The sequence below is a fragment of the Phodopus roborovskii genome, unplaced genomic scaffold (assembly GCF_943737965.1).
Source record: "Phodopus roborovskii unplaced genomic scaffold, PHOROB, whole genome shotgun sequence".
NCBI lineage: Eukaryota > Metazoa > Chordata > Mammalia > Rodentia > Cricetidae > Phodopus > Phodopus roborovskii.
In genome coordinates, this window is record NW_026126646.1 from 4,858,592 (window position 1) to 5,002,770 (window position 144,179).

General features: G+C 51.7%; 1 protein-coding gene across 1 annotated transcript; it reads right to left on the reverse strand.

The window, feature by feature from the left end:
• Positions 1-2,593: 2,593 nt before the first annotated feature.
• Positions 2,594-112,120, reverse strand: Ajap1 (adherens junctions associated protein 1). Its single transcript, XM_051173957.1, has 6 exons — positions 111,851-112,120; positions 60,336-61,135; positions 13,313-13,400; positions 10,954-11,196; positions 9,027-9,157; positions 2,594-2,630 (listed from the first exon to the last, which is right to left on the reverse strand). The coding sequence occupies exons 1-5, from the start codon at positions 111,877-111,879 to the stop codon at positions 9,085-9,087; spliced, it is 1,233 nt and encodes a 410-aa protein (XP_051029914.1). The 5' UTR covers positions 111,880-112,120; the 3' UTR covers positions 2,594-2,630; positions 9,027-9,084.
• Positions 112,121-144,179: the final 32,059 nt, after the last annotated feature.

The following is a 144,179-nucleotide window of genomic DNA, read 5'->3' on the forward strand; positions in this document are numbered from 1 at the left end:
CTAAGCCCAGAGATGGATTCAATTGACCCTGCAGTATCATAGCTTTCAAGAGCCGATGCTAATTACTTCAAAAGCTGTAGTGGGGAACAAGTGGGCAATCACAATCGGCAAAGGGTCTGCTGACTTGGAAGCCTGTGGCCATGTGAAGCCAAAGGGGTACTACTCGAGTGGACATAATTTTAGGGACGTGACCGCCACGTCCCTTGGTAAGGGACAGCAGCTAAAGTAAACAGACAGACCCGTCCTTGGAGGGAAGTGTCTGCTGGTCTAGTAGACTCAATTCAAGGGGTGAAGGGCAGAAGGGCAATCCCTCCCACCTGACCACCAGGCCACTGCCACATGATGCTGCCATCCCTCACCTGGGGCCAAGGAAGCCCCAGAGCTCACCTCTGAAGAGAGAAAGAGAGAGCTTGAGGACGATGGGAGGTGCAAAGAAAAATGCACGCACATGTGGTAGGCATGGGAAGAATCCTGGGAACACAGCAATGTTACAGTGGCAAATGTTTGTATTGTCTTGCCAACATTGTCTTGTTTTGGGATGGGGGTGCCAAAACAGAACCAAAATCCCCAAGAATCATCTTCCAAATTTTTTTTAGCATCGTCCTGGATATAGATCTCAACATGTCTGAATTGTAAATGCACTGTCTCCCTTGACCACCAGGCTCTGTTTTTCCCATACCCGGCGGGATACGAAAGCTAAATTTGCCAAGCACATGTCATGTCAGGTTGTCCCCAGAGGGCAGAGTCCCTGGAAGAAGCAAACCTCTGGCCACTTAGACATAAGCGAGGGCAGGAGAGGCTGTCTGTCTGTCTGGCCTCTCTGCCTTGTCTGCAGACTTTCTCTCCATTTCTTTACTCATTCTGCTGGCGACATGGAGTCCTATCAGAGTCCTGCAGAGGGAACACATCCCCCGAAGAAGAAGATCCCTGACTCCTGACCCAGCCTCTGCTAGGTGTGTGGCAGGAGTTGTCAGACGTGGGGCCGGCCCTGTGATAGCTCAACAGTTAGGGGCAAGGGCTGCTCCTCCAGTGTGGTTCCCAGCGCCCTCAGGGAAGCTCACAACCATCTGGACTCCAGTCCCAGGGGTTCTGGCAGCCTCTCTGGCCCCATAGCTTCTGCATGCACATGGTACACATACATACAGAGGAGACACCCATTTGTGCAGTGTGGAGCAGGTCCACAGGCTCCTCCCAGCACCCGCTACTGTCAGAGAGCCCAGGGGCAGGGAAATTAGCAGAGAGGTGCTGTGGGGATGGTAGTTATTCCAAACCAGGGAGTATGCTGGGGATTTGCTACCCGGCAGAAATCCCAAAGTAGCATCTTCATAGCAAAACACACAGCTGGGTCCTCATTTCCCTTACCTTCCTTCTCACACCTGGACCCAAGGAAAACCAGAGCGCCATGGGAAGGAGACATCCTGTACCAGAGCATGGCTAACAGGGGCCACCTGGGCCGGGGACACACAGAACCATGGAGTTTTGATCCCTACTGGGCTGCTGAGTACTTCCCTGACATAAAAACACACCGGGTATGGATATATTCCTTTAATTATGGAACTGAAAAATTTCTTTAATTCAGTCTATGCTTGTATAACACAAATGCTCAAGAATCCACCACCCACCCAACCTGGTGCTCAGGCTCACTTGTTGGCAGTCGGCTACGTGAACGCGTGTGGCTGTTAGCATCTCCAGACAGTTAAATGAAGAAATATAGCACTGATCATGTGTGTGAATACATATAGAGAAAAACCACAGCATTCTTAATTCTGGCCCAAGGTGATAAGCCACACACTGAATGCCACTGGGCAAATATCTGACAGATGAAGGACGTCATGTAATGGCCTCCTCATCTGGGTTGAGGCTGCCTCCCTGGATGAATGGCGATGAAATACCAGGTCACCCGCGGAACTGCTTCTCCAATATATTCGTATAAATGCTTGTGTGTTTGTGTGTGCAGGTGCATGTGCGTGTGGGAGTGTGTCTGTGCAGCGTGTGATGTGAGTTGCCCAAGTACAAAACACGAGTTTATTCTGTTCATACTAAGCATGTTAAATAAATCAAGTTTTGTAACTATAACACAATTCATTTTTTTTAAAAAGGAACATTGAATATCTTCAAAAATTGCTACAGTACAAAAAAAGTGTGTGTGTCTGTGTGTTGGTATTTATATATTTATATATGTATATTAACCAGAAATAGTGACTCTACCGGAAGTGATCCCCACCCCTGTCCTCTGTAAGATTTCTCCGCGTGGTTCGCTGGGCTCGGCTCCGGCCGAGCTTCCGGGTCATTACATGGCACATAGTGGTATTATTGGCACAGGTTCAGAATCGTGGTGCGAGTCCCAGTGGTCGGGAGCTGTCTCCTGTCACTCTGCTTGGCTTTCTCTGCCGTGTCTAGTTGCTTCTTGCATTTCTTCTCTCTGCTCTCCGAAGGAAGAAAACTCTGGGAGAAGGGAGCGCCCCTAGGCACGAGCAGTTTTACAAAAATAGATTTGGCCTTGGGTGTCCTGCTCTGCTGAGTTTCCCACCGGCAAACAGAAGTGGCAGGTGCGGGACCCTCCCCTTAGATAGTTTAGTTTTAGGTTTTATAATTTTTCGTTTTGTTTGTACAAGTTCACCAATGGAACCCTGCGGAGGAAGGAGAGAAGAAATTAAACAAGGGCTGGATGCCCTGGGGCACAAGGAGGGTTATACTGCCCACACAAAGCCCTAACACACCCACTGTGGTGACTGAGGATTGCTGGGGACGTGAGCAAGGGCTCCAGCCCTGTGTTCGGAGCCTCCCAGGAAGGGCTGGTCCTGAGACAGCACAAAAAGATACAGGAAAGCTGGGGGGGGGGCATGAGCAAGAAAGAGCTTCCCAGACGTCTGAGTGAATCCAGCAAGCCACCAAGTATTAAGGCCTTTCCCATCTTCCCTGTAGCCAATCTGTCACCTCACTATCAAAGAAGGAAACAGAGGCAGAGGATGGGTGGGGTCTCAGAAAAAACATCGAGTAACAGAATCCCAGAAAGCTCCAGAATGCCAATCCAGTCACCTCTAGTTGAAACATGTCTCGGTCTTTGAGAAGCCCACACCCATGCTCCTGTGGGAGTATTAATTTCTTCTGAGCGCTGAGTAAAAGAAACTGTCAACCTTCAGTCTTAAGCCCATATTAAAATATCTCTAGCAGAACTCCCAACTCTGCTTAGGACACCAGCCAGTCCTGAAATCCCTTTTGATGTTAAAACATGAATTCTGCTTTGGTCTGGGTTGAGCTCAGGAGTGGCCAAGCTGCCGAGGGTGGTGAGGCAGAGCTGTGCCCTCACCTCCGACAGGTTCACCTCCTCCATTAACTCACATAGAACACAGCATTCCAAACACGCATGCCACTGGCTAGTATGCGTACTCATAGAGGGAAGAGATTTGCTTACTACACCTGCAATGCAGGAAGGAACCTGTGGACACCCTTTGCATCCATCACCAGCTAGCTGGAACTCACTGGGAACAAGACTCAGGATAGATCTCTGGGTCTATCAGCAAAACCCAACCTGAATCTTTCCAAGGGAGAAAGAACGGGAATCCTGGAGAGGCCAGTGGCCATAACATTCTCTAGCAGCCTGGCCAAGAAAGGACACTCAGACCTGGTAAATGGAAGGGCGGTCTTCCATCAAGAGAGAGTCCAGTGGTGGGCAAGCCCCTGGGCACGAGGATGCATCACATCCCAGCCATGGGTGATCCTGCTTGGTGATGTATGAGTTATGGGAATGGGGTGATGTATGTGGGCCTCCATTGCTACTCAGTGCCCCCACTGGAGACACCCATCCCACAATTACAGGCCACCTAGACCCTCAGGCAGAGGGGAAAGTCGCTCCACACCTGTTGATGGCACAAGTCATAAAGCAAGGACCACAGCACAGAGTCAGGATAAGAATGCTGGCATTGCCCCACAGTTACCAGCCCAGCAAACAGCCAGGCCAGAAGATCCATCACCGTGTACTCAGAACTTTCTGGAAACAGCCCTGCACCTCCTCTGGAGACCTGGAGGCAAGTTGTCTGGCCAGGCCCTGTGAGCTTGATTTAAGAGACCTCCACATGAGCTCATCGACCCCAGCACAGGACCGAAGCAGGCCCCCGAATATGGGTGTCAGTTTGGCAGCCTGGACAGTCTATGGGGCCTCTGGCTGGATTCAGTATTTATCCCTAGTGCATGAATGGGCTTTGGGAGCCCATTCCCCATGGAGGGATACCCTCTCAGCCTGGATTCACAGGTGAGGGCCTAGGTCCTGCCCTAAATGATGTGACAGACTTTGATGATTTCCCCAGGGGAATCTGTCTAAGGAGTGGATGCAGAGGGTGGGGGGGGGATTGGAATAGGGGGATTGGTGGAGGCGTGGGAGGATGGGAAGGAGAGGGGACTGATTTAAAAATTAATTTAAAAACTAAGAAAAAGAAAGGGAGACTCCCACAGTTGCAGCCAGGGTGGGGATGGGACCCAGCTCTCCCAGGGTACTCCTCCGTCCTACCTCAATAGTGGAGGACTCTGAACACTGAAGTTTCCAGGAGGCACATGCAGCTTCCTCTTGGGGCTGTGGCCAGGGCTGGAAGGCCTGTCCCTGCTCAGTGCAGGACCCAGAGCCTCGACTTGTCTCCCCAGTGAGGTGGAAAAGGAGAATTAAAGGTGCTGCTCCTTTAATGAAGGAGAACTCCCCGAGTACCCCTACAACTTGCCTGCCTGGTGCAAAAGACTCCCATTTGGCTAATCTATGAGGTCTACGTAGAAGAATCCACGATGCCTCTGTGGGGCTGTCCACCTACTGTGGACCTCAGAGCAATATTGCAGATAAATTCTGGGGTAGATTCTGCCCCCTGCTGCCTGGAAGGGGACTGGGCAGCAGGTGTACTGGGCTCAAGGCTTGATACCCAGCCTCTGCTTTTGAAAGCAAAGACAACAGGGAAGCCTGGTCCCTGGTGCAGCAGCTCCTAACCAGAGTCACCACAGGCTGAAAGGCCACGCGTGCCCCCATGATTTCTTTGTGCCGGGTATCAGGAAGCACAGCTTCTAGACGGTTCTCTGTGCAAGCTTTGTATTCTGTGAATATAGTGTGTATGTGTGTGTGTGTGTGTCTGTGTGTCTGTGTCTGTGTTGGTGTGTGTATGTCTGTGTGTGTGTGTGTGTTCATGTGTGTGTTCATGTATGTGTGTGTGTCTGTGTTGGTGTATGTCTCTGTGTGTGTGTGTGTTCGTGTGTGTATATGTGTGTGTGTGTGTTTGTCTATGTCTGTCTGTGTGTGTGTGTGTGTGTGTGTGTGTTCTAGCCTGTGTACATACATGGAGATGCCAGGGATTGGCATCAGGCACTTTTCTTAATGGTCATCCACCATGAGACAAGGTCTCCTAATGAACCCAATGCTCACAGACTGGCTGGGTAGGCTGTCTGGCTGTGTCTGTTAGGGCTCTGAAAGCAGTTCGCCCACTGAGCTGTCTCCCCAGCCCCTGAGGTGTGTTTTGGGGAAGGGTTCAGGCACTTTTCCATTTGTTATCAGTTATGTGCTTCAATTTGTTTCCGAGATTTTTAATAGTGATTTGTCTCTTGTTTGTTCCAGATTCAATAGTCTTTATGGTTCTCGAGGCACTGTTCAATGGAAGCAGCTTTGGTAAGTAGGAAGAACCTAACTAAGTCTAACAGGGTTTCCTGAAGTTCAGACATACTGTGTGTGTGTGGGGGGGTGACAGGAAATGAGCCATGAGCCTGTGGCAGGTGAGCCTCTGAGGTCCTCTCCTTGGAGAAGAGGATGCCAGCTACATCTGGCATCACCCAGAGCTATCTGTGCCCACCATGAGGTGGTACAGTGCTTATCTGCCATGATCCCTGGGTTTGACCAGGAGCCGGTCTGCAGGGCAGAGCCTTGGCCACAGTTAGGTGCTGCTTGTGTAAACCTGTCTTGTAAAGGGACAGATATATGTTGGAGTAAGAAACTGTCTCACTGGGGCCAGAAAGATGACCCAGAGGGTAAAAGAGCTTGCCTCAAAAACCTAAGGACCTGAGTTCAGTCCCCAGAACACACCATGGAAAGAGAGAACTACTGGAAAGTTCAACGGAGCACTACAAACACACCCATGCATGTACACACACACAGTGACACACACAGATAAAACAGATTCTTTTTAAAGAAATTGCTACATCACTATAGTGAGATCTCCACACCACCCATACTTGTAGCACTGGCCATGCCCATTTGGGCGTGGCCACAGTGGAAGACATGATGGAGGGTTAGGTCAGGTCTGGCGTCCTAGACCTCAGCTCTCGCTTTTGGTTGAGGTCTGGTCACTGAGAGCAGCCTAGGAGGATCCTTGGAGCAAATTTGCAAGTTATTGGCTTCTCGTGTAAGTGACTTCTCCCCCAAATAAATATATAATAATTCATATTATTAAACCTAGTCCCATGCATCTTAATCTGCCCATCTATACATCACCAGTAAAAATAAAGCTACCTAAAAGTCTTAAAGTCTCTACAAGAGACAAATGTCTCTACTGACTATTAAACCTTAATTAAATGTTTTTCTGTTAATTGCTATTTATTTAAGGGACAACAAGTACCCATGTAAATCTGAGAGATCTCGCTGGCGGGTCTCTGCTTGTTGCTCGTGCCCAGGCGTTAATTATAAGAACCAGGGGATGCTTAGAATCTGAAAGCTTTCATCCCAGTGAGTGATGAATAGCTTGCCCGGCACAGGGCGATGGGATTTTTAAGCATTTATCAGAGACTAATGAGGCTCTCTGCACAGCTCTCCCAGCTCTGGTCTACAGAAAGTCACTGGAGGAGAGCATGGAGGGCAGAGGTTGTCCATTTCGCAAGGAGATGCAGCATCTAGTTCTACTCAACCCAGAGGGTCCTCGTGATGCATCTGGAGGGGCAGTAGTGGTCTGGAAGCAAGCGTTCTCACATAGATGGATGCGACTCTCAAATAGCTCCTGGGGCACCTGCATCTTACACCCCACCCAAGGTCACTGTAGTGGGATACCTAATCAAAACCGTGGCAACTTCTTCACTCTGTGGAGGAGAGAATGCCATGGGAAAGAAGAGAGGGTTTTCCGGAACCAAGGAATAAACAAAACCACATGTCCTGCCACCCAAGTCCTTTAAAATGTCAGAGCTGCAACTCCCTGCAAGAAAGCTGTGGCGCTTAGGCCCCTGAGCACTTGGGGCAGGTCCTTCTACCGTTCCATCCTACCCTCAGCCTGCCTACAGCTTGGGGCTGAACTGGGGTGAGCAGAGGCACTTGGCACAGAGAAGGGCGTGGTCTCAGACCCCTTTGTAAAGCAGAGTCATCTGCAGAAACAGGCATTGTGGCATCCTGGAACCAGACAACCTTGGGTGACTGGTCTCAGCGCTGAAAACCTAGAGCATCATGGTCAAGTCGTCTGCCTTTCCTCAGCCTCAGTTTCCCCCTTTGTACATGGGCTTGTTGGGGGAGTGAATGCACTTCCGCATGTAAAAAGTGGCCTCTCTAATGGCCATCTATATGATAGAGTTACCCCGGGAGCAGAAGACGCGAGGCTTCTCTTCAGGAAAGTGGAGGCTGAGTGGGCAGGCTCCACAGCTCCTCGTCAATGAGTTACAGTTTAACAAGTTTCTTTTTTCAAATTGATACAGGTTCTGACTCTGTATCCAAGCTGTCTTCAAACTCACAGTGACTCCCCTGCCTCAGACTCCTGACTGCTTGGTTATAGGCATTAGCTACCACGTCCACCTTTAACGTCCTTTTAAAGCTATAGTAGAGATGTGGTACCTATCCTACCCCGGGGCCTGCCAAGCTTTGAGTTGCCTTGGCAGACCCCAGCACCATGCTCTGAGGATGCACCAGGCTTATGTCCTGCCTGCTGGAAGGCTGTTCTAGTTGCCTTTCACAAGGGCTTGTGAAAGCCTCTGCAGGAGGCTCCTTTCTAGTCTAATCTAATTACATTTTCTTGCCCACAGGCGGAACATGCTGGCTTTGGGACAGAGACTGAGGGCTGGAGATTTGATTTGGACCCAACTTGCGATTCATTAGTGCTGGGATTAAGAACTGACCAATTCGTTCCCATGCTGGTAGAAGCTTGCTCCTTGCTTCCTGCTGGACAAGTGCTGGGACTGGAACCCTTGAGCTCTGTCTGCCCAACCCTCAGTCCTCTGCCCTTTTCACTCAATCCCCACACAAAAGGTGAGCAATGAGTGAGGGGCAAGTATTTGTGGATACCGGGTCTTATCTAAGAAACAGGGTTGCCGCCTCGTGGAAAGCGATTGGCTGCTGTGACACAGTGGGTGAAGGCAAGTTTCCCCACCAAGCTGGAATCCCAAAGAGAAGGATGTCAAGCCCACAACACCCATGGGCTGTGCAGGCAGCATGTGTAAGTGGGGACACATGGTCATGCAGCGCCCGGGAGGGAGAAGCCCTCACTCCTCCCCCCAGTGACTCCGCACAGAAGCCATTCAATGTTAGCATCCGCGTTAATACCATCCAAAGCAGGCCGAATGTTCCCAGGCAGCAGAGCGTGAAGAATTCATCCTGTTTGGGTACCAGTCTCCAGCTTCAAATTAGTAGATGTCTCAACTCTTCACTTTCTTTTTTCATCATGTTATTTCTTATCTCTTATTTTCATATTTCAAGACTGCACTTTAGTTCCCCCCACCCCCCACCCCTACCCCCAGCATGATTATGTGCTGAGGGTGAGATCCCTGTCTGCTTAACCAGCCGCCCTGGTGGCTTCCTGCCGAGAGAGAAGGGGATGATGAACCCAGAGCTTGTTTCTGAAGGCAGATTCTTCAGCTCGCAGTTCTGCACCGGGAGGGGAGGGCATGGCACTGAGGCTAAGCTGCTGCATCCTGGGAGCTACTCCCTCCCAGAGAAGTCCTGGCTGTGTGTCTAATAGCTGTGTCTCAGAGAGCCATGGTCCAGTGTCCACACAGGGGATGTATTGGGAAACACACTGCCTTAGAGAGGGGCTCCTGATCATAAGTTAGGGGAGGAGAAGGGGCCACAGGAGACGGAGATAGATACATACCATGAAACAGACACATGGCGTCTGCCCCGTCCTCAGGAGGTAAAAAGCCTTCGGCCAGTCAGCAGGAGATTTCAAACCATTTCTCAGACACAAAGGCCACAGGGATGAGATGCCGATCTGCAGACGAGGATCTGAGGAGAGCAGAGAAGGTTTGTGTGAGCCATGTGTGAGCCCTGTGAGCCGGCACATGGCAAGCAGGCTAGTCAGCCTGCAGGGGGAGTCTGTTCTCTGGAGATGGGTCTTTACCAACCTCTAGATAGAAGAGACCCCCATTGCCTTGCAGGTCCATTAGCAGAGAGGGTGATGGATGCAGGGCTGAGGGCCTCGGGTGTGGAGGAGGGAAGGCTGGCCATCCTTCCTTCTTGTGTTATCTCCAGATACTGGCCTTGGGATGAGCCCAGAGCCAGGGTCATTACTTCTACAGGCACAGTATTGTGCATGATAGAAAGGGACAAGACCTAGCTCCTAAAGTGTCCCCCTCACAGCTTGCCATTGAAACCAGGTGGCCGATGGTTAGCTTTAATTGCCAGTTTGACACAACAGAGAATTACCGGGAAGAAAAATAGCAACTGTATAGACCAGCTTGGCCTGGGAGTCTGTGGGGATGGGGGGGTGGGGGGAGATCTTGATTGTTATTGATGGAGGGGAAAATTCAGACCACCATGTGCGGCACCATTCCCTAGGCAGGAGGCCCCGAACTGTGTAAAAGTGGAGGAAACAAGTGGACAGGTATGCATGCATTGACTTCTCTCTGCTCTAGACTGTGTGTGTGGCTGGCTGCTTTAAGCTCCTGCAACTGCTCATCCCTGCTGTGAGGGACTGAAACTGTGATGGACTGAAACCTGGGAGCTTAAGCTGAATAAACTCCTTTCTACCCCAAACTGCATTTTGTCAAGACGTTTAATCACATCTTGCAACAGAAATGAAGCAAGCAACTAACAGGTCCCAAGCTCAGCAGCTGCCACCAATGTTAGCCTTCCTGGGTCTGCATCAGTGCATGAGAGTAGCAGCTACCCAGCCCTCTACAGCTGGACACGGCACAGCACAGCACACTTGCTCAGTGCGGCACAGGAAGGAGCGAGCATACGGTATGAGCTGTGGTCACTGTGGTGTCCAAGCCCACCTCTGCTCATTGGTAAAGCAGCAAGCAGGGTGAAAGGTGTAGGGTGACCCAGAGCTGACCTCCCAGCCAGGGTCCCAGGGGACCCTCTTATGCAGCTGCTGACTCAGGAGGGGGGAGGGGACCTTCAAGCCCTAAGAGGAGTCTGCTAACTGCCTCATTTCTTTCTCCCCCCCCACCCCAATTTACAAATGATGCATGGGTGCACAGTCACTTAAAAAATAGCTTATTGATATTTTAATTTAATGCTGGCCAAACCTTGGGCAGCTGACTCAGGGGTTTCTCAGCCGATCCCAGGGATGGTTGGAGAAGTGTGTCCTCTTTGAGGGATCACCCATGAATAATAAAAGAGCATTTAATAAGAGACTCCAGCCTGGAGTCTGCTTGATATTTGCTATTTTTCTGAGCTGGCTGCTGACATTTTATTGACAGAGTCTCGGAGACTCTGACTGTGGGAGGGACCTGTCATGATTTGCCGATGCTTCAGAGGGCAGTGAGTACTTGGCTGGCTTTGGACCCTGAGACTGGGTGTGAGGGGCAGACATTCAGCCTCTGAGCACAGTAGTGAGGGCTGGGAATACATCTGCATCCCTGTCTTGGGGTCTGAAATACATGTTTCACTATGGCTGCTGTTGGGCATCCTGGGCTGGCTATACACCTGTTGATTCTCCTCCACTGCTATCGTTTTGAGAAATCAGCTGCCTGCATGTGCTGGGCTGGGCCCCCAAGAGAGCGACAGAATGACAGGACAAGGGCAGTTTCACGGGTGGGAACACCGTGCCCCGGGTTCACCCACACAGCGCTCACCGGTTTCCATTGAAGGTGGACTTGTACTCCCCAGTCGAGTGCAGGGTCTCATCGGCATACACGGGCATGGACGCCCTGACGCACTCGTGAGAACACTGCAGCGTCTCATTGTAGGCCGTGAAGATGTCCACGCTGCTGGGCACCCGGGCCGGGGTGAAGTCCGTTAGGTTCTGGCAGCTCTCCTCCTGCTGGTTCATCTTCCGCTGGTGGCTGTTCCTCCGAGTGTGCCCACTTGGGGCACAGCTAGGAGAGAGAGAGAGAGGCTTGTGTGGGGGTGGGCAGGTGCTGGAGCAACGTGCAGAGCTCTCCCGCACGTCCACGGCCAAGTCTTCACTCCCAGGCGCCATCTATATTACACAGTAATTCTCAGCCTCTTCAGAAAGATCAACCACAATCAAGTAATCAGCTCTCTCTCTCTCTCTCTCTTTTCAAATATAAAATCTGAATTTTAAATGTGGCCATTATCACAAGAGAGCCTGGAGGTGAGTGGTGAGGCTGAGACCTTGTTGCCTAAAATATGTCAGCTAGACTGAGGGGGCTGACTCAGTTTCCCTCTGATGCCTTAATGGGATGAAGAGGTTGACAGGGCTCTCTGACAGAGGGCCTGGGCCTGTGGGAGGGCCTGGGCAGGGTGGAGGGGGACTCTGGGGATAGCCTGGGATGGAAGGCTGTTGCTGTTGGCTTAACTGCCCCTGGCAGTCACCTCACCCAGAACATACTGGCACACAGTGACTTGTGTTCACCCTTGCCAGGTTCTTACAGATGAATGAGCTCATGCGCGTGGGCTCCGCCTCACTCCCCACTGCTCTGGCTATGGGGGCTCCCAGTGGCCACAGAGGAGGCACCTGGGGCCCCCACTCTCCTCTGGGAAGGAGTTCTCTGGGGTGATATTGAATCAAGGTGTCCTGTCTTCTGTGGGTCTCATTTTACTCTGTTCCCTGAGGCGGGGTGGGGAAGGATGGTGTGGTGCAGGGTGGGGAGGGATGGGGTGGGCAGGTGGGGTGGGGGTGAGGGGGGTCCGATTGCTGCTAAAAGTGATCACGAGGCAGAAGACCCCTCGGCAGAAGATGCTGAGCCCTGATGACCCTCCTCACTCACGCCTGGCCTCTGTCCCAGAGGAAGGGGTGGCCTGTCATGGAAGGGAGTCACAAGTCCTCTCTCCGGTGTGGGTCATACTTCTGCACTGTCCCACATGCATGTGGCCCTGTGAACCCCCACATTCATGTGCACCCACCCCCTGGCCCAGAAACTCTGCAAGAGTGTCTTTACTCTCCTTGTGTCCTGGATCCTCCAGGGATCCACCTGCCTATCAGGTGTTAAGATCAGAAGAACGGGGTTTGTCTTGGGCTGTGTTCTCCTGCTTGCCACCTGCCTTTGGCTCCCCCATTTCTGGGTCTGCCCAGTTGCTGGGACCCCTACTTGTCACTCACATATATCTGGGAATCATGGGGCACACACACTGCTCCACTGGTGAGCTTCGAGGCTCACAAGCAACAGACACCTTTCCCAGCAGCTTCGGGGAGATCTGGGCTTCAGGCGCCGCGGGCAGCGAGGAGCCCCAGCAGTCCCCTCAGTTTCTTGGGTTATGTCAGATGTGCACGCCCAACAAGGCCAGCCTCAAAGCAGGCCGCTGTACAGGAGGGAGCAGGGAAGGAGAACCACCTGCAGCAAGGCCATGACCTAGTTTGGGAGCAGAGAATTGCTGCTCGGAGGGGAGGAGGGGGCCGGCTGGATGAGCTGCCTTGACCTCAGTGGAGGGCAGGGGTCGGGGGTGGGGAGGTGTGAGCATTCTGCTGCTGTTTCTCTGCCTTTAGGAGGTGTGACATGGACTGCAACACACACAGATACGCATGGGCCCCGACAGACCTTAGTGACAGGAGAGCCATATATCCTGGGAAACTGTCCTGAACGCCGGGCTTACCACCTCTTGCACAAGGGTCACTCTGTGGGGCTACACTACAAAGCATGCCCAGCTGAAGCCAGTGGTGGCCAACGTGCCTGTGGCTGTAGTCACCTGGGGCCTCCTGCTCCAATGGGAATGCAACCTGTAGGCTGCCACTGAGCACACGATGGATGTCTTATTTGAAATGGGGTCTTGTGTATCACAAGCCATGTAGCTGGAGATGACCTTGAACACCTGGTCCTCTTGCCCCCACTTCCTGAGTGCTGGAATCGGAGACACAGGCCAACACACTAGGTGTGTGGAGTGCCGGGATGGAAGTCGGGGTTTCACGCAAGCCCGGTGAGCATTATGTCTACGGAGTTAAAGTCCCAGCCTCCAGGCATGGTCTTAAAAAGTTGGGGCTCTCCGTGCAGACCTCCCTTGGCTCCCCCACAGCCCGCCGCTCCCAGGCCTTACCAATTTTTTAAGACAAGAGTTGTGATGAGTGCAGCGATGACCATGATGAGGGAGACGGTGATGGTGATGATCTGATGTACAGCCAGACCTGGAGGGGAGGAGACAGAGGCCAAGGTCAGCACACGGGAGAGGCCAGGACAGGCTGAAGGACGGCGGCGGAGGGATGCTTAGGGGATTGTTTGCAGCGCCGCGGCTGTTCTCACCTGGGTCCAGAAAGGATGCCTCCAGCCCTGAACTCTTCCTTTCTCACTCAGTGCATCAGCAGGGACATGGCCATGGGCAGCTGTGCCCTCTGCCTACAGCTTTTATCTGAATTTGAGTAGCTCTGCCGAGATTCCCAAGCCCCGCCCCCTCCCCCCCCCTATGAATGGACATTGTGCTTCTCCATTCTGGAGATGTGAACATAGGGGAGGGACTAGCCCAGCCCACCTAGGACATCTAGAAGAAGACGGTCCCCCAAATGTAGACTCTCCCTAGTGTTGTCTCCTGTCCCTAGAGCCCTCCCCATCATTCACTACCTGTAAAGTCAGTTCCTACTAGTGAAAGGTCATGGATAGGGTGAGGCTGCTGTCACCTGGCCTTGTAGCCATGTCCCTCTCCCCAGTGAAGAATGACAGTGGACAGGGCTATGGAGTTGACAGAGTGGGGACAGGCAGGCAGGACTACTTCAGCAGCAGGATGGCCAGAGCCTGACAAGCATTTGTTGGTCCTGCAGATGGCCAAGGTCAGGATTTCTCTGTCATCCCCCTCCAGCGCTCTCAACCAGTGCACAGCAAGGCAGAGGGGGAAAAGCAGGTATAGCTCCCATCTCTGGTTCCACCCTAGACCACATTCCCTCTGGACCTCATCGGTCTCAGTGTTCCTGGGACATGGAAACAAAGAGTGTCTCCAGATGACTCTACCGGCCAGCCAGAGTGTTCTGCAAGGTACACAGCCCCAGCTGTTTCCTGATGTTGGCAAATATGGGGCTTGAAAAGAAGACCAAGGCAGCTTGGGGAACCTTCAGGGGAAAGCATCTTCCTCCAAACTGATGTCTTTGGGACGTACAGGCTCTGCCCCCGGCTCTAACACCCACTCTCCAGACTTCAGCTTCTCACATCTGAACCGGGTGTGAGGGCATATGTTCCCGTGTGGCAGACTTCAGCGTTCAGAGGTTGCTGGCAGCATCCCAGAGACTGTCACACACACAGATGTTATTTTCCTGCTAAATGTGATCATCAAGGGAGACCGTTTCATGAATGATTCCAAGTTGGCAGGGCCAGAACACATGTCCTGACCCTCTCTCCCCCATCTTCTGTGGCGAAGTGCCATTTTCATGAAGGATTCCTACCCTGGTCCACAGAAAGAGCATCGCTAAGGAACAGTGGAGCTGTCACAAGAGCGTCACGGCCACCCTCCATTTTTATCTGTGGATTCAAGAGCCACTGGGTGGTGCATTTTCTCTGTGCTGCATGGTGCTGGCAGTGGCCATCTTAACCATCATGGCTGCCTTCAGGGAACAGCAGTTCAATGCCACATGCTTTAAATTTGTAGCCCTCACTGCTCATCTTGGCCTGTGGCTTCCCATACACTTGTGCTCAGTTTGAGGCACTCACTTCAGACCTCTGGGTGAATAGCCTCCTCATCTAAGACCCCTTTTCAGCTCGCCAATAGGGGTTAAAGCCAAGCAGAAGCCACCTTCAATCGCACCAAGAGTCTCTGCTCGCTATGGTCTGAGAATCACCAAAGATCTCTCAGGCAGAGAATGGGGAACCATGGAAAGGGCGTTGCCTGCTCTGTCCTGCCATGCTGGATCCACAAAGTTCCTTAGCATGGTTGGTTGAGAGGTAGCTATGTGATTCTGAAGAAATGTGCCTGTTCATACAGCGAGGAGGAGGAGGAAGCTGATGGTAAAGACAGTGGTGATGGTGATGGTGACGATAACAACCGCAGTGATGGTGTTTATGGTGGCAATATGGTGTTGCTGTTAGTAATTACGGCGATGATGGTTGTGGTGATGGTGATAATGGGGATAAAGGTGATAGATGGTGAAGATGTGGGTGGTGTTGATGATGATGGTGGTGATTTGAGGATGTTGACGGTAGTGGTAATGGGTGATGGTGATGATGATGGCAGTGTTAGTGATGATGGTAGTGATGATGTGATGGTAATGGTGTTGATAATGATGAGAATAATGGTGATGATGATGGTAGTGATGGCAATGTTAGTGACAATGGTGAGATGGTGGTGATGGTGGTGGTGCTGATGGTGGTTATGGTAAGGAGGGCCATGGTTACAAGGACTGCAGTAGTGATGATGTTGATTCTGGTGTCTGTGTGACGATGATGATGGCGGTCCTGATGATGATGACAGTGTGCTGTTGATGATGGTATACACTTAGACTTTGGTGATGGTGAGGACAGCCACAGCTCTCATTGGTGACACTCCAATTCTCTTCATTACCATCACTACCAGCATCATCCTATCAAAACCATCAGCATCATGATCACCATTGCTGCCATTATCACAGTGACCATGTGGTGAGAACAGAGAATGGTGGCTACCATGATGGTGACAGTGATGATTACAGACACAATACGAAGCGGTGTGCTATTCTCCCATGTAGTCCTGGCAACACCTCTTCATGGCAGATTCTACAGTTACTGGCTACAGAAGGGAAAATCACCCAGGGAATGTGTATATTCCTCAGATCATGTAGGACCTGCTGGCTCCAACACCAATTGCACTGCACAGCCCTGGGCACTCTTGGCTAATCTAAGTACTGTGTCTTGATCTGCTTTTTCCCTGCTTCTGTGTCAGAGGCCAGCTCCTCCCCCTTGGAAGTGTGGGAGAAAACAAGCTCATACTCCCACGGACACAGATGCTCACACCCCACCACCTCTTGTCTGGGAAGGCTCCAGGAACACCGCTCCAGGTCAATGCCAAGGACCTTCCAGCCACTTCTTGACACGACACAACCCAATTCCCATGTCAAAAGCTACATCTTTGCTCCTTGTGGTGAATGTGCCACAGTCTAGGTCAAGGCTGGAGAACCCGGTGGCTGGATACATGGTAAGATAGAAAAGAGCAGAAGGCAGAAGTAACTTCAGCAGGGACTGGCTCACTGGGGCCCTCTAGGGGCAAAGAGAATGCCCTCACAGGGGCAACAGACTGCAGCCCACTTCCCATTATCTGCAGGATCAGAGGAGACACAGGGTGCCCATTCAGTTTGACCTCTTCATGTTCCCGAGAGAACCCTTTCACCGAACTACTATTTGCAAACACATGAGATCACAGATGAGAAGAGGCATCTTCCATACTGAACATGAGAATGAACTTAGGGAACTCTAAGCCGGTGAGCATGAAAAGTCACCAAGCCGACTCTCTTGACCAGTGAGAGAAACAGAGGCCCAGAGAGGGAAACGGCTGACTCGGGGACGCTCTTCAGTGATGGCTCTGAACAAAGGATACCAAACTCTGAATGTGGTCCTTGTGAGTCTTTGAACCCCTTCAAGAGGGCTCAAATCATCACCATCTGTGCATCTACCCCACTCATACACACAGCCTTGCCCAGGACCTTACGGCCATCATTTATGAGAAAGAAGTAATGAACGGGGGAAATAGGAACAACGGTGCACTGGGTGTGTCTTTATCCACTTAACCCAAACTAGAGTCACTTGGGATGAGACACCTTAGGTGAGGAACTGCCTCCATTGAAACTGGCCTGTGGGCAAGTCGAGGGTCCGTTTCCTTCATTAATAACCACATTTGGGCAGGAAAACAGACTGAGCAGGCCAGGGGAGTGAGCCAGCAAGCAGTGTTCCTTCACGGCCTCTGCTTGTGTTCCTACCTTGACTTCCTTTCATCATGGGCTGTAGGACATTTCGAAGAAATAAACCCTTTCCTCCCCAAGTTGCTTTTGGTCATGGTGTTTTATCACAGTGATAGAAACACAGAGTCAAGAGCCAACGTCTAGAGCACATTAAAAAAGGTTTTTGTTTTGTTTTTTGGAGAATTTCACACATGAGTTCCTTTTTTACATAACTTCCAACCCCAACTTCCAAATTTCCCCTCAAATTAATGACCTCTTCTAGTTATTATTATTATTGTTGCTATTATTATTATTATTATGTACACATATCAGCAAGCCAGCCTACTGAGCAATTTGTGTGTTTCTCATGTGTACATGTATTTCAGGCTGACCACTTGGGATTGGATAACCTACTGGGGAAGGGGCACTGTCCCTGGAGAAGCCTGACTATCCCTTTGTTAGTGGACATTGATTAGAAGTGTGGCCCTGTGAAATTTTGCCTAATAACTTGCCCTGTTGATGGTGTGTGTGTGTGTGCACGCACGCGCGCACGCCATCACTCAGGTCTTATTTAGGCAGCCATACTGTTGAGATTACATGGGTGAAGCTTCTTTGTCATGTTCAGAAGACACTGTCTAGCTACTGGCCCCCAGCTTCAGAAGTAAGAGCTATGAGAAGAACCTACAGACCCTACAGTTGTGCTAGTTGAACAAAGACTGATCTAAATAATTTTTATGGGAAGCAGTTTGGATTGTGGGACATCTAAAAGAAAGCCCTGCCCTCCCATTGGAAGGTTGTCTACTAAGAAAAGGGCAGAACCACATGGGAAATTATAGGGTGTTTATAGAATCTGTGGTTGGTTTTTGACCTGATCTTCTCCATATGCCAGGAGTGGGTCACTCATTTTCAGATGGAGCTAATGTAGGCAAATCTTTGTACACAAGAGAAAAATAGAGAAATACTTTAGGCTTTGTAGGAAGTGTAGTATGTGTAGTCAACTTATATTGTGTATATTAGTATATCGTTATTTTATTATGTTATAATAGCATTATTAATATTATTGTAATATAATACTAATGTTATATTGGTATATTATTATATACAGTCAGCTTGCATGACTGCAATAAAATCCTGGCAGTAGCTAACTTTTTAAAGAGAGAAGGTTTCTTCAGCTCACAGTTTTGGAGGCTCAAGGACATGGTACCCCAATCAACCTAGTTCTGGTAACAGCTCCATCACACCATGATGGATAGCAATGGTTATGGGTAATATAGTTATAGAGTCAGGGAAAAGAGAGAGAGAGAGAGGTATGCTAGCTCTTGGATCTCACAGTCCTGTCTGAGGACGTCTAACCAGTGTTCTAAGTACCTCCCCTTAGTGTTCTAAGTACCTCCCCTTAGACCTCAATCCCCGAAGGCACCAACACTTCCAAAACCATCATCCTGGGATCAAGTTTCCAGTTGCAATGGGCTCTTGGAGCCACTTAAACTACACCCCAAATATATCAGCCTCTGTACTTAGCTTGGCCACCAAAGTGCAAAACCTGCCATAGATGATGTGCAAAAAATAGCGGTAACTGTTTCAAAAAAGTTTTATTTGCAAAAACAAACAGCTGCCCTACTCAGCCCATGGATGACATTTTTCAGAATTCTCACTGAGGTAAGCAGCCAAAGGGGGTTTTACTTGTAGCCTTAATGGAAGTATTTACCTCTTTTGAACGAGTGACTAAAGCTGAGGTGGTTCTAAAGACTTGGGTCTTCCCTTACCCTCACCAAAGGGCCATTGCCATCAGAGACTCGCATTGGCCACTGTCTAGATGATTTAAAGATAGCCATGGTCCTCTGCCCGCCAGCGGCACTGGATTGGCCTACCCCCTGTGCAGCAGTTTGACAGTAGGTCACTTTGCATGACGGGTCTCTAGACAACTCAATTTGATAGGATTCTTGATTTCTCAAAATCAAAACTCACAGAGAAATTGACAGATTCAATCTGTTTGGCGGCACTCGGAAATATTTCATCCATGTCTGTCTCCATTTTCTCCATCCACACTGAAAGGAACCCATGTCTTGTGAGTGAGGACAACCACACCAGAGGGGTGGCGAGGCTCTATCGGTACAGAATTCACTTTTCAAGCAGGACCTGAGTTGGTGCCTAGAATTCACATACAAAGGCTGGGCTTGGTGCAGTGTGGTGTATTCCCAGTGCAGGGAGAGCAGAGACCAGAGATCTCACAGACCAATCGGTGAGCTCCAAGACAGCAAGAGAGCTGCCTCCATGGAGGTGGGTGGCATTCCTGAGGATGACACCAGGGTGGTCATGTCTTCCGTATGCAGGTCAGCCTGTGCATGAGTATGAATACGCATGCACATCTATGAATAACAAATTAATATTAAACATTTTAAAGGAGACTGCCCAAGTCTTTAGGGACCCATCACTCTGGTCTCTTAAAGGCTTCTGCCTGCTGTGTGGATGCCAGATTCTCAGGTAGAAATCCCCTAACCCTGCCCCCACCCATTTTTAACCAGTGTCTCTCAACACTCATACCTTGAGTCAGTTTCCTCTGGCTAAGTCTCTGGTGGCCCTTAAATAACATGTGCGGGGACATCTGCCCCATAAACCCACTGACCCTACACAAAGCAACCCTTGAGCTGTCCCCACTCCTGCCGTCAGGCAGGCTGTGATCAGATTGACAATAATGTTCCCTCAAAGAAATATGCATTCCCTTTTTTTTTTTTTTTTTAGCTATGAACTTTCTCTCCTTCACTTTCAAGGTCAACCCTGAGTTGCATCTTGTAACTCTTTGAATTCGGATGCGGCCCTGGAGTCCGGAAGCATGCAGTGTGGGAATGCTTGCTTCCCTGTCCTGACAGGTGTTATTGTCCCTGCTAATTTAGGGGCTCTTTCTGCTCCTGGTAATTGCCACTGTATACTAATGCGCTAGGAATCAGCTGCCATGCAGATAATGAAAAATTATACCCAGAATAATGGATGGGGACAGATGGATTACCAAGCTCCACATCAATCAATAGGGCTTTTATGGTTATATTTGTGGTGGTTTGTAATAAGATCTGGCCCTGAAGATTGATGGGGAAGTTGGTAACCCATCTCTGGGCCTGAACGAGGTCTCATTAAAAGAAGCCAAATCAAACATGGGCCATTGTCCGTGGCAAAAACAAACCCATCATGGCTTCTCTCGTCTTGCATGGGAGGGGTGAGCAGTGCACTTGGCTGTCAAGCTTGGATGAAGATAAGAGTGATGGCCTTTGGATTTGCCATGGCAAATGGATGGCATCTCTGTGTTTAGAGTAGCTCATTCGACAGTGCATGGGCCTAGCGTACCTGTGTTATTGGAGCAAGGCCCAGTAACCACTGGAATCAAGCAAGGTTGTCTTGTAGGGGTCAGTTTGACAGGTAGGAGGCTACAAGGGACATGTGCCAGTCCCAAATGTGCCAGTTCTGGGGTGTTCACAGAAAAACAAGACCCCTGGCTTTGATGGCGGGGACACAGAGAAGCAACTCTGGCAACCCTTCAGAGGGGTGGGTGTGCCCATCCGGGTCCTTCTGACAAACACAGCAAAAGCCTGTATACAGAGAGATACTTGGGGAGACATGTTAAGGGAATTGGCTCATGAGGTTATTGGGGCCCTGAAATCCCACCACCTGCTAACAGTAAGCAGGAGAGCCAGCACATCCATTGCTTTGTCAGAGAGACACAGAACTGGAACTCATGATGAAGCCTCAGTTCAAGGCCCAAAGCCCAAGCATCACACATGGATGTATGGTTATCAGCACCAGAATCCAAAGGCCCTAGGACCTAAGAGTGATTCTTATTTGATAACTGTTATGCGATATATCTTGCTGTGCTAAGGTTAAAATCCTTTTTATTTAGACAGAAAAGAGGAGATGATGGGAGATATCATTCTGTAAATATGTTTCTCTTATTGGTTAATGAATAAAGCAGTTGGCCAATAGGAAAGCAAGATAGGTGGGACAAGGAGACAAGGAGGAAAGAGGAAGTGGTAGGGAGGAGATTCAAGATGGAGGACCTACAGGGCTCTCTCCGGTAAGATAAGACTACATGGAAATAGTTAGATTAATAGAAATGGGTTAGTATTTAAGACAGAGCTAGCCAATAAGAAATTAGTAACTGGCCTACAACATTTTATCTAATACAGCATCTCAGTGTATTATTTGGGGCTGGCATGGCTGTGGGACCAGACTGGCAGGTGGGAAAAAAAACCTTACTCATAACAGCCTGACATCCTAGGGCAGAAGGAGACGGATGCTGCCTCTCGCCAGTCTTTCTGGTCCATCGGCTCCCGCCATACACAATGGCGAGAGAGGGATGCCTACTGATATGAACACTGATGTTTTCCACTCATGTACACTCCAGCCGGACAAGCTCACACACAGAATTCGCCATCACTTTCCGTGACACTGAGTGACTTTCCAGTTCAAAGTGCTTCAAGTCAAGAAGATTAGAGCAGTTTCCATTCATAAGAAGGGGCTTCCACTTAGGGCAGGTTTATACCCCAACAAGGGGAGGACAGTGCCCACCGAGGGTTGGACTCTGCTACCTCACCATCTTCAGCTTCATCACAGCAGCTCAGTGGATAAGGGGCCCTCCAGAGCCACCCCAAGGGACCCCAGCTCCACATAGACAACACTTGTCGGAATGTTGACACGAACTTCATGGTGACAGCCAGGGCACAGGGTGCTGGCTCCACTGTGGAAAGCAGAGGCCAGAGAGACTAGTGACCATGCTACATTGCTCAAGCTCAGTGTTTAAGGAAGGAGGAACTGGTTTGAAGGGACTGCAGCACTGAGGCCGAGGCAGACATGTCCCTTAACCCCAACTGCGAGGCCTCAAAATGGGAGCTCTCTGGTCACCTCCCTCCAGGCGCTGCCTTACTGGTGACAAGGTGGCCCAGGGGAAGGGACAAGAGAAGCCATTCACACGATGGTGGCAGGCAGAGCATGCTAATCACTGTTGTAAGAGTCGATTCAAGCTCGACTTGCTACAGCACCACAAGGGTGAGTGGAATTCAGCGGCATTAAGTCTGCACCATGCAATTATTAATGAGGGAGACTCGTGACATGCAGAAAGATCTCATATGTATAATCACAGCCCATCACAGGGCTGAGCTTCAGCTCAGTTGGCGGAGGGATTGGCTAGCATGAAAAAGCCCTGGGTTTGATCCTCAGCATGTAATACAGTAGAAACAGGGGGATCAGGAGTTCAAGGTCACCTTTGGTTATATAGCAAGCTTGAAGCCAGGCAGTGCTACAGCACTGCACACATTCTAAGAAAAACTTTTCTGCTAGGGTGGTTTCTGGTGAAGAGTTACTGGCAGTTGACGGCGTAGAGGGTCTGTACCCCCAGTGGGTGCCCCTACACCCATGTGCATGTGAGAAATTTTAACTGGGCTTGCGGGTTACAGACAACAAGAGAAAAAGAGAGCATGAAATTAGAAGGAAGATGTGGAGGGGGCCACTAAAGAGTCCGATTCGGGTAGCGGTGGGCGGATACTAAGACACAGTTCATGATCACAAGAGAGAGACAGGCAGGCCCTGGAGCAGGTATGAGTATCCAGATATCTCTGCCAAACACAAGTAGGCAAGAAGCACTAACCGCTGCCAGAAGCCACGGGTGATGTGTGGAGTAGCCATGACAAGTGTTCACCTGAGCTCAATGTCCGTCGGGTAGACGTGGCACACCGCCTGCTGAGTCCATCTGCTAAGCGCCCAAATAAATGAACATAATCATATCGGGCAGGACATCCTAGGCTTAGGATCTTAGAGCGAGGACATTTCTTAGGGTGTGACTAACCCATACCATGCACACGGCTAAGATACAGCGACTGATTGAAGCAGGCTCACTCCAGAGCCAACGCCCTCCACAGCACAGATCCAGGCCTTGAGGAGTCGCAGTCTCTCCTCCATAAGGGGACTGGCTCTGGCTACAGCACTATGACCAAGTGACACTTGCAGATCACGAACAAGTTGGTGCTGGTTGGAGATCCAACAGGGGCCTAAGGTTGCTCTCAGGGTCCTGACAATGGACAAGGCTAACTCTGGGGGCTAACATCGGTGAGTAAATTCCTCTGGATAGAACGGAATTTGCATTTGGCACAGGAAGTGTTGAGAGATGAGGATTCACCCTGGCCAGAATGACGATGCACCAACCAGCTTCCAACTCCAGGAAGCTCCTCAAAGCTACCATCCTGGACATGTTTAAGCCAATCCTGTTGTTGCTGATCTGGGATGAGCAGGGGGTGGGGGGGAGGGAGTTTTACCTTTTGATGGCTGGAGGCAACTGGAGGGCACTAGGGCCCATAGAAATCACTGGCTGAAGTTTGGTTTGTCTTTGTATTTGAAAGGCCTTTGGAGGGAACTTGACACAAAATAAATTCATTCAGGAATGGCAGGTTGGAAGGTATTCCTCCAGAAGCCAGGCCTCCTACATAGCCATCAAAATGCACCTCATTTCAAACAGGGTCTCAGTAGACATGATTCCCCGTGGATCTCTGTCCCGCCTGGTCTCACAGCCACTAAGCCCCAAATGAATGCACAGAGGCGCCTATTACTTATAACCTTTTGGCTGATGGCTCAGGCTTCTCACTGGCTAGCTCTCTCTCAATTATTCATCTATAACTACTAATCTATATATTTCTACATGGCCTTATCTTACCAGAGAAAGCCCAGTGCATCCTATCTTCCCGGTATTTACATGGCGCCCCCTCCCCCTCCCCAGGCAGCTCTTCTCATTCCTCTTCCCAGAATTTTCCTCATCTGGTAGCCCTGCCTATACTTCCTGCCTGGCTACTGACCCATCAGTGTTTTATTCATCAACCAATAAGAGCTACACACACACACACACACACACACACACACACACACACACACACACACTCACACCATCAGATCTCAAGACAAAATGAACCTAGATCCAGAGTAAGCCCCAAATCTATGGAGGCAAGAGAGGAGAGGTACAGAGAAAGAATCTGCGTCAAGATAGAGGCAAATGTTAGAGTGATGCTGCCATAAGCCAAGGAATGTTGAGACTCACCAGGCAGAGAAGGAAGAGGCTTCCAGATTTGCCCCCCAGCTGGATGTTGAACTCCAGAACTGGGAGGGGTTAGCTTATTTCTGCTTCCAGTGCATGTTGACACCTATTCTCAGGGTGACCCTGTGAAGCCACACACTACATGAGTGGGAGCCAGTGTTCTTACTTAGGAACTAAAGGTGGAAAGTTCCATGCAGAGGACAGACATGGACTCCCAGCCACATCCGGTACATGGGTCCTCATCCTGGTGAGCAGCTGCCTCCACACACAGGGCTCTGAATCTGCTTCAGGTACACACCTGAGACCTCCAGGTGGAGGTTGCAGACCTTGATGCCACTGGCCCGAGGACCTCACCTTTCTCCACAGATGTGGATCCCACAGTTCCAGCCTGGAAACAGATGGAAGGGAACAGTGGGGTGGGCCCGCTGGTGGACTCTGTAATGCTTTCCTGGCCCACCAGACCTACTCATTTCCACATCCTCCCTGGTGGACTGCGTTCATCTGTCCCTTTAAGAAAATGTGTGTAGGGCACCTGGGAAGGAAGCTCAGTCAGTAAATTGCTTGTCTTGGGAGAACAAAGACCTGAGTTCAATCTCTGAAGTCCCTAACAATGCCAGGCACAATGACACATGCTTGCGACCCCAGGTAGGGGAAGCATGGACAGGAGGACGTCTGGAATGCATTGGTCAGCCAGTCTAAACCAGTTGGTGAGCTCCAGGCCAATTAGGGACCTGTCTCAAAGGTGGTGGGCTGTGTTCCTAACAGTAACATCTAGGGCTGTTTGCTGGTGTCTGTATTCATGTGTATACATGTGCACATGAACACGCCAACAGATCACACACACAGACATACACATATACACACCCACACAATACACACACACACATACAGTCTCATACATATACACACACACATACATGCAGTCACACACACAAAGATACACACACATACACACACATACACACACACACCACCTCTGCCTGCTGCCCAAGAGGACCCTAAAGCTCTAGGGTGTCTGGACAGTGTGGTGAGGCAGGAATTGAGGGGCGGGCAGTTTCTTCTCCATCCCCCTTTACGACATGGCTCAATCAGAGTGAGCTAGGCTATCTTCAGCTGCTCTGAAAACTGGGGGAGGCCTCCACCTTCAGATCCAGTTCATTGGCTCTGGAAGTGGGTTACACCGACAAGCCAGGCTCATCCATCTGCTGCTCTGACTCTCACAGGCCGCAGCCAGGCAGATAAGTAGGGATCAGGGCTGGGCTGGGGTGAAGGAGACTTGCTTCTTCTGGCTGCCTAAACTAGGGGAATGAGGTTGGCTCCTCGACAGGCAGCGAGCTTCTTCCCCCTCAGGAAGGCCAGTAGGTCATCAGGGAAATTCAGAGCCTGCCCAGAGAGAGGGCTACACTAGAACTTCCAGTATTTCCAGTCACAGCTGGCTCAGGCAGTGTGTGTCCTGAACGGTTCGCCTTGCTGGAGGACAGAGGCAGCTGACTGCGAGTCTGAGTGAGCTCCAGCGCAGATATGGAAATGACACACTTCTCTTTCTCTGAACTCAGGCTGTGCTGGAATCTTCTACAAAGAAGCAGATCCCAGAAGCTGGTGTAGGCAAGCTGGCCTGGCTAGGTGCTAAGAAGAGATTAGGAGGGGCCATTACAAGGAGCAGGGGGATGGGGCTGGGGAGACACAAAGTATAGATGACACTGCAAGGCTCTCTTCAGCGTGGGAAACTTCACTGGGTAGAGGGATAGTCAGGGACAAGGCAGACATTTCCCAGGGCCAGGTCTCAGGCACCACAAACTCACTTGTGAGGTCTGAGCTGACACTATTAGACCTGGCATCCACCCCAACCAGCACTCCATCCCAGAGGCACTGAGCACCCCATCCTGGAGGTACCAACATCTCTCCCAACACTGGCTGCCTCTAACCCTTTAGGCACAAATGAGCCAGTCTTGGCAGGAAGGGCAGCTCCTTCCAAAGTCACCACACCTGTCTACAATGGCCTATCAGAAGACAATGTTCTGACAATGCTTAAGAGCCCAGAAAAGAGAGGAGGGTGAAGGAACCCAAAGGAAGCGCCCCATACAGGGGTCTGCTGGCCCACAGCAGATTCTCAAAGGACGGCGACCATTCACTATGGCTGTCACTTCAGCAGATTCTACACAGAGAGTCAGAGATGGGACATGCCTGGCTCAGTGCAAAACATTCAGAGGACCCTCTGAAGAGATTGTGTCCAGAAAAATAGGACCCACACCATGGCCATCTGAAAGCTCCAGGTGGCTCACTGCACATCACAGGTATGAAGTTAACACCTGACAGCATCTCTCGCCTAGCAAAGGCTTGGTACTCTCGGAGACAACCACTGAGAGGTGGGTCATGGGGTGCTTCCAGCCTCTGTAGATGAATTCATGTGGTAATACATTATTTATTATTTATTAAAGCTTGCTTGAGGATTCAGAAAGCAGAGTCAGCCACAAGCTACAAAAGCCGGGTGGTGGTGGAACACACCTTTAATCCCACCACTTGGGAGGTAGAGATAGACAGCTCTATGTTAGTTCAAGGCCACACTGGGCTACAGAAAATATGAGAAACAGCTCACACAAAGATGACCTCAGCACTTGGGATCACACATCTTTAATCCCAGGACTCATGAGAGGTATTTAGGACAGGAACAGGGTCTCAGTGCTCCCATTCATTGCTACATTGAGGATATGAAGAGACATTGAAGTCTCAGGATTCTCTAGCATGCTGAGGAGAGGTAGCAGTCCGAGGTTTGGTGAAGCCAGGATTACCTTTCAGTAAGAGCTAGTGACCAGCTGCTTCCTTTGCTTTTCTGATCTCCAGGCAAGCTTTAATAAATTATAGATAACACACCATCACAAATTCGCTGGTGGATTTCTGATTGACGGTATGACTGTGGATGGTTGGAGGTGGGTCTTGTTGGAGGAATTAGGTCACTAAGGGAGTAGCTTTGAAGAGAAGCAGCTTACTGCCCATTTCTGGTCATTATTTACTTTCTGGCCACTGTGCAGGAGCAGCTCTATCATGCTGTGTTTTCTATGACAGAGGACTCTTGGTGGTCACAGCTAAAGGCAGTCATGGGTCCATGATAGCCATGGTTTGAATGTATCTCCTAAAGCACATGTGTTGGAGATATGATCCCCAAATCCTATGCTGATGACACTTGAAGGCATGCCTTTGGGAGGTCACCAGGATTAGATGTGGTCATGTCGGTAGGGCACTCATGATAGTGGCAATAGCTTGATAAGTCCAAGTTCACTCTATCTTGCCACACGAAGCCTGCTGACATGTTAGCATGTAGTCAGAAGGCTCTATGACATTCTTGCACCCCCTCTCCAGGACTGAAAACCAAATGAATGACTCGACTTTATAACTTCCTGATCTGGGGAGGCAGAAAATAGATCAAGGCTAAGATGGATAGAATCGTGAACTTGACAAACTTGGTAGTGGAATCACATTCCAGGCTGAGTCCATCAGAGGCCAGCTCACAGGCCAGTATTGGGTTCAGGGCGGGTGCTCTGTCCTGGACAGAGGAGGTGGTGCAGGCATCTTCATGGTGAGCTTGTCTTCAGGAAAATGCTGTTCACTGAATCCTGTAGACACAGGCCATTCGTGTGAATGGTCCATCTCCTTGTGACAGGTGACAGGTAGGATGGTCCATCTCCTTGTGACAGGTGACAGGTAGAATGGTCCATCCCCTTGTGACAGGTGACATGCATGATGGTCCATCCCCTTGTGACAGGCGACAGGTAGAATGTGCCTTTCCTGATGAGAAAGTCTTAGGGCAAGGATTTGTTCTCCTCCCAATGTCACCCCCAGATTTTCCTCCTTGGGTCCGATGATCCTCCAGATGGAAAGGCATGGGTCTCTGTCACTCACCAGCTCATTAGACAAGTGCTTACTGAGGTCCTACTGTGTGCCAGTACTACTATCTCTAAGACTGCAGAGGCAAAGAGAGACAGAGTCTCCACCGGAGCCAGTGCCATCTAAAAGGTAGCTCATCACTAACAGACCTCAAGCACACAGGCGCTGGTATCCATCCCAGAAGGCTTCGAAGGCTATTGGTGCCACATGCAACTGTAACCGTCAATCCAGGAGGCCTTTCCTGGGTCTCTCCAGCCTTGCTCTTATAGCTCTGGCCACTGTCACCATGAGGGGAGCAGAGACTGCTTGGGGGAGTGCAACTGGCCATTCTCAAGCTTAGGATGCAACAAGCAAGCATTTGGGCCAGCTACTGGATGGGGGGCACATGCAGAAGTGCTGGAATCAGCAGCCATCAGCACAGTGGAGGTGGACGTGGTTCGGGTGGTAGCACAGCAAGCCTCGCAATCCATGGAAGGCTGCATGAGTCGAAGGTTGAGCCAGATGTCAGCTAAATGACTGAATGAAGACGGGATGCGGCAGCAGATAGAAAAGGCCTTGCCTGGGAGATTGGAAGTGGTCATCTTGGCAGCTTCAGAACAGGTGTCGCCACTAATGCATTGGCATGCCAATGAGCCCCAAGTGAAGGCCACCATTCCACGGTCTGAGAGGAGGCGCCATCTGCAGTTACATCCACCACCACTCTCACTGTGACCCCACACACCGTCTAGGGGTCTTTGTTACATAAGAGAATAGATGAGGTCAGAGGCATAAACTTGACTTTGAGGATAGGAGGAGGACACTGGGAGGACTCTGGACAGCATCAGTGCTCTGGAGGACGGTAGACAGCATCAGTGCTCCACACTGCGAGGCCATGGGAGCTGTGGCATCTCTCCTTTTTTAAGACATTTCTCGGGTCCTTCCCAACCACAAAGTGAGCAGCAGTGCTCAGCTGGGTAGAGGACACTGTGCCCAGAGAGTCCGACGGCAGAGCCGAGCGAGAAGTTCCACAAAGCAGACCTGACTCGATGTGTTTCACCTGTGTTTCCTGGGCTTTGGTGGTCTTCTCATAGACCGAGTCAGACCCACAACAGCCATGGATGTGAACACGGTGGGAGCTGTTTAAGTATGGGAGTCCTGTTGTGGAGTCTGTTCTGTGGGCCCTCCTTTCTAGTCATGCCTACTGCCCAGATTCCCCATAGACAGCAGGTAGGAAGGCAGAGGTGGCTTGGGAAATGTGAGCCTAGCATGTCCAGAACTCGGTGAGGCGCCTTGGTGTAAGGAGTAAGGATTTTCTGGAGCCTGGAGCCACCGCGGTGCCATAATGTTGCGAGTAGCCACGCCAGCCCCAAATAACACACAGACACACTGTATTAGTTATAATTCTAGTTTCTTATCGGCTAGCTCTGTCTTAAGTATTAATCTAAGTATTTCCACGTGGTCTCATCTTACCTGGGAGTGGGCCTCCTCCTCTCTTTACATGCTGACTCCTCCCTCCTACTTCCTCTTTCCTCCTTGTCTCCTAGTCCCGCCTATCTTGCTTTCCTATTGGCCAACAATGCTTTATTCATTAACCAGTATGAGAAACATATTTACAGAATGACATCTCCTATCACCTTGGTATGGGCTTGTTCTTGCTGGTCATAGAATACATGACCACCATGCATGTTCAGTCTCAAAGCACAAGGGTACCCATGAACTCTGACCTGACCCGCAGACCCAAGTTAAGAGCCCGCTCTGTTCAGAAGGTTGTAGTGAGATAGTCCTTCTGTAGCACTGACCACACCCATTGGGGGGTGGAGCCATGGGCGGAAGTGACCGGTGGAAGGAGGTCGGAGGGGGCGAGGAAAGGCGCTCTCTTTCTGGCGTGACTCGGACAGGAGAGGATCGGGTTGAATTTCCTGGTGTTCATCTGTCTAGGTTGTAAGTTATTTCTCCCTGAATAAACATCTATTCGGCCTATTTGTTTATCCTGATCCTTATTTACCGCAATAGACGGTCATTCATGCTTCAGCCCCTATAGGATTACAACTTGAACCACTAAGGCCCTTGCAGGGCTGGAAGCTTCTGGATGAAATGCAGCCCATGGGAGGAGCTGAGGCCATACTCTGGTTGCCACACTGAGAGACACTAGCCCTGATGGAGCTAAACGAGAGTGATGGAGTTTGCTTGACCAGATTCAAGGTGGCTCCCAGTCCTTCCCCGAGTCCTATGTGCACTGTCTGGTGGACCCCGGCTTACCTAGCAGCTTACCAGTCAGTTTAGCTAGAGACTCTAACATCCATATCTAACCAGAGTCCTCATCCTCCACCCCAAACTCCACAGAGACCCTGGCCTGCCTTCAGCGGCATTCCAGTTGGGTCTGTTTCACTGGACCTCTTTCCCACTGAGACTTCCTCTTGGTCATTTGCCCACCTTGGCCCTACCCCACCCACCCTGCTGTGGGCTGGGCAATCCTCGCCTATCCCCCGGCTCTGGGCAGTGATGTAGCAGGGTCCTGACAAATGTCTTCCTGAACCCAACCTCAGGTTTTTCCAAGAGTTCCAAGTCACACCTCCATGCTCAGACTGAGTCCAGAGGCAGGGTTGGCCTCACACAATCACCCGGAGCAAGACCCACAGCTGCCCACACGCCCAGACTTGGCAGCGGAGGCTCAGGTTTCTTATCCACCTGCAGCAGCATCATCTGCCTGCAGCCTGCTCTCAGAGGCTTTGAAGGTGTGGTCATCTCAGTCATCCTACCGAGCTCCAGCCAGGCGGCTGGACAACCACAAGAGCAATCTGAGACTAGGGTTCAGTCTGGAAAGGGTCAATGTGAAGGCAGGCCTAGCTCCCCAGAGGCTCTCCTCTGCTAAGGCTTCTCCTAGCAGCCACAACCATTATGCCACCAGGAAAGGGAGCAGACCATTGGAAAGACCCCTGTCCATTCTGTCCTCCCACAAACCCCTTCTCTGGTGGCAATGGACAGGGAGAGGAGCCTGCAGATCAGGATAGGGCCTGAGATTTACCAGACCCCTCCTTCTAGCTTTGATGCCATAAGAGAAGAGTCACACCAAACATGGCAGCCCCCTCAAATTTGCCCACTGGGGTTGCCATAAGTTAGACATGAACAACCTGGCAGTGACAGCTTTGGGCACTGCCCCCACCACACATAACCTCAGCTGGAAAGGAGAACAGACAGGAGGGGGGCGAAGGAGTCTGAGGCCCAGGGCTCAGGGGCTCCTGTCGGAAGAGAGCAGCCAGCAGGGAGCCATTGCCCTTTGCTTTAGCTTGGACCCCATGGCCCAAGTGAGAAAAACAGGAACATGCCCGAGCCATCTAAATTAGAGGCAAGGATGACCCTGTGAGTTTAAAGATGCAGGAAACCTGTGGTCCTTCACAGTCTCACCTCAGTGATAGCTCCTGGAGGCCAGGGAAGCAAAGAGGGCAAAAGGAGGTAAGAAAAAATGCTTAAGAAAGGCAAGATACAGAGGAAACCCAGTTTTCCGTCCACAGTGCAGTCCACAGTTAGTAACCACACCCCTTTGGGTGTCCAGAAGGGAGATAAGAGCAGGTACCCTGCCTTCAACAGAGGGCAGGCTGTGTGTTGGCAGGAAAAGGGGTCCACACTACATTGGGGGTTGGCCTCAGAGAAGGAGCTGGTTGAGGACGGTGGCTATGGGGATCGCACATTACCTCTGTAGCAAGTGCTCACTCTACCAAGGACAAATACAAGTGGACAGCCGTGGCTAAGCACCCATGTGATGTTGCATGCTTATGCTGAAATTCAAATTTCAAGCCATTTCCACGTGTTGTGAAAGAGCACTCCTTCACGATTTAAACGCACACAGCTACCCCCGACTCTCAGAGGGCACACAAATAGGAAACGGGCTGAACTTGGACCACGGGCTGTCGTTTGCCGAACCCTGATCCGCAGCCTCCCATTCTCTTTGTAGTTCTGCACACACAATGCCCAACCTTCAACACACGATTACCAGACATGCCAGAGGACAGGGCTGAAGAACAAAAACCAAGGGAAGAAATCAGAAAAGACCCAAGAAGTCATCACAGGGAGTAACTAACTACACCCCGGAGTTATTAGATGCTAGCTCTGAAATAACAGTGATTAATGTACATAAAAAAGGTAGGGGAGGATGGAGGATTCCGAGAGAGAATTGGGACATGGATAATGCTGATATTCTATATGTAAATAACGTGCATGAATAATTCATATGTGAATAATACATGTGAAATGTTTGAGGAGAGTGGCATTTATTCCTGTTAATCCCTGTTATTGGTCGTGAGCAATGTTTGCTTCCTTTGGTGGGGCGGGGGGTTGTGATTTTCCTCTGTGTTTAAAGAGGACTGAGGCATGGGTCCCCCAGCCTGTATTCAGATTCTCCCTTGGGTTTAATGACTGCAACGGCTGGGGCTTGAGACGGCTCAGAGGCCAATTCCAGATACTGCAACAGAGAGGAGATTCATGGGCTCCTCCCAGCCTCTTAGCAGATGAGGAGAAGATGGCCAGGGAAGAGGACCTGCTGGCTGCCAGCAGTGGCCTCGGGCCAGGGATCTTAGTTTGGCGGAAGTCTGCAAAGAACACAGCGGGACCAGCTGCTCGCTGAGCTCTACCTTCAGAGTCCAGCCTCTGTTATGATGCAGCAGTATCGTAGGGCACAGGGCGGGAATGGACACACGTGGTCACAGCCCTTCCTGAAGACAGAGGGACTCAGAAAAGGAAGGATGTTCCCAGCCTTGACACTAGTGAGGGCGTCAGGAAGAGAAGGGGATGGTGTCATGGCTAATCTCACTTGTCACCTTGATGGGATTTGGAGTCACCATGGAAACAAAGTGCCAGTGGGAAGGGGGGGCATGCCTATAAGGGATTTTCTAGATTAGGTTAATTGAGGTGGAATAATCATCCTGAATGTGGGGTGGGCTGGAACCCTGACTGCACAGAGAGAGTGAACTGAACACTCCTCTCTGCTTCCTGAGTGTGGCCACAGGAGACAGCTGCTTCCTGCTCCCTCTACCTGCCCACCTTTCCACCATGATGGTCTGTGACCCAAAATGAACCTTTAGTGTTTCTCCCCGGCTGATTGTCAATGATATACAAGAAACCGACACAGATGAATACCAGCTCCTACAACAAATTCCCGCAGACACTCTGGCTCGGGTCCTTCCTGGGCCACATTTGCATAGGGCTTACCGTGTGCCAGGTGGACAAGTCAGTCTCTTGTTCTGCAAGGAGGGTAGCATGGAGCTCGGAGGTTGCACGGGCCCATCTAACCACCTCACAGGCCTGTAGTTATGACCTCTGCACCGGCCACAACAGCACATCCTCCTAACCCAGGCCCTCACTCAGCTCTGCACGGTGACAAATGTCCTGGGGGGGGACCCCAAGCTCTTCTATCACACAACAAAACCTCGCATCGCGTCTTCTGCTTCATCATCTGGGGGGGGCACATTGTCTTCCCCTCCTTCAACCTCCCCTCCCGTCAGCTCTCCTATCCTCTCCTCTTCCTTTCATCCACCTTCTCCCCTCCTGCTCCTGGCCCCTCCCCCTCCCTTCCCCCCTCTCCTTCCCTCCCCCTCTCCTCCACCAGTCTGCCAGTCTCTTTAAGGAAGCTATTTTACCACTCTTCTGCGATGCACATCTAGGATGGACCTCTCTTTACCTGCGGCTTTCCTGGCTAACCCAACCCCAACCCAACCCTGCCTCCTTTGGGCCAACAGCACCCCATGCGGAGAGACAGGAACTGGTGTGTAGAGGTTGTATGAGGCCACAAGCATGATCACTTGGCTGAGGCTATCCTGCTGTGTCCTTCCAGCTGCCCTGCCCCAAGTCCTTGAAGCGGGGCTTGCTGCCACAGCCCTGTCTCACGTAATAGCTCTGTACAAACAACGGGGTCTCCTTCGGCTTCTGTGGCACGGTTATTCTACTCCTGGACGGAGCAATGCCATCCTGCCTGCCCACCAGGTCTCCCTGTTCTTGGATAAGTTGGCCAGTTTCTGGATAAAACTGTGGGAACTGTAATCCTAGGCAGAACCCTCACAGCTGTGGGTTGAGTTGCTTGGACTGCGGGCTCCTGGGATGGAACTGCACATCTCTCCTGTCTCGGTGTCCCAAGAGCACAGCCACAGAGTAAATATTTGGCAACTGACTGAGCGGAGGATGAGAAAGCCTCTGATCACGTCCCAGGCCCTGCTGTTTTTATCAGCTCCCCTGAGGCGCAGCCTGGTTGTGGGCCAGGCCTCCCTCAGCTCCTGCAGGGTCGGGAAGCCAGTGAGCATGTCCACAGCGCTCTTGAGTTCTGGCACTGAGAGGGCTCTCGGTGCTTGGGTATGCCAACCTGCGTGTGCTGGAGACACTCTGGATGAAGCTGCTGTCACCTCAGATGGTGACCAGAGTGTGCACCTGTGGATCAAGCTCACACATGGCCTTCGCATGGGGAATGCAGGGGAAGAATGCACTATTCTTGGAGGCCTGGATGTTCCAGTTATGACCTCACCAGTACCTGTTCAGTGATCTACCCAAAGAGGTCACCTGACCACTCAGCTGTAGACCCAGGCAGGCCGGGGAGGTGTGGGCCTTGGTCCTGCTCCCTGGCAGGCACATCTATGTGTTCCTGATCTCTGAGACATAAGGGTGCTAGGGGACAGAGTGGCACACTATCATCTCTCTATGAAAGTGAAATCCCTTCTTACCTGGTCCCATGGTGGGACCACCTGCTCTTCCCGTGCCCTCACACGGCGATGGGAATAAGGGTGTCTTTGAGGCTTGCTGTTCTTACTCCTTCGGTGCCTTACCCTTGCCTGGCAGACAGGACAGTTCCATCTATAAAGCCAGTCACTGTGTGTGCTTTTCTCTCAAGGCTGCAAACTGATTTTCAAAACAACTTCAGGGCCCCATGGCCACAGCTCCAGCTTAGCAAGGTGGGGCAGCCAGACTTCTGCCTCAGAGATACACATTCCCAGTGTCTTTTTCAGGTGTACATGTGTGCACAAACTAATATGCACATGCATGCATAAACATACATGCACAGGCACAAAAAATTGCACAGCTGTGAACATAAACACACCGGCATGAATGAGCACACACACAAGCACTGGGACACAGGCACACATACACAGACATAAAATGCACACATGTGGGTAAGCATGCACATGCATACACATACAAGCGCATGCACAGAGCACACACACCCTTCCTGTGACTCACTCTGATTCGAAGTTACTAGCATTAGCACACACACGTCTGCTACATATCAGGTATCTGGGTTGCTGTGCCTGCCATCCAGATGTAGAATGTACCCAGGATTTCTGAATTTTCCTGATTCTCTTACATGCACACACTAGTGTAGAGTGTTACATGAGCCCCTGTGTGTTCGTGTGTGTGTGTGTGTGTGTGTGTGTGTGTGTGTGTGTGTGTGTAAGGCAAACTTGTCTGCCTTGGGGATGCTGATGGGAATAATAGATACAGCAGGCAAAGCCCGCAGGTCTAGGATATTAACATTTCCTATCTTCTACTTTTTGTAGGAACACTGGCCAATGGTGAGTCAGACGTTATCTCTATTTTACAGACAGGGACACTGAGCTTCCAGGATAAGGTGACTTCAATGGGACAGTGGCTGGCTCAGAGTAAAGCGGCTTCAAGACAGTGCTGACTCTGCATGTAGGGCTGTCCTTTGCTCTTGGTGCTGTGTCCCCAAGAGATGTCCACAGTCCCCTTGGAACTTGGAATGGGCCTTGCCGGCTGTTTAAGTTCACTGAAGGTGCTTTATATACCAGAGGGAAATGCAAATAAATAAGATGGAACACAGGCCCCTTAAGAGCTGGGCTCGGGTTGGGGCTGGGAGGAGGGGGAGGGCTTGAGCTGGCATGTGATGGTCTTTGGGGACAGTGCTCCAAGCAGAGTCCTGTCCACCGGTGAAGGTGGAAAACCCCCACGGTGGTCCTCTGATGCGGCTGTGACAGGACACCCCCACAGGGAGCTCATGGTTCCTAAGGCTGGGTGCCCAAGGTCAGGCCAGCAGATTCAGGTTCTGGTGAGGACTCCCTGTTTCCAAGATGGCTGCTTGTTACTGTGTCCTCACAGCAGGACAGGGTCATTCCATCTCTTTGGGAAGATGTTCATGCACCACGAGCAGGGCTTATATAGGTAGATTATGTAGGTAGAAGCCCTTCTCCTTTTGTGCAAGCTCTGAGTGAAGCCCAGCCCAGCACATTGGGCAGGCAGCCCTCATACAAGGAGAAGACACTGCAGGGCAGCATAACCTTGAGGGCCAATGACATCACACATCTAACAGCGGGTGCTAGCAACACAAACCAAGGCTGGGGAAGGCTCCTCTGTGAGTGTCTAAACCATCTAGGGTGGGTGTTGATGCTATCCAGGTGCCAGGAAGGTCAGCACATGCCCTGGGCTGGACCTGGTCATCAGAGAGAAGAAATGGGCTTTTACCTGAGTCCAGCGCTCTTGACTTGGACTCAGCCTGGCTGTAAGAGTCTGCCATGCCAGTCTGGGGACACACAGCTGGCAGAGTGCCCCACTCATTCAAGGTGGAGTTTAATAAATCAGCAGAATGGGGGGCAAAGATTGGGGCATGCTGGTAACTGTGATTCAGGCAGAGGATGGCTCACCCGGGTTCTGATGTGCAAACCTGAGTTCCCCCTGGGAAATTCCACTAGCAGATGTCTGTCAACAACAAAGCCCCCCAACGCTGCTGGGACATAGAGACACACAGCTTTGAGTTGGCTCCGTGAAAATGGAGGAGGGAACTGGAGGCATGTAACCACAAGCCAAGGCTTGCCTGTGCCCCCAGAAGCTGGGGCAAGGCAGGAGGGTCCTGGTAGAGCTTCCAGGGAGACCACAGAGTATAGGGTCCATCTGCTCCTCCATCTCAGATCTGCCTGCCCGGCACTTGGACCTTTTTGGAAAAGTCCTTCCATCTCTGATCCTCTGAGTACCAACAGGCATTCTGGAACTCCAAGGCGTGTGTAACTCAGTTCCGTGAGCCAGGGAGCACAGATACCTCTACTGATGAGGTAAGGGGGTCTGAGGTGATGGTGGAGGTCAGCTCCACAGTCCAGACTCTGCAGAGCTGGACTTTCTGTAGGGGACGGGAGGTGGGTAGCATCACCACCAAAGGAGTTCAGGAAAGCCCAGGCTCTCGAGGGAGAAGGAGCCGAGCCCTAAATGCTGTGTCTTCCCTGGGCATAAGGGGACCAGGGAAGACAGAGCCAGACTCAGTACAGGTGGCCTTAAGCTATTGCATCTTGGCACAGGCTGCATGTGGCTGTGGGGCCTGAAACAATTAATTTAGGAAATTGTCACAGTGCTCTCTTCAGCACACTCAGGGCCTCCAAGGGTGTCTCCGAAGACCATTTGTTATCGTTATGCAGCATTATTTAGCATGATTGCGCCGATTATTTTGATTATTTCCTTTCCAGCTGCGGCAGGAGCTGCAGCAAGAAGTGCCCGCCTGAGCTGTCTTACTCTTCCCTAGGAGATGGTGGGGTGTGGTGGCTGAGACCAAGGTGGGGCCACTGCATCTGGACACCTGGGTCCTCACAGGCCGCCAGGCTCCGTCAGGTTGGAAGCTCACACTTCAAGTGAGCTGCTTCCTCAGCTGGCCAGTCACACCTGTGAGTGACAGCCGTCCACACACAAACCATCAGGCCTGACCTTACTCTAGCAATTATATTAGTACTTGCATGTTCTGTAGGTTGGTACGTGTGCTTTTGCACACATGAGTACGCATGCTCTGTGACATGGCTGGGCCCGAAGATGGAGGCCTGTGCATGGGCATGCAAATGTTCTGTGCACACATAAGCATTTGTCTGAAGGGTATGATGTCTGTGCATATGTGAGTGTACTTGATGGGGAGTGCCCTAGGTGTGTCTGCACCCAGCCTTTCTCCCTCTCTGCAGAGCCCAGCCTGGTCCGTGTCCTTCCCTACCAGCTTCTTCCTGAGGCCGCTGCAATGAGCTCTCTAATAGAGTTCAATAATTGCTCTGCTGATTGACTCATTGACCTTGGACAAATCACTTACGTTCTCAGCCTACTCATCTGCCAGAGGACCAATAGGTGTTAAGTCCTTCACCACTGCAGAGAGTACTGTGCAAACAGGAGGTTTCTCCATGCAGCTTCTGTGGGAGTAGCAGCTGCGAACAGCATGTGAGGGAACTTTAAGGGTCAGCACAAGAAGCTAAGCCACCTTCTGAGCCCAACCGCATATGTAAGTGGCCATGGTGACTGACACAATGCCTCAGACCCTCCACAGCCAACTGGACCTCACACTCAGGTCCTCTGAGTTCTCCATAGCACTGACAAAAGCCAGCCTGCCTCTGTGGCCTGCTGTCTCTTTCTGGGGCCTGGAATCCCCTTAGGCCCTGAACACATGGATCTAAGATCTCCCCAAATAAAACCCTCTGCCTTCCTGTTGCCTTATGTAGTGTGTAGCAGAGCCCGAGCCCCAACTGGACTCATTTTGGACTTGCTCCAGCCTTGCTTCCCACCTTAATTATATTATCAGGACAAAATCAGCATGCAGATCCCTGAAGTCAGAAGGGCAATTACTCTCTGATCGATTTCCAGCAGGTAAGTCAGACATTGTTCTCCTCGACACCTCCTGAAGATGGGGTCAGGCCTGCCTGACCTTCAGTTGCAGCCTTGCCCAGCTGCCCAAAGCACTCATGGGTTCAAGTTGAGTTGCTAAAGATAAGTCTTCCATGATGGGAGGGGGACGAGGGGGAATCATAAAGTCCTGGATCTTCTACAAAGTCTAAGTAAGCATCTACCTGCTGGCCTGCTATGAATGAATGCATGAATGCATGACAGGATGCAGGCATGAATGCATGACAAAATGCAGGCATGAATGACCGCACACCTCTGTGATGTGCACCTATGCATGGCAGTAGGCAGGTGGTATCTGCAGGTTCTTTCTCCTGTTTGTGTTGCTCATTTCTCCACACTGTATTTCAATACTGGCCTGTCTCTCAAACTCTATTAGCTTTGTATGATGTATGTCTCCTGTCTTCACTGCTCTGAGCTCTCGGTCCTCATGGTTACCACCCCGGCCACACCCCTAACACAGACAGCCCCTGTCACACATCCCGTCTCTTCAGGACCAGTCAACAGAGAACCAAATGACCCTGCATGTCCTAAGTAGAGAACAGGACTCTGTTTCCAAGACTCGAGGGCAGAAGCGGACAGAACAAAGTCAGTGCCATGATGACCAAGGGTGTGGTACTGCTTTTCCTTGGGAATCACGGACACACAGATGACAGACTAAAGAAATCATTCCACCCAAGTCGAGCTTGGTGAAGCAATGAGCTCACAGAGAATAGTTGCAGGAACATGGGGGAGCGGTCACTGGAGCATGGGGTGGGTCACAGGGGCATGGGGGGGTCGTTTACATGAGGACTGTAGGTGAGTCCAACTACTATGTTACTGAAAAAGCCCGTATCAGAGTAGATGTCAACCTCCCATGCTGCAAAGTTGGAGGACTCTGCTTCAGCCAGTCTATGCCTTCTAGTGTCTGGGCTCTGAGATGACAGACAGTATGGCGTCCCTTCCCACCTGCCATGGAGGAACAGCAACAGGTCTGATGACGGAGTGCCTCAGCAGGTGTTCACAGTTTCCCCATTGTCACTAACAGCCAAGTCGGGTTCAGAGGACAGACTTCCACATCAACAGGGGTGAGGGTACAACAGCCAGGTTATACTCTGTGGGCCGTGACTGAACCCATAGGGGGTTGACAGGACATTATCAGATCACCCCTGCACAATGTGCCCTCCCCTCCTGGTAACTGGGGCCTGAACTCCGGCCTAGCACACTGGCATTCTGCTTTGGCCATGATCACCATCGTGGCCACAAGTCTGAAATGAATGCAATGACCAAAAGAAAACACCAGAGTTGGAGAGATGCTCCATGGGTAAGAGCACCTGTTCCCCTTGCAGAGAGGGTCAGGGTTCGGTTCCCAGCACACACATGGAGAGGCGTACAGCACCTGTAACTCCAGCTCTACGGACTGTGACATCCTCCTTGAGCTTCTACAGGTACCTGCACACCTGTACATGCTGTACGAAAACCCAGCCATGACTGACAGGAAAGACATTCTGTACTGCCTGTGGGCGCACATGCATGTATGTGTGTATGTGCATCCATGTGTGTGTGGGAATGGGAAGACAGGGGAGGCTGAAGTCCTCACAAGGCCTTTCCTGCATTCATAGGCAAGAAACTTCTCCCCAGGGGAGGTGGCCCTTGTCTAGGGAGCCACTAACTGAAAAGGTAACTGTGATTGCCTCTTGCACGCTGGAGCACAGTGGGCCCATCCACACCGCAGGCACGAGCCCTTTCCACTTTAAGGCTGGGTAGCTCTCCACTCACCCGCCAGTGGGGGGATGCTTAACTCCTGTCGATAATGTTGCCGTGAACACAGGGGTCACCCTCCTTTCAATTGAGAGAGCCCACAGTTCTTTCGGGAGCGAGTGAAGGAAACATGAGTCCTCACAGGGAAACAGGAAATAAAATAGGTGTTTGATGAGACACACAGTTCCATGTCCATGTCAACACGCAGCCGGGAATTGACACAGCTCACATATAAGAAACACAAGAGAACAGGTAAGAGGACAGAGAACTCTGCCTGCCTCTGATTGGCTGCAACTTCAAACTCCTGTCTCTGATTGGCTGCGACTTCAAACACCGTGCTCTGAGGGTAACTTCTGTGGGCCAGAGAATGTCAAACCCAGCAACCGTAGCCCTGCACCACCACCACAGGACCAGAGGACGACAGAAGGCAGAATGCAAATTGATCAAAGCCCCCAGGAACCAGTTCAAGAATCTGTTTGAGATCAAATTAGCTCTTTGACTTATTTCCCCAGAAAGTTCCACAAGCCACGAGGAGTCCCGAAGTGTACACTGTCTGCAGAAAGTGTGGGCCAGGGGCTGGCTGGCATCACACAGGGGATGTGCTTCCAGCATGGACCTAACTGCTTGCCATCAGGAATGGGTGCGAGCAGGAGACGGCCATTGTTGTCTGGGTGGAAGGCAGCTCCTCATAGCTACAAACCCTCAGGCTGGGACATGTGGTTCTAAGGTGGCTGGATCTCCCTGACACTTAGATTCAGGTACCTACGGTCCCTGCGGGTTGCCAGCCAATGGAGAATCCAGCCTCCTGCGGGGGGGGGGGGGAGTGAAAAGGAGTCTCTGACCAGTCCTACACCCCACCCCAAATCTTCCACCTGGGCCTGCCTGATCCCAGCCGTGACTGATGCACTCCAGCATGGCCAGTGGCCACTTCCTTGTTTCTGGGTCCTCTGGTCTTCAAATCCTTCATTCATCCTGTTTTTCCATTGGGCAGTTTGTCCAAACCTTTGACCATTGTATTTGCTAGGGATCCTCCGAGAAGCCAGGATAACAGGGTGTAGACAGGGACGCAGGCATTCTTGGCTTCCGATATACTAAGGCTATCCCTAGCCCACTCCATGCTGATGTAAGCACAAGCTGGAAAGACAGGTGTTTCACACCTCCATCCCCGACACACTCAGCCTGTCTTAGGCCCACAGGAGAGTGTAGGGAGCAAGTCATTTCCCTTTTCAGTACAGGCTCAAGAGAGCCCCAAACTCAGCGTTCCACTCAGCTTCCATGGAAAGTGCTGGATAGATTTGTTTGAATGACTGAGAAGTGCCAAAGTCTAGATTCAGACCCTATAGCAAGGCTGTGTGTGCATGAGATCCAAGAAAGAATCTGCTTGAGTCATAGGCTGAGTGCACCCACCATGGGCTATCTGAAGCCTGAGACTCAGCGAAGCCGCAGCAGTCTAGCCCCAGAGTAGGGGCGTGGAGGGCATCACTCAGTCCTAGAACTGAGACCTGAGGACCTGCGGGCTGCAGGAGCACGAGCCTGACAATCCTGAGCTCTGAGGTTCAGGCAAAAGAGAAAGGATGGCTCCACTCAGGAAGACAGGGAGGAAGCGAGGGAGGTCAGCCCTGCCACAACGGCAAAGGAGAGGCATGGCAGGCCTTCCCTGAGCTCCTGGTTCCGTCTTCGATGCCAGCAGGGAATGATGCCCACCCTACTGGGGAGGTCAGGCCTTAACTACACAGCAAAGCCTTCCACGGCCACCCTCAGACTGGTCAGCCAGGAGCTACACGTGCCCAGATTTACCCTGCCAGGTGAGGCCCAAATGCAACCATCAGAGGAGTGTGGGCCCTGGGCACAGGCCGCCTGAAGCCTCCACAAGGGCGCATTCCTATTGTCCAGCAGTGGTACTAGCATCTCTGGCCAGGGTCCCTTCATTCCACCTCGGTGTCTCTGAGAAGGCTGCAGCTGGCCAGCCTCCACCACTGTCTCATTTTGGTTTCCGTTGCTGTGATAAACACCCTGCCCAACCAAGCAACCAAAAACAAAAGACCTCAGCGAGAAAAGGCCCCATTTATCCCATCTCACAGATTATGATCCGTCACCGAGGGAAGTCAGCACAGGGGGCTGAGACTGCTGCAGAAACCGTGCAGCCATGCTGCTTACTTACTGCCTTGTTCCCCCAGGCCTGCTCAGCCTGCTTTCTTACACATCCCACCTGCCCAGCGGGGGCACCACCCACAGTGGGCTGGACTCACCCACATAATCATCAATCAACAGAATACACCACAGACTTGCACACAAGCCAATCCTGTGGAGGCGTTTCCTCAACTGGCGTTCCCTCTGCCCAGATATGGCCAGGTTTGTTTCAAGTTGACAAAACTAACTAACTAAATAAATAAACAAACAAACCAGCACAGTGACCCAGCTCGGACAGCACAGGGGTGTGTGTGTGTGTGTGTGTGTGTGTGTGTGTGTGTGTATGTGTGTGTGTGTGTTTGGGGGACCTGGAGAAGCAGAAAGGCAAACTGGAGACTGGAGGGAAGCGGGAAGCTCACAGTTATGGGGGACGTGCGCACTCCCCACAAGAGCTCAAGGGAGTCCCTCACAGACTGTGCCCAGACCTGGGGGAGAGCAGCTACCCTCCCCACCTGCTGCAAACTCCCAGTGGCTGCTCCTCGGGGCCCACCCTCTCCTTCCCTCACAAGCCCCCCAAAGACTGTTCGCAGACCACATTTGGAAAGCCCTGCCCACAGCCACTCCTCCCCACATGGTGCTCTGTGGTCACAGGGCAGGCAGAAATGGACAGGTGGCCGACTCCTTGAACTTCCTGATTCGTCAAACTGTCTTTTTGAAATGCCGCCTTCCCCACAGGGATGATGAGAGAACAGACTGAAGTAGGACAAGGCTAACGTGTGATCACAGTCACATCCCGGATCCTGACTCTATCCTGCCAGGCTGTGTGAGCTAGGGCAAGTCACTTAACCTCTCTGGGCCTCTGATGCCATCCTTGGCTGACTCGGGACCAGGGCTGTGTCTGTCTCCTGAATTGTTTGCACACATTTATAGATTTAATTCAAGATGAACCATTAGCCTGAGCTTTCCAGAAGGATGCAGGAAACTGTGCCGAGTGATAATATTAAAGCAGGAGGTACCAACAAGACTCCTGCCAGTGTCCTTTTCATCTGCAGGTCTGTAGTCTGCGAGGGTGTCTTTGTGTCATTCATTCATTCATTCGTTCGTTTGTTTGTTTGTTTTAGAACAGGAGCCCAGGGTTCAAGGCCTTTGCCCATCTGTCTGAATTTGTATTTTAATTGTCCTGATGGGAAGCCTTGCAAATGCTCATGCTCTCTCCCTCTCTCTAGGCTGAGACAAGTCAATACTCAGACGTGACCACTTAGGAGAGCCGCTAACTGGAGCTCTGTCAAGGACATGCAACCATGCACGCCAGTCACATGACCCCTCCCTCTTTGATCTACATCTCATAAGGGCATCTTGCCCTAGAATTATGAGCACAGAAATCAGAGCGAGACACTTCCCGTTCTATTTCTGGTCTCACAGAGCACGGCGTGTGGGCAGATCCAAGGCCAGCATTTGCTGGTCTATGGGAAGCAGTGGACACATCACAGTGGTTCTCCTCCGGCCTTGACGGAGGGAACAGAGTGGGGTTGTCACCCTGGCTCGATGCTACCCCTTGGGGTCCAGGTTCCTTGTGTGTAGCAGGTATGTGGTGTAGGTAAGAGGAATGTTCTGGGCGCTGCATACAGCTTGACTGAAGAACAGAGAAGCGGATGGCTGACCCATGGGCTGTTTCCCCTTCTGAGCAAGGGCTCTCTTAGGCTGCCCTTCTGGGCTGTGCGCCCAGGGTTTGGATATGCAGGCAGCAGAGGCTGAGGGCTGGGTAAAGACCTGTGGTTCCCTCTGACCTGTGGTTCCGAGAAACGGCAGGGTCCCAGCCTGAGGCTTTGCCTCATGGATGCCTGCTATATTGTCAGCCCAGCCGGAACTTACGGTCTCATGAGACAGGCAGATGCCACTCTGTGGCTGTTAACCTCCTCCGCACCTGTGCCAAGCACATGCTGTAACTCACTCAGGTCCCCCAGGAGGGGCCCTGCCATGCAGCTCTATACTGGCTGCCACCAACACAGTGCAGCTTTCAGAACGGGGCAACAAGGACAGATAGAGCTGCTGGTCCAGAGGCCAGGTGCCAGCGGGGTGCAGATCCAAAATCCTCACTGAGAAGCTGGGGTTCCTGAACCTCAGAACTGGGGAGATTTGGGGACTTTTGAGAAGCCTTGTGAGGAAAAGAGAGGCCTGGGCAGGGCTGTGGAGCAGGTTAGCATGGACCAAACACTCCAGGACTCAGACAATACCTTCTTCTTCCCCCAGGGGGCAACCTTGCCCTGGGTGCCACAGGAACATCTAACTACCACCACACTACATGCAAAGAGAAATACACACTAAACAGTAAAAGTTCCCCTGCAGATCATAGAATGGGAGAGGATGCACCCCCAACAGTCACTGTTTGCTCAATTCAGACCTGAGGGGCCATCAGCCACCAGCCTGCAATTTTTCAGGCTGTTCTGGGGAAAGGAAGGGAGAGGGGGCTGTCCCGTCCACAGAAATGTGTATTTCCCGGTACACATCCATCTGCCCAGGGAAGAAGGCCCACAGACACCAGGGCAGTGTTGGCTTACTTGACACCCAGAGCTTTCAAGATGCCACGGACCATGGAGAGGTATAGACGAGCAAGCTCAGTAGAGACACTGCTGGCAAGCCCCTGCCTCACAGAGTGCAAGGACCGGCTATAGGGCAACGGTCAGTATTCTTCAGAAGCCCCCTCGCTATAGAGGGCAATGGTCAGTGTTCTTCAGAAGCCCCCTCTTGCAGATCTGGGGGGATGGTGGGGGCATACACTCCTGCATTCCAAGCTCCTTTCCTCTCAGACAAGTGGAGAGCTAGCCCTGTGCTGCTCACAGACAGTGCAGGCAGGCCCCCAGAGCTCTGCAAGAGCTGACCACACCCGGAGGCCCAGTGCAGCCAACGCCGCTTGGGACCACACACACTGGAGTTTCCTTTTCACTTGCCAAGCTGTCCCTGTAACTCTGAAGTGACAGAGCTCTGCCGGCAGAGGATACCCAGGCCCTCCTTTGCCTGCCTGCCTGTTTCTTCAGTGCGGTCCCAATGTCTCCATCCTTTAAGGATACATAAGCACACAAGAACAGGGCTGTAGACCCATGCGGCCATAGCATCATGAAGGAACCTCAGCTTTTTACGTACTTAAAAGTAATCGAGAGCACAGGGAGGATTTCTGTGAAACAACAGGATGAACAACCTGAAGTTTGGAGTGAAGTCTACAGAGTTAGACCACGAGGAGACACCAGAGATGGGAAGTGAGGGCATCAGATGACCTTTGTCCACTCTGGCAGAGCTGAGACCATCCATCCCAGAGTGTGGAGGGAGGCTAGGCAGAGCGCCACTTTGAGCATCTGTCTTCCTGTTTTGGGTGCCCAGCTCCATGTGCCCACGGCAGGCATTCCAGGGTTATTGACTGCTCTCGGTAGGGGGATGGGCTCTCCTTCACTCCAGCAGGCTACTCGCCTATATCAACAACTGTTCTTCCCCTCTGGAGAAGACAACTGTTCTGGTATGAATGGCTGCTGGGAATATGGTTGACTGACAGGCACAGGGTTTCTACTGCTTGGCTAACAGGAACACAGCACAGCATGCTTTCCAGCCAGCAGCGGGCAGCAGGGCAAGTTCAGTGGGAGAAAGATAGCTCCTGCTTTGCCGTGGTGGAGATTTGTAGGGAAGAGAAATCAAGAAGGCAGGGCCTCGGGGTCCTCCATGGGTTCTTGGGGTCCTCCCTGGGGCCTCGGGGTCCTCCATGGGTTCTCGGGGTCCTCTCTGGGGCCTCGGGGTCCTCCATGGGTTCTCGGGGTCCTCCATGGGTTCTTGGGGTCCTCCCTGGGGCCTCGGGGTCCTCCATGGGTTCTCGGGGTCCTCTCTGGGGCCACGGGGTCCTCCATGGGTTCTCGGGGTCCTCCATGGGTTCTCGGGGTCCTCCCTGGGGCCTCGGGGTCCTCCATGGGTTCTCGGGGTCCTCCATGGGTTCTTGGGGTCCTCTCCGGAGCCTCGGGGTCCTCCCCGCGGTCTCGGGATCCTCTCTGGGGCTGTGGGGTCCTCCACCGGTTCTCGGGGTCCTCTCTGGAGCCTCGGGGTCATCCCCGGGATCTCGGGGTCCTCTCCGGGGCCTCACCTGGTGAGTTTTCTTGACACTGGACTCCTAGACTGCTCTGTCAGTTCTCCCCTGTCTTTCTCCTTGGGGTGAAAAGTTTGTAGGTGCATACTCAATGCAGACCTCTAACAGAATTCCTCTTCCCTCTACACCCCATGTCCTAACACCCCATGTCCTTACACCCAACCTCAAGACCCCCCCCCACATACACACACATGGAGTTACACAGGGCCAGGGATCTAAGCAGCACTCTATGGCTAAGCAACAGGTACGGCAGCATGAAGGGAGGGTACCACAGGGACTAAACTTGGCACCCAGAAACACTGAAGTCCTGAGCCTGGCGCCTATGGCTGGGACCATATGAGGAAGAGTCCAGTCTCTGTGGACGGAATGATGTGGGGAGTCTGAGATGCAATCTTTCTACGCTGTCAGATGGTCCCCAAATCCATTGCACCGAATTTTCCTCCACCACAGCTCCAAGTCCACAGACTGAGACTTAACCCCCAACACCTGTGAATGTGGCCTTTCTAAAATGAGTTCATCAAGGGTTATAACAGCTGGGATCCCTGGAAAGAAAGGCGGTTCTGGGCAGAAACACAGAAAATAGCAAGAGGTGTCTGCCTGTCCATCCACAAGCCAAGGAATAACCCAAAGCCACCAGAAGTGGGAAGAGAGTCTCCCTGGGCTGCAGAAGGAATGAGCCCTGCCCTCATTCACCTGGAGCAGCTGCTGGGGGCCCACAGCAGGGACACACCCGCTCCATGTGACCACCGTGGCCCGTGTGCAGTGGGCAGCTAGCTGGTCAGAACCCACATAGGTCAGGCGGGTTGTCCTGGTGGGGAACTCAACACTGTAGCTAGACAAGAAGAGCCAAGGTACAGAGAGATGCACAGCAGTCATCCTCAGAGGACACAGACCCCATGTAGCAGCCCTGCCCCTCCAACTTGCCCGCCTCTGCCTATAAGACAATGCCCCCATATGCTGATCTGAGAAGTTGGGATGCTTATCTGTTAACTGTAGAAGCTTCTTACAGAGGAAGTCCAGGAGGCTGTTCATCAATAAACCAACCACCTCTGGGAACTGTTGTATATAATCCACCTCAATGACATTTCCCCCAGGCTGTCATATACCAGTAAGTGCCACACAACCCAGGACGGACCTGACAGGAACACGGGGCTCAATGAGTAAGTCTCCTTGTGGCTATCGGGTACAAGATTCACCCTGAGCAGATGTGAGAGGGTAAAGGGAGGCGGATGCAGGCTCTACAGTCAAGGCCAAATGCCAGCAGACACCCAGAGAGCCCTGTATCCACAGTTCCTGCTGGAGCTGAGGACAGCATGACAGTATGCCAAGATCAAAGAGCCCCGGGCCTAGCTAGTGAAATGCAAGTAACTCTACCAAGTACACCCTGCTCTGCTCCGTGGTGCCAGCATCCGGCCATCTGCCACCGAAGGCTGAAGTTCTAGCACAGAACAGTGACACCACGCTAGGTTCAGCACCGAGCGCAGCTCTTCTTGCTTTCCGGCTCCTTCCTGCACCATGCTGGAAGGTTGTGGATGGCTGTCCCTGCGCCCACTGCACACCCCTCCCATCCATTAGTCCCCACTAGTCATAAGAGCCCTTAGGGATGCTGGACATCCTCCAAAGCAGTGTGAGCAGCAGTGGCTTAGTTATGCCCCAATGAAGAGGGCCCTCCAACCATGCGGGGATCACTGGAAAACAGACCTGGAAAAATCCACCTCTTATGTCTCAGAGGAAGGTTTGTTGTGTGACCTAAGTCCCCTGACTCTTGGCACTTAATCACTGAGCAGGCAATGGTGGCAGCTAAGTGGGTCAGCCAAGCACAGCCACCACACTCAGAAGTCACCCATCCTACCAGCCCTGGCTTCATGCGATCACTCAGACCCCTCCCTGCCCTGACTGAGTTCTCTCCACTAGACATGGATCAGGAGTCTTGCTGGGCCTGGGGCTCAGGCTTGAGTCCCATTCAGGGGTTCATAGGTTCTGAGGGAGGCCAGAGCCCCACTGCTCTGAGGTTGACCTGGGGTTGGCCCCTTCACAGAGCTCTGCCACGTTCATCAGGGCAGCAGGGTGGGCTTCCTAATATGCCCCCTAAAAGGACAGACCCCAATGCCTAAAACAGCCCCGGGTGACATTCCTTCACCTGGTGATAGCCCACCAGTTGCAGGTGGAGTATAACCAGCCCACACTGGGATGGGGGTTCTACACAGACAGGAATAACAACAGGAAATATCCAGAATTGCCTTCTGCTTGGCACCAGGCTCTGGGTCAGGTGCAGGGGATACACACGGACTGTGCAGACTTTCTGCTTCCAAAGGGTTACACACAATGACATTAAGGTCCATGATGGCAATATCTAAATGCTGCAGAGACCAGGGTGAGGTGGCCAAGGGACCCTGAACACCATGCAGAGAAGGAAAGCTCCAGCAGCACCACGGGAAAAGTGGGGGTGAGGACCAGGGACGTGCTGGGGACTGTGACAGGAAAAGATCTGCAGCTGTCAGCATGCCTCTGGGTGCCAGAGAGGAAAGGGGACACATAAGCACACTTCCCAGAGTCCTACTTGCTATATTTCCTCCTGAGCTGAGGGTGTGAAGGTTTTCCCACCTCCTGGTAGTTACATGCCTGAGCCTGGGAAAGGGCACCTGGAGTGTTGAGAGCTGTGAGCCGATGACTCAGGGAGGAGCAGATGTCACCCACTGCAAAGGAACAGCTACACAGGTAGTACTCTGCAGAGGCGGGGCCTTCTGTGGGGACTCCTCCCACCCAGAAGAGGCCACAGGGAAGAGGGCGGGGCCCTCCTGGGGCATCTCTCTGGGGCAGGCCCTTCCTTCACTACATTAAGGTCTATTTCAGGAGGAGCTGGAGAAATGGCTTAGCTCTCTTCCAGAGGACCTGAATTTGGTTTCCAGTACCCATGACAGGTGGCTCACAACCACCTGTAACTTCAGCTCCAAGGGGACCCAGGGACCCTCTAGTGTTTGGATTAATGCACAAAGACATAGACTATGGTTTGAAATAATAAAAATAACTTTAAAATAAGGGGGCGTGGCTTGCAGAAGCACTGGATGCCTTGCTGCTACTTTTTTGCTGAGAGCTAGATGGGGATTCTGAATACAGCTCCACGGGCTCCTGTGTGAGCTAAGAATTCCTGAGAGCTGGGGATCAACCTTTGAAGCTCATTCCACAGGTGTGGAGCAGGGCAGCAGGGACTCCCCTCCCTAAAGTCCATAGATACAGGGGCTAACCTCCACTTGCTCCGGGACAGCTGGCTACTTCCTTCAGCTCAGAGGGATGGCCCATCTGCCCCCAGCTCCCCAACTTGTCATGCTAGCAGCTCACAGCCTAGCCAGGGCCAGCTCTCCCCTTTGGAAGGCATACTGACCCTGCCTCACCCCCCAGACCTATCTACCCCGCAGGTGGTCTGCACTCTGCCCAGTCAGACCACCATTCCCGCAATGGTCAAGCCTCCTGCACATCCACGGATGTCTTTTGAGTTCCACCTCTTGCCATGCCTCTTCCCTAGGGCACTGCTATGTGTGAGTCTTCAATTTCCCAGGAAACCTGAATGTTGAAGGCTTGCCACTGCCTGGGTATCATTGGAAGGTGATGGGGCCAGCCAGTGGGCACTTTGAGGTCAATGTGTAGGGGGATCCCTGAAGGAGACTATAGGACCCTGCTCTCTGCTTCATGTCCTTCATGCTAAGTCACACAATGGGCAGCCCTCCTCCACCCACACATCAGACAAATGTTCCAAGTAGCCACAGGGTCAAACCAGTAGCCATTCATGGAGTAATGCCCTCAAAATCTAAATCAAAAACCTTTCCTTTTCTTAAGTTAAATTACCTCAGGCCTTTGTCACAGTGGCCAGAAGCTGACCAACACACAGTTCTAAGCAAGCAGTTCTAAGAAAGACATGGCTGTCGGTTCCAGGCTGCTGTCCATCATGCTTTGTCAAGCTGGTTAAAGATGCTCCATCCCACAGAGATAAGACAGTCTTAGACATCAGTCTCGGGAAAATCTCTAGACTGATCTCCTCACCATCCACATTGGATTCCTCCACAAGACCTTGGAGTGGAACCCGGATAATGCAGCCTGGTCTCTACAAGACGGCCGCCAGCACCTCCCGCTGGATTCTGGCCATCACCTCCCTCTGGCTCCATCAAGGGCCCAGCTTCCTTCTGCAGCTGTCCAAAGAACACCAAGGTATTCCCAGAGCCACTGTCAAATCACCCTGTGAGCCCATCATATGTACTTTATGCTCACGTGCATGCGCGACTTGAGCGTGAGTGTTCTGAGTGTGAACACAAGTGCTTGTACACTCGCTATGGTCAGGGGACAAACCTGTTGGTTCCTCCATCTTATCTGAGATGGGGTCTCTTGCTGGCTGCTTCGTATCCCGGGCTAGCTGGCCTAGGAGCCTCCGGGGATTCCCATGTTTCTGCCTCCTGGTTTGCTGTAGGATTGTGACAATATAGACACACGCAACATGCTCAGCTTTACGTGGATCCTGGGGCTTTGAACAGGGGTCCTCAGGTTTGTGGCATGATGTTCTACCCACTAAGTCATCGCCCGTTTTACTTTGACTGTATCCCTGTGCTCTCACGGCAGCCACCCGGCGCCTTTGAGGTCTTGGCCCTGCCCACTGGCTGCTCCCCACACTTAGAGGACCTCATCTGCCCCTGGGGCTGTTTCCCTTCTCCTGCCCTGCTCTTTGATGTCCTGGCCCCTCTACATCGCTGCTGCCTCCTCCCTCCTCTGCTTTCCTGTCCATCCACATGGCTAGCTCAGAGAGAAGCATCTCTAAGACATCTTTCTCCCTTCCCACGATGCCTCTCCTCCCGCCTGACAGGCAGAGCAGGAGATTTCTCCTTTCTCATGCCTGCCGCTTTAGGTGGGGGGATGTGGGGGTCAGGAATTCTGCATCACTGCCCTCCGCTGTGACCATACTGCACACATGTCTGCAGGTACCCAGAGAACTCTGTCAAGAAATGAGTCCCTGCATGAGTGGAGGGAAGCTTCATGAGGGCAAGGCCCGTGGGATGAGACTGATGGGAGATGTCATTCTGTATATGTTCCTCATACTGGTTAATAATAAAGCACTGTTGGCCAATAGGAAAGGAAGATAGGAGGGACTAGGAGACAAGGAGGAAATAGGAAGTAGGAAGGAGGGTCAAGATGGAGAGTCAGGAGAGAGCTGGACGCCAGCCGCCTCCCCGGTAAGAGAAGGCCATGTGAAAATACATAGATCAGCATAAATGGGTTAATAATTAAAAGCAGAGCTAGCCGATAAGAAACAAGTAACCGGGCCAACAGTATTGTATCAAATATAGAGTCTCTGTGTATTATTTGGGGCTGGCCCGGCAGCAGGACAAGACCAGTGGCAGCAGGCGGAAAAACAGTACACCTTACATGAGACAGCTTTGTGGACAGTGCCTTGGCAGGCCCTGCCTCCTCCAGGTCCAATCTTCTTCAGGTCTCACCTTCTCTAGACCCTGCCTTCCCAGGCCCCATCTGCCAAGAGGACACCATTCTAGGCCCAGGGCTCTCTGGGAAGCCCACAGTGCTCCCCGCCTGGTCCCACTGTCCTTTCCAGAACAGATGGACTTGGAGCAAGGTATGGTGTGGAGATAATCTCTGCAGAGAAACCCTGACACTCTAAACCACAGAACCCAAACAGTTCAGCCAGGCAGGACCCTTTCTCTCTGTCCATGAATTACCATGTAGAGCCTCTGGGTGCGACCTATTCAGACAAAGGGCCCCACACAAGTGATACGGTCAAGTACTGGAGCTGAGTGTGACGGCTATCCAAACGGACACAAATCTAAGACAGGTGGCCTTACAAGGTAGACGGAAGGAACGATAACCCTGGGAAGATGGGGGTGAGCGTCAGCAGTATAGCCACAATCCAAGTATGTCCTGGAGCTGCAGGAACTCCGAAATACAGAAGGTCCTCCCTCGGAGCCACCAGAAACATCATGGCCCTACCCCAGCCACTATCAGGCCCCCAGTCTCCAGGGCTATAAGAGAACACTTTTGATCCATGCCACCAGGCTGTAGTAATGAGTCAGGACAGCTCCAACACACACACACACACACAGACACACACACACACAGACACAGACACACACACACACACAGACACAGACACACAGACAGACAGACAGACACACACACAGACAGACACAGACACACAGACACACACACACATAGACAGACACAGACACATACACACACACAGACAGACACAGACACACAGACACACACACAGACACACACACAGACAGGCACACACACACAGGCACACACACACAGACACACACGAACACACACACAGACAGACACACACACACAGACACAGACACACACACACACAGACACAGACACACAGACAGACAGACACACACACACACACACAGACAGACACAGACACACAGACACACACACACATAGACAGACACAGACACATACACACACACAGACAGACACAGACACACAGACACACACACAGACAGGCACACACACACACAGACACACACACACAGACACAAACACACAGACAGACACAGACACACACGAACACACACACAGACAGACACAGACACACACACACAGACAGACACAGACACACACAGAGACACACACACATAGACACACACCACCACCACCACCACCGAGGCTAGGTGACAAAAACACTCTCTGGACCTTAGGGCTGGAAAATGGTGTTCATCACGTGACTAGTTTTCAATATGAAGGACAGGGAAACTTCCTGCCTCACACATAAATCTTAGGTCTGCCTGCTCTCACAAACCATGGGGGAATGGTGAGTCTGTAACCCAGGGTGAGGGGTCCTGGGGATTGGAGGACCACCACAGGAGGCAGAAAGACAGAACAGCCTTGGACAGACTGCCATCCATAATGCTGACTCTGGGGAGAGTAATGGAGGGGCAGAAGCCAGTAGCACTTTGAGCCTCCAACACTGCGACGCCCCAGGGCAGACAGACAGAGAGGAGGCTGGGGATGAACAGCGCGTGCCTGGACACTGGACACTGGCCATGCTCGTGTCTATGCAACTGATGCACGCAGCCCGGTCTCAGCGCAACCTTGGAAGAGGAAAGTTACTTTTCAGTTGTGCAAGTGAAGAAGCCACAAGACCAGTGAGGGCACAGAGTGCAGCCATCGCCCCCGTGGGCAGAGGCCAAGCTGAGTCGTCAGCTGCAGGGTCTCCTCCAGCCAGCATTGGCTCAGCTGCGCCCCCCCAGGCACATCCCCAGGTAGATATCTTCTCTTTACCCCCTGACAAATCTGACTCTCACTGCTGGAAGACACTTCTGGAGAGGACCCCTCCCTGCTCCATTAGAGCTGACTCCAGCACCCCTACAACAGAATGCAAGGTGTCGGGGTTTGGGACTGGATGATCCACATCTGAGCGCAGGCATGCACCTCATCTCTGCATCTGACCATCTGGCGCGCCGTCCTCCAGGAGTGTAGCTGCTGCAATTTTGGCTGACTGTCCAGAATCTGGCAGCTGTGACAGACCTGGAGTCCTGGAGAGTCAATGGGAACTTACCTGCCGTGAAGATGGGGTGACAAACTTATGCTGGTGCATCTCATATCTCATTCTATCTGGGAGCGCCTTTCAGACTTAGTGTCTGTCAACCTTGGGGCAGGATCCTCTTGCTCAAGGGCAGAGAAGAGTTCACCAGAAGAGAAGCTGCTTGTCACTCCAAAATGAAAGTTCTAGAGCATTTCCCACAATGGCCAAGCTCTCAATCCAGTTCACTATGACAGTTGACTGTGGACTGGGGTTTGAAGGTAGATAAGTGGGGGTAAATTCAGAGGCGGGGCAGCAGAGGGGCAGTGAGGGGCAAAGGAGGGGCAGGGAAGGGGCAGGGGAGGGGCATGGGAGGGGCAGTGGGGGCAGGGGAGGGATAGGGGAGGGGCATGGGAGGGGCATGGGAGGGGCATGGGAGGGATAGGGGAGGGGCATGGGAGGGGCAGTGGGGGCAGGGGAGGGGCAGGGGAGGGGCAGGGGAGGGGCAGGGGAGGGGTAGGGGAGGGACAGGGGAGGGGCAGGGGAGGGGTAGGGGAGGGGCAGGGGAGGGGTAGGGGAGGGACAGGGGAGGGGCAGGGGAGGGGCAGTGGTCTTCAGGATTATTTTCCGTCAAGGCTCCTCGGTTGTGGAGGCTGAACTGTACCTGCTCTGCCCATTAGTCAGCACCACCACCTTCCCACAACTTGGCTCAGCCTCTCCCAGGTCAGTGGCCTCCTTGTCCTCTGGCCCCAGAATTGCCAGTGTCTCTCATGAAGCTGGGGCTTTGTGACAACTCTGCTGTCCTTACTAAGGCATGTGCCCTGACCTGTCTCACTTTCCTAACTGCATCTTCAAACCCTTGGAAAGAGAACAAGAAGCTAGGCTTTCCTGCTCCCAACCAGCTCCTACCAGAGACGAAGCCTTCTTCCTCAACTGAGAACAGAGGACGGCTTGGTGCATGGGTGATCAAGATGTCGGTGAGTCTAAAGCTGGTCTTCTCACACCAGCAACGATGGTGCTAAAAGTGGCATGCTGTCTGATACCTAAGCTCAGAGCTCAGATGACCCCTGCAGGCATGTTACATGGAGTTGCTACCAACACAGCACAGAGTAACATGTGCAATACCAGATGGATTCTTCAGGGTCCACTCGTGAGACCCCTGACTCCCCCAACTCCATTTACCCAGCACCCCCGCTCTGGGACAGGAAACTGGTTTCTAGGCAGGAGGACTGTCTGGTGTCTCACTGTTTCACATACTTCCCCTCTGCAGGCAGAAACAGCTCTCCAGGTCCAGCAAGGGAAAGGCAGGGGCGAGTCAGCCTCAGCAGCTCCCAGGTAGCCTGTGTTCAGCATGGGCAGTGGGTGGGGCCAGCCTCAGAGAGCCTCCCCCTCCTGATATGCTCTCGGAAGGAGAACAAGGCCCTGGGGGAGCTGAAGAGGCGCTGGGAGCCCAATAAACCAAGGCTGCTGCACACGTGGGGGAAGTAAAGGAAGGTGGACCTCTCCTTAGGAGAGGAGAGCTGAAATGAGTCTACCTCCCCTGGGTGTGAGCGGAGCTTCGCTCAGCAAAAGCAGAGGGAGGGCTTGTCCCGCAGACTTGGGGTCCAGGGGGTCACTGGCCATCCTTCACCCTCATCGGTGACCATAAACTGTATGCATGGTGCCTTCCAGCCCCACAGCATTTACATGCCGCGGGGCCACATGCTGCGGGGCCTTTTGACTCAGACGGTCCAGACAGGAGCTCTGGAAGCCGTGGTCTACAGATGGAGATGCTGCATATCTCCGTGCGAGTTCGTTCTTTAATGCCGTTATCCCAATTAAGCCACTCGGAACTTTTGAAGTTCATGAGCCATTTGCTTCAGACGTCGTTAAATTAAGGACAGATCCACTTCCCTGGTAGCAAACACCCAGCAACTTAATTAAAAGGGGCTCACTGTTTGAATTGCCACAGTGCCTCTCAATAGAAAGAGTTGGCCTCTCACGGGTGTAACTGCTTCTAATTTCCTTCCGCTCCAACTCCAGTGTTCACCAGACATTATCCCCCGTGATCAGCTGCCCTGTTCCCCTGCTCAGGCCAGCTGGCCACCGAGGTACAGAGAAAGCACCACAACCCTACCACCAGAAGACACAGATGAAAGGCACCGAAGGCCCAACGAAGCAACTTAGAGGTGATCCTTAGAAACACACATGAGTGAATTGCAGTGCAAAAATGAGTAGGCAGGACTCAAGTTGACATCTAAGCTGTCACATCCTCAAGGGGCTGGAGTCACAAGAAGGGATGCATTGGTGGAGACACCTTCAGTGAAGATGGGGACTTCCAGGTCTGGCTGCCCTCTAGGGAGTCTCATCTTTTGAGAAATCTGAATTTCACACCTGGGGAAAGTGTCTAATTCTCCTGGGCACTTTGGGAATTGTGGGACACACCCCACCATGCAGGACCAGGAGCCTGCCATGAGCACTAGCCATAGTCAAACATTCATCTTCCAAGCATTCCCGAAGTGGGCACGTCTATTGGCTGGAATCTGTTGGCTTGGGCTCCTCGGGGACTCCTTTAGGAGTTTAAGATGAAAACTCATGCAAGGACTTTCTGTGCCTCCCGATTCAGAACATGACTGGTGAGGGCAGTGAGAGGTAGACAAAGCCACCCTACAGGGAGGCCCTCCTCCTTCAACCTCAGGCAAACCGCTGACCCACATGACTTGTCCCTCTGCCGCAGCTTGTCACCTCTGTGCCTATGTACCAGGTGATTTTCCATCCCAAGCAGTTCTAGACTAGAGACATCTACACCTCTCCAGAGAGCATCAAGGTCAGAGGCAAGGCCTTGGGACTTCATTAAAGAATCCCTCAAAGCTGGTAGCAGCCAATCAGTGCAAGGATATGAGATGACGTTATTGTCGTCATCTACATTCCTGTTCCCATCATCATTACTACTCTCACCACCACCACACAAAAATCACCATCCGCAACATCAATACCATCCCCATTATCACCATCACCACCATCTCTACCAACTCTACAACTAGCATCACCTTTACCATTGCCATAGCTGTTACCATCAAGCTCATCACCACCAATCATCCCCATCATCATTACCATCAATTCCATCCCCAACTCCATCACTGTCCTCAACTTTATTATCATCTCTATCACCATCACCACCATTATTATCCTGTCATCACCATCATTATCACCATTACCATAACAACATTACCATTATCACCACTATCATCACCACCATCAGCAGCCTTGCCACCATTATCATCTCATCATTACCGTCACCAACATCACCAACTTCTTCAACATCACCACAGTCAATATCATCATCACCATCATTACTATGTTCACCAGAATGACTATCCCCAGCCTGACCAGTGCCAACGCCATCATCACCCCCTCCCATGGCTATCCATGCCAACACTATAACCTCACCATCCTGTCCTGACCATCATCACCTTCACCACCACCACTATCAATGCTATCATTGTCACCATCACCGCCATCTCCATCTTCATTATCGCCCTCATCTTCTTCACACTTATGTTAACATCACCAAACACCCACTGAACAGCTACGGGGTGCCAGACCCTCAGCTTATGAAAGAAGCTGTGAACTGTAATCTTACAGCAGAGCTAGTCAGTAGATAGCTCTCACGTTTGCATGGAGGCATGGATAGGGAAAACATGGTGGCCTAGATCACTACTCTACAACCCAGTCATCTAACCTGTCATCTGGCTCCTGAGAGAGGTGCTCTCTGGAAATTCCAGCACCTACTCTTTGTAACACTAGGTCCTGAGTCATTACAGAACACACACACACACACACACACACACACACAATAGGAAAGCCTGCACCTCCAATAGACACACGGGGAAATGTAACCCATCCTTTCTAAACTGTTCTACACAGAAGCAACCAAACCAAAATGCTGAATTCCCAAGCCAGATTCCAAAGATCCTTCTGTGAAGAACAGAACTGACTTCACGGGGTTCCAGGTTTCAGAGTGCCCCCAGCAGGAACTGGGCAAGATGACCAGACTCTCCAGTCCCTGCTGAGCTATCCTGCCTCTGACATGGTCAAGCACATCCTCTAGCTACTCTAGCTGGGTATAAAAACAGCAGGCAGTCTGCACAAGCTAGACTCTACTCATCACGGAACCCGCACAGCAGGCATGCAGGGCAAGAAGTTTCCAGCTGAAAATAATAAAGCTGTGAGAGGAGACCTTGCCCAAGGACATAAAACAGAGCTCAGAATCACAGGCACCAAACAGGCAGCCCTCACCACCTGCTCCTTGTTGCCTGTGGGACACCACAGGCAACAGCGAAGACATTCTTTATACCACCCCTATTGCCTCAGGTTCTAAATGCTATTGTAAACAAGCGTTAGGAGACTATATGGCCTTCCCTCGGTTATCCAAGAAAATATCCCACCTCCAGTACCAATGGCCAGCTCTCCTCAGGGTCTAAGGTGCATCACCTCTGCCAGGAGCCAGACTTTGGGGATCTTTCATGCCATCTCATCTCTCTCTCTGAGCCACCACTCTCCAGCCCCCAAGCAAGCCAGCTCAGAGGCCCCCCTCTCCTGCAGGCTGGCTTCGTCACCAGAATTTACATTTCTCTGCATTCAAAGCAAACATACATATTTTCCCTCTTCTAAATCTGTTTTGCTAAACAAATTAATCTAGCAGCAGATTATATTATGAAGAACCATAAATCTTTTCTGAGATAAGCATCTGTCGGGTTGGATTAGCAACAGCCGACGTACCGTGAGTTAATTTGCTGAGCCTCACAGTGCTGTCCCGGGCATTTAGCGTTTGTAATAGTAGATGTAATTTGGGACAAATGGGAACGTGTTTCCTCATCCGTGTCTATACAGTAAGTGACGTATTCAGGGGAGGTGACAGTCAGAGAGGGGAGCGCCAAGTTCCATTACGATTATGGCTGATGAGTCTGTGGACGTTAAAACAGATGCTACGGGAATTGCTTGTGGGCATCTGGCCCTGAGATGAACAGCCATGTGCCCCTTCCTTGACGCCTCTGTCCCCACTTCAACACTGTGAATTACCCGGGGAGACCGTGGGAGAGACTCTTATGCAGCCCTTGGTCTCTTTCCAGGAGCCGTCAGGCTTAGTGTTGCCCTTGCTCACGACGTGCTCTGTTTTCACAGGTGAGATCCCTGAGGACCAATGTGTGCAGTGGGTTCTGTCCTTCAGTGTAGGAAGGAAGGAAGGATGTTGGTGGCTGAAGGGCAAAGGTTGCTTACCCAATGAGCCGATGTCTGCCTGCCCAAGGTCAGAGGAGGAACAGTCAGGACAAAACCAGGTACCAACTGCCCAAGAGTGAACCTCAGGAGCTGCCTGCCCTGCCTCCTTCCATCAGCCTGAGGCTTGAATCTTGAGGAAGACAACTCCTCCCCACCAGCCATTCTTACTGATGCCCAAGGAGCTCCTGACTCCAGAGCAACAGCAAGGGCTGCTATTTGTGGGGATGTTGCCCACATGCCTTTGCAAACTTCTAAGACACTATGGCCATGCTGGGGGTTGTGGGAGGGGACTAGCTGCCAGCTCTCTCTCCCATGGCTGCTGGCATAGAGACAGATCCTGGCCTGGGACATGCTCCTGTTGCAGACATTAGAGAACAAGGCATGCAAGATGAACAGAGCCCCCACAGAAGGAGATATCTTGAAGCCAAGGAGCTGCGACTGTCCATAAGGCGTGAGGAGAAGATGCAGGGCCAGGGAGCCAAAGCCTTGCATCTTGTCCCCGCCTTCAGACGCCCTCCCCCAGCTGCTCCCTGGGGGGAAGAGATGAACCTTTCTGCAGAGCTTCCTTCAGTCAGCATCACAGGGAGTTCTTTCCCTTATCTGCCCTTAGTCTTTCCAGCTATTCAAGGCCATTCCTAACCTGAGGCCAAGTTCTGTCTAGCAGTGAACCAGCCCCAAAGGGCCAACACTCTGAAGGTTTTGAAGACCACACGGTCCCTTAATATTGAGTCTGATGTACCCCAGAGACTGTAGCCTGGATATCCGCATACAGGTAGACGCTGAAGTTACTGTGTTCCACATGGCAGCGTGAACATCTCCGCACACTCCTGTTCCAAAGCACCCTGCATCCTGCATCTCCCCCAACCAGAGCAGAAATACAAAGAAGTCCCCTACCTGAGGTCTCCCCCAAGATCCTTGGGGGCTGGATGTCTTTCCTGTCGTTGCTGGGACTGGTGGAAGGCTCTGTTGTGCTAACCCCAACAGGGGTCCTTTTCCAGGGATCTAGGAACTCAGTGACCCCCTTAGTCTGCAGTGTCATGGCGGTGGCCGTGGTGGTGGTGGTGGTGGTGGTGGCCACAGTCGTCTTCCGTGTTTGCAAGATGGACACCGTGGTGGGGCCGAATCCACCAGGGAAAGTATTGGATTCTAGGGCTTCCTCATCCCCAGTAGGCCCCCAGGCTATGAACTCTGTCTCTGTCGTGGGCCTGCCGCCCCGGAAGTTGAAATCGTTGAACCCCGTGTCATGTGTGTGCCTCCTACCCCGCCTTAAGAGGCTCTGATGCTCTGCTGTGCCAGCAGCCACCATGGAGGATGAGGCCGACGCAGAGGTGAGGGAAGGGCTGGATCCCGTGGCAGCTGGGGGCTTGGTGAGTCCCCCTTTGGGTCCGAGGGTGGCCACCTGGTCCCTGGGCCTGTGAGCCCTCCGAGCACGGGGAGTCTGCATCTGTATGGGCCCATGGGCACGTTCGGCCCGGGCAGCACGGGGACTCCAGGCTGGCGTTGGTAGCCTTGTTGGGGGTCCACTTCGCAGACTCCACAGCCGCTGGGGCCTCTGTGGACGCGAAAGGAGCCGGAACTCAGGCCCTGGGCCTAACGAGTCACAGGACGGGAAGTCAACTGCGAGCTGTAGCATGGCTATCAGTATCCAGGCATGGCTTCCCAGAGAGCGGCCGGGCCAGCGGATGGACATGGAGCTGAGGAGAGAGAGCAGAGCAGTCAGTGGACGGCAGCAGGGCCACCTCTGTTGGTTGTAAAGAGTTCGTCTGAACCTGGAAAGGGCCCCAGAAGCCTCTGGGCCAGCTCAGGTGCTCCGTGTTTCTTTACTCTCCAAGACAGTAATTGCTTGGGAGACAGGTGATTGCAGCCCAGGCACCTCCTGGATGATAACCAAGGAGCCCCCCTTTATGGCAAGGAACCCAGTCACGAAAGCCACCCCCCCAATCCTGCAAAACGCCCTTCAAGGCTTGGCCCACTATGACGCTGAGACTTCAAGAACACTGAAGCTACACACGGTGATGATAACATCTGCTTGAAGACCTGGGGCCTCTGTACATTAGAACCCACTCAAACCCAGGTGGCCAGCTGACTCCTGAGGCCTGTGCATGAATGGAAGAGGCCTTAGGCTCTGGGAGGCTGTGCGAGGCAGAAGGGAGGGGCCTCCCCCTAGAGTGCGGGGCCTTCCCCACCCATACCAACAGCACGGCCCTCTGGTCCTCCATGAACATACACCTGCACGCTCTCCACCTGGACACAGGCAAGCAAATCTCCTTACCTCTGGCCTTCCCTGGGTGCTGCTCAGGGAAAGCTGGAGGATTCAGTACTAGGCGCTGGCCCTGCTGACATTTCTACTCTCCCTGTTTATCTCCAGTGGAGATGCCCTTTGGAAACCTTCTCATCTTCAGCTGGGGCTGGATAGGGGAAGACCAGACTGAGCACAGCCAATCAGGAGATGAGACTGATGCTCGCTGTGCTGGGAGCAAGTGGGAAGAATGATAACAGCTCGTCCGGGACTTGTTGGGACAGTCCCCACCGGGAGTGGGGGGGGGGTGGCGCCACTAGCCGAGCACAAGTCCCCTCATGGACACAGAAACATCACACAAAAATCCAGAACAGCGTGCAGACCCACACAGCCAGGCATGAAGGGTGCAGCCCACGCTCCTTCTTCCTCCGGCGTAGGTAACTGAGGACCGATTATAGGTGCCACTCAAAGTCAGCCCTTGTCATCAACAAGCTTCACATCCGAAAGTTAGAAGGAATCTAAAACTTACCCAGAGGCTGCTGGGGGTGCAGGGCATCAGGTACACTGTGCCACCAATCTCCACAGCTGCGATTGCTGGGCCCAGAAACACACATGGGGTTGTTTTTCTTTATAAGGTGTCACGTGTGTGTTTTCAAAAAGTGAGTGCATGTGTCAGGGTGTGCCAGGTACATGCTTTGTGAAGCCCACGTGGATGTGTATGCTGGAAGGGGGTGGATGCGTGTGCATGCGTGCCGGATGCAGCTGCTTGTGCACGAGAGTCTGAGGGAGTCGATTTGTAAGTGTGTTTGCCAGCTTGAGAATGAGCACGTGTGGGCGTGCTGATGTGTCTACAAGTGTCCCCTGGGTGTGAGAGGCAGTGTGCAAGAAGCCACCATTATGTCCGTGTGTGTAATTATTTGTGTGTGCATCCGTGTGCCCTGGTGAGTGTACCTTTATCTGTACCTCCCTATGGGTCTATTCCTCCCTACGCCCGTGTGGATTTCAGTGTGAGCGTGCAAGCATGTCCTTGTTTGCCCTTCAGTGCATGTAACTGTGTTTATTCAAGGGTGTGCATGTTCTTTCTCAGCCTGAGCTGAACCCCACATGCCTGAAGCTGGCACCCCACCGATGCTTGGAAAGGAGTTGGTCCCTGAGAAAGAAATTTCAGTTCACTGGGACTAATTAGCAAAAAGGAATGGTCCCCAAATAATAAGGCCTGGCTTTTAATCAGAATGAAAGCACTTTGCTGCAGGAAGGGGGAGAGCTCATTAGGCTGATGCCTCTGGGCAGTTTCTACCTTTGTGTTGTTACTCTGCACGAGAAGCCAAGTTCCAGTAGGAACAGGGTTGTCATCACTGTGAGGAGAAATCTAGGTCAGCGTGAAACTCCCCTGCATACTAGGAAGGGCCTCTCCTCAGAACTGCTGGTGACCCTGTAGGTTTGGAACGGTGAGAACCCTGGGTCTTTCCCTGCCTGCATATCTGGATAGGTGCCTGTCTCCCTCTGAGTGAGATGCTCTGAGTAGTTGCGAGGCCTCACTGGGCTCTGTCAGGTCATCTAGGCTTTACGAAGCCTTGCCAGCTTTTCATGGTGCCACCAACCAAACCCCACCAGTATTGAGCAAACTTGACCTGGCCCCTTCAGGCTCCGCTAGAGCCCATCGGATCCCACCAGTTACCTCCAGACTTCCCTAGGGCCCCTGGGCCACTCCAGGACCCATTAGGCCCTACCAGATTCTACTGGAACACTCCATTACCTTCCAGGTCTCAATAGATCCGACCACGTCTAACAAACCCCTCTGGGCCCATTCAGCCTAACCAGACTCCACCAGATCCCAGCCAGCCCCGCTGGACCCCAGAAGGCTGCAAAGCTGCACCATGTCCTTCCAAGCCTGTTCTGTCTGTATTAGCACCGGAGCCCTCATCCCAGCTGCCCTAGAGACCCATCCAGCCCCGCAGCCGCCCTGCCAGACTTCTACCAGGTCCTATGCTAGGTCCTTTTAACTCCCCTAGGCCTATGCTGGCCCCGGCAGTCTCCACCACACCCCAATAGAACTCAGTAGGTTCCTTCGAGTTCTGCCAGATGCCATCAGGCCCCGTCAAGTCCCTCTAGGCGTCTCTAGCCTCACCGGGCAGGCTGACTGGGGAGTACAAAAGCAGAGCTGCCTGCAGTCAGTACTCGGAGAAATATCGCCCCAGGAAATTAAAACCACAGCACCTAAGCCTGGGCCTGCCTCCCCAGCACAACTTCACACACAGGATATTTCTGTGATTTTTCACCAATCATGGGCTGTAATTGGTTACCATAGAAACCTTCTCATTTCCAAGACACCCAGCTGTTATGCAGAAATCCCAAGCGCACACAGCAGTGGGGTTGGGGAGGCGGATGCCTTGCTCCTCCTCAGCCTCAGCCCAGCAGATCCCTTTAAAGGGGATGCACTTGTTCAGCGAGGGAAATGGAGGGCAGGTTGGTGGAGGTGGCTGTCAGTTGGGACAAGGGCTGGCCAACAGGGTTCTGGGTCCTGCATGAGGCCTGATCTCATGGCAGTAGGCCTGGTCTGCAGGGGACACACCTGGACTGGTCTTCAAGGACACCTGTAAACCCACAGGAGCCTCCCCTTCTCATGCCTCCTGCAGAACCTGGGTGTTCCGTGTAGATTTAGAGGTCCTCAGACATGCTCAAATACAAGGTGAAGCTGTTGATGGAGGGATCCACCTTGAAAGGCACCAAGGCATTGCCAGCTGTCTGCCATCCACCCAGACACAGAAGGAGGCTTTGCAACATGGTGGCCTACCCTGCTATTAACTGTTTACCCAGGAAGCCAGGCTGAGATGACACCATTTCCCTGAAACACCAGTATATTCAAGTGGCCCCTTCAGAATATGTCACCCACTTCACTCCTCAGTGTCATGGATGGCAATAAAGATGGAACACACCAGCAGCAGAAGCAGCTGGTACTGATGCTCAGAGACCAGAACCCAACCGCACATGGTGGGGATGTGAACTGGCCAGCCTGAGGTAGACACTTGGGAAATTACAGCAACGCTGCTGTGTCTATCACAGCCCTTAAAGTACGTACCTGTACACTCATGTGTCCACTGCAGCCCCTCACTGTGGCTCAGAATGCAAACGCCCCAAGAATCCCCCAACAGACAGGCACATGGGACACAACTAGACACAGAGTAGCTTTGACCCCTCCCCCCACAAAAGGCAGGAAGTACCATCCGCAAGCAAAGGCAACGGAACCTGGGGTAGGGCCACACGAAGGTGGGAGACTCAGGGCATGATCTCTAAGTCTGTTATAGACAGAAGCTCCCCAGACACTGCAGGGACACTGGTGGCCACCAAGATACAGGGGACAGACTGTTTGGGGGGAGATCGCCTCCTGGAGGGTTCTTTTGGGTGGGGGGGAACAGAATGTCCTGGAATTCATTGCAGTGACAGCTACACACCCTAGGAATACACCAAAAGAAACCACTGAACCTCACACTCAAAAGCAGTGAATTTAATGACGTGTAGATTACATCTCAATAGCAATAAGAGGAGAAGGGACCCAGAAAGGAGTGTGCGTAAGTGTTCTAGGGGCTGATGTGAGCTGTCTCGGTGTCCTTCTCATCCTGGGCCCTGGCTGCAAACAAGAAGGCCTGAGCCAGCCTTCTGAGTCACAGGCAAGGCGTGTGAATGCTGTGGAGACTCGGTGTCTCCAGTGGGCTCTGTGAGAGTCCCTAGGATTTAAGATCCCTCCTAGCCTCATGACGGTCACCTCTTGTTCCTCCAAGGACACCGTGCAGAGGGGAAACAGAGCCCGCAAGCCGTGCACACCAGTTTGCCTCCATCTACTTTTATTTTCTAGTTTGCAGTTCCTTGCTTCTCTTCCTTTTAAATTCTTATTGAAATCACTTTTCCCCGAGAATGGTTTAATAAGATTCAGTGGATTGAGGTTCAGTGCACTCCCTTCTGTATAGTTTCTCCGTGGAAGAAAATCATTGTCAATTAAAGGAGACAAAGACATCTCTTCACCCACAGTCATACCCTCCCGGGGGCCCAGATGTGGCAACGTGTGCTCCTGGAAACAGCAGATTCTTCTCGACGGGGCACACAGTCAAGGGGAGTTGGAAGGATGAGGCCCTGCTATTTTATCCCAGCTCTCCAACCTGTAGTTTGCTGAAGAAGTTAGCCGGAGCCCAGGCTTGTTGACTGTCTTCTGTGAGATCCTGTTCTCCCTGCACCATCCCAAGACAGCTGGAGTGTGGAGGCTGAGGTCTCCTTCCCTTCGAACAAGACCTGACCTTCCATGATCAGCAAGGTGTCAGCAAGGCTGGGAATGGCCTCAAGGAGATGCAGTCACAGAGACCACGGTGGTCTGGTCAGCCTGTGCAAGCCTGTCCTCTCTCGTGCTTGATCAGAGGGCCCCTCCACCTGGGTCTCAGCTGGGGTGGGGACACCGAGCCATGATTCCTACCCCGACACTTCCTGGCTGCTCCCCACCTCTGTGAACTTGGTAAGAACACTGCTCACCTCAGAATACTTGAGATCTACAGATGTTACAGTGTGTTCTGGGGACTCTCCTCCCAGACATGGCAGACACATCACAGGCTCTCCTTGCCACAACCTCATGGCTGCTGGATCCGTGCTATATTCCAGTCTTGCTAGTTTGGGCTTAACAGCCTAGGACACCAGCTAGCATTGTGGCAGCCTCTGGCTTCCTGGGGCTACTTTTAACTGTGACAGCTTTTGTGGATTTTGATGAGCTTATGGGTCAGTGGGGGTGTTGTGGACGTCCCTTGGTTAGGCTCCGATAGTTTGAGGGCACTGGCCTTGTGGATTTGGAAAGGAGGGCCACTGAGGCGGAGCACGTCTTATTGTAGCAGAACATCTTAGCGAGAGTGAGGATAGCCTCAGAGGGTGGTTTATGCCTTGGCATTGCAACCTGCCACCTATGAACATACACGTAACTGCTCTGTGCCTCAGTTTCCCTGCCTACAGAGAGGGCAAACCCAGAGAGCTCTGTGAAATCGTGCAGGGGTGCCGTGGCAGTCCCTGCTGGACAGGCTCTTCCTAGGTAACCCTGAGTCCTATGATATCTTGACTGTTCTCCTGGAGCCACCCAAGCCCCTTTTCCTTCCTGGGACTTTGGGGCCAGGGAGGATGTGACTCCACAGCCTTCACAGGTGCTTGAAGGAAACTGAAGGGTAGCAACATGACGGCGTTCTGGTTGCCTGGGCAACATGCCCGCAAGCATCCTGGAGGAGTGAAGCAGTGACAAGCTGTGGGTGGGCAGGACAGTGGGTGGCAATGTTCTCAGTCCCAGCAGCGGGTGTCTCCTTCTGTGTCTACGGCTGATCCCTGGCTGCCGTGTCCCCCTCACAGAAATCACACAGTGGGACAGTTATGTGGCCTGCTACTTTCTGAAGTGCCTGCAGATCCACTGCATACCTAGGCTCAGCTGCTGTCACACATCCCTTTCTGAGTAGCAGGCTGCTCATCTGCCAGCCACCCTATCACATGCCTTGAGCCTTCCTCTGTAGATGGGGCAGAGGTCTATGTCGGGTCCCCCAGGACAGGCTGACTCTCATGCAGGGTTAAGCCCAGTGCCCTCTCCGTCTCCCTGTAGGCACATAACAGACCGGGCAAAGCCAGACACAGACGAGTTGGATCAGGCCTGCAGTCCAGCAATCATGTCTCCGGCAATCTCAGAGGGCCAGGGGGCAGAGACCATTCTGCATGCTACCATGGCAGAGTTACAGACCCTAAAAAGCTCTCTTGAACATGTCCGTGGGGTTGGTCTTCAGGAAGATCCCACACTCACCCAAGGACCTCACTTTAATCTCATTTAAAATCTATTCTAAATTAAGCAACCAGCACAAGGGCAGGGAGCAGCATCGGGAGACAGCAGCAGAGCCAGGTGATGGGGCAGGTCCTCCGGTGGAACATGGGTACAGGCAGACACACAGGCAAATCACAGCGGTCCTGAGAACAGTCGACCATCTCTCAGGCAGGGATAGCTTACTGAGAAGATACTTAGGGAAGGTTCTGGGCCATCATGCAAAACACGAGAGCCACAGCACCATGTGTATCTAACGACAGCAAGCCAAACAGCAGAGGGCTGTGTGCGGAGAGAAAAGACGGTGGGATCCTAAAATAGCTGGCACAGAGACTGAGCAGTAGCGGCGTGCCAGGCGCAGAGCTCCGAGACTCCTCTCACCGTTCATCTCAGGCTCTGGTAACCGAGAAGAGGAAGTGCCGTCGTTACTCTCATCTTTCAGGAGAAAAAAAAATGGCAGAAAATAGTAGCTGGGCCGCTCTACAGATGTACCTTAAAATACAAACTAAACAAAGTGGTGCGTAGAGAAGAAGTAAGCAGTCTGTCCCGAGAGGGCCCTAGGCTTCTTGGACATCCATGGTCCCTGTTGGACTGGAAACTGTAAAATCCTCCCAGTGAGCTGTCCACGCCTGAAGCCACTGCTCCTGGGGACAGCATGGAAGCTCATTATTAATAAATACCAACTTGTCACTAGTGTCTAAAGCACCCATTGGCCTCCTCATATCATCTCAGGAATTTTCTAATTTGGTTTGGTTACAAGTGTTACATTGTTACACGCAAAGGCCACCAAGGCAGCCGGAAACTTGTTAAGCAGTCAAAGAAAGAGGAGGAGCACACAGACAATTGATCTGGGTCCCTAAACCTCCAGAACCTACAGACATAGGAAGACGTGTCCTGATGGGCAGAGAACCACGGGCCCCGAGGACAAACGGTTGTGGGTAACAAAGAGAGGTCAGGTAGCTGGGAGCTGACAGCTGTGCCACAGTCAAAGGCCAGGGGGAGTCCACCATGCTCTCTCCTGCCAGAGCTCTGCACCAGCTGGAAGTGGGAAGATCCTGGAGTCTCACCATAGCACGCCATGGCCCCAGAGCGGCTGTGCCCAGCCCTGGAAGACACAGTCAAGGCAGTGGTGGCAAGGGATGACCAAGTGGGGGACGGGGGAGCCAGGCACCCCACAGCCTTCTCATGGTCTTTAGACCACACCTACCCACACTGCCACCATAGAACTCTGTGCCAACCATAAGAAGGTGCCGAGCAAATAGCCTCTCCTCTGAGTCACTGCAAAAGTAATTTCATGTAGCGACATGGTACAGGACAGGAAGTGCAGAGTCGGGAGAGACAGTGCAGAGACGGGGGAGTCAGTGCAGAGATAGGAGAGACGGGGGAGACAGTGCAGAGACGGGGAGTCAGTGCAGAGATAGGAGAGACGGGGGAGACAGTGCAGAGACGGGGGAGTCAGTGCAGAGATAGGGAGAGACGGGGGAGACAGTGCAGAGACGGGGAGTCAGTGCAGAGATAGGAGAGACAGGGGAGACAGTGCAGAGACGGGGGAGTCAGTGCAGAGATAGGAGAGACGGGGGAGACAGTGCAGAGACGGGGGAGTCAGTGCAGAGATAGGAGAGACGGGGGAGACAGTGCAGAGACGGGGAGTCAGTGCAGAGATAGGAGAGACGGGGGAGACAGTGCAGAGACGGGGGAGTCAGTGCAGAGATAGGAGAGACGGGGGAGACAGTGCAGAGACGGGGAGTCAGTGCAGAGATAGGAGAGACGGGGGAGACAGTGCAGAGACGGGGAGTCAGTGCAGAGATAGGAGAGATGGGGGAGACAGTGCAGAGACGGGGGAGTCAGTGCAGAGATAGGAGAGACGGGGGAGACAGTGCAGAGACGGGGAGTCAGTGCAGAGATAGGAGAGACGGGGGAGACAGTGCAGAGACGGGGAGTCAGTGCAGAGATAGGAGAGACGGGGAGACAGTGCAGAGACGGGGAGTCAGTGCAGAGATAGGAGAGACGGGGGAGACAGTGCAGAGACGGGGGAGTCAGTGCAGAGATAGGAGAGACGGGGGAGACAGTGCAGAGACGGGGGAGTCAGTGCAGAGATAGGAGAGACGGGGGAGACAGTGCAGAGATAGGAGAGACGGGGAGTCAGTGCAGAGATGGGGGAGACAGTGCAGAGACGGGGAGTCAGTGCAGAGATAGGAGAGACGGGGGAGACAGTGCAGAGACGGGGGAGTCAGTGCAGAGACCGGGAGATCCCACAGAGACACCATCAGGGTCAGTGCAGAGGCCTAGGAGGCCAGTACAACCCCACAGTGGAATGGACTATGGAGAGTGGCCCGGAGCAGGCCTGTGGCTCTGGCTTCCCAGGTGCAGAGATGCTGATCCCACTTTTTCTAAAGTCATGGAATGAGGACTGGAGATCTCTGTCCCCTGATTCTAGAGTCCCGGGTCTCCTTCACTCTTGTGCTCTCTCCCTTCTTGAGTTCATATGTGACCCAACACAGTCACCTCTGTAGACATGGAACACAGACGTGCATATGCATGCAGACCTGGAGTCACAGGGCCAGACACAGGCCGGAGGAACATACAAGGCACAGACACACACGCACACACATGCTCACAGCACACACGCGCATGCACAGGCATACCATCCACGCACAGGAAATGTATGCAAACACAAGTTCATACACATGCACACAGATATGCACGCGGTGCTCACATACACACAGCACAGCCAGCTTGTGCGTGCATTGTCCTTTCTCATCATCCCCTTATCTCCTGGAGCCTCAGCCCTGACAGCAACCCTCTTGGTCATCTCCCTACAGCACACTGTCTGCAGAGGTCTCTCTGAGGAGCATCCAGAGTCCAGTAGGAATGCACCATGGCATCAAGCTGCTCTGACGGAAGTCAGCTGGCATAGAGACAAGATGTAGTCATTGGGTAATTACTCCTCCAAAGAGCACAGTGGAGCTGAGCCAGCTGTGCAGCCCAATAGCAGTTCCCCTGGGATGGGAACTGCCAGGTTCCTAGTGATGCTGTCTTGTGTTCCTGGGATGTAGGTGTCACAGGACTGTTTCTACAAGCCTGGAAACCCAGCGGCATTTCCTGGAAGGCTCGGGCTTCTGGGCTGAGATGTGAAGCAGGGGAAACACTATTTCTGTTTGACGAGAGGCCAGAGTGGATGGACCTGGAGTGGTGGAGTGCTGACCTCCACCAACACACCAACGCACCTGAAGTTTCTGGCATCAACAGGCGCTAGCTTCCAGCACTTGCTGGTGCCTCTCTGGCTACCTCTAGCTTCTTTGTGAATTTTTCCAGAAAAGGTATGTCATCATGATCTGGGATTCTCTGTCTTCTGAGCAGGTCAGAAGCACATCTTACCTGTGCTGCAGATGAAGGGGGGCCCATTCTCCCAAGAAGCCTCTACCAGACTGGACTGTACAGCTAAGGCCACAGAGGTCATCATCACAGGTGACCCATGTCATGCCCATCTCTGCACATCACCACAACCCGAGGTCTAACACACTGTCACTCACACTACAAAGCTCCTGGCTCCAAAGCCACCTTTAGACAGGGGAGGTGACTAAGGTCTCTTCCAAAACATACTGGTCTGACTATTTCCAGGGAGGATGGGGAAGGTCCTGTTGCCGCTGCACACTTTCTAGGTATGAAGCCGAGAACAGGGTCAAATTCCTCCATAGAGAGCCTAAAGAAAGCATCCTGATACCTAAGCCCAAAGACTGGGCGTCATCCTCATCATTGTGGGACACATTTTCCCTGAAGGACCCTGGCTGGAGCCCTCTGTCTGTTCCAGAATGTTCTGTTCTTCTTCTCACTAGTTTCTCTGTGATACAGACAGGGGAACCTCTGCTCCTGCTCCAAGTCATGGCTGCCTTGACTTCTGCCTTCTCACCAGGAGATTTCTCCTGGGCCATCCAGCCTCCCTCGGGCTACCCTGTCATGAGTTAACCGTTTTCCTCCCAAGCTGAGAAGTGAGATCCTGACCCAGGCAAACCAGCATATACCAATGTTTGAAGACAAACCCTAAATAGAAGAAAGCAGGAAGTGTCCACAAGGCAGCCCCTCCCCCTCAGCTCAGTGTCACTCACGGGGGGGGGGGGGGGGGGTGCATCTCCCTAAGGACAGGTTAAGATACACATGGGAGGCAGAGGGAAGACACCACCCACATGCCCAAAGAGAGAGGCTCCCAAGGGGAGGAAGAGCCCTGAGGTGTCTTGACACTGAAGACACCAGCATGACCTCAGGCGCTGGGCCTTTGTTCACAAGATAGGCTCACACTGGGAGATGTGGAATTCTCAGCTTAAAAAGGATGAGCAAGTGTAGGATGCTCCCTACATGACTTAGCCTGGCCCCCAGAAACAACACCCCCTTCCCCCCCACCATGAATTAATCCCCTGGAGTCGGAGTGTTATGGACAGCTTCCCTGGAGAGCAAGGACCACCTGCGGCCAACTTGGTTCTGGTGCCTCTGAGCAAGGCATAGGCCGCCCTACCGCTGACTAGGAGGCCTTTCCTGCCCATGGCCCCTTCTTATGCAAGTATGCCCTTGTATCCATGACTGCCGGTAAGTGACCTGGTCTGCAGCCATCTCCTGAGCATGTGGCCTTGTCATCCTTCACAGTATCGGACAGTATGGGGGCCTCTGAGGAGCAAAGGCGGAGGCAGCTGCACAGAACAGTAGGCCATAAGGTTCCGGAATCTTGATTTCTGTTTAATATTAATTATGATTTCATAGGAATGCTAATCATGCGTATTCATTTTTAGTTGATACAATTACTCAGCAGTCACTTAAGAAGCACCTGTCGTGGAGGGAGGTTCTAGAGCTGAGTAATCATTGCCCTCTTCTCTCCTACCTACCACATGGCTGACAGTGGACAGTGGTGGTGGGGTGGATGGACAGCGGAAGAATAGATGGGCAGGTGGGTGGGTGTATGGAGGGATAGATGGACAGCTAATTGGGTGGGTGAATGGATGGATGGATGAGTAGACGATTGCATGGGTGGATGGGTGGGTAAATTAATGCATGGATGGAGGAACAGATGTGTGGGTGGGTGAGTAGATGGGTAGTGATGTGTGAATGGAAAGATGGAGACATGCATGGAGGAGTGGGTGGGTAGGTGGATGGACTGATGTATGGATGCATAGAATGGATGGATGGATAATCAGTGGATGGATGAGTGGAAGAGTGGATGGATGGATGGATGGATGCATGCATGCATGCATGCATAGGTGGATAGATGGGCGAACAGCTCAGTAGACCAGGGGCTTATGGTTCCCCTAACAAAAAGAAGCCAGTCAGCACCCTGGATTGCACTCAGAGAGATTCCTGGGCAATCCTGAAAGGCTCTTGGTGGAGGTGAGGAATCTCAAAGACCAAGCAGGAATATACTAGAACACAAGGTAGGCTGAGGCTCGACCTGTGGGGTCCACTAGGGATGGGAGGCTGCCCAGGAAGTCAGACGTAGGGAAGCTTCACGCTCAGCTTTGGGCAGTTGGCTGCTGTTAGCTTGTAATGCCAAGGGCGGGTACTGGAGGGACATCTCCTAAGAGCTGCCAGATGCCTCCTGGATTCTTGTCTAATGCCCCAGGTTCATAGTCGAGATGAACCCACAGACCTAGCACTACAGGATATCCTCCGGACCTTCAGATCCAGCCCAGAGCAAGTGTGCAGTGATTTCTTAGGCTCCTGTGTGCTCAGAACTCTGGGCAGTGTATAACAGGACGAAGAGGCAAAGGCCTCATCTCCTGTAAGCACTGGCCCTGCTTCTTTGTGCTCAGCATCCAGAGACCCTGCTGTGGACCTTGTTGGCCTCATCCCAGGCTAGGGGATGCTGAGGAATGAATGGGCACTGTGCAATTCCAAGTGGAACCCTCTGCCTGGAACCCTGATGGGGCACTATGGGTGCCTTGCTCCTGGCATCAGTCATTTTTATAAATAGGAGTTGCAGCATTGTCAGATTCCTTCCTGATGCTGGAAACCCCCCTTCGTTCCTAGCACACAGGCCTCAGAACTGTGTCCTGGGCTTTGAGTTGCTACTGTGTGGTCTGATCATGGTCTCTTGCTATCCGCAGGATGCCTTTAGATGCTTCTGGGGCCAGGTACAAGCATGGAGCACAGTGAACAGGCAGACTGATACTTCTTCATGAGATAGAAGCCAGCTCTGGCCAACAGCTCAGGGCACAGAGGCTACGCCACGGTGCTGATTCCAGCATAAGCAAACCTGCAGTTTCCATGTGCAGGCGCCTTCCCACCACATGCAGTCTGGGTATCACAAGCATTGAGATGGCCTAAGGAGGCCCTACTCTGCAAGTGGCTCAGAGCTATTTAAACTAGGGGTCCACATCTGGCAAATGGACATGTCATCAAGGATGGGGTCAGATGAAGGAATGTCCGAGCTTAATGCTACCCAGTAGAGAAGTATGGCAGTTAGACTCTACCACATGACCCTCTCTCAGGCTTCAGTCCTCAGTCCTTCCAGACCATGTCCTCTGATTATGGTTCTACTGCAGACTAACTAACTGCAGACACACAGCTACATTGAGAAGCTCTGCTTCTGGGAGCTGACCAGGACTAAAGGGTGTGAAAGCAGGGCCAGAATGGCTTCTGTGACTTATTTACAATAGAACAGACACTCGTGCTAAGGTCATGGCAGATACTGTGGTCCCTGGGAACAAGGTCAGTCCTCTGCCCTAATCCCAAGACTGAGGAAACTCAGGCTCGCGTCCAGTGACAGGTGCACATCTCTCCACATGCAGAGACTGAGGCCAAGCCTAGCATTAAAGCCCCATCACATCCTGTCTCTGAGTCACCCTCCATTCCAGGGTGCAGGCAGTGAAGGGTCCCAGCGCACGTGCTTTTCCTGACCTGAGCAGAGCTCTGCTCTCCAATTTCCTGGTCCTTGTAAGCCAGCCCATTGTCCACCCATGGGCAGGACTACACAAGGCTCCCCTCCCCTGGATATTAAATCACAAAATAGGTATTCTAGTTGCAACAAATCATGTATTCAGTAGTTAATCGGGCAATCCTTTGGCAAGGGAAAAACAATTTAACCACTTTTACCAGCTGACTTCCCACCAGCATGGCCTCTGATTTACTGGTAATTGTCTCTGAAACCTTTTTCAGGGTAGGGAATTCTCTGTGTTTCTTTGCTGCCAGAGATGGGTCTGGATGCTCATTCTCTCCACAAGGTCTTGGGGACATTCCCTAGGAAAGAAAATGCACTGTGGAACACAGTCACAGGTCCTTCTGTACAAGCTTCCCTGATCACACCCGAGGGTTGGGACAGGGGGATAGCAGCCCCCCTCCCAGCCTAAGCCCTTATTCTGACTGTGTAGTGTCTGGGCACTCTCACCAAATGGCCAGGCTGGGCTGGGAAGCACAATAGATGACTCTGAGTTTTGGTTTCCCCTCCCACGTGCCCAGGGATTTCCCATGAGCTCTGGGAGTTGAGATGATCTAAGAAAATAAAACATGAAGAGCAACAGCAAATGGACGGCATTTTCTCCCCAGAGGTAACCACTTGTTTGTTGTGTAGGGAACCGTTTCCCCTAAGTGATGGGGGATGGTGGTGCTTGGGTTTCTCCCACGTGTCATTTCATTCAAGGTCCTCAACCCCACGCCACCCCCCTCCGTCATCACCTGCACATCGTGTCAATCTTCCTCCAAAGGGGGAAGGCCCTCGGCCTGCCTTCGGTCAGCACACAGGGACTAGACATACTCTCTGTGTGGTCCTTGGTCCAGGCTCTGCGCCTGAGACAAGAGCCAAACCTGCCCTTAGGGTAAGGGGTGGGCCTGTAACGATCCCAAGAGCTCAGAACACAGTCTGTGAGACCGTGAGCAGACCACCTGTCACGAGATGGTGATTGGTGGCATTCATTGGGATGCTGGAAGCGAAAGAGTCAGCCTCAGCCAGGCAGTGGCCGGGATACCAGATGTCCACAGTGATCATGACTCTACATCCATAGTCCCTCTCTACCTGACACCCTGCACATATTTACCTCCTATCTCTCTGCCCACCCATGACTACAGAGGATGGGGCCCTATGGATGGCTTCATCCAGTAGGGCATAATCTGCCCTGTCTGATGCCTACTTCTCCACCTTCTAGCCCAGGGGTCAGCCATCCCATGATACCCTTCTATGGTTCAAAATAGCTCAGGGGCAGCCACTGAAACCAGATCCACTGGAACTCCTGACTGGAAACTTTCTGTAGTTAGCTAGCTCTCACCTTCCATCAGGGCTTAGGGTCTTCATTCATCTGTGTCCACAGTACCCTCACAGAGTGCTCTGGGAATGAACAGGCGGATGGATGGATGGATGAGTGAATGGATGGATGGATGGATGGATGGATGGATGAGTGGATGGATGAGTGGGTGGATGGATGGATGGATGGGTGGATGGATAGGTGGATGGATGAGTGGATGGATGGGGACAGACAGACAGGACCCCATGCTCTCTCTGCTACAGAACTTCCTTGTACCATGTACCATGCCTGGAGGCAACCATGTGCTCTTTTTAAACCAGCACTAATCAGCTGTTGCCCCAGAGATCCAGTCTAGATAAGGGTCTTCTGCCCTTGAAGATACAAACTTCTCCTGGAACTGCTCACAGCTCTTGGCCCATCCTCTGCCTTAATAAGTCTGCCATGCTGTGGGCTGAGCCATAAGGATGTATTTACAGACAGAACACAGGAACCCCCCATTCTCTGCTCTGGGCTGATGCTGCCCACCAGGCTGTCCACAGTGCCCCTCTTCATATTCTCTTCCACCACCAGCTCTACCTGACCCCCAAGAATCACAGAGACTCAGTGCGCTGGTGGAGATGGAGGGAGGCAGGTGTTCCTGCACCTCGGTGCTTGGTAACTCAAGGGCCACTCATCTCTGAATATCAGCTGAGACACGCAGATAGTTATGGGATGTAGCAGAATCATCCCTGGGTTCCTAAAATAAACTCTCCTACGGGGATGCTAAGTGGCGGGTGCTGGTGGCAGGTTTCAAGGAGTTTCGGCCCTTGAACTGACACCCTTGCCGTGATCTTGGTTTCAAACATGGAATATTCTCCACGTTTCTGCAGTAGAGTCTGTAGAGACCAGAAGACAGGCAGAGACAGAGGCCCGGGGTCCTTAGCACACCATGGCCAGGGAGAAAAGCAGTGGACGTGGATGGACCAGCTTGGTCCTGGCTCCGCCTCTTCAGCGGGGCTGGCTGGGCTCAGTGAAGGACGGGAACCTGGGGATGGCAGTGGGAATGAGCACCAGCTGAAACCAGTGACACTCCGTCTTCAGCCCTCTGGTGGGGTCCCCTGTGTGGAGAGTGACACCCCGAACTGAGCTGATTCCAGATCATTAGAGACTAGAGTGTCTCTGTCACACCTTTAGAGGAAGAAGATGAACAGCATGACCCCTGCCCCCAAAGCAGCACTGAGGCCAAGCCCATATCCTGACCACAAGCATACAGTAGGGAATATTCCAGAACCTCAGTGTCCATCCTCTTCTATTCCATGGCTAGGTGTTGAGGTCAATGATCTGCAGAGAGAAAATAAATTCCTAATGCATGCCTTCAACTGAGAAAGTTGGAGAGGTCTGGGCCTGGCGGGGCCTATTTTCTCTAAGATCTGTTTTTATTTAATTTGTTTATAAAAGCTGCATTTACACACACTTTTGTAAGTGTGTATATGTAAGTAAATGTGTGTACATATAGCTATGTGTATGTTTGAATGTATATACATATGTATGTATGTATTTGCACATGTATATATATGAATATGTTTGTTCACATGTGTGTATATGTCTATTCATGTAATCACATGTTTACATACTTGTGTATCTATATGTGTATATGTGCATATGTATTTATATACATATTTATATTTATGTGTATATATGTGTGCATTTGTTTATAGGTGAGAATACATGTGTACGTGTATGTGTGTATACATTTACATGTATATTGAAAATGTATAGATTAGTACATGTATCTGTTTTTATGTGAATGTATATACATGTGTATATATGTTCATGTGTATATTTGTATGTTTATATACATATTCAAGTATATATGTGTATGTATATTATGTGTCTATGTATGTTTATCTTACATGTACATGTATATTTGCATGTAATGAATTTATATATGAGTATATGTATACATAGGTGTATATTTATGTGTATATATATATATATATTTCCATTCGTATGTGAATGAGTGATTAAATGTTATTTGTGTATGTGTATAGGTGTTTGTGTGATTGTTCACATATGCCACATATATGAACAAGTATGTGTGTATATCATGTATTATGTGTGCACATGCATGCTCATGTATACATGTGTTTTATTCGTGTATGTATTATATGCACATCTATGTACTATATGCATTTGTATGTTTATCTGGAGGGAGGATGCAACATGGGTTCTATCACACTGGAAGCAGCTCCCTTGAGTCAGACCAGCTTTGGAGAGGAAGCTGGAGTGGGCAGCGGGAATTGCCCTTGAACTCTAATGGCATGCAGCTCAGCTCAACCCTGGCTCGCTTGCTACTAGATGTCCTGTGAGGGCATTCGTACCTTGTGACTTCCTGGGTCGTCACTGGAGAAAAAATGCCCACAGGGGTTAAAGAGCACAAAAAGGGTGAACAGAGCAGGGAGTCCCGTGACTATGTCACTGTAGCACACTGGCTGATAACCGCGGAAAAATACTTGCCCTTCATAAACCCCTATATGTGTGAATGAGATGGTTCCGAAGCAAGGTCTCTGCTACGGCAAACACACTATCTGGGGGGGCCTGAGATCCATGTGTCCTCAAAAGATAAAGTTAGAAGTTTGGGGAATGGGACGGGTGAAGGTGGGAGCTCAGACCCACCAGGGACTGGCAGGGACAGGAAGGAGTCCCACACCTGAGAGCCTTCGAAGGGCGTGTTGCTGGGAGGACTTCTTGTTCTGAACTCAAAGCCTCCAGCGAAACACAGAAAGACGTCTGGCTGGCATCAGACACTTGATTTGTGGGACTTGTTATGCAACCCAGTATACAAACTCAGTTGTGGACAGAATCACCAGAGGGGGGCTCCTGGGGACTTTGTTGAAGGAATCAGAAGGAAACCAGCTCTTCCAGCCCCCTCAGTAGCCATCTACTATCACTCCTGCACAGCATTTGCTGACTCCTCAGAGACATTTGCCACCAACTTGTATTTAAGCTAGACCCAGAGGACACAGAAGTGAGCCCTTAAAGAAGAGGGTTCTCTCCGACTTGGCATGTGTTCCAGTGGTTGTCTGGGTCCTTTATTGTAATTGACATTTCCTTTCAATCCCGAGACACAGGCTTGCAACAACTAACCCAATAGTTGTCAGATTTGTGTCTGGGGTTGGCCAGATGGCTGAATAAGAACCATGAAATGGTACCTATGCCAGACATGGGTAGACTGGAGGTCCCTACTGAAAACAAAAAACAAAAAACAAACAAACAAAAAAAAAAAAACCAACCTCCATTGGATCTGGGCAGCAGAAGGAATGGAATCCTGGTAACATAGTCCCAAGGAGGGGCTCTGCTCTCAGCAACAGCCTAAAGACAGATCAGCTGCTCTAGTTTGCACTGTGGCTGTTCCCAATAGCAACAAATCATGAAATGCTCATTGTCAGCCTCTTGCACACCATTTTCAAAGAAAACATCACAGGGAGGCATTAAAGACCCCCCAAATAAATGACCCGAGGAAGGTGGCTACACTGGGCCTTGTTTATATCATTTCCGTTCAACTCTTCTTCCATCGAAAGGAGGCCATGACTGTCCCTGTGGAGAGGCTGCATGGGCAGCATTAAAATGCAAAGATCTGCTGACTTTTCATAGGAAATTATACAAATGGAGGTGCTCTTCCATCTCACGATTGGATTAGGAATGCACTGGCAGCACAAAGAACCAAGGTTGTGTCCTTGTTTCCCATGATTTATGAACTTGGAGCCTTTGGCAGCCCCTGGTTCTGGACACAATCACACTTGTAATGTACCCAGGAAGGCTGGCTATCACAGCTCTGCATGCAAGATAGAAGGGCCAGGGGCCAGAGCATGATTCTCAAACTCTCCAGGGAAGTTCTACCAGAAAGGAAGCTGGAAGCCCAGTTGGCTTTGGTGTTCCACTGTTTTTTTACTCTGGCCAAGATGGCTTAAAAAACAGGCAGAAAAGACAATGGCCTGGGGCATTCACCTAGTCCACCAGTGGACCCTGCTGTCCAAGGGAATAAAGCTTCTACAATCCCCTTGCCATCTTGGCAGCCTCTTCAACAGACTCAGGTGGAGAAGGCAAGGCTTAGTCAATGGGCCCAGGCCAAATGAAGCTTGGCTGTCCAGTCTCAGTTATCTGACTGGATATCTCTAAGCCTTGGTGCTCACCTCCAAGAGACAGAGATAGGCCTGTCTACCTGGAAGGTTAGTGCTCACCTCCAAGAGACAGATCTGTCTACCTGGAAGGTTGAGGCTCACCTCCAAGAGACAGAGACAGGCCTGTCTATCTGGAAGGTTGCGGCTCAGCTGCTCTGAGGCCTCAGCCAGTGGCTCTGTACCACCCTGAGAGGAATTCAGGGGAAGAACCCCGAGCAATGGAGAGGCTCCCCAGTGCAGGACAGTGGGAATGTGAGTGTGCCTGTGAGATCCACCTTAGCTGCATCCCAGCAGCACGCAGCCTGACCTCTCCAACAGTTCACTAACCAGATGTCCCCAAGCCCACCTGCAAAGGCAGTGTGACACCCCCGCCCCGGCACCAGCCTGACCCCTAACTCTTGAGCCTAGGAATGAATTGAGCCAAGAACAATAGAACCAGATGGAAGTTCATTCAATACAGAACAACACCTCACTCACGAAACTACCGAGATTGACCACATCCTCACCCTGGGCCCCACCCGAGGCAGCAGCTCATGCAGCCCGAGTCAGTCCCTGGGCAGCAGGGCCCTTGTCCTTGCTGCCCCTCTCCCACCCAGACCTAGTCTCCATGGCAGCCCCAGCTCCATGTCCCCAGAGACCTTGGTATTCTCACATTGCTGTGTCCAAGCCCCAGCCCCCTCAGATGTGTAGGATGAATAAGGGAAAGAACGGGAAAAACGCCATCAGGCAGATGAGACTCCAAGTGGAGAAGGCCTTGGAGGAAACACAGCTGACCCTCGTTTCCCTGAAATACAGGAGGAAAGCAGCCCTGCTAACTTGCTTTCCTGGGCAGTGGGGATTCACATCTGTCCTTGAAGCTCCTCTATCCTCTCAGACCCATGGGCACTGAGGGCCAATCTCAGGGGCCTTCAAGAATGGGGTTCCCAGCTCAGTGGTACCAGCAGTATCACCCAGGGCCTGATGGGAAAGTCCCTTGGCCTGTGCCGCTTGTACCTGTGGCTCTGACATGACAGACTGGGCTCAGGCAAATGTGGGCTTCACAACCATTCTTCGGGACTCTGTGGGCAAAAGGAACACCTTGGTTCATCCTTTCCAAGGCCAATGCTGTGAGCTCACAGCACGAGCCAATCTGCCTGTGCTGTGCATCTCTGAAGGACCAAGGACTTAGGCCAGGCCCCTGTGGTCACACAGCAGGTGACACTGAACCCTGTGGCTTTCCATTTAAAAAAAGTTGGGTCTCCAGCAGTTGATACAGATGGAGCCAGTACTGGACTTTGAAGGCAGAGGGATCTCTGGGTTCCTAGGCCAGGACAAAGACCACAAGGGGCAGCGGGGTGTCTGGGACCACAAGCTACTGGCTTCCTCTCTGTTTACCTGAGCCCAGGTGTGTAGCTTCCTGGGCATAGATCTCTGAGGTTCGCAAGCGAGGGATTGAGCAGAGCTTTGGTGGAAGGAAAAGCCTTCTCACCCAGCCCAGCTTCTAAGCCAAGGATGCACCTTCTGGGTTACTCTGTGTAGGTGTGGCAGGAAGAGGTGCCGGATTACAGACAGGATCCAGCCTTCCTACAGGCTCGGTTCCCAATGCCCGAGGCAGGAAATCTGCCCACTGGGCCTCTCCCCAGACCCTCTGGGTACCTCCTCAGTCTCCCCAGACGCCTGCATTCCCTGTGGGTGTGTCTGCCACCCTGCCTCCTTTCCTTGGCTGGGGGCTGGTGACGGGGATGCTGAGTGTGGCCCACTTGGCATGCCTCCCTGTCACAGTCTGTGGCAATTTTGCACACTGTCCGAGGTGCCCCAAACACGGGCTTCCCCAAACACTGTGGGCATTTAGCAGGCTGTGGGTTAACAGTGGGGCATTTGATCAAAATGTCTCAAATAACACTCCGTGTTTGTCCAGTCTAGACAAAGGGATTTTGTATGAGTTTGGCTGTTTAATCTAAAAACTGCACCTGTCTCTTTGATTTATTTAACTCTTCCCCCCAGGATTTTAAGCCAATATTGGGTGCTGGCGAACACTCTATTTCAAACAGAACCTACTCAGAAGTCTGTCTTTGCTATATTTCCAAATCCACCAAGATTCTGATGCCAAAGACCCATTATTTAGCTCATATATTGCACAGGTTATAAGACAGTAAAATGTAATCCTGAAGAGAAATGGACCATTTACACTCCCTTCAGCGAAAAGTCTGTATAAAAACACTGTCAAAGAGACACCGGAGATGGAGTCAAGAAACCCAAGGAGCCACGCGACATTGAACTTCACCATTTAACTGGGGTGAAAACAGATTTTATGTCTGTGTAAAAACGCCTGTGTGCCTGCAAATACAGCTGTTAATCTTCCTCTCCTAGGAAGGCGCCAACACCCAGCGTCAGTGTCAGACTCAAAGGTAGCTTCCCAAGAGAGAGACAGTGGACATTAGTGGTGGAGATGATGGCTAATGATGGAGCCAGTGGCTCTGTCGGAGTCACACTTTCGCAAAAGTCCCCTGACACAGGGTGGGAAGAAACTACAGGTCAAGAATATACCCCAAAACCACCACGCCCTCTTACAGCGCCTGGGCCCAACGGTGTTCCCATCATACTATGTCTATCTTAGCCTCAAACTGTGGCCAGATTTGAAAATAGCATTTTCCAACATGTACCTAAGCAAAGGCGAGGGCATGTCATGTGGAGGAGGCCCTGTACCCAGGGGTGCTGAGGATAGATATGTCCATGTGACTGGGATACAGGTGCCTAGACGTTTGGTCACATGTCACCGTGGATGTTCTGTGAGGAGTCTCTGGGTAAGACAGCATCTGAGTTCACAGATGTGTAAAGCTGGTACCTCTCCAGGGGGGACAGAGTAGGCTTGTCCAGCTGATACAGGACCTGCAAGAACAGAGGAGGTGGCATGGAGGGACCCTTTCCAGCTGAGATGACAGATTTCCTGGCCAGCAGACAGGAGTTGTACAGGCAGCTCCAGTCTTTTTCCAGGGGCTGGGCTGAAAATCTTGGGACTTTTCAGCCTCCATTCTCCTAAGAGCTGAGCCCTTATACATCTCTCTGACCCCATCCAACTCTCTCTCTCTCTCTCTCTCTCTCTCTCACACACACACACACACACACACACACACCTCACAGCAATGCTCTCCCACAATAAATATCATTTATTTCATTGAAGACACCCTGTTTACAGAGCAACATATCAGAAGCACCCTGTTGAGTGGCTGCAACTGCCTAGCATCTCCAGAGAGACCTGTCACCAGTCCAAGCTTCAAACTCAAAATCCAATAAACAGCTTCTACTGAAAGTGTACAACTTTCACTCCATCAAAAAGTGAAAGGAAAAAAAAACCCATAAGCCCAGCCATTATTAGTCAGGAACTGTCCGAGGAGACACACACACACACACACACACACACACACACACACACACACTCCATGGTTCTAAGACAATGTGCATCTTTATAGAGAAAACAGGATACACAGGAATGGAGAAAGTCTCTTGAAGACAGGCAGAGACTGAGATGTGAATCCACATGGCAGGGGCTACTCAGGATGGCCAGTGTCCACCAGAGATGGAGGAGGCAGAAAGATTTTCCCCGGCATCTTCAGGGGAGTGCCTGCCCTGAGCTCGACTTTGGCATCTGGCCTCGAGAGCTGCAAGAAGAACAAGCAAGAACACAGTGGACAGCTCCTCATGGAGGCAGTCTTGGCAGTTAGGGACCGCTGGGGCCGGGGTGGTTTGAATAAAGAACAGCCCCCATAGACTCACAGGTGGCGAACTGTTCGGGAAGGATTAGGAGGTGTGGCCTTGGTGGCGGAGTATGGTGCTGGAGTCAAGAGAAGCTCCCCATCCCTAGGTTAGTCCTCTCTCCCTCGTTCTTATGGGGCCAAGAGGTGAGCTCTCAGCCTCTGCTCCAGCATGGTGGCTGCTGTCTGCTGCCAAGCTCCCCTCCGTGAGGATCATGGGCTCTGACCCTCTGAAACTGTAAGCCCCAAATCACCTATTTCTTTACAAGTCTTTAGCCATGGCCTCTCGGCACAGCAACAGGAGTAACTATGACAGGAGCCCTAACAAAGCCACTTACATAAGGGGATTGGCAGTTAGGGGTGTTTGTGGCAGGACTGGGAACACAACACACAACTCGAGGCAGCAGCCACAGCTAGGCAAGAAAGGAGAGCTGCTGCGGCGGAGGAGGGCTGGGCGCATGCGAACCCCAAAGAACAAGACTCTGCCAAGAATCAGGGTATCAGGGGAGGTGGTTGATGCAGGAGGGGGCAAGGCACAGCCAATCACCTGGGTCAGGCGTTTGCATTTGCTAAGCCTTTCTGTGAGTTGGATCCCTGTAAAACAAGAGCAAGGTCAACAGCTGGCCTCGTCAGGAAATGCCAGGCGCCTGACCTGGGGATGCAATCCTGTCACTGCTGAGATGAGCTTGACCTCTCACCAACTGCCCAAGGTGGTGAGGATGCATGGAGTGTCCATGAGTTCACGCGTTACACAGACTCCTCCTGTGGAGGAGTCTGTCGTGGACGTGACATCATTCCCTGCTGCTCTGAAAGGCAACAGAAGCTGCTAGAAGATCCCAGTATCATAACAAGAGCTGACAACTCTCAATAAACAGAGTCTCCCAGCCAGCCAATCTCCATGATCCTGCTCACCGCCAACACCATCAGCCTGGCCACCACCCTCTTCTGACAAAGTGAGACCACAGCCCCATTTACCAGCTTTGCTGCATCCCTACACAGTGCCCATCTGAGCCTTGCCAATGCTCTGACTCCACACCTTGGCCTCAGCCATGCACAGTGCTCACCTGAGCTATGTCCATACCCCTGACCCCAAACATTGACCTCAGTCCTACAGAGTGCCCAAGTGAATCAAAGCTAGACTCCTGACCCCATGCATCGGCCTCATTCCTTGCACAATAGTCAGATGAGCTATGTCCATACTCCTGGCCCCAAACATGGAACTCAGCCCTATACATGCCCAGATGAGCCATGCCCAGACACTTGACCTGGGTAACAGGTCACATGGCTGATATCTGTTCTATCAAGACACCCCAGTTGTGGTAGTTCATCAGGCAGCAACAGATGAGCTGACAAAGCACAGCCCTGGTCCAGAAGGGCAGAGGCTCACAGTACAAGCTGCCTGGGTGCTCATCTCTAAAGCGTGGTAAATAAGAATCTGGGAAATGATAGGCTGATGGATGTTTATCTGGGGAGAAATCACTTACACCACAAACAGATGACCGCTGCAGGTTCCCATCTCAAGGATGCCTCCGGATGCTCTCTGTCTCCAACCAGAAAGTAAGAGAGCAAGCTGGGGTCTGGGACACCAGACCTAGTCCCCCCAGTTCATGCCCGTACCTGTCCTCAAACTCCATGGGTGTGGTCAATGCAACAGGTGCAGGCGGGGTGGATATCTCATTACACGTCTCTCAACTCTTCTACAGACTCTCCTAGGGCTTCACCCTTTCTCATCTGCCCCAAGAAACGCCACAAACTCAATGAGCAAGTCAACCAGAAACCCTTACTGGAAAAGGAGGACCACCCTTCAGACTTGCTGGTGGTTAAGTGTCAATTAGCCCCTTGGGGGCTGCTAAACCCAAGCCTTGTCACACAGCCACCAGGAAAGCCTCCATCCACTCCAACAAGGAGCACTGCCCACCATGTGCCTTTGGTACTCAAATTAGCGGATTGGGACCCAACCGATGGGAGATGTCATTCTGCAAATATGTTTCTCTTATTGGCTTATGAATAAAGCACTGTTGGCCAATAGGAAAGCAAGACAGGCAGGACGAGGAGACACGGAGGATTCTGGGAGAGGTAGTAGAGAAGAGTCAAGATGTAGGGACTTGAGAGAAATCCCGGCCCTCTCTCCGGTAACATAAGGCCACATGGAAATACTTAGATTAATAGAAATGGGCTAATATTTAAGTCAGAGCTAGCCAATAAGAAACACTAGTAACAAACAGGCCAACAGCTTTATATCCAATACAGCATCTCTGTGTGTTATTTGGGGCTGATGCAGCTATGGGCCCAGGCTGTCAGGAAAACTGCCTGTAACACCCAACTGGAGCAACAGTGGCTACAGAAGGAACTAGCCACCATCAATTTGGGGACCTGCTCAGTCTTGTCTGCTTATGGCCTGGATGCATACACGCAGCTCCCTGTTTACTACTGGATACTCTTGCCACCCACCCCAGGAAGGTGAGCTTTCCCCCATGAGCTAAGGCCATTTGCATCCCCAACATGGTGAGTTTCTGTGTCAGGCCTCAGAGGTTTGTAATGGTCTCCCTCCCTCCCCACCTTCCCTTCCTCTCTCGAATCTGTCATCTTGGCTTAACCAGCAGAGCGAGTAAAAGCAGAGAGGAATTCCCTCTAGGAAAGGATACAGGAGGCTACCATCCAAGCCCTATGAAGACTCCCTTCTTCCTCATGAAGACCCCCTTTGCTACGAATGAAAGCAAGTAGCTCAGGCATGGTGGAAGCTGGGTGTGAGGTTGGAACCCTTTGCCTTTGGATTCCTACAAAGCAGAAACACGGGTAAGACCACAGCCTACGTAGGCTACATGTGCACTGTGCCTGCTCCGTGCCCGCCATGGACTTACTTGCCTCCTCTGGTGAAGAACATATCCTCCCCATGAGCAGCTCACTTCCTCGACAGGCATATCCTACAATGAAGCCACTGTTTACTCTGTGTGGCCCTGCTTATGTTTCCATTTCTAGCCTAGGGTCTGCACACACAGTCATCCTTCCCTCCCACCTAGGACGCCAGCTTTCATGGCCTTGACCTCCCCATCCTCCACTTTCCCAAGCTGCCTCCCATCTGGGTTGAGTACATGTTCCCAGGATCTTCCCCTCTGCCTTCCTTCCTCCACCCACGTGGCTAGTATGCCATGTCTGGTCAACACTAATGATGAGCCTGGGACCAGGATCCAGAAAAAGCTGACCAACAAAGACACACACACACACACACACACACACACACACACACACTCACACCAGAGCTCCTATCATTGTAGGAGGAACAGGATAAGTCACCAGAGGTGAGCTAAGTGCCCCACAGACAAGGACAGTGTATTGAGAACATGGCAGCCCCCATGGGTAGGGTGGCCAGAGACAAGCCCACTGGAACTGGAGCCTGCAAGGCAAGAACTAGCAAGCCAAGAAAATTGCTGGGCAACCAGCCCTCCAGGGAGCTATTCTTGCTTCTAGAATGTTCTCTCCATGGTTTTTGGAATAACTGGCTGGCCTAGCTGCTTCTGCCAAAGAACAGAAAGGTGTGTAGGAGGTATGGGTCAGGAGCTCTGGGGTCTTCTCCAGGGGATGTTCTGCAAGCTCTCAGTACCTCACTGTGGCAAGCCATGAGGCATGGCTACTCTCTCCTGAGCAGAGATGCAACCACCTGGCTCTGGAGAACCAGGAGAGGCTGGGAATGTGGAGGTGGGTGAAGGTCAGCTTGGGGCAGCCAGGACTCTGCCTGGCCACACCTTCTCCGGCTTATAAAATCCAGTCACATGGCAGTGCTCTGAAAAGCCCTGTGGCTGGCTTGCCACCTGCTTGCCTTGGGAAAGTAAAGCAGAACATCGGTGGCTTTTGACCATAGGTTTGGGTTCTTCCTTCTTCTAATTTCTGGAGCTAATACCACTGCAACTGTCCTCCCTACTTTGGGCAAATTCAGTAACACTGTCCCCCCCCCTTGAGCTCCAGAGCATGCAACCCTCCCCATGTGCCCTGATTCCTCGCTTCTCCGCAGATTAACCTGGAGAAGATGTGTCTGAGGGTGTGTTCTGCCCATATCAGAGGACGAGCAAGTGGGCTGCCTACTCGCCCTGAGCACCTCATTCCCACGGCCCCAAGCCCAGCACTTTCTGAGTTGGATGCCCCAGAAGACTACGTCTTCTCTCCTGTCCTTGCTCTGGAGCTGGTGGGACTCTGCAGAGTCCCTTCAGTAGTGGCAACTTCATATCTCTAAGGAGGGATGCTGCTCAAGTAGGCATCTGGCCCTAGGAGGCCAGAGCCGGGTCAGAGCCCCCTCATGCTACCTGGACCAGAAACGTCACCCTGCATGACGCACCAGGCATGCCTCAGCTGCCACAGACCAATTCTGGGTTTCTTTGCCAAAGTTTGGATTCTACCGATTTGTCGTAAATGAACTCGATTTTCACTCCCTTCACACAAATCGTCTTTTTTTGGAACTTTTGTTTTTTTTTTTAATCAAAGTAGCAAGTGTATGGGAGATGAGGAAGTTGGAGGAGCGTGACTAAGACGGAGGCACGGGAAATGAAACAAGGGGGTGATGCTGGCCTCTGTCTCCACGGCAACGAGAAGCCAAAGGAAAGCAGCTCCCTGCCCAGGGTGTCAGTGTCGGGAAGTCAAAGAGGAAGTGTGAAATGGCCAGCGAGTGACTGATCTTGTACAGGACACAGGTGATGACCCCTTGGGAAGCTGTCCAGGGAACCCCACGGATGATGATGGAGCCCTGGTGGCTTCTCCCCAGCCTTTCTGCCGGCAATGTAGCTGCCCTCGATTGCCCCTGTGGGCTGTGGGATTCTGGAGCATATGGCCTCTGGCACGAGGCACACTGGGTGGTGGGCAATTTAACTGCCCAAAGCGGCCTTTGCCCTCAGCTCCTGGGAGGCTCAAATCCCTGGGCTGTCCTGTACAAGGTGAATGTCTCTGTCATGTACTAGTCCCCCAGCCACCAGAGGATTGAGACAGAAGTTGGCCAGCATTCAGCCATGTCTATGTGGCTGACACTTATAGACCCGTGTGTTTGTCACCCACAGGACATAGCAGGAAAGTGGTACATCTCACAATCCAAATGGGACAGGTGAACTCTCTGGAGCCCTGGCCGCTGCCACATGACTCTTCTTCTGCTGGCATTGGGTCCTTGTTCCTTTCCTATGACAGGCCGTAGCTCCTAGTGCCACATGATTTACCTCCCGCGTGTCTTGGCTGTAATGACACCTAAGGATCCCAGGACCCCAGGATCTATGGAGACTGTCAGAGTGGGTGCACCCAGTGCTGGCTCCAAACAGTGAAGAGGAACAGAGTTATGATGGTCACACGCCACTCTCCTGTCCCTGTCCCCCATCAAAGGGGCAGTGCTCTCCAGCCTGCAGGAAGACTCTGGAGCCTGCACTCCCGAATCCTCCATGTGGCCACACAGCCCTGTGACTCACACTGGATCTGTGCAAAATCTGTGTTTGAAAGTGCTGAATGTCAGAAAAGGAAGAGCAGAGGCAGACAGCGTGACAGAAATAGGCCCGTGGAGACAGAGGAGGAGCAAACCTTTCTTTTGCACCAAACTCTCTGCCAGAGATCCAAAATCATGGGCGTGAGAGGGGAGAAGCTGTGACCTGCACCACCGTGTCCTGTACCCTCATGCATAGTTATTTCAGAGTCTCCTAGACCCTGAGCCTGGGAAGGACCCTGAGCCAAAGCTGCTCAGATTCTGGGCGTCAGGCTCCTGATGAAGATGACATGAGAGAAGACAGTAAGTATTGGCTTCTGATCAGACTTGCCTTTCCTAGTCAGTGGAGCATCCCAGTGGGCCTGAAGCTCTGCGTCATTCATATGACAGAGCCACATACCAGGGTGCCAGCCACACGCCTGCAGATGCCTCTCCCAACCCCAGGTGGCTGTGTCCTCCGTGGAAATGCCTCTGCCCTAGATTCTGTGTCTACCTGGCAATCTCTCCTGGGGCTCCAGGTCAGTGTTGTGAGTTTCAAACAAATACAGTAAAACAAAACATCCACCTCCACATGGGTCTCTGTGAAGGACACTGGGAGACCAGCTCTGTCCAAACTTCCTGTGCGTGCCGGTGGCCTTTGGGGCTGAGGTCATTGTGGCTGTAGATTTTGTTGCCTTTGTTCCCTTCATTCTGGGAGGAGTTAGGGTCCAACAGTCCCAGAGGAAACTAGTTGAAATGAAGTCTACTGTGGAGGCCAGTGTGACTCAAAGCTCCCCTTTTACTCCAAGCCAGTCCGAGGGCCCCGTGATCACCACATACAACATGGACTGCAAAGACAGGCCACTTGGGGTACACACATTAGGTTACAGAGTCCCCAGCAGTTCTGAGTCTCAGAAGCACCCACACCCAGGAGACAGTGGCCCTCATACCATAGTGGATAGAGAACTGGCTTCCAAGTATGCCCTCACCAGCTCCTCGGACAGCAGGATGGAGCAGTCTGCAGCCCGTGGATAGGAACACTAGAGTACAATTGGGTCTCATCAATTTTCCCCCAAAATGCCGCATTTAAACTAACCACCCTCCTGAATATCCAGGAATTACTTTTTGTTTTTTGTTTTTGTTTTTGTTTTTTTTTTTGTTTGTTTTTGTTTTTTTTTTTTTTGTTTGTTTGTTTTGTTTTTTTTTTGTTTGTTTGTTTTTTTTTTTTTGTTTTTTGCTTTGATTCAGAATTGACGGCAAGTGATCAGCTAACAGCTTTTAGAATTAGCTCTAAGGGGGTTTCCTGATTCCCTGGCCTTGCACCCTTGCACAGGCAGGGATGCGATAGGGAACTTAGAGTTAGGAAAACTGTTAGGGAAGAATTGAGAAACCATGGTGTGTTCAGCACTGGGGAAGAGCTGGGTTCTGAAGGTACTGAAGGCATGGGATGGGGCAAGGACCAAGAACAAGGATTCGGGCACAGTGGGGCACGCGGTCTGACCACCATCGCTGAGGCCCAGAGATGCTGTTGCTACTCTGTTAACGTCACCATGGTGATGCAGGTACTCCTGTCTGTTCCGTTTCTTCTGTAGGAGGCTCAGCGTCACTTGGCTGTATCCACTGTGAAGAACAACGGAACTGTCTGCGGAAGGTGTGATCTCCAGCAGCCAGGGCCCCTCAAGCAGGAGAAAGGGCTCAAGACACTGGTGGGAACACTTAGCACGCTGGGGCCTCCCTGAGAAGTGTTCCGGGAAAAACTTCAGCCCCTAACATCTACCTTCGTCTATGTTTCATCCTCTTCCCTGCTTCTCAGGGAGGGAAGAGACAAAATATCCAGAACATTTGGAACACCCCAGAACACATTGTGAAAGCCTGTTCTAGTTACCTGGGGCTTGCTTCTGCTTTCATGAGCAGATCTTCAGGTGGGTTCTTAGACTCCAAACCTTCAGATGTTGAAGGCTGGGGGCCAAGACCCTTGTCCCGATGCTGGGAGAGACTCAGAGAGCAGATGCTGTGGCCAGTGGTTTGTAAAGAAACCACAGGGAACCAAGCAGTACATCACAGAGTCAGTAAGACTGTTCTAAACAGAAAGTGACAGGCAGGCTCCCAGGCCAGTATATCCCCAGGGAAGCAGCAGGCTCACCGAGGCTGGGTCACAGGTTCCCTGTTACCCTGGGTCCATGCCAGTGTTCTGCAAAAGGATCAGTGTCAGCTTACGTGCTTTCAATAGACCACGTGGCTCAGCACTAAGGTCCAGGATGAGGAAAAAGCAAAAGTCGCCACGAGTAGGACTCATCCCAGGGGCAATTGCACTAATCCACTCCCCAAATGGCTCCTAATCCCTGCTTAGCACAGAGCTTATAAAAATGCTGCTTCCCTCCCAGGGGACTGGTTAGGTAAGGAAATGGATAGAATGGCCACTCTGAGCCTGTGCTCTGATGCAGACACCCAGGGTTGGGACCTGTCTGCAGCAGGGTAGTCCAGAGGCCCAGGCTGGCTTGAACTGTCACTGACCAAAATTATGTGTTTCCAGAAGTCACCCACTCCAGTCCCTATATGGAGTGATGCAAGCTTCATTTGCAGAAGCTCAGAGGGACCTGGAAGCGCCCTGGCCTGGTAGAGCAAGGCGAGTCCAATCCAAGACAGATGCCAGGTGCAACCCTGCCGTGCCGTGGCTCTGAGATGCCCCCCAAAGTGCATACCTTGAAAATGTGCAAACAGAGAGACATTTGCACACACATGTCTGCTGCAGCACCACTTATAAACAGCCAGAGACGGCATACTGGGTGTCCACCAATGAAGGTGCGTAGGAGACAGCATCCGGCATTGCCACAGACTGCCATGGAGGCAGGCACGAAGCCCCCATTCAGTGCCTGGTTCTTGCTGCTACTGTGAATGTCTCTCCAAAGTCCCATGCCAAATGAAAGAAGGCAGCCTGAGATTTACATAAAACACCCAGAACTGAAGAATCCTCAGGAAGTAGCTAAGCTGAACCGTCCCCAGCAGGCTGTGCAGTGACTACTCAGGGGTGCAGAGCTGCCTGTGGGATGGCAACAACGATTTAGAACCAGAGAGCAGTGAGCCTGGGCATGAGCTAAGTGTTGCTAAGTGTCACTGGGGCATACACTGATATGTGGCCATAAACTGGCATTGGGTTGAGTTTGAGTCCTTCCTATCAGTTGAGCTGAGTTCCCATTCCTTTTGGCTAAGTCTAAGTTCCCCCTTATGACTCTGAGTCCTTTCTGGAAACCCAAATATGCCTGTTTCCATGGACATAAATCCTACCTAGTATGACTCAGAGTTCCAGCATTCCTACCTAGGACGGCTGGGAAGAGTAGAAGGGACAGTGGGTTGATGGAGGAGGCAGGCATGAGCCCTCATTTCCCATATCCCTAGAGACTGCATGAACACCACCCACTCACAACATAAATCAGAGTAACGGAGAAGCCAAGCCAGGGCAGTTTGGGCTCCTTGGGCCTTGGGCCTGCAGGCAGAGCCTGCAGAAGCTCAGCAGCTTTGATCCCCTGGTCAGGCTGTGGTGGATGGACCCGAGTTAGGTGAGAACTCAGTTGGTATCTTCAGGCTATGCTGACTCTGCAAGACCTCAGAGAATTGCTTAGCCTGCTCAGCCTCAGTTTACCCATCTGTGAAGTAAGGCTAATGACAGTCCCTGACCTCAACAGTCTGCCAAGAGAGTCAGTTAATTAAAGTATGTGAACCTGCTGGATGGCTGCAGATGCAGAGGAACGGGAGATTTTCAAGTTCATTGGTGTTTCACACTCATCACACTCACACACTCACCACACTGACCATACTCATCACACTCACACACTCACACATTCATCACACTCACACACACTCATCACACTCATCACTCACACACATACACACTCACACACACTCACAACCCATACCCTTCATACTGAGACATACACACACACACAAGACAAATACACACACCAAGACACATTCATCAGACACACACATACATGCAAACACACATCAAGGCACACACACACAAAGACACACTCATCACACATACACAAGACATATACACAAACCAAGACACACTCAACCGACACACACACATCAAGACACACACACATGCACACCACACACCCCAAGACACACATACACCAAGACATACACCACACACACACACACACCAACACACACACAAGACATACACACCAACACACACAGACATATAAACATACCATGACACATACGCATACCAAGCTACACACATACATACACCAAGACACACACCACACATATACACACAACAAGATATACACGTACCCACACTAAGACATATACGTCACCCACATACACCAAGACACACACACACACACACACACACACACACATACGCATGCATGCATGCACGTGCACGCAGACAAACTCATGCACCTAACACACTCCTGGGCACAGAAACACACTCTCCCACTTGCTGCCTTGAGAACATGACCATCTTCACTACTGCACAGGTTCAGCCCCACAAAGATGGCAGAAGCTGCAAGCCCAGCTGGACTAGAAACTTCCATTGACTCCGACTGGTGGGTCACTATCTCACATCTCAGGAGCTCAGCCCGAAACTCACACACACGAGCTTTGGCACAATGACCACCCGAGTTCATGGCAGTGGGCTGGTGGCATGCCTGAGATGGATGAGTGATGGGTGAGAGCTCGGTGCCCCGGTATCGTCTAAGGGTGGGAGACGCAGTCGGGGACCAGAGCGGGAGGCAGTAGAGCTGGCTGAGCCAGGGCTTGGCTAGCATCCTGAGAACACGGATGATATGCAGAGACTGCAATAGCTTAGCCAGGCTGTTGTCCTCCAGATCCACAGCCTTCTCCAGAAGTCTCCCTGTGTCTCTCTGGCTTTGGGATGCCCTCCTATGACCAGGCTTCCCCACAGGACACTGGGCTACACACACAGCTCCCATGGGGTTCCTTCCTGTGCTCTGTCTGTCCTCTTCCATGAACATGTAAGTGAAGGAGGTTTCTCCAGAATGTTCCATTGCTCCAAGCTGGAGGAGCAAAGAGGGAGCTGCCTCCTTGGCTTCTCCCACCAGCTCCTGGGGGACAGATGGGCCTGTTTCCCCTCCCAGAACCCGTCATTCACCGTGGGGGAACTAGGAGGGGCCAGGATCAGTGGGTCCCCTGATACACCCTCCCAGGTAAGCAGGAATAAGACTGTGTGTGTGTGTGTGTGTGTGTGTGTGTGTGTGTGTGTGTGTGTCTCCTCTTCCCTCTCTCCCTCTCTCTCTCTCCCTCTCTCTCCTCCCTCTGCCTGAAACCCCTCTCCTCCTCCTGTCTCTCCTTTCTTCCTCCCCTCCTGAGCTTCTCTGGCAAGATTCCCTTTGGCATTCCTTCTTCTCACTGTTTCAAGGCAGGGCCCTGCTTCGTCCCGTCCCAGCTGACCCCACTCCAGCCTTCAGATCTCCTGAACTTCTGGGAAAGGGCCTAGGTTGCTTCCTCCTGTACTCACATGCCACACAGCACACACAAGACAGCTCCCCATCTCTACCTAGCCAGAGCCACGGCTGCCTGGCCTGCAGCTAGCCCAGCCTAGTCCACACTCAGCTCTGGCCTGCATCCCTACCTGTCTGACTTGCAGTCCCCACAGGGAGAATCAGACAGGGCTGGAAAGTACTGAATGGAAGGAACAGAGAGCCCTTAGCAGGGGCTTGAAGTGACCTTGTGGGCGTGATCTGAGTCAATCAGCCCACCAGCCCGGGCCATGCACTGGGAGCCAGGCAAGGGTCCAGGAAGCCTGCGGGCACAATGCCACAGCATTGGGGACCTAACGGGCCGTTCCATCATCAATTTCTGGGGTTTTGAAACATTGTCGCAAAAATAAACATGCTTGCTCTCTCCTTCTGTAATTAGTTCCCTAAAGAATTCACTGAAACCTGCAGCACCGGCAGGAAGCACAGCCTAGAACTTTCTCTTTCCAGAACAGGGGGTGGGTGTGGTGGGGAGGGGGCAGGGGCTGGGCTCTGGCTGGAGACAGGACCTTCACCATCCAGGCAACGGTCTCATGAGAGCCTGGTCCTCCGTGGCTCTGAAGCACAGTCTCCTCAAAGGCAGCCTCAAAATTCAGGGAAGCCCTTTGCACGCACAGACGCAGAGACCGGCCTGGAAACTAACTCTAAGATAGTCATTAGGAAACATTCAGTTGTGCAGCTGGAGATGTGGCCCGGCGGTTATGAGCACAGGCTGCTCTTGCAGAGGACCTAGGCTCAATTCTCACCACACACATGGTGGTTTTCAACTATCAGGAACCCCAGTTCAAGGGGATCCAACCACCCTCTTCTGATTTCCACAGGTACCACACATGCATGCGGTACATACACATACAAGAATGCAAAACACTCATAAACAAAAATAAATAAACAAGCCTCTTCTAGAAAAAGACATCCAGTTGGGAAGCTGGAGGGATGTCTCATTGATAAGAGCACTGGATGCTCTTGCACAGGACCCAGGTTCGATTCCCAGCACCCATTACATCAGCTCACAACCCTCTGCAACTCCAATTTTAGGGGCCAATACCCTCTTCTGACCTCTATGGGTACTGCACACACACACACACACACACACACACACACGCACACACACACTCACGCACGCACGCGCAGTGCATAGACACACAGGCAGGCAGAACACCGCTATTCAGGCAAGGGTTGTTTAAAATATCAAGAATTTGGACTTTAATGTAGCTTGGCTGGCAAAGCTCTTTCCTAGCATGCAGGAAAGCCCAGGGCTCCATCCTCAGCACCACGTAAACCAGGTGTGGTGGTGTACACCTGTATGTAGTCCTGGCACTCAGATGTAAGGCAGAAGACTCAGAAGTTTAAGACCACCCTGGGTTACACACTAGGTTAGAGGCTACCCTATCCAAAACAGTAATAAGTAAAGGCTCGGAGTTTCCCTGCGGTCCTCAGGCTGCTTCTCAATGGGTGTCATGTTGAGCACACTCTGGGGCATTCTCTGTTGACCAAGGTGACTGGGAACATCCCGACACTCCCATGGCAGCAATTAGGAGCCAAGAGGAAAGTCACCAAAAAGTGGGACCTGGGAAACTGACGCAGACCTAACTGGCTGCGCCCACCTTCAGAGTCACCCACTCTACCCCTAGACTACTTCTGTCATGGGTGGGAGGGAGTGTCATGAGCGGTTTTCCTGCCGGTCTGGCCCCACCGCCGTGCCAGCCCCAAATAACACACAGACACACTGTATTAGATATAACGCTGTTGGCCAGTTACTAGTTTCTCATCGGCTAGCTCTGTCTTAAATATTAACCCATTTCTATTATCTAAGTATTTCCACGTGGTCTCATCTTACCGGGGAGAGAGCCCGGCATTCTTCTCTCTCAGTCATCTACCTTCAATCTCCTCCCACTACATCAATGCGGTGGGACCAGACCGGCAGGAAAATACCTACTCATAACGGAGGGGGGGCATTCATTCCAAACCCATCTGACAGCAGTCCCAGGGGAGGGTGTGACCTGTACATGGGAGAGCTGGTGAGGCTGTCCTTCCTCCTGGCTGCCCAGAAGAGGTGGTCCTCTCACCAGACCTGGGTCACCTTTGTGACCATGAGAGTTCTCCATTGTCAACCATCTTCCCAAAGAGACAAAACTGCATGGGTCATCATACCTACACCCCATTCCTAGTCCCCTAATGACCAACGGCCAAGAGCACCTTCCCCTCTTAGCCCATAGAACTCAGAGTCCTGCTCAGCATGGAGCTGAGGAGGAGGGAGCCTAAGAGACCGTGCTGGCCAGAGGGACTGGCCCCAGGTTTGCACAGAGGACCGAGCCCAGGAAGGCCACTGTAGCCTGCGCTCTTGGCATCCCAAAGCCCTAGACGGAAGTGAATGGTGTCCAGGGGACTGATCTGTCCTGTCAGGAAGGTGACTGTCAGCTTCGCCCTCCCTTTCATAACAGCTGGTCCCCTCAGCTCCTGGCTCCCATAGGGTCAATCCTATCTGGGATTCCATGTCCTTCCATACACAGGCACAGGACAGAGCAGAGGCCTGTGCTTACCCAGGACTTGCCTGTAGCTCAGCTCTGCTCCTCTGGCTCTGTGCACCTAGATTATGGCCCTGGCTACAGGATGCTCCATAAGACAGATGGTCCCAGAGGCTCTCAGAAGGAGTCACATTATCTCTCAATTCACTCAGGCCATACCACCCTCATCCATAGGGAGGAGCACACTGGACTCCTTATAGGACCCCGATGAAACCTCCTCTCCAGCTACAAGCATTGCACTGGCCAAGAGCCCATCTTCTAAAGAGCTAAAACATCCCCGTCTACAGTGTCTCTGTACCACGGAGAATGGAAAATTCTGTTCTTGACTAAGCACACCAATATACAGCACTGTGGAGGCACGCAGAGAGCACATAGCAAATGCTTCCGGAAGGAGAAATGAACAACTAAACAATAGTCTCTGCAGGGAACATGTCTCCTCAGAGACCAGGAAGGAGCAAACTCCAGCCAGGAGTGAACACCAGACAGCTGGCCATGCATTTCCCATCAGTCTGAGCACACACCAGGAGCTTCCTGGGATGCTGTGGTATCTACATCTGCTGTTACAAGATGGAATGGCCCCGGGAAACAGCTCGGTGGCTAGGACACTCGCCACACAAGCATGAGGACCTGCGTTCAGACACCCAGAACTCACACACAAGTGGGAACAGCAACGAGCTTCTGTCCTTCTAGAACACCTATGCAAGGTTGAGCAGCAGAGACGCTTGCAGCCAGGCAGCCTGGTGCACAGCGGCAAACTAGAGCCTCTGATTCAAACAACAAGAAAGATACAAACCAACGCCTGAGGTTATTCTCTGACCTCTGCAGACAGCCCTGGCACAGGTGTGTGTGTGTGTGTGTGTGTGTGTGTGTGTGTGTGTAGGCAACAAGAGCGAAGCTCACACAGGCAAGCATGTGAACATACAACAGACACACGCTGTGGCATGTCCAGAAAAGTGGAATACTACTTGATAATTAAGAAGGAGTAAAAGGATCACACTTCCACATGGGCAAACCCTGAGACCTGGAGGCTGGACAAAGAAAGCCAGATATAAAAACCACACATGGAGGGTTTTCCCTGCAGGACAGAAGAATCCAGAGACAGAGCCAGCTCAGAGGTTGCCAGGGAGGATCCAAATCCAGATTCACCAGGCACAGCAAAAGGGAGCATTCCAGGGCTCTCACTGCGCTATTCTACAGTGTGGAGGGTTAGTGAGCTGACAAGATCTTTGAACTCTTAACTTAGGGATCTCACACTGTGAACATTGTCCTTCAAACACACAGACACTGGGAATGGCCAGCCTTCTCACCCATGTGGTGAGTGCAATCCTCACAGCCCAATGCTCTCCTGAACACTCTGTGCACAACATATACACCATGTCATGAGAGAGCACTCTCCTGAGAGGCTCCAGGATGTGGTGATAATTATTGCTATTTACTAAGTAAAGATAAGATATCAATGTCTATGTCATAGCAATGTACACAGAGGCCCACATAAACGTGCATGCGCACGCACACACACACACACACACACACACACACACACACACACACACACACACACAAAGGATGCAAGATAATCTCCCATTCTGAGGATGTTTTCCTAAATGCTGCAGGAGCCAGAGAGCTGAGATTTTAGAGCCAAAGGCACGTGGGGCTGAATCCACGTGCCGACTTGAATTTGTCACCACAGCTGGGACTTCCTGATTATTTATTTTCTTCTTCTTCTTCCTCTTTCCTAAAGGCCAATAAGATACTTTTAAGAAAGTGAACGAGAAACAAACTTTTACATAAAACACAAGAGCTACAGGGGACTGCAGAAAGAGGAACAGTGAACCTTGCAGTTCTCAAAACAAGGGTTCGAACCCAAGCTCTTCCACTCTCTGGCTGTGTGATGTTAGGCCAATGAATCTGCTTCTCTCTGCTTTGTTTTCTTCCAAGAGAGGAACGAGGGCAGCCATCCCTGTTTTGCACGAAGAAGGGCTGGGATGAGGCAGATCAAATGGCTGGCTCACTGAAGCTGGGCACAAAACCAGGGTGCAGAAGGCAGAGCTGTGGTCGTATCGGTCTCGGCACCTTAAGAGGTCCAGATGAGGTCACTGAAACCCACAGGCAGGTCCAAGGCGGAGCTCTTCCTCCGTGCTTAGATTTCATTCAGCTTGTGCTGGAGAACTCCCTCCCCTGGCCCAATTCTTTTACAGAAGAACCAAAATGTGAGGGCCAGTGCCACCCTGGCCTCTGCGTATCTCACTGAATCGGAAAGAAGATGCTGGCTGTTTTCATGTCTAACTTCAAATCCCCGAGTCTGGTCTCAGAACACCAGAGCCAACGTAGGAATGGTAGGACTGACCCCAAAATGGCTGCTCTATTTCCGGAGCTGACCTGGTTTACGCAAAGGATCTGGACAGCTCGTCTGACAGTGTAATTATACGGAGCGCGTCACTTGTCACCTCCAGCGACGGTGGGTCTCAAAGCCAGCCAGGCTTGCATGTTCCTGCCCCATCTTACACTCATGGCCCTAAAGCAGCCTCACACAGGGCCAACTCCACAGTTCACACTTACAGCCAGCTTTGTAAAAATACACCCCCCTTCAAGTCTCCACTGCCATGGTATCCAGATTTGTGTCCTCAAGGAGCGGAGCAGACGGGCGCACGCCACCACCAGGTGCTAGTCTCCCACACATGAGTGAACGACGTCAGCTTGCATTCCTCAATCAAATGCTTGCTTTTAAGTTCGTGGTACATTTACACCCATGGTCACACGAACTACGGTGACCTATGCCCCCTTTACTCGGTTCTCCCCTGGTGATATCTGAATAGAGTACAGTTGGGTAAATCATACTATCTGGTTATTGACACTGGCAGAGGTAAATCATGGCCACCGTCACCTCCAAGTCCCCTCCTTCTGCCCTTCACTGCATCCTCTCTGCTCCCTCTTCACTCCTTTCTCTCCTGCCCCCAGAAGCCAGGCCTCCAGCCACCACTCCCAGAGCTTTGCCCTGGCCTGGCCTGGGACTCTCACTGAGCATCGTTCTGGAAGTGGTTGGTTCCCCCAGGGTCTCTCCCTGGAGGTCCCTGCAGGAACCTTAAGTCTGCCCCTGCGCTGCTGAGCCCCATTCTGCATGTGTGTGTGTGTGTGTGTGTGTGTGCATGTGTGTGTGTGTGTGTGTCTGTGTAGCTGCTTACCCACGGGAGGCCCTGCTCCAGCTGCACACAGACCAGCTACAAACCCTCGCATGCAAGTTTCTCTCTCCCAAGAGATGAAAAGTGGCATGGGTGTGTGGCGGGTGCAGGCGTGTAACTTCAGAAGGTCCTGCCAAGGTCTTCTCAGCACAGCCACGATGGATTTCCTCCCACCATGCTGCAGGAGTGGCCCAGCTTCTCCACACCCCCGCCAGCGGTTGGTGGAACCGTCCTTGTTTTTTTATTACCCCAGCCGTTCCCATGGGCTGGCAGTGTGTCTTGCTGGGGTTTCCACGTGTATCTTCCTCACCGCTCCCCCTATTAACTATCTTGGGCTTTGGGAGTCATGTAAACATTTCTGCCCATGAACGGGCCCTCTGCCTGTTTTTGCCAGGGCGGTTCTAGGTTCAAGGGCTATTTCTGTGTTGAGAAGAGCAACTCTAGACAAATACCACTGATGGGGGACGTCCTTCTGTATGCTGTATGTTTCTCTTATTGGTTGATGAATAAAACACTGACTGGAGAGTAGCCAGGCAGGAAGTATAGGAGAATTCTAGGGAGAGGATGCGGAGAGAGGAGTCGCAAGGGTGATGCCACATAGCTGCAAAGGTCTGGGCATTCTCCAGTAAGCCAAGACTACATGGAGATACAACGTTTAATAGAAATGGGTTAATAATTAAGAGAGAGCTGGCCAATAAGAAGCCTGAGCCATTGGCCAAACAGTTTCTAAATAATTGAAGCCTCTGTGCATTTATTTGGGACTAAAGGACTGCAGGGCCAGGTAGGACAGAAACTTACACCTATATACCACCTCCCACTTTGTGCCTTGTGTTTTCACATGGACTTTAATATATTTCATACGTGTGTTTGCATGTGTGTACACACATGTGTATAGGTGTGCATGCACATACACATGTGTGTATACACACAAAGACCAGAAGTCTATGTCAGTGTCCTCTTCAATCCTTTCCCATATTATTGTTTGAAACAGTGTCTCTCCATGGACCTGGAGTTTGCTATCCAGCTGGGCTTGCTGGCCAGGGAACTCCAGTAATTCCTGTGCCTCTGCTTCTCAATGCATCAGGCATAGGGGTTCACGCTCCTACCCCTGGATTTTTACATGGGTTCTGTGGATCCAAACTCAGGTCCTCATGTCAAGTGCCTTCTGGGTCCAAACTTTAGAATCCAGATTAAGTCCAACTTTTCATATCTTTTTCCTTGCACGGGTCATATTTTCAATGTCAAGTCTGAAGTCACTTCTAGCATAATTCGTTTCCTGAAAGTTGGCAGCTCTGCGTTTGACGCCTGATTTTGTGGATATTCTGCGTATATCTGTTACTAGGGTGTGAGAGTTGAGGGCCATTATTCTCTTGTGACACCGGTCTGGGGAAAAGCAATCTTCGTGCCATTGCATGTGAGCCTTGGTCAAAAGTCAGCCAGATGTGGGCTTGGAATCCACTCCTGAGTCTGTTCTATGTCCCTAACCAGCACGTCTCTGTGTTCACAGACACCAACCGCTGTTGTCATACAAAGAATCCTTACCAGGTAGCCTTGCTCTGCTGGCTTCATGCGAAAACTTTACCCCTCACCACACACACTTTTGTTGAGCTTTGGATGAGAGTGCTGTTCGGGAAGGTTTATCAACCTGAAGAGATCTAATGTGGTCTGGTTCATGAGCAGAGCATGGCATGCCTCTCCATTCACTTACTGTTTCTTCGACATCTTCCGCTGGTGCTTTCAGCACGCAGAGCCCTTAGTCTTCTGTTTCCTTCTTAGATACATCCATAGAATTTTTTCATTATGAACCCCAAGATGTGGGTTGGTTTAGCTGTAATTCTGCAATGCTATTGGTCAGTGGTGGGCCCTTGGGTGTTGGGGCAGCAGAAAGACGTTAGGTCGCTGGGGATATGCACTGGAAGAGGACACCTTCCCAGCCAACGTGAGGTGTGCAGCCCCTGCTGCCACGTTCACTCAAAGCAACAGAATGAGTGATGGTGGCTTGAAAGCGATGAAACTGTGAATTACACTAGGTCATTTTTCTAGGATGACTCATCGGTGGCCAAAGGAAAGGATGACTCAGCATTTGCCAAAGGAAAGGAAAGCCGCTAGCACAGTCTTCTGGCTAGGCATGGCTGTCAACTTGACATAGCCCAGAATTCTAAGTGGGCTTGTGTGAAGAATCACCTCCAATCAGAGTAACCTGCGGGTGTGTCTGTGGGGCTTTTTCCCGATTGATAATCAATGTAGGATGATACAGCCCACTGTGCACAGTGCCACCTATAGGGAGGCGCTCAGCTGTATAAGAATGTAGCTAAAGTGAGCGGAGAGCAAGCCAGTAGGCGGTTTTCTCCGTGGTTCCGATTCAAACCCTGTTGTGCATCTGCCCTGATTTCCTTTGATGGTGAACCGCAGCCTGCAAGATGAAATAAATCCCATCCTCAAAGTTGCTTTTGGACACGGTGTTCATTACAGCAGGAAGAGGCAAACTGAAATGCATTCTCCACATGTTTACTGCCAATAGATAAGAATATGGTTGACTTTTGTATATTTATCTTGTTTTCTGTGACCTTATGGAACTCATTCAGAAGTTCTAAGAAGCTGCTTTTCAATCTTCTATAATGTTTTTTTTCTACACAGACAACCAAGCCAAAAGGATCATGTCCCCCCTTGTCTGTCTGTGTTTGCTTTCTTTGTCATTCCGTATTGAAGTGGCTACTGCTTCGGAGTACAAGTGGTGGCCATACGCATCGTTCACTTGTCCCAGTCTCAGAAGAAGGGAGGCCATTTTTTCCCCAGGATTAAGAATGATGTTAGTCACAGGTCAACACAGATGTCCATTATCAAGTTAAGGGAAAATAACAGCAACAACAATAACAACCTGCTCCTGCTCCGAGAGAACAGGTTTAATTTTATCAAATTCATTTTTTGTATCCACTGACATGATTGCATGGGTTTTTTTCCTTTAGCTTTTTAATGTGGCAGACTGCCCTGGATGATGGCAAATATCAAACCATCCTTGTACTAACTTCTTTTGTGAACATTTTTTTAACATACTGCTGACATCTACTTACCAACATCTAACTAAGAATATTTTGTGAATAAGAGATGGATCACCAGTTAATACTATTTTCTGCTCTTAGAGAGGACCCAGATTCAGTTCCCAACATCCACATGGCAACTTGCAAACATCCATAACTCCAGTTCTGGTGGATCTGATGCTGCCCTCTGGCCTCCTTGGGTACTGCATGCATATGGTACACTTACACACAAGCAGAAAGAAAAATACTCCTACACATAAATGTTATTTTAAAAAGAATACTTTGTGTATTTTCTTGGATATTGTTAGTCTGTAGGGATATGTGTGTAAGAGAGAGAGCGCTTTGTTTGATCTAAAAATGTTTCATAAAATGAATTAAAAACATTAATTTCTCAACAGCCTTTTACTGATGCTCTGCCTCTGCTGGGACCACTTGTGGGCCCTCCTTAGCATACACTTTTTCTAAACAAGATGTTGCTGGAAACAGCATGGAAATGACCTTCACAGTTGAACTATACTGTGGATCACGACTCAATACCAAACCCCTTCCCCTCCAGTGATACTCTGCTCCTATAGTCCCAGGCATCCAGGAGCCTTCTGCCTTCTTTGATGAAATCTAGCTGCAGTGGAGGAAATCCATATGACCATGGAAAGAGACCTTGGCCTTAGATCTGGCATGCAAAGCCGCATGATCTGCTCCTGTGAGACTATGCAGGGGTCTTCAAAGAACTCTGCCCTGCCAACTAAACCAGAAAATACAAAATAATTTAAGCCACATCAATGTTACTTATCAGAACTCAGTTTCCTGTCTGGTTTAAATATAACTTCAAACTGTAGATGTGTTCTGTAACCCAAATTCTTTATTGGGATACTTGAAGAAAGGTGGCCACCAATGTCCCCTGTGGGTTAGCCCTGTCTTTGGTATTCAGACACCTGGGTGTGTTCTTGTCTGATCCACCTGCCAGAAGCGAGGCCTGGCTATCTGCCTAGTGCCAGAAGTAAGCCCATCATCTCCCTGGAGACCCTTGCACCTCTGTCAGCAGCAGCAGCCAGGCTGCAACCATAGCTTACACCACAGCATGTCATCCAGACTTCATCAGGGGACCACTCCAGTCTCCTTCTACAGGGGAGGGATCAGAAAGCTGGTTTTCTCTCAATGAAGAAACCACTGATGATGAATGCTCTGATACACACCGATCTCCAAACTGCAACACTCATGCACACATACCCACACACACAAAACACATACACACATACACACCACAAACACACACATACACACATACACACACAAAAAAGCACATACACACACCACATGTGCACACACCACACACACACACATACACACATACACACACCAAAAAAACACATACACACCATACACACACATACACACACCACACATACACATGCACACACACATACACACAAAACACACACACTACACACACACAAAATGCATACGCACACAAAACACATACACACAACACACACATACACGTACACACACATACACACCATACACACACCATATACTTACATACACCACACTTACACACATACACATACACCACACATGCACAAACATACACATACATACACATACACACATACACACACCATACATACACACACATACATACCATACACACACAAGCACACACACATACATACACACCACACACACACACATACACACATTCACACACATATACACATATGCACATACACACATACCACACATACACACCACACACACATACACATACATACACATACCACATACAAGCACACACAATTCTGGTTCAATGCTTTTCTTCCATGGGGTGCTGAGTGTAGGGACAGAATAAGGTTCTCCAGGGGCAGCCTGTGTTTCCTGCCATATAAATTACTTCAGCAGATACAGGGTCCACCTCAGTGTCGTATGGGCACTTCACAGGGGGAGGATGCTGGAGATGTCTCCCACATGGGCCAGTTTCACCTTTCCTGGGTAACCTATGCCCTTCACATGCTGCTCATATCCCCACCAGCCACCTCTCCACCCTGACTTCAGGAGGCCTCGTGACAAGTGAGCAGACAGCCTGCCCTTAGACCCCAGAGTTAGACAACTGTTTAAGATGGTGGAGCAGCACCCAGGGGCCCAGCCGACTCAGCTCGAGCCCCGGCTCTGCTCCCTGGACTGCAGGCCTCTGAAGGCCACAGGACCACCTCCATGCTATTTAGGCACAGCATCATCCTTCACAGAGTTAGGGCCCTCAATGCTGAAGAGCCAGAACTGGCCACACAGCCTATGCTGAGTCAGCTCTGTCCTGGGGGCAGCTTGAGGGCAGAGGGGACAGGCTTTGAGAAAATTGCTTCCTCCTGTGTTTCTGTAGGAAGTGTGCCCAATGAGCCAGTGCCCCCCATAATGGTCAATGGTCCCAGGTGGCCACTGGGCACTTGTGTCCTAAGAAGGGCAAAGGCATCTCACTTAAGATTTGTACAAGTCATAACTTGGGATTTTATGTTGACTCAGGATGGCACAGTGCTATTTGTCTAGACTAAACGAAATGGATTCTAAGTGGCTTCCACCTGATTTAGTGAGGGGAACAGAAATTTCAAAGTCTCTGTTCAGCCCATGTTCCCTGTGTCCCGGCCCTCTGGAGAGCACCCTCGTTGCTCAGCAACTCCTCGGAGGCTGGGTTGGGGAAAGCATCTGTGGGTACCTGGCCTTACTGCACATGTAGGGAATGAGCCCCATGAGTAGGGTGAGCAGGTGAGGGTAGAGCTGGGTACTTCGCGCTACAGGAGACATTGAGAGCAGCAGGCAAGCGTCATCCAGGTACAGTAAAGTCCTATTACACATGCACGCCTCCTCTGTGCACGTGCGCACACACATACACACACACACATACTGGCCACACATGCATACATGCACTGACCACACACAAACATACACACACTCATATACACACATACTCACAAACACACACACATACACAAACACACACTGGCCACACATGCATGCACACACTGACCACACATGCATACATGCACTGACCACACACACACACACACACACACACACACTCATACAAACACACACTGGCCACACATGCATACACACACTGACCACACACACACACACACACTCATATACACACATACTCACAAACACACACACACACACACACACACACACACACACAGAGTCTCCAGAATGAGCCAGAGCAGTCAAGTATCTACCATCCTAAAAGGCTGGAAGAAATTAGCCCAAGCTGCAGACAGGGAAAGACAAGAGGCACTGACTACAGAGTCAGATGCGCCTTGCCCCCTCAGGACCCCCCTCCTCTCTCAATGGTACCTCTTCCCAGCCCCACTACCAAGCAGATGCAACCACCAATGCTCTCTTTCACCCACAGGCACCCTTCCCCCCAAATAGTTAAAAGTCTGATACTGTCTCTCGTACTGAGCTGATAATGACCGAAAGAGCTGGAAGGGATTGTTTTGTCAAGCATGTCTGTATTCTAATTGTGGGGAAAAAAATCTTCAAGCCAAAGGGATGCATCTCTAATGGTAAAAATCCAATGATGTGATTCACCCCCAATAAGCCAGGTTGAAGAAGCGATATCTATTTGGAGCAGGAGGGCGTCTAAGCCTAAGGCTGGGAACTCTCTCCTGAATTTCAGCAGAGATCCAGGGAGAACCACAAAAGTGGGACTTGGTAAAACAGGGGCACTGTGCCATGCTGACACATTTAAGCTCGCACAGGCATTTCCTGTGCAACTACCAACACTTGCCGGGCCGTCTTCCCAGGAAGCAATGGGGAATGAGGCATGCCGTCAGCCCGTGGACTCTGGGCATCCCATCCAGCATACCCAGGAGCCTCTCTACAGGGCATGGCCTCCCTCTCCACAGTGTCCAGTTCTCACAGCAGCTCCTGTGGTCAAATAAAGCAGGACTAAGGAGTGGAGGCACCAGCCAGCCGGCCTCAGGGACCATGCCCAAGCAGCTGCCTCAAAGGCTAAAACAGAAAAGGAGAGGGGAGCCGGTGAGTGTGGACCCTGTCCCTCTTAGGTCAACCCTGGAGGGGACATGTGACTATGATAAGACTGTGAATGTCATCCAGACAAGCAGGGAAGGTTGGAGGTGACATGAATGTCATAATGGAGGGAATCATTAAAGCAGCCCTGTGAATCCCAGCCCTGTGCCTCAACTTTCCCATGGAAACGAACAGAAGGGATAAATGTCAAAGAAGCTGCCTTCTCTCTTTCTCTCTCCTTTTGCCCGTCCTGGATCCAGGGACGATAAGAGGGAGAAGAAGGGAAGGGATGGGAGGGGGCACAGGAGCTCAGACTCTTACAAATTACAATTTCAGACACCATTCACAGACCCTCCACCATCCTTGGAACTTTTTGCAGAGAGAGGAGAGAGGAACCAGTATAGTCTTCTAGACATCTCCCTGCACCTGCCTGTCCCGCTTAACACAGGCCATCTGCCCGCAGCTCAGTAGCTACCACGCTGCCCTAGAAGAAGTATGGGACTGTCCTCAGGTTCCTAGGACTGTCCTAGTGAGCCCCCATGGCTTACTCTGAAGAAGCAAGCAAGCAAGCATGCCATACTCCTGGGTGATAGCCTGGGTGCAGGCTACTGCCCTGATGAGGGTCCTCAGCAACTAAGTCAATCCCTTCCCTACAGCTAATCTGACCCTCCCCCTGGTAGGGATGGAAGTCAGGGGACCTAGAGGCCACTAGAGAAGCTTAGGCTCTGACAGGGGCGTACTCTGGCCTGACTCTATTCCAGGCAGCTTAGCTGAGTCTATCTGAGTTACATAACCAAACTCCCCATTAACACTCCATGAGTCACCAGCCCCCTTGAATTCCTGGAAGGGGTCTCAGAGGAGGAACAAGCTTGGTTTGCACTCAATTACTCCAGATGCACAAGCCCCCAGCCTGTCTTCCCCTCTCGGTCTGCCGGGCAGGAGGCAAGCAAAACCCTCTCCAGCCAGACTTCAAACGCAGGAATCTAGATCAGGGATATATTTGGCTTTCTCAGCTAATCTTTACATCAATTTGGTCTCTACTGACTTGTAACCCTTTGAAGCAAACCTAGCAACGGTGTATTAGAACCATGTGACTCCCACGTAACCCCTAGAGAAAAATCCCAGGCTCAAGAGACCCACAGCTCAGGGTTCTAAATCCCTAGGCTCTATAAGAACCCCAGCTTCCACGGCATGCTCTGGGCATATGTGTTTTTCCCAAAGAATGCTCAGGCAATGTCTGACAAACACCCTGCCAGAGAAGACACTGAAGCTTCGAGGCTGTGTGGGAGGCAGCCAGACCCCAAGTGGTTCCAGCTAGAAGGGTGCAGATGCACAGAGGGATAGGCAAGCTGTCCCGTCTCCAGGGACCAGGGGCCAGGGGCAGGGAGGTACAGAGCTGCTTATGGGCTGTGTACCCCGGCCCTTTCCCCACGGCACAGAAGAGAAGGAGCGTGGAAGGGAAGAGGAATAAACACATGAACAGAAATGGACAGAGAAGGGGCATCTACTACCAACTCCTCTGCTTGGCCCAAGAATGAGAGGGGTGGGGTGCGCTGATGTTGCTGGAAGCTCTCCACTCCCTCCTAAATTTACCACTTATTCCAGCATTATTATCCAGATGAGTATCATGGCCTCTGACCCTAGATGGATTCCAGTTGAAATCAATTTAGTAGCAGCAGCTGGAAATGAGAGAGAGCCAGCATTCACCCTGTGCCCAATGTTTGCGGACAAAGCATTGACTCCATCCACTAAAGCCTGGCTGCACAGCCCCAGCTGCTAGGGGACTTTGTGCTAGGGCTGGTGACAGCCAGCCCTGTGCATCCCTGCCTGCCTGGAAGCCCAGACACAACACAACACACACTGGGAGGGCTTGAGAAAACTGTGGATTGTGTTCTGAATGTGTACCCAGGGCCTTACTAGCAGAAGGGATGCCAAAAGCTCCGGGCTGGGAGGCAGGACTGACTCAGGAACAAGTCCAGTTTTGAGTTTAGGGCTGCCTTCCTCCTTCCTCCTTCTGAACACGACCCAGCAAACATTATGGGTGCTTGCTCCCATCTACTCCATACACCCCCGTGAGGCCAGTCTCTTCAGGTCACAGCCTCAGAGGCCATCAGCCACCAGGCCAGACCTGAGGACTTGGGCTGCCTACAGGGTAAGCACACTGTCTGTGCTGCCCTGAGACCAGGCAGGCCAGCAAGCCCCGAGTCTCCTTCAAGGGCTGCCTTTCTCTGGACCCAAGGAAGCCCTGCTACAACTCCCACCAACAGATAAATAAATAAATACATAAAAGCAGAAAAATCCAACTCCATCTGTTTCTGCCTTCTAGGGCATCAAGGCTCCATCCGTGTACAGTTTGGCTTCATCGCAGAAGTAACCAACCCTGACTCTCCAGGTGGGAACTAGGAAGCCCCTCCCTGGGCTTGCAGGGAACTACCTTTTCCCAAGAAGACTGCCTTCTGCCACCCCAGCCTAACCAGGCTCCAAGCTCGGCAGCAAGATGCCCAGTGCTCACCCAGCAGTGGGGAGCAGTTAGCAAGAGAGGATGAAGGGCTGCAAAGCAAAGGCATAACTCCTGGGCTCAGGCTCCGTGTTCCTGCCCAGAGGGAAGCTGCTAGCTTTGCTTCTGGCGGTCCCCTTTGGGGTTGGGTGGTGCACGCGTAGAAAATCTTGCATGCTGCATCTGGTGGGGAGGGAGGGTGGACCTAAAAGGTCAAACCCCAAAATCACCAACAAAAGCGGAGAACCTGTCACGACGACTGTTGTTCTATGGTAACTGTGGAAGTGAATTTTGAGCCTCAAAGGAGGTTTCTTTGCAGGTGCTCTCTCTCTCTCTCTCTCTCTCTCTCTCTCTCTCTCTCTCTCTCTCTCTCTCTCTCTCTCTCTCTGTCTCTCTCCTTAACAAAATGTACTAACCTATCAATCTAGCAACTTGTGCATGGAAGTTGCCACAAGTAAGCAGGTGGCAGACTGCAGCTCGAGCTGCCTCTGGACAGGGAGGGAATCCACTGGGTTGCCCTCAAATCCTTGGGATGTAGCTGAGCACTGGGACAGTCCCGACCAGAAGGGTAGGGGGGCAGGCAGGCAGGCGGGGCACCTAGGTCAGGGTCATGCCAGAAGAGCTGTTCCTGTTTTCTTTGGTCCATACCCCAGAACTGCGGGAGCCCAAACCTTACCTCACCACAGTCCACTGATGGACTGAGGCCCAGCCTGCGCCCCACACTCAGCCCACTAACCTGATGATTAACCTCTTAAAGCCCACAGCGCAAACAAACTCGGCCACCAGGAAAAGCAATGCCAGTAATGACGTGTGACAGTCCTCACTAGATGATGCCGAGCGGGCCGGCATCTATTCCTAGGTACCAAATCCACTCGTAAATCAAGGACAGCTAGAAAACACTCGCATGCCAGTCTCCTTCAGACTTCTCAAAATCAGGTCGCACACATGTTCCTCCCTCCCCTGGCCCCACTTTCTCCCCAGCTTCATGCTGGTGGGGGTTGGTGAGGCAGGCAGCCTGCCCCAGCAGCCAGCGACCCCTTGTGTCCTCAACACGGGAGCGCAGTGCATCCCAGTGGACAAACATTAGAAGTGCAAGTAGCCTTTCTCTGCTTCCATCTGCGTCGTCTTAGCCTAAGTCCCTCCCCCGACCCAGACCAAAGACCCCTTACTTGAGGGCAGGGATAGTAGGAACTCCGCACTGCAAAAGAGGCAACTGCATCATGGGGACCCCTAGGCCGCCAAGGGCAGGATCCAGAGAAGCCAGAGCGACTCAGTGGGTGGGCAAAGTTTAAAGAGAAGGGTCTTTCCGGCCGGCCTCATAACCACGCTGGGCTTGAGTTCCTGTTAGCCCTAAAGTCCCAGGCACAGACAAGCCCTGTGTATCTGTGTGCCTGTGTGTCTGTGAAAGGAAGGTGCTTTGGAGGGGTTTGCCTGTTATCTCTCCCCAGAATCCAAGCTCTCCAGACCCAGCTGTCCGCCAGCTGCGTGCGACCTTCTGCCCGGAGGTCACCCCCAAAGCAGCTGGATGGGCAGCTGGGCTCCTACTACACTCCAGCTCAGGGCCCCCCAGGGTCCTGAGGAACAGACAGAAGGGCTGGCAGAGAGGCTGTGAGGTTCTGGGCTCCTCCAACTCCGTAGCAAGGCTGGCTCGGGAACTGGGAAGGCTGATGGCTTTCCCCGGCGCCTCCAGCGTCAGCCCGGGCCCCCCGAGTCCGCCGCGCCCAATGGCTCGCAACTCGCTCCGGGCTCCCGAGAGGAGGCGCGCCGGGGCCACGGGCCAGGACACTGCGCTGCTGGCTTCCCGAGCAGCGGGCGCGCCTAGCTTCCAGGTCACTGGGGCAAGCGACCCCAGACTCGCGGAGCTCCTTGCCGGGACCAGCTGCAGGCGGCAGCGCTGCACGGCTTCCGATGCACCACGCGGGCCGCCTCAGGGAGGCGAGAAGAGGTGCCTTCGTTTGCAACAGTGAGCAGCAGCCCAGCCCAGCCCAGTTCAGCACCCACGCACCCCCACGCACCCTGCTTTCTGGCGGGTCGCTCACCTGAGTCCTAAAAGCTGTTGGATCCACATGGTCACGTTTCAGGGAGCCGAGCCTCAGACCTTGCTTGCCCCGGCCATCTGCGCGGCGCTCGCGCCCGCTCGCTCCCGTCCCGTGGCGCCGCTCCCCGGCTTCGGGCCGCCGCCGCCCGCCGGCCGCGGGGCGTACAGCGAGTCAGAGTGCGGCCGAGTGGGGCTCCATGCCGGCCGGCGCTCCGCCGCCGAGGGGGCGCATGGCTCAGGCGGGCCGGCCCGCGGGGACGCACATTCTCCCGCCGGGACTCGGGACTCGGGGCCCCCTCCGCAGGTCACACGGCGCGGGCGGCGGCGAGGTGGGCGCTCTCCAGAGCTGTCACCGGCCTCGAGGTTCCGAGGAGCGCGGCTTCGCCCTCCGGGGCGGCGGGCAGCGAAGCCGGATGCGCGGCGCAAGGTGCAAGGACCTCCGAGGCTGTGATCGGCGTGGCCCGGGGCTTTAGAGGGTCGCCCCTCTGGCTCGCGAGGGTCGCCTTCACCCGCCTACGAATTGGGGGTTTTCTGTCCCGGATTCCGCCACCGATCAAGTTGCCTGAGAGCTCCGTCTGAGCGCTCGCTCTGCAGACGGCCGCGGCCGGGAGACTGGCAGGAGGCGGGCAGGGGAGGCGCGGGGCGAGGGCGCGTGGAGCGCGGGGCGTGGGGACGCGCGGCGGCGGCGCCGCGCGGAGGAGGCGCGCGGGGATCCCGGGCCCCGCCGCCCGCGCCCACCGCGCCCTCCGCAGAGCCGCCCCGCCGCTTGGCCGCCTCCCTCAGCGCGTCTGCCTCTGGGCTCTTGCCCCCGCCTCCGCGAGCGGGTCCCAACTCCTCCCGCTTGGTCCGGCTCACGTCACCCTCCTTCCCCGCCCCTCAACCTGGAATCGGAGCCCTTAACCCGGCCGGCCGGCTAGGCTCACCAGCCCACCTCGCTGGAGCTGGACTGGCGACCTGGGCTCTGAGTGGCCTGGGCGGCGCCGGAGACAGGATTCTGGCCCGCCCCTTCCCCATCCCTAGCTGCGTCCCGGTCTCCACCTTGGGAAAGGCTCGAAAGAGGCCGCAGGCTCCGATTGGACCGCCGGGCGCCGCCGGATGGTGTTGCCACGGTAACCGGATGGCATGCGAAGCAGTTAAGAGGTTCGGACCCGGCTCTAAGTACGCCCTGTGGACGCGGAGAGCTGATTTGGGGAGGGGAGGTTCTCGTGGGGCTCGGGGAGCTAGGGCTTCACAAAAAGTTTCCTCCCGCGGAGCTGCAAGGCGCTGGTGCCGCGAGAGGCTGTGGGAGGCTGCGGAGGGACCTCCACTGGGGAGTCCTCCCGACTGCCTGGGCCTGGCCTCCGTCCAGGCAGATGAAGTTTCAGCATTCGGTTGGAGCGTGTTTCTGCCCGGTTATTTAGTCTCCAGCCCAGTGTCCTTCTCGCTCCTAATGTAATGGCAACTGCAGCCTTTTCGGAGCCAGAGAGCTAGGAACCTGGGTTTCCCAGACTCTGAGAAATCCTGTCCACTCACCGACCCAGCTTTTCCCGGTGCCCTACCTGGTTAGTCGTATCTGCATGGCCGATTAGTGAAAGACAGACACTCTGAGGTCCCCTTTCTCTGACAGAAGTGACAGGGAGGCACAGGCTTCCATGGAGGCCAGAGCTGCTGCGTCCCTGAGGAACTGTTGGGACAAAACCCAACTCTCAACTCCACACAGGGGCGGAGAAGAGCAAAGTCGAGGGCCTTAGAAATGAGCTGCAGCCAGCGACCTTTCTGCATGGACATGAAAGCCAATACCAGGAGAGTAAAGAGAGGCTAGCCCGGACTTTGCAAGGTGCTATGTGCAGTGGCTGCAGCCCAGCAGTTGGCCCCCTAGGAGAGGGTGAGGCCTCCCTAGGAGGGTTCCTGGTGGAGGAGGAGGAGCCAACAATAAGTCCCAGGCAGGCCCTTCCCCCAGCCTCCAGCCCAAGGGTTTTCGAAGCCAGAGATACACCCCCCACGCTGCGCACGCGCCCACCCCCTGCAAACCCTCCGGCTGAACAGGACAAGGGTAGTTCTGATTTTCCTCTAGAGACCCAAGGAAAGAGCCTGAACGTGAACGTGGGTATAGGTGCCACTGTCTTGGGGTTCTGGGTTGTATTATTCAACCTCTCGGACTCTCAGCCCTCTCCTCTACAAGACCGGTTTCCTGTCGCTTCCCTCTGGAGGTTTTAATTAGAACTAAATAAGTTGGCTGGGCACACGTGCAACTGTTACTAGCTCGGTGCCAGCCTGTGGTCCAAAGACACCCAGGTGACTCAGCACTTCGATTGTCTGGCTGCTTCTGGGTCATTTTCTCTCGGAGCTCTGGTCCTGAAGGGTTATGGGGAGATGCTCTTACAAAGCCAAGAGCCAGGGAGGTCCTAATAGAACAAGCCGGACCCAGCTGCCAACCAGAAAGGAGATGCCTGTACTGCTGCCACCTAGCGGGAAAAACTGGAGTACTGCAAGGGAGGACCTTCCAGCAGCCTAAGGAGTCCTTCCGGTGGCATCTTAACAGCCTGGCCAGCCAGGTGGCTGGGGGGTGGCGGTGGGGGTGGGGTTCTGACCTGGTTTCTTCTACAGACCCTTCCCAGCCTTACAAAATCGACTGGCCTCTTAGAATGCTGCATATGCATCCCCATGAAGTTTATGATGTTATTGCAATGTTGGGATGCAGCTAGATGAAGAGCCAGGTTCAATCCCCAGCACTTGCACAGAAACAAATTAATGATCCCAGCTTGTGGCTTATGTATGTTCTTGTTGACACATTAAATGAGCAACTAGCAAATGCCAATAAAGCTGACAGCCAGACACGTTCTGAGATACTTGCCACCTCAGTTGCCTACAAAATGCCTGTGGCTTCTGTTTGCTATCACAGGTAACACTCAACCTTCAGTCTGCCACCTACAGCAATGATGCAGGGAAATGCTCAGCTTCAGTGGTAGTTAACCAAGCCAAGATCACACTCTCTTGCCCATGTTTCAAGGCCTGATGAGGAGGGGCTGGGCTAGAAAGACGATGGCTAGAAGCATTTTCTCCAAGCAAGGATGGGTCCATTAAATGACAGAATTCTCCAGGAAAAAAAAAAATGGACAGACCACAGTAACACAAATGGCGCTTCTCCATTTAGGCAGGGGAGGAGACCCTCAGCCTCTATCAGGACTTTTAGAACTTCAGTTTTCCCTAGAGTAACTCACATACAAACCTCACAAAGGCAAGCCCTTGTGTATTATTTCTTTGTTTTCCTTTATCTCTCGGTTTAAAAAGAAATCTCTGATTGTTTTTTACAAATGTTAAAGAAACAAACAAAAAAAACAAAAGCAAACAAACAAAAAGCAAAACCTTCCATCTCACCATGCCTGTGATCTGTTCCCTGAATTCAGGTCTCTCTTGTAGCCAGCTGGTTTACTTTTCTCTCCTTCAGAGAGGAGGGAATGGGGAAATGTGTCACTCCACCTAATACACACATGCACACATGCATGCAGGTACGTGGATGTAAACACATGTGTGCTGGTATACAGATGCACACACAGACACACGTGCCCACATCTGTACACACATGGGCACATACAGATGTGGATGAACAAACAGATGCATGCATCCACACATACACACACACCTGCCAGCCTCCGTGTGCACAGGCAGGACCCCTACTGGGGCTCTCTGTGCAAAGAGCAGGCCCTTGTTTCTGATGGTTTCCCTTCTGCGTGGCAGACATCCCCACCTGGAACTGCCAAGCCTCACTACAGGCTGCTCTCCTCACCTCTCCCTTTCCCAGTCTCTCAACAAAGGAGCAGCAGCCCCGCAGGAGGTCCTCCTTCAAGCTCTCTGAGGCCATTTACCTAATGGCCTTCCCAGACTTGACTATTTTTAAAACCCATCCAAAGCCAAATTGAGCTGCCATTGTTCATTTTTCTCCCGAGGAGGTAAATGTGTCCTAAGCATGACATCTGATTAAGTAGCTAAGTTTGGGGTTTTAAATGGAAGGAAAATGCTGATTAAAATCATTATAAGTTTCCTCAAAGTGTTCACACAGGTGTCTCCCCCACCTCCTCTTCCTTGCCAGCTCCCCCAAAAGTCACCTTGCCTTCTCAGAGAGGTTCAGTGCTGAGGGCATTGGAATCACTCCTGTCTTCCCAGCTGTCTCCAAGTAAGTCTGCTTCTGCCGAGCTCAAGCAGGAGCCAGGCTAGCCTGGCAGAGGAGGGAGTGAGGATGACAGAAACGCCCACCAGCAAAATGGCTCCCGGGCCAGGCAGCTTGCAGCCCAGGGCCAGCCAAGGAAAGGCTGAGACTCGCCTGCCATGTTTGACACGATGGGCTGTGTGCAGAGATGGGGAACGGTTCTCCCTTGGTTTGAGCTGAGCAGAAGATGGATCGCCCAATGCCCTGAGTCCTGCTGCAGGAGGAAAGGGGCCTGCCCTGTCTGTCCCAGCAGGGATATGCCCCTCTTTGGACAGCTTCCAGGCGCCTATGGGTGACAGCTTTGGGTGGGAAAGAATGACAGAAAGGAGGGCCCATCTGCCTTGCAAAGTGGCACAGTTGGAGAGCATTTCCCTGGCACTGCCAGGTTGGGAGGGGTAGGAGCCTGGATCTGGAGAGAAGAGAGGGTGTGTTGTTCCTAGGTGGGTGGACACATGCTGGGGAACCCCCTCTGGGGAGCTGAGGGAGCCCCATGGGGAAGGTGATTTTCCCAACTCTCATGAGCCCCTAAATCTAAGGTTACTGTCCCTTGTTGCAGTCTGTGTTCTACCAAGCTTGCAGGTGTCTCACAGCATCGTTATCTATAAATCAGTTTGGAATGGAAGCAGGCATCTCTACTGCAGCCCAGCCAGGAGGGAGACGACCATAGTGGGGAAAGCCACCAAGAAATATGAGGACACAGAGACCACCTAATGTACAAACTAGAGGAGTCGTCTCTCCCTCCCCAATTTCCCAGAATGCTCTGAGCCTTAAACAGGATCCCGGAAGGAAGGCAGGCCTTCACCAGGTTCTCAGGATTGACATTAACTAAGCCAGTAAGATGGCAAGGGACAGGCAACCCACAATGTGAGGAACAAGACACTTGACTACACTTAAACAGGGCATGAGGGCTTGGCAGGAGAGATCCTCTGTGGTCCAGTGTCTCCTCCATGGCATTCACACTAATTGGGGAGAGGAGCATGTACTCAGGAGGTATATAGAGCCTGAGATGTGGAGATAAGACTGTTGGGTAAGGCTCTCTGAGAAGGTCCTCAGATGCCAAGGCATGGGGTAACGATCAGGTCCGGTTGCAGCCCCGGAGACTCTGAGACTTCTGGCTCTAGGCAGAAGCAGCAGAGTTTGCAGCTTTGAGTTTGCACTCCCGTGTCTCTCTTATGTTTATGGTTCTGAGCCTAGCCTTTAACGGCTGAGCTATCTACCCCTCCAGCCCTCATGTCTCTCTTGAGTCAGTTCATAAGCCACACCAGCCAGTTCAGACTTAAGTCAAAAAATCACCCCTAGTGTTCAGCAATGGACTCAGTCAGGGTTGAGTTCCTGCTTGTGGCCATGGCTGTCACTATCCAACATAGCCCTACTCCATGCCATAGTCATCTAAGACCTGACCTGGGAGCTGCTCTTCACTGAGCATCTCTGGCTACACAGCAAATGGTGAGAGACATCAACAGAGCCCAACCACAGTCCTGCAGTGTCTCCTGGGAAACTATAAGATCACTTCCGTTTATATTTCATTGGCTGAGGCAAGTCACATAGCCAAGCTGATGCCACAGGGTGCTAATGTGTCAGCGGGGTATGAATTTCACAAAGGGTGAGCCAGAAATTCTTCAGAGGGACATCCAATCCTTCCACACTCTCTAATGCCCACACTTCAAGAAGATAATTTGCATCTTCCCAGCCCCTGAACTCGACAGATTGTGAGAAGGAAGACAGCTGTTTCTTATAGTTGTGATCAGCCTCTCTCTCTCCAGCCATCGCCACAGAGCCTTGAATCTCAACACCAGGACCATTTGGATCCACCTTAGCACCTGCCCCAAGTGCAAGTCCCTGTCTGTACCACTAGCATACCGAGTCAGCTGCTAATCTGTGGGGTGAGTGGTTCATATCTGACTCCAAGGTGACCAGAAGATGCATCTTTGGGAATTGTGTCTCTACTTGGAAGAGAACATTGTGATCACTGGATAGATTGAAACCAACATCTTCACCATCACCACCATCATCATCTTTAAGTCTGTCACTACCATCCCCATCATCATTGTCATCACGATTTCCATCATCATCACCACTATCTGCATAACTTCCCATACCATTGTCACCATCATAATCATCCTCACTGACATCAGTATTACTGTTACATCACCGTAAACATCATTACCATCATCGCTGTCACCACACTCATCAGGATCAACATCATCTCCACTGTCATCATCACCATCATTGTCCCGGGCATTTCCATCAACATCATAACCGTCACCCTTATTACTGTCACCATGGACATTGCCATCATCTCTGCCATAATCATCACCCTATCCATCATCACCGTCTCCATCACTACCACCATTATCATCGCCATCAATTTTTGCTATTTGTTGGGTGCTCAGGCCATGCTAAGAGCTCCTCTCCGCACATCCGAGAGCAGCCAACCTTTCTGCGGCCCCTTTCTTGACCAGTAATTGCCAGAGTCTGTCTTCCCACGCAGTGCCTCAAGTGGCATCTGGGCTGTTCTCTGCCAATCTAGAAAGTAATTCAGCAGAAAAGCTACTTCCTTGAGCACCGCCTTTTCAGAGTCTCTGTTCTCTGATGTGGAGCAGTTTCCGGAACACGCTTGAAAGAGAGGGCAATCTGTCCCTGTGAAGGACAAACACCCAGGAAGTTTCTAAAGTTCACTTAAGTCTGTCAGCTCAACACATCTGAGAGGCTGTATACACAAAAGTTCAAGGGATGGACAGCCTAATTATCCAAACTCCACATGAGTCATCAGGCCCACCATGAGAACCAAGGCCACTGAGTCAGATGGTCACTCACTTGTTCCCAGACTGACAGCTCCAGGCATCTGGCCAAGGAGCTTTCATAATCAGAGGCAGTGTTGGGAAGCATGGGACCAAGACTGAAGGCTGTACTCCAATATCGAGCATGGCTGGATGACCACGTGGGTCTCTTTCTGGAATCAGTGTACCTGGAACTGCTCCTGGGATCCAGTGCTGAGGTCTGAAACTAGCGTGTGGAGGACAGTGCGCTCGGGAGGCTGGCCCTGACCTAGTCCACTCCCCACTCTGACTGTGCTGTAAGGCCAAGCCACTTTACACTCTCTTACATGTAATACTGCTATCCATGCAGACACATGGGCCCGTGCTTCACTCATGGTGCTGGCAATGTAAGTAGAAGTTACATGACATAATTTCTGGTAGAGCTCATAGGTCCTGCTTGGAATGCAAGAGGAATCCAGAAGACATCCCAACCACATTGCCACCATGAGCTTTTGAGTCTGAGTGATGGTAGAAGCGGCATGCCCAGGCTGCCAGAACTGAGAGGGCCACCATGTGTGAACCAAGGCATCATGGACTTACACATGGACCTCGGGGCCCCGACAGGGCAGGGAAAAACAAAGTTTTTCAGCTACAGTTGATTCTGCTTCTGTGGCTTTTGACCTAACACGGTGCAAACATGCTAGGGCTGGGCAGTGCTTCCGTGAAAGTGCTAAGGAGCAGACTCAGACCCTCATGCCTCCAGCCTCCAAATCCTCGCATACTCTCTATACTCACCTACTCATTTTAACGTGTGTGTGTGTGTGTGTGTGTGTGTGTGTGTGTGTATGAGTGTGGTGTATGTGTGTGTGTGTTTGATTGCATCTGTATGTGTATATGAGTGTGGTGTTGTGTGTGTGTGTGTCTATTTACCTGCATGTGTGTTTGAGTGGTGTGTGTGTTTGTGTGGTGTGTTTTACCTACATAGATTTCTGTACACCATTTGTATGCCAGGTAAGAAAGGGGGCCAGAAGAGAGCATCAGATTTCCTGGGACCAGAGTTACATACTAATGCTTGTGAGCGGCCATGTGGTGCTGGTAATCAAACTCAGGTCCTCTGGAAAAGCAGCCAGTGCCCTTAGCAACTGGCCATCTCTAAAAATAATAAAAGTATGGAACAATGTGGTGTTGGAAACATAAAAGGAACAATCTTGGGCTGGGCTGCCTCCCTCCCTCTCTCTCTCTCTCTCTCTCTCTCTCTCTCTCTCTCTCTCTCTCTCTCTCTCTCTCCCTCCTGGGAATTGAGCCCTGGGCCTCTCACATGCTTCTTAAGCACTTTATCACTGTCTTATTACATTTTGGGACAATCTCAGTAAGTTGTCCAGCCTGGCTTTGAACTTATGATCCTCCTGTCTGAGCCTCCTGAGTGGCTACAACACAGGCATGTTGCCACCTGGCCTGGCCCACGAAGAATTTTCCCATATTATCCACTTCCTGTACGATCTACTTCCTGTGTGATCTAGGCCCTTTCCCCAACCTCCCTGTCACATTTCCATCTTTGATTCAGACATCATAATGGGGGTAGAGAGATCCCCAAATTCCTTGTTCCTCTGTTGCCAGATTTCTGGAAATTTCACCAAGCAAAGAGATGAAATGCTAGGTCTCTGGGGACTGTGACACAGCGCCGGATGAATGCCGAAAGCTGGGGAGGCCGCTTTGTTACAGGAGCTGTGGAGGAGGCCGCGAGGGGCTGTGAGCAGGTGTCGTAGAGCTGAATCAGGGCCACGGTTTCCTGGATGAACTTGCAGAGGCTCCTTATTCCAGGCTATATAAAGCAACAGCAACAATCAGGCGTGCTCCGAGGAGGAGAAAAATCAGGAGGACATCCTCCCCTCTCCAGCCATGCCCCTCTGCCAGCAGCAGAGGAGGGAGCGGGGAGTTCAGCAGGGATGCTGGAACCAAGCAGGAGGGAAGCTCGAAAGAAAATCTCCTGTGCTGTCCTCTTATGATAAAACACACAACTTCAAGGCTTATCGAGAAAATCCCCAGGTGTGACCTCCAACCAGCTGCATGGCCCTGCTGAGTGCCATCCTCAACATTCTGGGGACAGGAGGAGAAGGGGATTGAACTGTTGCCGTCGTCTGCCAGCGGCAACAGGTGACCCAGTCCAGGAGCCCTTCAGGACCCACGGGCACCCTAGCCCCTCTTAGGAAATGGTGTGATGCTAGCCTGGGGCATGGCCGCTCCTGTACCTTGTTCTTCTGGTGACTTAAGACTCTTACTACAGTTCAGACTGATGTCATCCTACATCTTTTAAGAAATAATGGCAAATGTCCACACATTTATGTTCATGTCGTTTTCAAGTATTTTCAGCCCTTACATGCCTTGAATGCAAGTGTGTGGAATCCTCAGGCCCAGAGGGACAAGCGTGGGTGCCCTGTGGGCCTCTCATCGCACGGGACACTCTTAGATAACCGTCACCGTTAGCACAGGCCGGTGGCAGAGAAGCAGATGGGTGGATGCCAACAAACCTGCTGATGTGTGCCCCTTGCCACAAGGGTCTCTGGTGGCTGTCCCCACATGCAAGTGGACTAACTCTATCAATACTGATCAGAATCCACCATCCACCTGACTGTCCCCAAGGTCATTTCCAACTTTCTCCTATGCCGTGCAGCCCCACACACATGCTAAGTTCTCCTGGGTTCCCAGGGGCTGGAATCACACACACAGCACGACCCCTAGTCCCTCCCAGCCACTGGCGCAAAATGCACCTCTAGATCACCGGGGGGTTCTGGGGTCTCAATACCAGTTGCAGATGAGCAGATGACAGTACAGGAAGGTACAAGTCTCTGTGCCACGTCTCTGGGAGCAGCGACTCATCCGACAAGAATTTGTGGAAGACCAGGACATACACAGGATCTACCCCAGGCTGCCCAGGATCGGGAGAGCCTGCACCTCCAAGAAAACTGGGGAGCTCAGTGTCTCTTGCTAGCCGGTGCCTGAGGAAGAGACTACGCGTTTAGGTCTCGCGGTGCTCCTGGGCCCAAGTGAGGCCCAACCCCAGCCAAATCTGCAGTCCTGGCTTGGTATCCTCTAGAGAGACGGGGCCCCATTATGATCGTGCAGCCGGGGCACACTAATTAGCCCTCCCTAACTCTGGAGCGAAGCCGTTGCTTGGAGAGTGGTCCAGATTACTGGGCCATTATTCCCATGGGGCCTGTCACCCAGCACTGGACCTTTCATCTGGATTTCAAAGAAGGCCAGGCATGCTATAATGGGGCAGCCACTCACTTGCGGCCCAAGAAGGAGCCTTTGAAAGTAAGCTCTCCGATTCCCCTTTGCCAGCATGGCTAACAGGGAAAGACCGGCTTCAAGACAGACTGTCTGTCAAGGGACAGAGACACAGCAGTCAAAGCCAGGTCCCCCTGCCCCTGACATTGCAGGGAGCAAGGCCTTGGATGGCTGTGGTACGATCTCCTCTCCTGCCCACTTCAAGGACAGCGGAGTCTACTGCAGGCCCCCGGAAGTTGTAACCAAGCTGTATGACACAGGCCCAAGTCCCACCACATTCCTGGAAAGTCTGGCAGTGTGCCCCTAGAAAAGCCACTTAACCCTTCTGGGTTTTAATTGACCCTTCCATAAAATGGGGTCAGCAACAGTTTCCAGCCCTCTGTGTCCCTATTACATGAGTTCTTGGAGGTCCAGCCAGCCTATGCTTGGCGCATTCCAGCCAGTGCTGTGTAAATTATGAAGACTTGGCCAGGACATTCTGAGGCCACGCCCTGGCTGAAAACTGGATATATGCAGAATCGGAGGCTCACGGGGCCAAGCCCACCTGCCACCTCTGTGCTTACCTCTGGTCCTGCACTCTGACTGGGCTTAGCGGCCATCTGGCCCTCATCTTCACTTGGCCCAAGCTCCCATGAGCCAATAAGGAAGTCTCTTTCCTTATTCTCATGTCCCTTGACAAACTTGATTGGGTCTTTGGGACTCAGGCCAGTGTCACCTCACATCCTACTTGGATTCTCTGTGTCCTCGCCGCCACCTCAGTCCATGGCGGGGTCTCCTCTGTCACATCCTCCTTCCTTCCTCCTGGATCTCCCATAAACCACTCTTCCTTCTCCAGGAGAGAACTTTGACCTGGCCACTCTGCTGATGTCCAAGTTCCTCCAGAAGCCATTTTCTGCAGAGCCCTAGGTCCCAGAGGCAGTCGTCTGCGAGCACAGCAATGCCATGTCCCTTGGAGACACACCCTTTCGTGGGCGCTTTGAGGAGAAAAAAGCAGAGAAAGTGGGTGAAGCCACACCCTGGCCCCCACAGGAGCTGGGAAACAAACATCCGCCAAGCACAGAGAGGGACAGACACAGCTAAGGTCTCTGTCCTGCAGATGAGACAGCGGCGCCCGGTGACCGTGCTGATCTGTTGAGTTCACAGCTCCCTTAGGTGCTGTTGGGTATGGTGAGAGCAAGTTCATTCGGAAACTTCTAGAGATTTGGGACAGCCAGACTGAGTGGAAGTTGTCAGGGATGCATGCTGGTGCAGGCCACCAAGATCAAGAGGTAAAGGGGTTTAGTTGTTCATGCTACAAGGCTCCTAGCTGGAATGGTAATTGATGTGTTTAATGAAAACTATTGAACATCAGCTTGGGGAGGGGGCTCTGCCTAGTTGTACAGAAACTAAACAGAAAAAGAAATGTGTGTGTGTTCCAGAAGATTCACAGCCCAGGATTGGCAGACCATATAGAGACTGCCTAACTCTGCAGTCCATTAATAGGTTAGAAAGTCATAGGTTGAGACGTGAAGGCACAGAGAAACCAGTCAAAGAGCATCTAAGTCTGATCGCTGAGTGACCGTAACCCAGTCCTACAAATCTACATCCAGATCATTTCCCAGGGAGCAAACCCAAATACTCATTCAACAGGACAATGGCCATCTCCATGCCCAGCCCTTGGCAATCAGACCAATAACTTGGTAAATCTCATCTAGTCCTGGCAAGCACTTTGGCTGTTTGGGACCTGCAAACAGGAGGTATTCTGCCTCCTGGGATTTAGTTTTCTCATGCCTTGGAACATATCCATGCCATGCAGGAAGTCTGACCAAGTGAGACACGACCCTAATAGGCAAGTAGCATCCCCACAGGGCTCTGCCTCTCCTGGGGTCAGATTTGGGTCAGTGCATAATACAAAGGGGAGCTGTGGCACCTGCAGATCCAGGGAAATAGAAAAAAAGTAAAGTGCAATAGCTCAGGAGGTCTGACTCATGCCCAGCAGAGTAAATCCACCTTCCAGGAATGGGGATAATGGGAAAGACTGGTCTTGGGACTCAGCTGTGGAGGAGAGGCACAGCAGCTCCTGCTCTTGGGCAAGACCTTGTCTACAAATATCCTTGATCATCCTTGCTCAGTGTCACATGAGGCTGTTAAGCAAGAAGTGGCATCCCCATACGGAGATGGGACTAAGATCAATGTGTGGCCGCCCATTGAACTGAAGAGTGTGGGAACCCATGTCTGCTCGCTGCCCTACTTCGAGGCAGCCATGACCCCAAATCTCCCAGCCACCGGCTCTCATGGGGCCTGATGGTGTTTGCCTTGCTCTCTGTGGGTGGCACATTTCTGGCTAGGATGGTGTTGGGATGGGAAGATAGCTGGAGTGAAGCATGGCCTAGTAGGAACAGACCTTAGAAAAGTGATCCAATGGTGACAGCTGATGTCGGGTATTCCCTGCAGCAGGACATCCCTGTAGTGGGATCTTCACTTTGTCTCCTTCTGTGGCACTGGCCACGCCCATTGGGGGTGGAGCCAGGGGTGGAAGTGACCTGTGGAACTAGGTCTGAGGGGGAGGGGGAGGGGGAACATACTCTCTTGCTAGCCACAGGGGGACAGGAGGACTTCCGGAGGCATCCTTGGGAGCGGGAACCTGCTGGTGTTCACCTGTCTATGTTGTGAGTTATTTCTCCCTGAATAAACATCTGTTCAGCCTAATTGTTTATCCTGATCCTTATTAAACCGCAATGCATCCCTGAGACAGAATCTACTTGACCAAACTCCAGAACCCTGTTCCCAGGCAGGGTTATCTATGTGCTTCCTCAACCGCTTGAACCCACACAACTCTACGCCGTGGGAGGGAAATGGGATGGGGGTGAGGTGGGGCTGGCATGGTACATGGGAGTTGAAAGGAGACCCCCAAAAGGATGCAGTAGGAGCCAGGAGATGGGCAGCTGGTAAAGGCACCCGGTCACAAGCACAGAGCCCATCTCTACGCATTGCTCTGCTCCGTGGGTTTTTGCCCTCCTGTCTCCCAGCCCCGGTCCGCGCATGAAGCCCCAGAGCCTCAGCATGCACTGCAGAGGTCCGCCTCTGGCTCCACCAAGTTTATCCACCTGGGCTGAAAGTCTTAGGTGTTGTGAATCAGAGGTTTGGTCTTAGCCTAGGATGCTGTTAAAAGATGCTATTGGAACCTTTAAGGTGTTTGTATTAATACAAAAAATGCCTAGGTCATTGGGGGGGTTGAGAGGACCTGGGGGCCCCAGACCATCAGGTGAGCAGTTGTGTTCCGCCCTATGCCCTCCCTGTGATGTGCTATCTCATCTCGGCACAGGCCCAAGACCATGGAGCAGGATAATGATTTAATCCTGCAAATCTGTGACACACACACTCACACATACACTCACACACACATGCTCATACACATACACACTCACACACACATGCTCACACACACACTCACACTGTCTCACACACACATAAATACACACACACACAAGCACATGAGCAGGCACACACACTCACACACATGCTCACACACATACACACACACAATACTCACATATACACTCACACGCATGCACACACACTCACACATGCACATACACACTCACACAAATGCATATACACTCACACACACACTGTCTCACACACACAAATACATACACACACACATACACACACATACACACATGCACACATGAGTACACACACTCACACCTAAACGTGCACACACACACACAAAAACCTTACCCAGGTATTTGGTATAATGCGGGCCAGCTGCCCAACACTGGATGCAGTGCAGTACCCTGGGCCTTACCTTACCCAAGGAGAAGTTGGCCCTCTCCCGGCACCTGTGGGGAGAGCTTTGTCATCCCAAGGGAAGGTAGGGGCACCATATGTGTACTCGTGGTTGTCTGGCTGTGCCAGAGAGACTGAGACTATAGACACTAACAGTAAGATCAGCCTTTGGTGTCCAGTTTATCTATCCATCCACCCATCAATCCATCATCTATTCACTTACTACTCCATTCATCCATCAACATCACATCTACCTTTCCACACCCCCATCCACCCACCATCCAACCCATATGACCACCTTTCCATCCATTCACCCACCTACCATCCAACATATTTCCATCCATCTGTCCATTGTCTATTCACTTTCAGTCCATCCATCCACCCACCCTCCCACCCATCATCCATCCATGCATCTAGCCACCAGCCACCTAGCCATACATCACACACTTGGGATGGATCCTGGATTTAGCTGACCCCCGAGGCCTGGGATGTTTGGCTGGCTAAGGATGGTCTGTATGAAGCTGGAGCATGAGGCACCCTGACCGTCAGAGAGTGAGAGAAGGAGATGAGGGTAGGGCCCACCAATCTCTGAAGAGGCTTTCCCTCCTCCCATCCTTCCTCAGCATCCTTTCCTATAATAGCCTATAGCTTTGGGTCCCAGTACCTGCTACAAGTCTTTCTAGTGAATGACCAAACCTGAGAGATTTGGGGAGCTCTGGGCTTGCATTTGGGCTCAGAGCTGCAAGCAGCCCTGTGCTCCGAGTTCCATAACCTTTGCAGTTCATCTGGAAAGAAAGACATCAACCTGCCTGGAGGAGGGAGAGCCCTTAACAACAGGCACATCAGTAACTCCAGTCTTCAGAACTACAGAACTACTCTGTGTTTAAGGTACCCTGCCATGACGTTGAGTTTTTTTTTCAAACAAAGGAAACTTAGGAAATCAGTTGTGGTGCAGCCCAGAGATTAAAAATGCAAATTCGTCCTATGTGGGAAGCTGGGCAGGAGGTGCCTTGTGGAAATCAAAGGGACGCAGGAGGGACTTTCCTGTGGAGACAGAGGATGAAGCCTCAGCCCCCACTCCAGCTGGTGGCAGATGTTCCATAACAGGGCCCATTCCAGTCCTCACGATGCTTGGTGACTTTCTCTTCCCCTTCCTTCTCCCTCCTGCCCCTGCCCCTCTAGCCTGGAGTAAAAACACGATGGGGTCTTAGTATCTTCATCCGCTCGAAACACAAACTGGAAGTCACACATGGCCTGGAGGAGCCACCCTAGGGAGATAGCTCTGACTCTGTCAGTGTCGCTTGGGTTACATAGGAACATCCTCAGCCCTGCTCGTGACCAAACACCACACACAGCTGTGAGCCTTTGATTTGGTCAGCCTCAGTCACCTTGCAAGGGACATTACAAAGTCATCAGGTCCCACGTGAGGGTACAGATGCCTCCTTCTGTCACCCTATGCAGCACACAAATGTCAACTAAGAAAGGGTCTCAAGGTCTATGTCATTCAAAGCCATTCCTCAGTTGGGACATTCCAACACTCCAGTCATAGCACGCAAAGTTGGCAAGTGTTTCTGGGTATGAAGTGATCAGCCACTTATGACCAGGTTTCCTAACGAGGCTGAGGTCCAATCTCCACAAAGCTTCTGTCTACCACAGTGGACTCCCTGCTCAGAGAACAAGGGCCTATGGATGTGGGAGCTGTCATGAGAATCGGGCTGGGAGGCCTTTACTGCCCTGAACCTGCTTGTAAACAAATCGTTTCAATTTGAGTGGCATCAAATAATTCAATGAACCCAATGAATAGAAAAGCAACAAGGAAGAGCAGCTTTCAAAGCTCACAGACAAACACAATTATTAATGACAAAGCTTGCCAACCAGAAAACGCCCGGTCTGTCTTGATCCAAGCCAAGGAGGTAAGAGACGGGCGTTCAACAATGGGAGTCCTCGCACATGTAAGACTTAATTGTAAAATTATATAACCACACTTCACAGGAGGCACCCTGCAACGAGGCCCTGCTTTTAATTATTCTGGGGCCAGAAGGGAACAGCATTAAAAGATCTACAAGTCTGCTGTGTCTAAACTCTGAGAGACATCAAGAGAGTACAAGGAAGCAACTCCACACAGACAGCTTACTTAGGGAGCCACCTCCCGTGAACAGTTTGCAAGGCTGTGCACTCTCACAAAGGTCTATGAGAGGAAGCAAGAAGTCAGCCTCAGCCACGGTCAGAATAGCTACATGCTTTAGTATGAGAAAAAAAAAAATCCAGCAGTGAGCAGAATTTACTTTGAGCTTACCAGGTACCTGAGCACCCGTGGAGAGAAAATTGTCTCAATTAAAAATGTCACAGTCTAACAGAGAAGAGGCCCTGGAAGGTGTTGGCCATTTCAAATTTATTAACCAAAAAAAAGGGAGGGAGGGTAAATGCAACTTTTCAAAAGAACACAACAATTTTTATGAAGAAATAAATAGTGGTAAGAGTCTGTTGGGGGGAAAAATCCCTCCAGAAAAATTCCAATAGATTCTTCACTGTATTGAAACTAAAAACCAGTCAAAATAAATAATGGTAAACAAATAAATAAGGGTTGGAGAGATGGCTCAGTGGTTAAAAACACACTACTCTTGTGGTTGATCCAGGTTCAGTTCCCAGCACCCAAGTAGTAGCTTATAAACATGTACAGCTCCAGTTACTGAGAATCCAGCGCCCTCTTAAGGCAACTCAGGGCATTACACACAGTTGGTGTAATGCAGACACTCATACACACAAAATACAAATTAAACATTTTTAAATGTTTAAATTGTTATGTATTTCTGTCTATTAAATATTTAATATGCAAATATATTCTAATGGTTTGCATCTTGCTTAGATTAAAATATGAAAAGTAATTATATATTTATTTTATGTTATGTGCTCCTTTCCCATGAATTTGCATGACGGATTGGAAAACTGTGTTTTCACATGTTATTAATTCTGCCCACACAGTGTTTCAGACATTAGCTCTCCTGGATGGTCTGCCTTCTGAAGATGGCTGGAGACCTGGTATTTGTGCCTGTGGCTTGTCTGGGAGCACAGTCAAAAGCCCTGGGTCGAGGGCTCTCAAGTGGGACAGGAGAGAATCGGGATCCCAAGGTGGTTCCACAAGGAACAGAATGCTGAGTGCTCTGTCTGTCGCAGACCTTGGCCTCTTGGGGACCCTGAATCCAGGCATGTGATGAGGCCCCACACCTGGGCTCCAGCACGCAAATACCACGGAGATTATTTTTACCTGCAAGCTCTGGATGAACGTGTCTGATCCTGCATTTATAACGGCATGAGGAACTGAGCTCTCACAGCATTGGCCCTGAGTGACAAGGAAAGTGGATGGAAATTGTATCCCATAAAAATAACGAACCCCACTGAAATGAGCCAATCAAAGCAGCTGCTAATGGCTTCCTGTGGAGACAGGTGTGGTATGACTCCAGCAGAGCGGGGCACCCAGCCCCCTCCTGGCTTGCTTCTGAGATGAGATTCAGTGACCTGGACCCTAGGGACTGCTCTACTTGGGATCCGTCCTCAGATCCTCTTCCACTGGCCCCTGGGCACCATGTTGGGGGAGCCTGGGTATGACAGGGTATGAGAGGGCAGAGCAGGACAGGAAAAGGCACCATCACCTTTAGAGGGAACTAAGCTGTGCAGATAGTAGCCACGTAGCCAGACACCCGAGGCCGGCCTTCTAGCAGCCCTCTATCGCCACATCCTAGCACTCCCCTCCCAGGCCAGATAATGTAGACTGTGTCCATCTGGTTCCCACCCTTCAGAACGTTTCCCACCCTGGCCATCGCTCTGCCCAGAGCATCCAGATCTCCTCATCTGGCGGTACTGCCGACTCCTTCTAGACTTGTCTCAAACCCTGTCCCCTTGGCAGGCAGCCTGTTTGCAAACCTGCCCACGGAGCCACGTGGGCTGAGACCAGAACTCACTCGCATGTGTTCTATGACTAGGTTGTGCTGCAATGGGGACACTTGGGTTCCCAGGGCACACCTTCACTTGTGGAGTACCTGAGCTGTGTGAGCTCATGGAGAACAGGTCCTCAGGACTGGGTTTCCAGATGCTCCCGGCACGCGGGGTATATACTCCACGGTGTATTTATCACCTTCTCTTCCCTGTTTCCAGGTGGGTGCTTGTCCTCATTGTGACCAAGTCGCCGCACATCACATATCCACCTGAAGCAGAGAAGGGGTTACCTTGGCTCACAGATTCAGAGGGGTTCGGTCTGTGGTCACTGCTTCCTGTTTATCAGTCACAGTGGAGGACAAGCATCGCGGCAGGCAGAGCTTCTCACCAGAGGGATGGGGACAGGAAGTGGAGAGGGGCGTGGGGAGGGGCTGGGGGTAATGCATACTGTGGCCTGTCCTTCAAGGAAGCACAGCACTCAGCCACCAGCACTGCCTTGCAATAATGCAGTCAGCTGTGGTCTTCAACTGGAGACTTGGGGTGCACTGTAGGTCTAACACCCACCTACAGCTCCCAGGGACACACTCGCCCTCATAACATAGTCTTTCCCTAGTCCTGCATATTGCTACTCTCTTCTTCTCTGTTTGGGGCTCACATAGTCTTACCTGCCTGCCATCCCCCCAACCCCTGCCGTGTGTGTGTGTGTGTGTGTGTGTGTGTGTGTGTGTGTGTGTGTGTGTGTGTTCTCTGTGGGTCCCAGTATTTGGACAATAGAAGCCAAAGGTCCTCTGAGGGGTAACCTTCCCTTTCTCTGTCATTCCTTCCCTAGTGTCCCCACTCCAGGCCTGGGCCTTGTCTACAGCCTGGTCATCTTTGTTGACAACTCTTGAGACCAGCTCCTCAAGGGTTGCCTTTCTCCCCACCCCCACCCCCATTACAGCGCAAGGGCAACTGTTACTGTCCATCCTCCCCAGTGTACATGGAATTCAGGCCCCTGTCTTTGCACCTTCGGACGGGCTGTGGCTCTCTCGTGGGACCACCTGTCCATGAACTCACAGAGACAGGCCGGGGACCAGGTGTTCATCAGCTACCTGCAATCAAGTGCAGGCTGGAGTTAGGGCGATACAGGAAGCGTGATGAAGACCTGGAAAGTCAAAATCACAAAGTCTGCCTCTCGTGGGGCAGCCTCATTAGTGAGGGGCTGCACCTGGCCCCGGGGCCTGGTGTGCATGCACTGGGCCTTCCCTAGGTTGCCTCGATGACTCCAGGACACACCGGGGCGCCTCTGTTTCACGCTGTGGAGCTGTGGTGCAGATGGTAAGAGTCGAAACACCAAGCAGATGCTGAGGGTCCAGGAGCCAAGCCCCCTTAAGGGCTGGAGGACATGCGCTTCAAGTCTTTTCAGTGAGCTGTTAGATCTGGGGTTTCTCCTCTACCTTGATTCCTTGCTGTCTCTACCAGGGTGAGCAAAGCAAACTTGGGCCAAGCAACAAGGAGCAGTTATCCCGGTACAGGACTGGGTGGTATCCCGAATCCCAGCTAACTGTGGAGTTCAGAGATGACTCTGCTTGAAAAAACTCTGCCGAATGAATAAAGTCCGTTTCTCTGCTGCCTCCAAACGGTAAGCATGAGCATGGTAGAGTCTTGTCAGCTCGGGGCTCACACCGGATGAGGCAAACTAGATCATTATCCATTTGATCAGTGACTTATTTTTAGCACAATTTAACAATTACATGTAAAGTGTGAACCATAAACCTGAGTTACAGAGAAGCTGCTAATTTTCTGTCTCCTCTTGGGCACCTGACGATGTGCGAGCTTCCATTTAGCAGCCCCAATGCCCCTCCCAGTCCTACCTATCCCAGGGCCCAGTTAACCTCATCTATTTATCTGTCCAGGACACTTTACAATGCGGTGAGGAGTGTGGCAACCCGGCCCTGGGATCTGCTGAGGTCCTGGGCTGGAGCGGGCATGAGAACCGGAAAAGGTCCAGACCATGAGGTGCTCTCGTAAAAGGAGCAGCAGCCCGGTCCCCTGGCTGGCTGTCACCTCAGAAGGATGGGGTCAGCAGAGATGCCAATCCCAAGGGAACTATTTGGGTGCATCCTGTTCTCAGAGAAGCCTCTGGACACTCTGGATGGTCTTTCTGTCAAGCACACCCAACTGGTAGCCAAGGAGAGCCCAGGGACACCAGCTGTGTGGAGGGAAGATTTGCCCTTGGCTGTCAAGGCAGCTGTCATGGTATGCTGATCCTTCAAACAGACTAGCAGAAAGGAGCTGGAGGGAGGGATGGAGAAAAGGGGAGAGGAGAGGCTGGAAGGAACAGGGCTCTGCCAATGCTCAGGCCACAGGACTGCGGGCCTTGGTGCCAGACTGCTTGCATCCCGAGTCTTACTACTAGCTCTCATCAAGTCACTATACAGCCCACCCTGGGGACCTCTCTGCCCTCACTGAAAACAACTGTGGCCCATCCCAGGGGGTTGGGACACACTCTCACTCACTAGCTAGGTTCTTCCCTCCATCACCTGGTCCTTCCCCCTAAGGTCTGGGTGGGCCTGGAGGGCACCGCATTATCTCATTTCAGCTCCTCAGAATTACCTTGCGAATTATTTATCATGCCTGAGCACCTTTTGATTTGAGCTCTTGTTGAGCTGTAATGGCCCCCGCTTTGCCTGGGTGGCAGGTGAAACCAGCTTTCCACCCTATCATTCTTTATCTCTGATGGGGCCTTTCTCTCTCTCTGCAGGGGAGTCACATAGGAATGATAAGGAGTTTCCTTTAGGAATTCTACTGTATCTCTTCCTGGGGGTTCTAGGAACCACCAGCAATTCTCATAGCCCTGGTGACATGATCCAACCAACTGAAAATTAAAGGTTTGGTAAAAAACCCAAAACCAGTTTTTCCCCCCACTCCTTTGGGGCTCTTTGTTCTGACATTTCCTGGAGTGGTTTGGGTTGGTGGACCATTGCTATCAAGGAGCATCTTACCCTGGATCTCTCAGAGGGAACAGTGTTCTGCTGGTGGCTCCATGACTCCGCACGCCCCCTAGATCCCAGACCTGAGCTCTCCAGAGCCAAAGGACGGCAATGCCTGTCGTTCTAGACCGTGAGATTTGAGGTGCTTTGTCACAGTGTGGAAGAAACCCATCGCATCTGTGTATAAACTGGAGGTTTCAGCACCAGATATATACAGTGGGAACATGGCCGCTCCCAGGTGTGGCTGAGGGGGAGGTTTTCATTGTAGATGTGAGAGAGAGAACACACAGACATCTGGAAGAGTCTGGAGCAGAGAGAGAGAGAGCTATAGTCTGAACTTGGCTAGCAGACTGAACTGGACCATGAGTAAAGGGGTAGGGGGAGGGAGAGAGGAAAGGGAGGGGGAGAGAGGGGGAGATAATGGAGAAAGAGTGCATGTAAGGTCCAAGTGCAGGGCCAGATAGGAACACTGGGGGGAGGGAGAAGTTTAGGGGAGGGGGCAGGGTGAGCAGAACTGGGAGGAGCCACAGGTTCTGAGTGAGCCTGGAGGCTGGCAGGCACTTTGGTGTGCTCATAGGCGCCACAGTTTGCCATTTCTTTTGGACTTGACAGTCTGTGTCTGGGTCTCAGAAGCAGACTGCAGGCAGGGTGTGGTATACTGAGGTAGATCCCTCACTTCGGCTTTGCCCCAGCCAGTCTGAAGCAGTCTGTCTTGGTGATTCAGGAAAGGCAGATATTGTGGAAGTACCGATCAGTGGAAACCCAAGCAGGGGCTAGGACAATGTGGATACTCAGCCTTACCTGCACAGGCTCACGCTTTGTAAAACGCCGGTAGCGACCTACAGTTTCTTACAGCTTTTGTAGATTGGATAACAGTGCTGATATCCCTGTCTACTCAGCTATCTGTGGGTGGTCTCTGAGCCCCATGCCTACCCAGAGAATTTTTCACCCCAGTTAAGCATGATTACAGGAACAAACATTGTAGGTTGAAGATAAAACACCTGCTCCTTAGCAAGCAGGAACTGTGGTTGACCAGATAGCCATGTCAATCATTCTTCCAATTCTTTGTTTTTCTAAGATAAGAGGAAAGGGCTCTAAGGAAGCTCAGGACACTTAAATAAAACTTTAACTCACTCTATTCCTACATAATCCTATAGGTTCTTAGTCTATCACAATACACGATAGTGATTTGGTTTTGTTAAATGCATATAAAAGGGGTTAAAAGCAAAGGAAGTAAGAGACATGTCTAGCTGGGCAGGAATAAGGGACATGGGGAACTACACAAAGAAATGTGTGCTATGGCCATTTCAGCAAGTGTGCCTTAGCTCCTTCCCCGGAGCCCTCACCCCCCCCCCCACAGTCCAAAGACCAAACAAACCTTTCACCTCTGAGTCCCAGCATGCCATAGAAACAGAAACACAAAGTCTCATATCCACAACACGATCCAATACATGTGAGTCCTCTAGGAATCCAGGGATGGTTGGACCCTGGCTAGACTCTTCAGGGTTAGAGAGCAGCATTTTAAACATGACCTCTTACTACCTCGCTCTACCTGGTCGAATATTTCTTGGAAGGATTGTCATGTACCAAGCAATCACTGATTGTGTGGTTAACTTCCTGTTGATTAGGAAAAAAAAATGTTTATCTCTTGCCAGGAAACACTCAGGATGGGTCTCTGAGGAAGGGGCTGAGGACTGGAAGGTGGGGATGAAGATAAAGACAGGGCTGAGGACAAGGGTAACGATGGATGGGGCTGAGAAAGGGGTGAGGATGGCCTCTCCACCCAGTTACATAATTCTTGGTTCCACTTGGGAAAAGAGAAGGGATTGTGATTTTTGAGTGTTGATGTGCCAGACAGCTGTGTTTTCTGATTCAATTTTCCTAACAACTTGACAGGAAGCAGCTTATGTGTCTGGTTCATCTCGGGAACTCGATTGAGTGTAGTTAAGTAAGCTTCCCTAAACCATACAACTGGTGGTATTTGACACCATTCTATCTGATTCTAAAACGTATGCTTGATTATTTTTTTTCCTACCAGCTTCACTTCTGCAGGCTTTAGAGGGAGGAGCCTTTGTGTCTGGGCCTGGCCTGAGGCCACAGAGATGGCCAGGGCAAGAACTAAAGGGAAATCCATGGATTCTCAGACAGTCCTAGCTGGCCATGCACATCCCTGCTCTCCTAAGCATCTGAAGTGTTCCAGCATCCTAGTTAAGTTGCTGTAGCTGTGACAAAAAAAGACCAGAAGCTACTTGAGGAGAAAATGGTTTATTCCTTCTTACAACCCATAGTTATCACTGAGTGAAGCCAGGGTAAGAACTCCAGACAGGAACCTGGAAGCAGAGGCCATGGAGGAATGCTGCTTACTAGTTTGTTCTTCATGGCTTACTTAGCCTGTTTTCTTAAACAACCCAAGACCAGATGCTCAGGGATTGCTGCACCTCCAAACGCACCAGGCCATTCTAAACCAAACACCAGTCAAGAAGATGCTCCACAGACTTCCCTATAGGTCAGTCTTATGAAGGCGATTCTTAAATGGATACTTCCCCCTTCCCAGGTGACTCCAGTTTATGACAAGTTGACAGACACTAACAAGCACATCCAGAAACTTCCAAAATGACTTAACTCACAGAAGCCATCCCCAGAACAGTTATTTGCATTTTGATTTTCTAGCAAGAAAGATGAAAGTGTGCTTTAGTTTCTCCCAATTTTGAGGAACAAAGCTACAAAGGGCTGTAAGTGGGAATATTGGGTTCTTGTCCTTCCTGATCTATGGAGAACTGGTGTGTGACGTCCGTAGTCCTTGTAACCCTTGCATACCCCATCTGGCACATTGTAGGGAGGGAAGTGGAAATAAAGGGGTATCTGAGTGACAAAAAGTGTCACCTGAGTCTCACTGGGAACATCTGGCAGGGGAAGTCAAGAGTAACAGGGAACTGATAGCAAGGCAGCCAACACCTGTCTTCCCTGGCTTCCCGGGTGGTCAGTGCGGGGCATAAAGATATTTACCACATATGGTGGCAGGCAATGGGCAACCAGTGCACCCACTGTGGGTTGGGAAAAAGAGGACCTGAGCCAGGTTTGTGTCCAGACAAGTCCTGGTTTGTTTCCAGGTGCATTGGCTGTGGTGCCTACAAGCTGGGTCTTTATCCTGGATCTAGCCAAGAGCTACCAGCCTTCACTGAAAGACATGTGCCTCTTTTTCCACACTGGAGCCTTCATCTTTCCATATTGAGAATATTCCCGCAGAATGCAGAAAGGCCGCCTCAAATGTCATGCTGCCCACATGGGCGGTTTTGTCCAGCCTGTCAGGCAGCAGGGCTCTTCCTGAGGACACATTGGAAACAAGGCTTTGTTTAAGAGCCCTGCAACGGAGAGATTAAAAATAGACCGGCCATGTGTATACTGGGCCTGAGTGTATGAATGGCACTTTCTCCGACATAAGATGGACTGAGATAAGAATCTAGACAACATGGGGTCTATAGCAGGGTGATGAGTGTGCCCCAAGAGACTTGTGAAGTCGCAGTTGGCAGCCTGTGGCACTATGGCGAAAGAGGTTCTAGAACCTTGTGAAGGTGGTGTCTTGTGAGACGAAATTAAGTCATCCTTGAGAGTGATATTAGGTTCCCTCCTTCCCTCTCCCCTTCTTCCCTCCTCCCTTTCTCTGCTTCCTAGCCACCATGAGATGAACAGCTTAACTCCTCCATCCTCCATGCACTCCACATCGGGAATGTCCTGTCTCACCCCAGGTCCAAATGACCAGCCACACAATGAACCTCTGAAATCCTGAGCTAAAACAAAATTTTCCTCATAAGCTAATTTGTCTCAAAGATTTTGTTGTAGTGTATAATGAGAGATTCTTTGTCCCGGCTAGCCCCGCAGCCCTTGAGCCTAAAGTCAACACACAGACTCTATATTAATTATAAATATGTTGGCTGATGACTAGGGCTTCTTATTGGCAAGCTCTGTCTTAATTATTAACCCGTTTCTATCAATCTATGTGTTGCCACGAGGCTGTGGCTTACCCGGTAATGCCCTGGCATTTTGTTACTCCTTCAGCAGCATCACGACTCAGAGTCAGGGGCTCTCTCTGCCTACGTTTCCCAGAATTCTCCTCCTCTCCTAGTCCTACCTACCTCCCTGCCTCGACTGGCCACAGTGTTTTATTCGTCAACCAATAAGAGAAACATATATACAGAAGGGCGTCCCCCATCAGTAGTGACACAAGACTGCACAATGCAAGGGTTAACCTTGGACGGTGTGAGTCACCCTGAGTGGCACCAGGTGCACCATTAGAATAATGGTGTTGCAGGGGGGGGAGGTGTTCGGATATACTCAGAGGAGACAGAAGCAGAGGCTGCTGCAAGGTTCAGGGTGCTGATTTGTAAGCCAAGCGAGCGAGCAGAGGGTCAGTTAGAGAAAGGTGATGGATTGGATGAGGAGAGAGTAAGGAAGAGGGACTGACTTGAGAGTCTGAGGTCAGACTCCCTGGGTTGTGGAAGGCTGGCACATACCGTTGCGGGTTCGGGCTGGGAAGAACACTGGGACTTGTTTAGATGGGAGCATTTGGTTTTCAAGTGGAGTCAGGCAAGAAGGTAGGTCTATGAGACCAGAGCCCTCGGATGGTGGGTGGGCACTGTGAGTGGGCATCGTGAGTTAGTCCGTCCTGGGGATCGGTGGCGCAGTTGGGGAAAGAACCAAGAGGGGGTCAGAATGGCAGCTGAGAGGACTCCATCCTCTTCAGGCTGGACATTGAGAAGCAGGAGACAGCAGAGGGGCAGGAAGTAGCTCAGAGAGGGATGGAGGAGGGAGGTCAGAGTCTCGGGAGCATGGAGAAATCCCCTGAGTTAAAGATGCTAGAAGAATGGGGTGAAGTCAGGTGTGTCCCTCAGCTCCTGAGACACTGATGTCCTTAGCAACGTGGAGAAGGTCAGTGCTCAGTGGCAGGGATGGACTTGACGACCTGCCAGGCAGGTTGCGGCTGCTGAGAATCCAAAACAATTCCTGGAATCTACTTAACCGGCGGCTTGGCGTGGCATCGCTCATCCTCGCTGCCTTCCTCAGAGTGAAGCTTATTAGGTCATGCTTGAGATGCTCCTAGCCTTGAGGTCTGCTCTAAGCACCAGGGCACACCATGTGCAAATGAACATTTTCCTCCAAGAACATTCATGCCCGGGCCTCCCGGCTCCGTAAATTCTCTGGGTGACAAGGGAGCTACATAATTAGCACCTTATTTCTTCCTTTCCAGTGGCTTGGTTGGCCTCGGGGCCTCGGGCACAGGCCCTTCGCAGACTCACAGCCTGAGCAGGTCATTGTTTTCTCATCATGGAGAAGACCAGTTATGCTGTGAAGATGCTCTAAATGTGTCACACTGGATGTGCTGCATATTGAAGAATGTGTCTTCGAGCTACAGTCTCGAAGTGTCTTTCCAGGTGCTCCTCCTCCTCAGATCTCAGATTAGGGTTTGAAGGTAGACTTGCTGCCTCAAAATCCCCTCTATGGCTTGCACTGATACAGTGATTTAATATTGCATATTCTAAATCACTGGAATTGAGCATTGCTAAATCTGAGACTCCAAATGACATCGGGGATCTAACTCCAGACCCCAAATTCAGACCCACAGCTGCCTCACGCTCCCATCTGCTAGTTTCGGAGCTTGAAAACCTTCTTAACAGCCACCCAAGGGGATTCAATGCCAAATTCTGACATTTCCCATTCATGGCAGAAGGCTATGCTTTCAAAACCAGGGAGCCAGACAACCTGGTGGTTCTGGCTTAAGCCGGATTGCTCTGGGTTTCCCTCAGAAGTAAGAGTCATTGTGGCTGGACAACAGAGCTTCTGCCGAGCAGATGACTCAGGCCTGGCCAGTGCCCTAAGTGTCCTCATGTCTTCCTTGATATATCTGCAGCTGGTCCTAAGTGAGGGTACCTTCCCAGCGGCTTTCCAGGACAGGCTCGCACAGGGTTGGGGCACAGCTGGCTAGGGGCACAACAGAACTGAGAGGCGCCTAGCTAAGGCCTCCAGTGGAGATGCCATTGCTGGGCAGCCTCGAGCCCTGGCAGGCACTCTGAACCCTGCAGGGGATCACCTACTATTTTCCAGCGTCTTCTTCTGCAGCAGATACTGGAGCCAACAGGCTGTCAGATCTGTGGCCTGTACTCACCTCTACTTGGCCCAGTCACCATAGTACCTAGCTCTACACTCACGGGGAAGGGAGTCCTGGGTCTAAGGCACTATTAATGCAGCCTATGTCTTATTTTATATTTTATTTTAATTTACTCTGCTGCTTTACATAAGGCTATTTTCAAGCAAGTACATAATGTTCTTTGAACAAATACTTTTATAGTCCCTTTCCCTCCCCATCCCATCCTCCCCACCAGCCTGTTTTGTTACTCTAGGCAGTTTTGCTTATACAGCTTTAAAAAAAATTTAATAGATTTTGTTTTTAATTATGCATATATGTGTGGGGGAAGGGGGTATATCCAAGTGAGTGTAGTTGACCGCAGAGAGGGTGTCAGACCTAGACAGTAGTCTCTTGTGGTTGTGAGCCACCTGACTTGGGTTCGGGGGGGGGGGGGGGAATTGAATACCAGTCCTCTACAAGAGCAGCAAGCCTTCTTGACTGCAGAGCCATGTTTCCAGCCCCTTGTGTCTGTGTGCATGTCATCTATACATAACACTTTACATATTTATGTAAAACCCATGAGAGAGAGAAAATATGTTTGTGGTTGGTGTGTGGGTGTGTGAGTGTGTGTAAATGTGATTGTGTGTGTGGGTGTGTGTATGTGTGAATGTGTGTGTATGTGTGTGTGTAGGTGTGAGTATGTGTGTGAGAGTGTATGTGTGTGTGAGTGTGGGTGTGGGTATGTATGTGTGAGTATGTTGTGAGAGTGTGTGTGTGTGAGTGCGTGTCTATGTGTGTGAGTGTGTGTGTGAGTGTGTGTGTGTGTCTGTGTGTGTGAGTGTGTGTGTCTATGTGTGTGTGTCTCTGTGTGTGCATGTGTGTGAGTGTGTGTGTCTATGTGTGTGTGTCTGTGAGTGTGTGAGTGTGTGTGTGTGGCAGAGGAAGGAACCAGGAGCCTCTATGGCACTGAGCTGGACATCCAGCCAGCTTTTCACTTTTCATTTTGACACACTGACTCCTTCAGTTGCCCAGGCAGACCTTGAACTCACCGTGCAGAGGAGGCAGACCTTAAACTTGGATGCCTCTTGCCTGAGCTTCTCATGCAGCTGCAGTTACTGGCCTGTCCCTGTGCCATCAGCCCGGTTCAAGTCCACATGCATCTTTTTGCACTGTGTGTGAAGAGTTATCAAGGCATTCCACACACCACATCCATGGCAATGGACCCTAATGGAAGTATCCACCTGGGAATTTAGGGCATCCATGGGATTAAGTGACACGGAGTTCCTGCAGTCTGTGATAGCTCACATGTCAAACTGAGTGGTTACTGTCATCTCTTGCTGCTTCCCTGGATAGCCTTTACATGGCAGGAACGGAGACCCCGACTGAGAACTTGCTAATTCTCTCCAGGATTCCCACTGTACACGTGGAGAAACCGAGGCTGTGAAAGGCCAAGTGTGGATCCAGGGTCAGAAGCACTGGATGGTTCCAGCAGCTCCCGACTGCACACCCCGCTGCCCCACGTCGCCATACTTTAAGTCAAAATTGGAATTAGGCAAATATTTGTTTGATCCTTTCTGAAGAGACCCCAGTGAAGGCCCATTTCTCCCCAGTTCCCAAGACCTCCATGTGGCTTGAGACTGGCCATTCTCCCAATGCTCTTCCCCCTACAGCCAGGCCACCCAGCATCTCCCTATCAGGCAGGACATTCCCTGTACTCTTCGAAACATTAGCCTGTCTGCAACCCAGCTCCCTTTAATCTCAGAAAGCTGCCCCCAGGATGATCCATGGCCTCCTCACACCTGGCACAATAGACCGCTTCAGACGCTTGGAAGAAATTCCCACGGGTGACTGAGAGCTTGCTGGGTCCTGGATGTAAGCTCCAGGGGAAGAGAGAAGCATGGGGTGGCCAGCTGTCAGGGAGCTGAAGGGATAGGCATGTGGCTCTTACCTTCTCTTGAGGTACTGTAAATTTTGTCAGCTTGATACAGTCTGGAGTCCTCTGAAAGGAGAGAGCCCCAATTGAGAAGATGCCTCCATGAGATTGGAATGTAGGCAAGCCTGTAGAGCATCTAATTCTCTCTCTCTCCCCCTCTCTCTCCCTCTCTCTATCTCTCTCTCCCTCCTCTCTCTCCTCTTCCTTCCTCCATCCTTCCCTCTCTCTCTCTCCCTTTCTCTCTCTCCCTCCTCTCTTTCTCCTCTTCCTTCCTTCCTCCATCCTTCCCTCTCTCTCCCTCCCTCCCTCCCTTCTTCCTTCCTTCTTTCCTTCCTTCCTTCCTTCCGGGTTTTCTTAATTAGTGATTGATGTGAGAGGGTCCAGACCGTTGTGGGTGATCCCATCCCTAGGGTGGTGGTCTTGGGTTCGTTAAGAAAGCAGACAGAGCAAACCATGGAGCGCAAGCCCATAAGCAGCATCCTCCATGCCAAATGCACCAGCTCCCGCCTCCAGATTACTGCCCCGTTTGAGTTTCTTCCCTGACTCCCTCCAGTGATGGCTACAGATGTGGAAGCATAAGCCAAATAAACCCTTTCTTCCCCAAGTTGCTTTTGGTCATGGTGTCTCATGACAGCAATAGAAACCCTAACCACGACGGTATAATCACTAGATAGTGTGAAAGCTACTAGGAAACAGACAGGCACTACTAATAGTCTAGGGGTCTAGATGTATTACTTTATGTTTACTGCTCACATTCTTTATTTAACTTGTAAGTTTCAATTAAATACCTTGTATGTAATATACAAGTTTAAATTATCTCATAATTAATAAGTACATTTTAATTAAATGCTTGGCAATTAATACACACTTTTAAATGAAATGCTCAGTATGTAATAAGTATAAATTAAGTATCTAATGGGAGTTTTAATAAGATGCATAGCCTACATTGAAGTTGTGGGCACAATATACCCATGACTTGGTAAACAGCTACCAAGGGTCACCTGGGGAGGAAAGGCAAATTCAAAACTCAGCCTCTTTGGAAAAACATATTTGTTACATAGTAGCTGTCCACAGTTCTTAGCCTGATGATATGAACTGTGTGGAGTGTGCCAGAGTGTGACTGCCTTGAGATGGGATGCTTGGTGACCTGTGTGTGTGGTGAGATCTCCACCCCACCCCCACCTGTTGCAATGACCATGCCCATCTGGGCATGGTCACAGGTGTGGACAGGAAAGGCTAGGTCTGGGGTCCCAGACCCCAGCTCGCTCTCTTGCATCCTGGTTGGGTTACAGAGAGCACCCAGGTGGCATCTGTGGAGCAGGAACCTGCGTCAGTCATCTGTCTCATGTGTAAGTGAATTCTCCCCGAATAAACCTCACTTAACCTATACTGAGTCCAGTGCATCTTATTTCCCATGCTTTATGTGTGCCCTTGTGCTTTGCCCAGAGCTGGGACTCATAAGTCCCTGGAACATCCCTGCAAAGCTCCTTCCAGTAACTCATGCTAGTGTCACACAGTCAGCTCCTGTGGGCTTTGCTGTGTGTTCCCCTGGGTCTGTGTTGGGTTAGGTTGTGGGACCTCACACGCCAATCAAACACCTATCTTCTGGGTTTGACTGACCTCACCCATGCAGTCAGAATGCAGTAAGTCCACCTACATGTACACACACACACAGACACACATACACACACACACAAACACACTTGTGCACACCACCATGCACCTTGGGGCTCTTCAAGGTGTAGCATCTTCTGTAGAAGGCCTGGGAGACACAGGTGTAGGAGGGATCCTGGTACCTGCAGAGGGCTCCACAGTTTACAGCTGAGCAGGCCTGGCCAGCTGCCACTGATACCATGATCCACCAGAGAAGGGGGGTCTCTAGGTGATACGTGTGTGAGTACACAGGGAGCAGAACAAAAGATATCAAAGATTTATTAGGGGACACTCATGAGTAAAAACAAGGTAGAGGGCCTCAGCAGACTTCTGCTCTGCCCTGGGGTCGACAGGAGCAGCCATCAGATCTCCAACCACCATCGAGAGAGAGAGAGAGAGAGAGAGAGAGAGAGAGAGAGAGAGAGGGAGAGAGAGGGAGGGAGGGAGGGAGAGAGAGAGAGAGAGGCCTCTTTTCTCCCATAGAAGAGATCAGGTCCACACAAGAAGCCACCTAAGGCTGGTAACCCAAATCTATTGGCGGGATGAATTCCCACAGCACAGGCCCTCAAACACAGTGACCCCCCCCCACAGTGTGGCAAAGCACCAAGGCACTACTGAGAGGCTAGTTTGCTACCAGAGACGCCCAGCAATGCGTGGGGACTTCGTGACAGATTGATCTGTGCAGTGCCAGCCAGCACTGAACTCAGTCCCTTGATCACCACGGGTGTGTTGACACTGGGAACTTGGTGCCAAGCACAGTCGGGTGAGCTGAGTGTTTTCTCTGCAGTATCCACTTGGGACAATTCACGGTTTCTTCATGGTGGTCTCTCATGGACTGAACCTCACCTGTGCCCCCTGAAGCTGGCATGACCATTCTGCAGCCGGCTTGGCCTGGCCTTGGGCCAGTGAGCGACTACAGCACCCATGATCAAGTGTGACAAATTGACAAGCTTATTTATCAGATGTGTTGAGATGGGGGGGGGAGTTTGAGACCCCTTGTGTATCGATGACGGCTGCAGGCCCCGATGCTGTCAAAGTCTGAACAAATGCCTAAAGCTGGGTGAGAATGAAAGAAGGAGGGTGTGGGTTTTCCCGGGAAGCAGGCACCTTAGCTCAGCCTCTGCAGCCAAGGAGATTGAGGGCAGGGTGGACAGCTCCCAGTTTGATTTATACTCAGGACCCAACATGGCCTCTAGGATCCAGACACCACCAGTGCTGTCGATGGTGGCGTATGCAGAATCCCACAGTGAAGAGCTTTCCAGGGCAAGCACCGCTTTCAGCTACCACTGAGGCTGCTGCCTCTGAGGAGACTTCATCCCGAGTAGCTTGGTGCCATGGGAGGCAGAGCCACTGGCTTCAGCCGTTCGGAACAGACAGAACAGAGTGGGGCTTCTATACCGCCATCCCCCACTGCTGTGCAGGGCTGTCCTCCAAGGCAAATAGACACCAGCTTCAGCAGCTCGGCTGTGCCCACTTGTAAAAGTTCATCTCAGCTGAGCTGAGCTTGCAGACTGTCGACATCCCCTCAGAGAAGGAGGCAGGGAGCCACCACTCCCAACCGACTGTGTGCAATTCTGCCCCGATTTCATGTTGGCCTCTGGGTCTTGGGGAAAGGCTACGGAAGACTAAAGAGGCTCCATATGTGGGAGAGAGCTGTCATCTCTGCTGGCTGCAGACCTTCCAAGATGGCTCCCATGGTTCTGGCCATAACCCT

What these genes read in the sequence shown, in the direction of transcription:
- Ajap1 (XM_051173957.1), bottom strand. Translation starts at nt 111,879, where the DNA reads ATGTGGATCCAACAGCTTTTAGGACTCAG. An exon ending in CAACAGCTTTTAGGACTCAG is followed by an intron (nt 61,136 to 111,850) that starts GTGAGCGACCCG and finishes CTCTCTCCTCAG; the next exon opens with CTCCATGTCCATCCGCTGGC. An exon ending in GATCTTGGGGGAGACCTCAG is followed by an intron (nt 13,401 to 60,335) that starts GTAGGGGACTTC and finishes CCTCCCCTCCAG; the next exon opens with GTCTGGCTGTACATCAGATC.